General features: G+C 48.7%; 2 protein-coding genes and 2 long non-coding RNA genes across 7 annotated transcripts in view; 2 read left to right on the forward strand and 2 right to left on the reverse strand.

The window, feature by feature from the left end:
- Positions 1-10404: 10404 nt before the first annotated feature.
- Positions 10405-30718, forward strand: LOC309519228 (vomeronasal type-2 receptor 26-like; the record flags this gene model as incomplete). Its single annotated transcript, XM_082199998.1, has 4 exons — positions 10405-10566; positions 13031-13258; positions 13607-13733; positions 29820-30718. The coding sequence occupies 4 exons, from the start codon at positions 10405-10407 to the stop codon at positions 30716-30718; spliced, it is 1416 nt and encodes a 471-aa protein (XP_082056124.1).
- A 7807-nt stretch (positions 30719-38525) lies between these two features.
- LOC309518176 lies at positions 38526-42514 on the reverse strand. The gene is made up of 3 exons (XR_014213383.1): positions 42381-42514; positions 39169-39262; positions 38526-38760 (listed from the first exon to the last, which is right to left on the reverse strand). It is a non-coding gene; the product is annotated as an uncharacterized lncRNA (long non-coding RNA).
- A 9846-nt stretch (positions 42515-52360) lies between these two features.
- LOC309518174 (vomeronasal type-2 receptor 26-like) lies at positions 52361-108735 on the reverse strand. Its single transcript, XM_082197987.1, has 6 exons — positions 108665-108735; positions 72902-72965; positions 59433-59724; positions 56938-57165; positions 55220-55346; positions 52361-54020 (listed from the first exon to the last, which is right to left on the reverse strand). Exons 3-6 carry the CDS (start codon positions 59592-59594, stop codon positions 53119-53121), a joined length of 1419 nt encoding a protein of 472 aa, XP_082054113.1. The 5' UTR covers positions 59595-59724; positions 72902-72965; positions 108665-108735; the 3' UTR covers positions 52361-53118.
- Positions 108736-134398: 25663 nt separating this feature from the next.
- The window catches only part of LOC309518947, a 16901-nt gene continuing 7832 nt past the window's right edge, over positions 134399-143467 (forward strand). For 3 of the 4 annotated variants that reach the window (XR_014213655.1, XR_014213656.1, XR_014213657.1), the window contains exons 1-2: positions 134399-134476; positions 135537-135630. This is a non-coding gene — a long non-coding RNA (uncharacterized lncRNA). Of the gene's footprint in view, positions 134477-135536; positions 135631-139912; positions 140086-143467 lie in introns of those variants that run through there. The other variant, XR_014213658.1, reaches the window with a different exon arrangement.

Genomic DNA, 143467 nt, shown 5'->3' on the forward strand with positions numbered 1-143467 from the left:
AAAGGTTTTATGATGATGATATTGTAAAGGGGATGTGCCAAAGATCTGACCCATGAGAACCTGTGTATTCACAATTTCTCACTGGGGCTCTGAATATCACAGGGTTTATTTAATATACTCTTTTACACTCTGATACTGACTGTGTTCATGGTCTGACATGGGATTTGACAAGATGGATGATGAAACCCATCAGTTTGAGATAATTACTGGTTCCAAAGTTATCTCCCTAGAGCATTCTGCTCTGTGAGACAAAATAATAAGAGCAAAATAATCATACATATTTCTTGTTCAGCTATGCACTGGGAATGGCGAGTCACAGGAAAGCAAGCAGCCCACCTGCAAACCGGTAATCTGAAGGGAGCTCCCTAGTTTTTCCAAATCTCTTCCTCAATCACACATGCACCATTTTTCTCAAGTGTATGTATGTCACCAACAGAGACGTGATTTTTAGGATTTTGGACCTCAGATGTGTACCAACAAGAGCAGCAGCAGCAACAACAACAACAACAAGTGGTGTATCCTTGTACACCAGTTAAGGGGAGGGAGAAAAAGTTAAAATAATGCAGACTTCAGTTGCAGGTGCAATACAGGGTGTTACATTTCCTCACAAAATAGAGAAATGGTTAGTGTCTGCCAGATATTTCTGTTTCTAAACACTTCAGAAAACCCTTCTTGCATGAACCAACAGCTTAATCTGACTAGTTATATGTAAAGATGTAGAGAAATGCATATGGAGAAATGTCTTTTTTCAAGAATGCAGCAGCTAGACTGGTGACTGGGGGCAGCCGCCGAGACCGCAGAACACTGATCCTGAAAGACCTACATTGGCTCCCAGTACCTTTCCAAGGACAATTCAAAGTGTTGGTGCTGACCTTGAAAGCCCTAAATGGCCTTGGCCCAGTATATCTTAAGGAGCGTCTCCACCCCCAGCTCCAAGGGCCTTCTGGCGGTTCCCTCACTGTGAGATGTGAGGTTACTGGGAACCAGGCAGAGGGCCTTCTCAGTAGTGGCGCCCGCCCTGTGGAACGCCCTCCCATCAGATGTCAAAGAGAAAAACTACCAGACTTTTAGAAGACATCTGAAGGCAGACCTCTTTAGGGAAGTTTTAATGTCTGGTGTTTGTTGTTGTTGTTGTTGTTGTTGTAATTCTGTTGGGAGCTGCCTAGAGTTGCTGGGGATACCCAGCCAGATGGGTGGGGTATGTATGTATGTATGTATGTATGTATGTATAAATAAATAAATAAATAAATAAATACTACTATTGCTACTACTAATTTTTACCATTTCCGAAAACAAGATTCTAACCATCCAGTTAGAGATGTGTCTCTTCCTGAATTTTCTTCTAATTCCACTGCTAAAATAGTAAGGCCCGGTAAGGCTTTCATGATGGTTCCATTGTGTGCTGTGTTGTTAGGAATAAAGGTACAACATCTTTCACCTAACATTACACATACCCCTCCTTTTTCTGCCAATACCATATCTAAGGCCACCCTATTTTCCCAGGCCATCCTCCTTGTAGCATCCAATCGGGTTTTGTCAGTCCTTTCTATCCCATCCATCTAGTCCATCAACCTGGTGACCTTCTATCCGAGGCTCTTAAGTCTTTTCCATGTCCCTTCTGCAGGTCTTCTTCATGTTTATACCTGCACTTTGCTTTATTTTCTGCTAATCTTATTCTTAATTTCCTTCCTTTCTCTCGGGGAGACTCCGACTTGACAATATCTTTATCCCTTCTCAACAAGTCAGCCCATTCTCCATAGTCGACACTGAAATCCAAAAGATATTTGAAGACATGCTTCAAAGTCCCTCCAAGGTTAAGGGCCCCCACAACTCCAAACTCCCCCTGGCCCAAAGCCAAATCCGAGAAGTCAAGACATCCCTGCATAGGGGGATCTATCCAACTTCCCATCTCCAGACCAAACAGTACTCCATCTCTCCAAATCTGACTTTCTCCAGGTTCTGTGGTCAGAGACAACAACTTATGTTCCTTCAGGGCCGCAGCTCTCTCCATTTCTACTACTTGAGGTTCAGCAACAACCTCCTCCTTTATCTTCTTTGCCACTTGCTCTGTCAGAGCACATTCCTGGGTTACCGTATTTTTCGCTCTATTGGACGCACCGGACCACAGGACGCACCTAGTTTTTAGAGGGGGAAATCAAGGGAAAAAATATTATCCCTCCCCCCAGCCCCAAAGAGCAACGGACAGGCTGCGTGCAGCCTGTCTGCTTCTCCCAGAGCTTCTCGGGGCTGCGAGGGAAGCCCGGGTCCCCCCCCAGCCCCAAAGAGCAAAGAAGCCAAGACAGCGCACGGGATCCATAGCCGCGCAACCTCTCCAGCCAGGAGCTAAACCTCTCCAGCGCGGCTAAAGAAGAAGACAAGGCAGTCCAGGGCAGGCACTCACTGCCCTGGCTTCCTCTTTAGCCTTGCACGGCATCTTTAGTCTTGCGCAACGGGATGGATTGCGCCCGCTGTCCACCGGGGCTGGACTAGATGACTCCTGGGGTTCCCTTCCAACCCTGCAATTCTATGACCTCGGAAGGTGTTTGGGGTCTCCACCACTGGAGGCTTTTAAGCAGCGGTTGGGGGACCATCTGTCTGGCGTTCTTTAGCTGTGATTCCTACATTGTGAGGGGGCTGGGCTAGATGACCCTCGGGTGGCCCTCCCAACTCTATACAGTCCTACAGTTCTGCAGCAGGAGATCCACAGCCACTTAGAATCATAGAATCATAGAGTTGGAATAGACCACAAGGGCCATCGAGTCCAACCCCCTGCCAAGTAGGAAACACCATCAGACCACTTCACACAATGCCCACACCATCAGAGCACTTCACACAATGCCCACTCCCAATTTTCATCTGAGAGACATGTGGCTTCAGTGTCTAGGTAGGTACCCCCCTACCTGCCACACTTCCCCCACCCCACTTAAGCTGAGGGAATTCCTGCCCAGAGAAGCTCCCAGGTGAGGCAAGGGTTAAGATCTACCTCTGGTAGATCTCTTGCGGCTGGAGAGCCACGCAAGGCTAAAGAGGAAGCCAGGGCAGCAAACGGGATGGATCGCGCTCGCTGCCCTGGCTTCCTCTTTAGCCTTGCGAAGCCTCCCCCCGGCTGGAGAGGTTGTGCAAGGCTTTTCTAGAGGAGGGAGAAGGGACTGACTGGCGGAGTCAGTCCCTTCTCCCTCTTGGGGAAAAGCCCGCAAGAGCCGCGCGAAGCTTGTGTGGGGCTCTTGAGGGCTTTTCCTGCCTGCCTCCTCCCTGCATTCGCTCCATAGGACGCACAGACTTTTCCCCTTAGTTTTTAAGACGGGAAAAGTGCGTCCTATGGTGCGAAAAGTACGGTAACTCCTGAGTGGTTTCTATATAGGTATTCACTGTTTGTCCAAAATTGCCAACTGCAACAGTCATCAAATCCATCTTCTCATGTAGCTGTTCCAATAAAGCACTTGTTTTGCAAAAAGCAAGAACTAAAGCTTCTTCTGGGCACATTCTTGTTCAAGGTCAAAGTCTAGTCTCACAATCTTTAATCTTTGCAGCTGCAGAATTCCCCAGATCAACTCTAACAACAGTTTCACAAGCTCCCTCTAGAGGAAGCAATTTCTAATTGTGTCCGTCTTTTTCAAAGCAGATCTAGCAATAAAGTTCCTTTCGTTTTTCAGATATTTTGTTCCTTTTGAGTGCAAAAGGGAACATTGGAATCAATATGTTTCTCTTTTTTAACTATCTGTCAAAAACGTTTTGTCCACATTCGATGAACTACCCCAAAGCGTCTGTCTCTGACACCCCGCTCCCAGGTTCAAGATGGTGGAAATTTATCTTTCTTTACTCTATCTTCTGCAGGTCTAAACAGTCTAAAGAGATCCCCCCTCTTCTCCTGCTTCCAAGGGGGGTTTAGTAATTTTAAACTGATGGAAATTTGGTCTTTTACAAACGACTTTCCAGACTCTAGCTTGCAATGTCTTTGCTTCAATCTATTTACAAAAGCGGAAGGCGGACTTCCTGTTTAGACCTTCCCGCTTCGGTGCCAAATTAAGAAGTTTCATAATCCAATTTTCCGTTCTACTCACGGGCAGTTGTTTAAAATCCAATTGTCCACAGGAAAAAGTCAGCGCTCTCCGGCAACAGCAATGCAGCTTCACTCCGTGAAAAGAGCAGTCGATTCGAAGCACCGCGCCATTCACCCCACGTTGCTCCGGATCCCCGAAACCGGGTTTCCCCGTGAGTAGGGGAGGCGCAAAAGGTGCCAGCCGAATCCCACATCCATAGGCTTCTCCCGCCTGTGGTTTTTAATGGGTCTCTGCCTCGCCACGGCGGTCCAGACCCTAGTTCTCACGAAGCGGATTCCTCCCAATCAGAGGAAATCCGCCATTGCCGGAGGCGCTAACCTGGAAGTCTCTCAGGGCTAATTTCCTTAAGAATGGATAGGTTTGTTCTTCTGGCAGTCCATGGGACTCTCAAGAGTCTCCTCCAGCACCAGAATTCAAAAGCATCCATTCTTCGGCGATCAGCCTTGTTTATGGTCCAGCTCTCACTTCCATACATCACTACTGGGAAAACCATGGCTTTAACTATACAGACCTTTGTTGGCAAGCGTGTTTTTACATGAGTAGAATGTGTGCTTTTATTTAAAATACATCTCTGGGTTATTTGTGGGCCCTAGGAATTCATTCATTCCCCCCCAAAAAAACATAGTCCAGCCCCCCACAAGGTCTGAGGGGTAGTGAACTGGCCCCCTGCTGAAAAAGTTTGCTGATCCCTGGTCTACACACTGACTCGATTCTCCCAGATCTCTGATATATTTCTCCCCCTGCCCTGAGAGGCAAGCAGTGTGATTACCATTCACTGTGGAGAAGGCAGGTGCAATCCTTGATAGCGCTAAAGGCAAACATCTAATCCAGGGCATTTTAGTTTCCAACACTAATTTAGATAACTGTTTTTTTAAAGGTTTGATTCATACCTTCTATTTTACCTGATGATGGCAGATGCCAAAGGGGTGTGCCATTTAGGGGTCATTTTTATTATAATTTGGAAGAACAAATTTCATGGCAATAGTCAGCTGTGCACATTGTTTTTTCTAAGAAATATGCAAATAATTTATTTACAACCAACATAGCACCCAAGCCTCCCAAATGCCTTGTCCTGGCGCCGGTGCTGTATGTGGAATATAGCACAGATGGCGGCTGTTGGTAACAGGGCCTTGAAAAAATATTGTGACACAGCTTACAGGAGCACTTCACTACTGCAAAACAACCGTTGCATACCATTATATGAACTCATATTGTTTTTTCTCCCAACTAATTGTTCCCTGTTATTCATTTTGGGCTTAAATAAGGTAGTGTTGGGGGGAAAGATGTAACCCATTAAACCTGCACTGAAGGATACAATGGAAAATATCTCCACAGCAACTATGTATTTTCCTTGGGTGTTCAGGTGCTCAGAAACAAAGGACACTCAAACAGATAGTTTTCTGCTTCAACCCTTTCTCTCTCAAACTCTGGCCATGTTCCAGTCAGCTTGGATTCATTTCTTGATGAGGGAGATGGAGTGGTCATGCATATTTGGAGAGGCAAGGCCAGGGATGGATTCATAGGATCGGCCAGTTCATGGACTGCTTTCTTGAGACCCATTGTTAATAGCAAGACTCAACTCAGATATCTGAATTATACCCAATATACCTCATAATCCGGGGAACACAACTGATGTACAACTCTAGTGAAGTTCTGTAAGACAGCTTTCAGGAGCCAGTGTGGTGTAGTGGTTAAGAGCGGTGGACTCGTAATATGGTGAACCGGGTTCGCTTCCCTGCTCCTCCACATGCAGCTGCTGGGTGACCTTGGGCCAGACACACTTCTCTGAAGTCTCTCAGCCTCACTCGCCTCACAGAATGTTTGTTGTGGGGGAGGAAGGGAAAGGAGAATGTTAGCCGCTTTGAGACTCCTTCGGGTAGTGATAAAGCGGGATATCAAATCCAAACTCCTCCTCCTCCTCCTCCTCTTCTTCTTCCAATAACCCCTGCACTAGGTGGGACATAATCAGTTCTAAAATGTGGCTTAGTTGGCCCCAACATAGATAAAAAAGCAAGAGGGCACCAAAATGTTTAAATTCTCCCAAAGACAAGAGCTCTTCCAAAAGGGTTGGTTGGGAATACAACCAGGTCTCCTGCCAGTCAGCTAGCTGTAAATTCTTGCATGTGTGTGATGGATGCCTTGAGTTGCACCCCTGCACCACTTGGAACGGGTGCCATGCCTGCCCCTCTTAAGGACAGGGTATCCAGTTAAAGGGATCCAGGAGGAGTTGCTACTGTCCAGACCCCCAGGCGGGATCCAGATGAGGATCCCATGGGGGTGTTCCTATTTGATGTATGCCCTAGGATTCCCTCACTGACAGCTTGAACCTAAAGGAATGCCTCCAGCAGGCAGGCTGGAAGCCAACCATTATATCCAATGCCTATACCAAACTTCTTACATCTGTAATCAATAAAAGTTGTTGCCCTGTCTGGTTATTTCATTTAAGACAAAGGTGATGAGTAGCACGGAGTCTGGGCACACAAAGGAAGGAAGGAAGGAAGGAAGGAAGGAAGGAAGGAAGGAAGGAAGGAAGGAATTATTACTGCTTTTCTCAAAAAGTCGAAGCTCGGAAAACGTATGTTATAAAAAAGGGTGGGATGGAGACTCTTTTTTTCATATAATTTTTATTAACAAACCAATCAAATCACATTAATTCCAAATTACAAAGCCAGATTTTTAATTTTTTGTTGGGGGTACCCATACTTCGAGCTCAGAAAGGGATCCAAACATCTCTCTTGCTGCTGCTTTAATATTCCAGTTCTGTCCAAATATTATTCACAGTTCTGTCCAATCTTCTCTCTATTATTTTCTTCATCTTCTTGTTATCGTATATTCCTTTCTTTGTGACCTCTGATAATCTCCACAAGCGGGTTAAAAACAAACGTTGTTATATCCTGCGTGGATTTTCCGTTCCTCCAAGAGCCATATTCAAACAGACAGACGCCATTTCAACACTTCCATACAAAGCATTCTTAAAGTCTGCCCATTAATCCTTGCAGGCCTGTCACACTCTCCTCAAAACTTCTTAGGTCAAACTCACATTCTGATATAATAACAATTCTGTGGTCTCCTCCCCCTCGATCATAAATCCACCAGGCCTGCTTTCTAAAAAGTCTCTTTTTATAACTGCGTCATTCCAAAGGCTCTTTTCATTCCTTTCCAAATATTTCCCAAGCCATGTCTTTGATTAGTAATTCATTTCCACACAGTTCTTAATCATTCCACTTATATTCAGTAATTGCAACGATTCTTCCGGGGGGGGGGGAGGATTGTTAGGTAATCACATAAGGTAAAAAAAGAAAAGTCCCTCCCCATTCCGCCCGTTCCGACATACCGACTCTTTGATGTTTCTTCTTGATATCTTTTCCTGTTAAATCCATCCGTCGCTCCACTTCACTGAGGTCACTTCAATTAGCAGTCTTAACTCCTGTTCTTCACTCGAAATATGTGCATTTGCTTCTCTCTCCAATTGTTTATTTTGAGCTGCTGCAACCAGGCCGCGCGATCAGAGACAGTGTCCGGGAGAGCCGTCCCACACGAGTGCTGTGTGCCTTGTGCCCTCACCCCCTTCTTTCGAACTTGGGGGTGATTTATGGCAACCGCAGGCGAGGCAGTGTTCCCCATTCCCTTGGGGTAACAAGGGAGGCTGCATACTCCCATATCAGCCTCTTAATTACCTTGTGTGGGTCGGAGAGATGGTATTGTCGGCCATCTTCCAATGCGCACCTAGCGCCCCCCGGGTGGGATGGAGGCTCTTGTTATGACTTTATCGTTTTCTTATCTGATCATTATCTATGTAACTAAAGTTGATAGCACTGTATGTAGTACCTGTCTTGAGCTGGGTACTGGCAGTCCCTGGCAGGTTATGTGCCACTTAAAAACAACAACAACACCGACCTGTTTTTATTTATTTTCATGGTATGTCTAGGTCCATTTCCATAGCATTTTTGTGTACAATAGATTGCCACATTCTAGTGTTCCTAGAGCTTTATAAACTGAGGAAGCTATGCCCTTGGAGAGTGGAGAGAAGTTAACAAAGATGTGCTCTATTGCAGTTAGTTTCCTGTTTGCTTGAGTAGAAATGTCTGGGTTTAACAGGAATCTTAACAGCTGGTTGAAATGGTACCATGACCATTTTAGGTTTTGTATGGCAGCTATGAATTCTTTTTGTAGGGGGATATTGTTTGCATGAAGACAGGAGTGCCTGGCGTGCTCTGGTCCATGGGGTCAAGAAGAGTCGGACACGACTAAACGACTAAACAACAACACTGTTTGCATAGAAATCTTTTAATCTATAAAGACACACTTGTTCCCAACCATTCCAATCTAAGTATTACCCTGCTTCTTTACTAGATGGGTGAAAGCGAAGAGGGATAAGGGGAGATATTGGGGAAACTAGTTTTTTAAACTTTGATTTCCACACATTTAGAGTGGTGTGGAAAAATTGCTCACCTTTTTGTATGGGTTTTAGTGAGTGAGGAGGGTAGAAAGGGATATGCTCTATGTACATGATCTGAAAAACTTGTTTTATGCATTTCTTTTTTTTTAATTTCTGCTCCTTTTATCTCCAAATTGTTTCCAATGATGGCTAGTGGTTCAACTGAGAGGGCTAACAAGAGGGGTGACAGAGGGCATCTCTTTCACACCCCTCTTGCAACAGAGAAAGCTTTAGAATCTATACCATTTACCCTAACCTGAGCATATGAGTTTTTGTATAGTCTCACAATAGAATTCATAAAATGTTGTCCCATATTCATTTTTGACAAGAACCCTTCTAGGAACTGCCAGTTGAGTCTATCAAAGGCTTTACACACATCTTGTGATATGACTGCTAGTGGTAAATTTTGGCTTTTCCTATGATGGATAGCATTACTTTCATCCTGATCCCCTTCAAAAGAGAGGATTATAATTAATAAACATTTGATAAAAGAAAACAATTCCACTCATCATATTCTCATGTGTGACGCCATCTCACAGGCCAAGACACCAGGGAGGTGATTATCTTCCCAACCATTTTTAAATAATATCTTCTTGTCCTTCAATGGATAGCCTTGCAAGATCAACCATAAGAAAAAAACAGATGTTTAAAAACACAAACATGTAGGTCATTGCTGGGGATCTCAGGACAGGCAGGGCATATTTCAGGTTACCTTCAAAGAACACCTATGATAATATAGTCCTCCACTTCCATATTTCAAAGTGTGAAAAACTGGATTCCATAACATGGGCAGAAGGAAATAAATCTGCTTCACTGCAATATCTGTTTGTGAGCTTTCAGGGTAAAGATTTTACAGCGCATGTCCTGTTGTCAATGATTCTGTCTGATTTAGTACCATAGGATCCCCCCACCATATGTGAAATTGTCTATTTACAAACTTTAAGTTTCCATTTATTTTCACCCTCAAGCTGTACAGCTGCCTCTGAGTCTTTTAAAAAGAAAACCACCTTGAGTTCAACTTCTTCCCTTTCTCAGCGAGAGGAGAAAGTGAGGATTCAGACAGAAGATGCTGTGGAAAGAACAGACTGAGGCCCACAGGATCATGCTGCCAATCCTCCTCTCCCTTCTGCTGCTGCCTTACTCTGTATGCCAAACCCATTCCATTAATTGCAGTATATCTGACGATCTTCTTCCTATACCTCATCAATTTTATCAGCCAGGAGACTTTGTAATCGGAGAGATTGCTTCCCAGGTCTTTGTCTTTCACCGCAGTCCCTCTTTCATGGAACGGCCCACCCAGACACTGATTGGCAAACCAGTGTAAGGAAGACTCTTTCCCTTTCAGTATTATGACAAGTTCAGATCATTCAGCAGAGCAACAGCAGAGGAAGGTGGAATTCCAGCAGTCATGGGAGCTTGCTCATAGCTCTGCTCAGGAAAAGCAGGGTTCTCCAGTGAAGGGGGTTGCTAACAGGGAAAGCATTCATGAATACAGATGGTTCTAACTCAAGGTGCAGTTGAGGGCATGGAGGGAAGTGGAGCCAACACATTTGCTCCTGCTAGTGCCCTCGTAAGCTCCAAAAGGAGCACATGCACCCATTTCTTATTCTGTTTCTGTTTTAAGTTCTGCCATAATCATCCATGTAGGCCATGAAAGGAGAAATCCTTTTTGCTTGTTTGATTAAATAAATAGCCAGTAACTCTCTTTACAATTACCTGAGAAATAAATGCCGGTACTATTTTCTTTGGTTAATAGTCAACCATTCCCATTGCAGTTCCGTGCCAAAGAACTACCAGCATATTCTGGCCTTGGTTTTTGCCATCAAAGAGATTAATGAGAACCCCCAAATCCTTCCAAATATATCCTTGGGATTCCACATTCTCAACAGCTACTATGTAGCAAGAATGACTTATAAGGCCACCTTGAACCTGCTTACCAGACAGTATAGGCTTGTTCCCAACTTCCAGTGTGATGCCCGGAGCAACCTCATTGCTCTCATTGGGGCGCTGGCTTCTGAAACTTCTGCCAATGTGGCCACCATTTCTGCCATCTACAAGATGCCACAGGTGAGACCCAAGCATGGAGATATGTACATTTTAGAAGGATGGCTGATATTGTAATGCTCTATAGTCCATGTGATGAATTGTTATATATTTCTTTTCAGCTTACCTATGGGTCAATTTCCCCAGTGCAGGATGACAAAGTCCTGTTCTCTTCCTTGTACAAGATGGTTCCACATGAAGCCCATCAGTACAAGGGGGTTGTCCGATTACTTCACCATTTCAGATGGACATGGATTGGGCTTGTTGCTGTGGATGATGACAATGGGGATCAGTTTTTGCAAACAATGGAGTCAATGTTATCCCAAAACGGCATCTGTTGTGCCTTCATATTTAGAACAGCAAAGAGGACTTATATGGAAGAGTTGATAGACATGGTTTTAAAACAGCTGGACAAATATCAAGTTTTAATGGATGGAAAAACCAATGCATGTGTTGTATATGGAGAAAATCCCTCCCTCCAGGTTTTAAGAATGTTACTGTTTTTTGCAACAATGCATGGATTGCCACCTGTGGGTAAAGTCTGGATTGTTACATCCCAATGGGATTTCCCTTCAATATCAATTCAAAGACTTTGGGATATAGAAAGCTTTCATGGTGCCCTATCCTTCACAGTTCATTCAAAGGAGCCCCCTGGATTCCAAACATTTGTTGGGAGCATAAAACCCTTTTGGGCAAAAGGAGATGGTTTCGTTCAGAATTTCTGGGAGCAGGCATTCAGCTGCTCATTAAGAGATTCCACCGGGAATGTGGAAAGCATGGAGACCTGCACAGGCCAAGAGAAGTTGGAGAGCCTTCTTCATACTTTCTTTGAAATGCGTATGACCGGCCACAGCTACAATATCTACAATGCTGCTTATGCTGTGGCGCATGCTCTGCATGCCACGTATATGTTCACATCCAAATATGATATATTAGTAAAAGGAGAGAGGGCGGCATTTCACAATATACAGCCATGGCAGGTAATTCCACCTCTTTGCTGAGATCTAGCAACTGTGTCATAAAACAAAACATATTTCACTCAGGCTGTACTAAACTGATGAACACAATTTCTCATGTGTTTCACCCAAATGGAATCTGGATGTTTCCTTTTGGTGGTTGGAGTGTGGGTGGAGAAATGACTATATTTGTAGAAGATAATTGGAATGAACAACAACCGATTTCCCCCCGTTCCCAGGTACCTGGGGTTTTCTGAATCTATGTGCCCATTAAAAAGATGGATTCCTCCTTAGGCCCTGACTGGGCGCCACCATTATATTAGGCAGCAGTTGAGAAAATATTCCACATGTACAGAGTCAGCAGATCGTTCCTTCAGCAGGTTAGGAAGGATGCAATACAGTCAAATAATCCTCCTATAAGGGAACAGTGAGCTAAACATCTAAGGTAAAAATAATAATACCTTATCAAACAACAACAACAACAACCCAAAGCCAAATGTGCTTAATTTTAAAGTAGATGCAAAGATTTAAGGGCACCCATTCCAATGTTTTATTTTGCTTTTTGAGGGGAGTCCTATGTGCGTCTCATCAGAAATTCATGGAAGGAGACTTACTGCCATATAAACTTGACCAGGAGCTTGTAAAGAGGAGGGTGAGACTCTTTCTTTAGGATTCAAGCTGGTTTCTTGCCTGAGCTGTTTGGAGGCTCTATTGTGAACTGGTTTGTGGCTCTTGGTGTGCTTGGCTTCATGCTCTCCTAAAGCACATGATCTGAGAGGAAGCCGGGCTGCATGAAGAAGTGGGCTGGGCAAGGAGTTCTCTGCCGGCAGCAGTTCTCCTTAGCTGCTTGCAGACTCTGGGAGTTCGTGAATTTGTAACCAGGGGTAGGTAAGCCCAGCCCCACATAACTGATCCCAAGATGTGGCACATGCACACCATTTGACTAGCAATGCCCATCAACTTTGAGAGGTCTGACCCCCTCAAATATTTTATTGCGGGGACTGAAGGGACCTCGGCCCCTAGGAGTTGGCCCCTATGGTACAAGCAGTACTGCCAGAGACAGCCTTCAATATATAGCAAGGAACTAGGAGACTCAGGGTAAGAAGTTGAAGGGCTTAGAGGCACAGGAGGTTTTTTCGTCATTCCTTCCTGTTGAAGGTTGTGGCCCAGGAAAAGAGGGGGGAATACTGGAAATAAGCCACTGGCTGGAGAGGTGGTGTTATCAGGAAAGATTTGGCTTCTTGGGCCTGACCTCCACTTCCTTGAGGAAGGACATCTGGCAAGAGATTGATTGCACCTCACAGCAGTTGGCCAGAATGTGTTTGCTAAGAGTCTCATGAACTTGATGAGGAGAGCTTTAAATTAAATATTGAGGGGGAAAGAGACAATATTACAGACTGCGGGGGAATACCTAGTACTGGGGAGAATAGCTTCATCTGATACCATCTGACACAAGTCCGCTCCATCTTTAGAGAAGCATAGAACTCAGTAACTCACATTCTCACCGTGTTTCATTGTCTCTTTCACCAAAGCTCCATGGCTTTCTAAAGAACACCATGTTCAACAACAGTGTTGGAGAGAGTGTATATTTTGATACAAATCAAGAACTATTTGTAGATTTTGATGTTACCAATTGGGTTACTCTCCCTAATGGATCATTTGACAGAGTCAAAGTTGGAAGACTGGATCCTCAGGCTCTGGCAGGCAAAGAGTTAATTATTAATGATGACCAACTTGTGTGGCATAGAAGCTTCAACCAGGTGAGACAAAACTTCAACTGCAGGAATGAATAAAATGAATGGAAATAGTTCCTATTTTGCCAGTGCAGAGTTCTGCCTGTTCAATTCTCCTGGGTAGCATTACGTTTGCAGACATTTGATTTCATATATTCATTCTTGAAAAATGCCATCCTTTTTAACTCTTAAGAGATCACTTCTGAAATAAGGTGGATTAAATGCCACAATGTGCCAATTATTCCATGAACTGATTTGGGAAACCAAGTCAGGGACTCCTTCCTGAACCCACTTTGTCCCCTAAGAAAATGTTTCCAAGCTCAGGGCATGAGTGAGGGAAATTATGCTTATCTTACTGGTCACATTTCTGGACAGGTTGTGCCTCTTTCTGTGTGCAATGACAACTGCTATCCTGGTTACAGCAGGAAAAAGAAGGAGGGAGAGAAATTCTGCTGCTATAATTGTGCTCCATGTCCAGAAGGGATGATCTCTAACCAGAAAGGTAGGAGCCACAGTCAGTCAACAACTAGCTCTGGTCTAAGCACCTGTCTCTGGGAGTTTTCTGACTGGGAGAATGAGCAGGTGAGAGCTTTTGCACCATCTGGAGGCTGACATCATTGTGTAGACATTTTCTGAAGATTAAGTAGTTGCTAAAGGGTTTAAAGAGAGAGAGACTGCAAAACTGGGCAAAAAGTAACAAAATGAATTTCAGTAGGAACAAATGTAATCTTCTACTTTAGATACAGTAAGCAATGCTAAGGATCTGACACGGTATAGCACAGGTTCCTATGTTCCTAGTCCCCATCTAGTATTTTCATAACATACAAAATAAAAATGTTGTTGTTGTTGTTTAGTCATTTAGTTGTGTCCAACTCTTTGTGACCCCCTGGACCAGAGCACGCCAGGCACTCCTGTCTTCCACCGCCTCCCGCAGTTTGGTCAGACTCATGCTGGTAGCTTCGAGAACACTGTCCAACCATCTCGTCCTCTGTCATCCCCTTCTCCTTGTGCCCTACATCTTTCCCAACATCAGAGGCTTTTCCAGGGAGTCCTCTCTTCTCATGAGGTGGCCAAAGTATTGGAGCCTCAGCTTCAGGATCTGTCCTTCCAGTGAGCACTCAGGGCTGATTTCCTTCAGAATGGAGAGGTTTGATCTTCTTGCAGTCCATGGGACTCTCAAGAGTCTCCTCCAGCACCAGAATTCAAAAGCATCAACTCTTCGGCGATCAGCCTTCTTGATGGTCCAGCTCTCACTTCCATACATCATAACTGGAAAAACCATAGCTTTTACTATATGGACCTTTGTTGGCAAGGTGATGTCTTTACTTTTTAAGATGTGAAAATAATAAAACAAAATAATAATAAAACAAAATAATAATACCTATCATTTATAGAAAAGCTTTTGGTTTTTCATTGCAGCACACACATTATTCTAGACCTTTAATACAAGTGGCCAGTAGCCTAAGTTCAGGCGGGTGGGTGGAGTCTGAAAGGAGAGAATACAGGTGTCAGAGCTGCCACCCAGTCCCAGCTCACATAGGACCAAGTCCGCCAGCGTTCACTTTATAAGAGTCTTTATTAAGTTACAGGTTTCATTTCCGAACTGCAGCGTGCAGCTCTACACCTTCTGCCCTAGGTCGGCGAAGACCCGTCTGAGTCCCCGCCTCTTGCACACCAGCTTAATACCCTAGCCTTGCTCCACCTCCTTCGCCTCTCCCTACGTCTCTGGGTCCTTCTGCCCCCCTGGGCCTCCTCCCTTCTACTCTCCTCTGACGCTGACCCCCCTGATCCTTCTGCCTCCTTGCGGCGGGCTTTGGGACCTGGCTCACTCTCCGGGCTGCTTACTGCTCCGGCTTCCGCTGCATTTGAACTTGGCGCGCGCGCCCAACTCTCTACTTTCCTCTTAACCGTTGCCTCGCTCTCTGAGGAGGGCGTGACCACCCCTGACTCGTGCCCTCCCTCCTGCTGACAGCCTCCGGAACCCGATGCCTGGCTACCTTCCTCCCTGCTGCTCTCAGTCTTGAGCGTGGGTCCCGACTTCCAGCTGCTGCCGCCCTCAGTTATGAGCGTGGGTCCCGACTTCCAGCTGCTACTCTCTGAATCTCCTCTGTTCCCTTCCTCCTGGGGTGTCCCCCCGGATCCCCCCCTTGCTCTGCTCACTGGGGCTCCCTTTTGGGAGTCCTCTGACTCACTGCTTAGGCTTGGAGATCTCGGGTCGTCATCATCACTCATTTTCCCTTCGGATTCCTCCCCCTCGCTCTCTGCTTCCTCCCTTCTCTGCGTCTCTGCTCCTGAACCCCTGACATCCATCCCCCCCTCGAAGCCCCCCCTTCCCCCCTCCCCGCTTTCAGGTGTGGGTGCTGGGTGCTCCATCATCACGGGAGGGAATGCCGGATACAGTTCGCTCCCCGTGGTTGGCCGCCAACTGAAGACCTCCGAGTCTTCCTCCTCGCGGTCGCCGACGTTGACCTGTTCCGCTTCCATCTCTGTACCGCCGTGCTCGAACCCAAGGTCCTCCCCGAACACGTCCATGTCAGTCTCTGCGTCGGTCGCTCGACCTGGCATCTCCAGCCACTTCCTGCGCCATTGCTCCTCCAGTCGATCGTCCCACCAATACGAGGTGTCTGACGCCGCACCCGCCGGCGATCCTTCTGGGGAACGGGTGCTCAGTGCGGGTTCCCCGTCCGAGTCGAATCCATGGAACGTGCTGGAAGAAAGTGTGGGCGTGAACAGCCAGTCGTCGAAGAAGCTCGCTGGCATGGGTCTGTGTGGGAAAAGGGCATGAAACTCGTCCTTGAGCAGGGGTTCCTCCAAAGCGTAGTCTGGCACCCAGCTATTGGCGCTGGCCCGGGTGCCCTCTCTGGCTAGGAGGTATTCGACTCCCTCTTCCCCCCATCTGGAGTCCAAAATCTCCGTGACCTCGTTGATGGGGTCTTGCTGCGTCACCCCTCGCGTCTCCGTCCGCTCCCGGAACGGACTCGGTGCCGTCCCTGGCTCCTGGAATCTGTGAGGTGCCTTGTAGGGAGTGAGCACCGACCTGTGGAACACCGGATGCATTCTGGAACCCTCCGGCAGCACCAGTCGGAAGGCTACCGGGTTGATCTGTGCTTCGACTTGGTACGGACCAATTTGCTTGTGCCCCAACTTCTTCTTGGCTAGTGACCTGGTCGGCACTGCGTGGGCTGCCAACCAGACCCAGTCTCCCACTTGGATCTCTTCGCCAACCCGCCTGTGCTTGTCAGCTTGCACCTTGTAGGCGTGCTTAGCTAGCTCCAGCTGCCGTCTGAGTTGATCGTGTACCGCCTGCAACTCTGACGCGAACGCGTCCGCCGTCTGTGGTTCTCCGTCCCCCACTCTCTCCCGTCCCGGGAAGGTTCTGGGATTCCTCCCATTGTTGGCGAAGAACGGCGTCACCCCTGTGGACACGTGCTTCGTGTTGTTGTAAGCGAACTCGGCGAGCGGCAGGTAATCCACCCAGGTCGCAGGTTGTTGATTGGCATAGCATCTCAGGTACTGCTGCATGATGGCATTGACCCTCTCTGCTTGCCCGTTGGTCTGCGGGTGTCTTGCTGATGCCAGATCGACCTTGACATTTAGAAAACTCATCAGCTTCTGCCAGAAATTCGAGACGAACTGGCGCCCGCGGTCGGACAGGATAGACCGCGGCAGACCATGCACTTTGAACACGTGATCTATGAACAGTTTGGCGGTTTGTTCCGCCGTGGCCACCTTCGCACACGGAATGAAATGTGCCATCTTGGTGAACAAGTCCACCACCACTAGTACAGCTGTCTTGCCTCTCGAGCTGGGTAGATCCGTAACAAAGTCCAGGGCCACTCTCTCCCACGGTTCAAACGGCGTTTGCAGCGGTTCCAGCAGTCCCGCCGGTGGTTTGTGCACCGGTTTGGCCCTCTGGCAGGTGTCGCACCTCGCAACGTAGTCCGCGACTTCCCCTCTCAGTCTGGGCCACCAAAAGTCCCTTGCGACTAATTCCACCGTTTTTTCCGTGCCAAAGTGCCCGGCCGTGGGTGCGTCGTGCAGCTGCTGCAGTACCCTGGCGCGAAGTTCGTCTCCCGGCACGTAGATGGCCCCTTTACGTAAGAGCAAGCCGTCTCGTATCTGGAACTCGTCGCCCTTCGCCGTGCCCTTGTGCACCTCTGCCATCTTCGCCCGCGCGAAGGAGTCGTCCTGCAACGCCCGCCGCACCGCATCCAGGTCTACTGTGGCTGAAGCGCACGCCCACGCTGTTGGCGCGAAGATGTGCATGGCTGCCGCTGGCGTCGCCTCTTCGAGGTATTGCGGTTTGCGGGACAGTGCATCCGCCATGACGTTGGTGTCGCCTGGGACGTACTCTATTCGGAAATTGAAGTCAGCAAAGAACTCCGCCCAACGTATCTGCCTCTGGTTCAGGAACTGAGCCGTGCGCCAGTGCTCCAGATTCTTGTGATCCGTGCAGACCTGCACCGTGTGCTTGGCGCCGATCAGGAAGTGCCTCCACGCCTTGAAAGCTGCATGAATGGCCAGCAACTCCCTGTCCCAGATGGTGTAGTTCTGCTCCGACTTGCTGAGCTTTCTGGAGTAGAACGCTCCCGGCCTCCAGACCCCCTGTGGGTCCCTTTGCAGCAGGACAGCTCCCACTGCTCTATCGGACGCGTCTGTCTCTACCCGCATCGGTTTGCTGGGGTCGATATGCAGCAGTTGCTCTTCCGACGCGAAGAGACGCTTGAGTGCCTGAAAGGACTGCTCCGCCTGCTCCGTCCAGATGAATTTCTTTTTCTTGGAGCTTAGCGTGTCCGTAATGGCCGCCGTCTGCATCGCGAACCCCTTGATAAACTTGCGATAGAAGTTGGCGAAGCCGACAAACCGCTGGACCTCCTTCCGATTGCGCGGGCTCTTCCAATCCAACACCGCACGAACCTTGGCGCTGTCCATGGCTAGCCCCTTGTCCGACAACTTGTAACCCAAGAAATCCACCTCCGTCGTGTCGAACTGGCACTTCTCCAGTTTGGCGTACAGTCTATGCTGCTGCAGCCTCTTCAGCACCTCCCGAACATCTTGGTCATGGGCTTGCTGCGAGTCGGAGAATATCAGGATGTCATCCAGAAAGCAGACGCACTTCTTGTAAAGGAGTCCCGCCAACACATGATGCATGAAAGCTTGGAAACAGTGAGAACCGTTTTGCAATCCAAACGGCATCACTCTGTATTCGTAGGTGCCCAGAGGCGTGAACATGGCTGTCTTCCACTCATCGCCCTCCCTCATGCGGATGAGATTGTACGCACCTCGCAGGTCCAACTTGGTGAACACGCGTCCCTTGCGCACCGTCGCTAGCAGGTCGTCAATCCTGGGCATGGGGAAATCAGAAGGCTTGGTCATCTTGTTTAAGAGGCGAAAATCCACCACCAGTCTTTTCTGGGGCGTGTCCTTCTTCTTCACGAAGAAAACAGGACTGCCCCCTACTGCCCTGGACTCCCGGATGAAACCGCGCTGCAAATTGTGATCTATGAACTGTTTGAGTTCCTGTAATTCGTCCTCAGACATGGAATACAGCTTCCCTTTTGGCAGCGTCGCCCCTGGTAGGAGGTCAATCTTGCAGTCATATTGCCTGTGCGGTGGTAGCTTGTCAGCCTCTTTCTCGCAGAAGACCTCCAGAAAGTCTGCGTATTTGTGGGGGACTGCTTGCAACGTTCCCAACTGCAGTTGTGATTCCTCCTCCTCTCCTTGGATGCCAGTACCTCCGCGTTCAATTGGGTAACTGCCTGTTGCAGCGCTGCAACTTTCTCTGCTTCCGTCATCTCTGCTAACCGTCGTGAGCTTGCTCCCAAACACCGATCCCCTCCTCCAGCTGCCTCTCTCTCCGCTGCGAGATATCAGGTGTCCGAAGCTTTTAAGAGACGGGTCTTACTGTCAGAGCTGCCACCCAGTCCCAGCTCACATAGGACCAAGTCCGCCAGCGTTCACTTTATAAGAGTCTTTATTAAGTTACAGGTTTCATTTCCGAACTGCAGCGTGCAGCTCTACACCTTCTGCCCTAGGTCGGCGAAGACCCGTCTGAGTCCCCGCCTCTTGCACACCAGCTTAATACCCTAGCCTTGCTCCACCTCCTTCGCCTCTCCCTACGTCTCTGGGTCCTTCTGCCCCCCTGGGCCTCCTCCCTTCTACTCTCCTCTGACGCTGACCCCCCTGATCCTTCTGCCTCCTTGCGGCGGGCTTTGGGACCTGGCTCACTCTCCGGGCTGCTTACTGCTCCGGCTTCCGCTGCATTTGAACTTGGCGCGCGCGCCCAACTCTCTACTTTCCTCTTAACCGTTGCCTCGCTCTCTGAGGAGGGCGTGACCACCCCTGACTCGTGCCCTCCCTCCTGCTGACAGCCTCCGGAACCCGATGCCTGGCTACCTTCCTCCCTGCTGCTCTCAGTCTTGAGCGTGGGTCCCGACTTCCAGCTGCTGCCGCCCTCAGTTATGAGCGTGGGTCCCGACTTCCAGCTGCTACTCTCTGAATCTCCTCTGTTCCCTTCCTCCTGGGGTGTCCCCCCGGATCCCCCCCTTGCTCTGCTCACTGGGGCTCCCTTTTGGGAGTCCTCTGACTCACTGCTTAGGCTTGGAGATCTCGGGTCGTCATCATCACTCATTTTCCCTTCGGATTCCTCCCCCTCGCTCTCTGCTTCCTCCCTTCTCTGCGTCTCTGCTCCTGAACCCCTGACAACAGGAATAAGTGGAGAGGAGGAAAAGTCAAAGCTGCTGGAGGGGCAGAAATAGGGGGCTGATGGACAAAAACTTTCCACTGAAGAGACTGGTTAGTATGAATATAAAACTCTAAAGGCTGAATTTTCAAATTTTGCATACCAGGCAATTGTAATGGACAAACACATGGTGCTCTTTCTCCTTTTAATATTATTACTGTATTTCACCACATAATGGTCGCCACTGCATAATAGTCGCACCCCCTTTCTTTGCTCCCTAAAATCAGTTCCAGAGCATTAACTGCATAATAGTGGCAGGACATCCTCAGCGCGCTTTCTCTGTGCCAGCCAAAGGCACAAGGGGGGTGGGCAGGGGGGGTGAAGCTGCCATAAGCAACATAAACAGAAGTCTGTTCATGAATAAAAAATGTTTCCTCGCATAATGGTCGTGCCTCAGGTTCTTCCTCACGCAATTGTCGCACCCCCTTTTTTGCAAAGAAAAATCAGCATGAAAAATGTGACCATTATGTGGTGAAATACTGTCTTCCCACAGCACTCTTTTGGGAGGGAGGGAGAATCCTAAAGCGGAGACTTCCGGGTTAGCGCCATCGGCAATGGCGGAGTTCCTCTGACCGAGAGGAACCCGCTCTGTGAAAATCGGGTCTTGCCGCCGTGGCGAAGGCAGAGACCCCTCAAAAATCCCAGGCGGAGGAAGCCTGGGAACGTGGGATTCGGCTGACACCAAGAGCGCCTCCCCTACTCGCAGGGAAACCCCTTTTCGGGGATCCGAAGCGATGTGGGGTGAGCGGCGCGGTGTTTTGAATCGACCGCTACTTTTACGGAGTGAAGCGGCACAGCCATTGCCGGAGAGTGCTGACTTTTTTCCTGTGGACAATTGGACTCTAAACAAGTACCCGTGAGTAGAACGGAAAATTGGACTACGAAACATTTTAATTTGGCACCGAAGCGGGAAGGTTCTAAACAGGAAGTCTGCCTTCCGCTTTTGTAAATAGACTGAAGCAAAACTTTGCAAGCTAAAGTCAGGAAAGTCGTATATAAAGGACTAAGTTTCCTTCAGTTATAACCATTTAAAACCCTCTTGGAAGCAGGAGAAGAGGGGGGAAATCTTAGATTGTTCAAGCCTGCAGGAAAGAGAGTAAAGAAAGATAAATTTCCACTGTCTCAAACCTGGGAACGGGGTGTCAGAGACAGAAATTTCTGGGGAAGTTCATTGACTGTGAATGGAACGTCTTTTGACAGATAGTTAAAAAAGAGAAACATATTGATTCCAATGTTGCCTTTTGCATTCAAAAGAAACAAAATATTTGAAAAATGAAAGTAACTTTCTTTTGTTGGACCTGCTTTCAAAAGATGGATACAAATGGAAATTGTCTCCTCTAGAGGGAGCTTGTTAAACTGTTGCTGGAGTCGATCTGGGGATTTCACAGCTGTGGAGATTAAGGATCGTGAGACCAGACTCTGACCTTGGATAAAAATGTGTTTAGAAGAAGTTTGGTGCTTGCTTTTTGCAAGAAAAGCGCTTTGTTGGAGCAGCTGCATGAGAAGATGGATTTGATGACTGTTGCAGTCAAAAACTTTGGACAAACAGTGAATACTCATATAGAAACCATTCAGGAACCAACCCAGGAATCTGTTTTGACAGGGCAAGTGCATAGAATCATAGAATCATAGAGTTGGAAGAGACTACAAGGGCCATCGAGTCCAGCCCCCTGCCAAGCAGGAAACACCATCAGAGCACTCCTGACATATGGTTGTCAAGCCTCTGCTTAAAGACCTCCAAAGGAGGAGACTCCACCACACTCCTTGGCAGCAAATTCCACTGTCGAACAGCTCTTACTGTCAGGAAGTTCTTCCTAAGGTTTAGGTGGAACCTTCTTTCTTGTAGTTTGGATCCATTGCTCCGTGTCCGCTTCTCTGGAGCAAGGGCAGAAGATAATGGAGGAGGTTGCTGTTGAACCTCAAGTAACACAAATGGAGAGACCTGAGGCCCTGCAGGAGCATAAGCTGCTGTTTTTGAAGACTGAACCTGGAGAAAGTCAGATATGGAGAGAGGGAGTATCGTTTGGTTGGGAGACGGGAAGTTGGATGGATCCTCCTGGGCAGGGACGTTTTGGTTTTGGGGATTTGGTTTTGGGCCAGGGGGGGTCTGGAGTTGTGGGGGCTCTTAACTTTGGAGGGACTTTGAAACATGTTTTTAAATACTTTCTGGACTACAGTGCTGACTGTGGGGAATGGGCTGATCTGTTGAGGGGAGACGGAGATATTGATGGGTTGGAGTCTCCCCGAGACCTACTCCTCAATGAGAAAGGAAAGAAATTAAGAAAAAGATCAACAAAAGACAAGGTAAAGTGCAGGTATAAACAAGAAGAAGATCTGCAGAAGGGACATGGAAAAGACTTAAGAGCCTCGGACACAAGATCACCAGGTTGATGGACTAGATGGAATGGCCAGTAAGGAATGACTTAACCCGAGACCAGGAAGAAGAGACGTTGGATGAAGATTGAAAGAAAGTTTTTTAAAAAATTATTTTGAGAATTAGTGTAAAATTAATGAGTATTAGGAAAAATGTTGGAATGAAACTATTTGGCTTTAGTAGAAATGATATAAGGAGTTATGTATAAATAGGTATTAAGTTTTAAGTTTTAAGGTATTTTATGGTATGTGTCAGAGCTGCTACCAGGTCCCAGCTCACATAGGACCACGCCACACAGCGTCCACTTTAAAAGAGTCTTTATTGAGTTACAGGTTTCATTTCCGAACTGCAGCGTGCAGCTCTACACCTTCTGCTCTAGGTCGGCGAAGACCCGTCTGAGTCCCCGCCTCTTGCACACCAGCTTAATACCCTAGCCTTGCTCCACCTCCTTCGCCTCTCCCTACGTCTCTGGGTCCTTCTGCCCCCCTGGGCCTCCTCCCTTCTACTCTCCTCTGACGCTGACCCCCCTGATCCTTCTGCCTCCTTGCGGCGGGCTTTAGGACCTGGCTCACTCTCCGGGCTGCTTACTGCTCCAGCTTCCGCTGCATTTGAACTTGGCGCGCGCGCCCAACTCTCTACTTTCCTCTTAACCGTTGCCTCGCTCTCTGAGGAGGGCGTGACCACCCCTGACTCGTGCCCTCCCTCCTGCTGACAGCCTCCGGAACCCGATGCCTGGCTACCTTCCTCCCTGCTGCTCTCAGTCTTGAGCGTGGGTCCCGACTTCCAGCTGCTGCCGCCCTCAGTTATGAGCGTGGGTCCCGACTTCCAGCTGCTGCTCTCTGAATCTCCTCTGTTCCCTTCCTCCTGGGGTGTCCCCCCGGATCCCCCCCTTGCTCTGCTCACTGGGGCTCCCTTTTGGGAGTCCTCTGACTCACTGCTTAGGCTTGGAGATCTCGGGTCGTCATCATCACTCATTCTCCCTTCGGCTTCCTCCCCCTCGCTCTCTGTTTCCACCCTTCTCTGCGTCTCTGCTTCTGAACCCCTGACATCCATCCCCCCCTCGAAGCCCCCCCTTCCCCCCTCCCCGCTGTCAGGTGTGGGTGCTGGGCGCTCCATCATCATGGGAGGGAATGCTGGATACAGGTCGCTCCCCGTGGGTGGCCGCCAACTGAAGACCTCCGAGTCTTCCCCCTCGCGGTCGTCGACGTTGACTTGTTGCTCTTCCATCTCTGTACCGCCGTGCTCGAACCCGAGGTCCTCCCCGAACACGTCCATGTCAGTCTCTGCGTCGGTCGCTCGACCTGGCATCTCCAGCCACTTCCTGCGCCATCGCTCCTCTGGTCGATCGTCCCACCAATACGAGTTGCCTGATGCCGAACCTGCCGGTGAACCTTCTGGGGAACGGGTGCTCCGTGCGGGTTCCCCTTCTGAGTCGAATCCATGGAACGTGCTGGAAGAAAGTGTGGGTGTGAACAACCAGTCGTCGAAGAAGCTCGCTGGCATGGGTTTGTGTGGGAAGAGGGCATGAAACTCGTCCTTGAGCAGGGGTTCCTCCAAAGCGTAGTCTGGTACCCAGCTATTGGCGCTGGCCCGGGTGCCCTCTCTGGCTAAGAGGTATTCGACTCCCTCTTCCCCCCATCTGGAGTCCAAAATCTCCGTGACCTCGTTGATGTGGTCCTGGTGCTTCACCTCCCGCGTCTCCGTCCGTTCCCGGAGCGGACTTGGCGCTGTCCCTGGCTCCTGGAACCTGTGAGGTGCCTTGTAGGGAGTGAGCACCGACCTGTGGAACACCGGATGCATTCTGGAACCCTCCGGCAGCGCCAGTCGGAAGGCTACCGGGTTGATCTGCGCTTCGACTTGGTACGGACCGATCTGCTTGTGCCCCAACTTCTTCTTGGCAAGCGACCTGGTCGGCACTGCGTGGGCTGCCAACCAGACCCAGTCTCCCACTTGGATCACTTCGCCAACCCGCCTGTGCTTGTCAGCTTGCACCTTGTAGGCGTGCTTAGCTAGCTCCAGCTGCCGTCTGAGTTGATCGTGGACCGCCTGCAGCTCTGACGCGAACGCGTCCGCCGTCTGTGGTTCTCCTTCCCCCACTCTCTCCAGTCCCGGGAAGGTTCTGGGATTCCTCCCATTGTTGGCAAAGAACGGCGTCACTCCTGTGGACACGTGCTTCGTGTTGTTGTAAGCGAACTCGGCTAGCGGCAGGTAATCCACCCACGTCGCAGGCTGTTGATTGGCATAGCATCTCAGGTACTGCTGCATGATGGCATTGACCCTCTCTGCTTGCCCGTTGGTCTGCGGGTGTCTTGCTGATGCCAGATTGACCTTGACATTTAGAAAACCCATCAGCTTCTGCCAGAAAGACGAGATGAACTGGCGTCCGCGGTCGGACAGGATAGACCGTGGCAGGCCATGCACTTTGAACACGTGATCTATGAACAGTTTGGCGGTTTGTTCCGCCGTGGCCACCTTCGCACACGGAATGAAATGTGCCATCTTGGTGAACAAGTCCACCACCACTAGCACAGCTGTCTTGCCTCTCGAGCTGGGTAAATCCGTCACAAAGTCCAGGGCCACCCTCTCCCACGGTTCAAACGGTGTTTGCAGCGGTTCTAACAGTCCCGCCGGTGGTCTGTGTACCGGCTTGGCCCTCTGGCAGGTGTCGCACCTCGCGACGTAGTCCGCGACCTCTCCTCTCAGCCTGGGCCACCAGAAGTCTCTCGCGACTAATTCCATCGTTTTCTCTGTGCCAAAGTGACCGGCCGTGGGTGCGTCGTGCAACTGTTGCAGTACCTTGGCGCGAAGGTCGTCTCCTGGTACATAGACAGCCCCTTTGCGTAGGAGCAAGCCGTCCCGCACCTGGAACTCGTCCGTGGTAGCCGTGCCTCTGAGCAGTTCCGCCATCTTGTCTTGCGCGAATGAGTCGTCCCGCAATGCACGTCGCACCGCATCCAGGTCTACTGTAGCTGAGGCACACGCCCACGCCGTCGGTGCGAAGATGTGCATGGCCGCCGCTGGCGTCACCTCTTCTAGGTATTGCGGTTTTCGGGACAGTGCATCCGCCATGATGTTGGTGTCGCCTGGGACGTACTCTATTCGGAAATTGAAGTCAGCAAAGAACTCCGCCCAACGTATCTGCCTCTGGTTCAGGAACTGAGCCGTGCGCCAGTGCTCCAGATTCTTGTGGTCCGTGCAGACCTGCACCGTGTGCTTGGCGCCGATTAGGAAGTGCCTCCACGCCTTGAAAGCTGCATGAATGGCCAGCAACTCCCTGTCCCAGATGGTGTAGTTCTGCTCCGACTTGCTGAGCTTTCTGGAGTAGAACGCTCCCGGCCGCCACACCCCCTGCGGGTCTCGCTGCAGCAGGACAGCTCCCACGGCTCTGTCTGACGCGTCTGTCTCTACCCTCAACGGTTTACTGGGGTCGATATGCAGCAGTTGCTTCTCCGATGCGAAGAGATGCTTGAGCGCTTGAAAGGACTGTTCCGCCTGCTCCGTCCAGATGAATTTCTTTTTTTTGGAGCTGAGCGTGTCCGTAATTGCTGCCGTCTGCATCGCGAACCCCTTGATAAACTTGCGATAGAAGTTGGCGAAGCCGACAAACCGCTGGACCTCCTTCCGGTTGCGCGGGCTTTTCCAATCCAATACCGCACGAACCTTGGTGCTGTCCATGGCTATCCCCTTGTCCGACAACTTGTATCCCAGGAAATCCACCTCCGTCGTGTCGAACTGGCACTTCTCCAGCTTGGCGTACAGTCTATGTTGTTGCAACCTGCTGAGCACCTCCCTCACGTCTCGGTCGTGAGCTTGCTGCGAGTCAGAGAAAATCAGGATGTCATCCAGGAAGCAGACGCATGTCTTGTAGAGGAGTCCCTCCAACACGTGATGCATAAAAGCTTGAAAACAGTGAGAGCCATTTTGTAATCCAAAGGGCATAACTCTGTATTCGTAGGTGCCCAGCGGTGTGAACATGGCCGTCTTCCACTCATCGCCCTCCCGCATGCGGATGAGATTTTACGCCCCTCGCAGGTCCAACTTGGTGAACACGCGTCCCTTGCGCACCGTCGCGAGGAGGTCGTCAATCCTGGGCATGGGGTAATCAGACGGTTTGGTCATCTGGTTCAAAAGGCGGTAGTCCACAACTAGTCTTTTTTGGGGCGTGTCTTTCTTTTTCACGAAGAAAACGGGACTGCCCCCCACTGCCTTGGACTCTCTGATGAAGCCACGCTCCAGATTATGCTCGATGAACTGTTTGAGTTCCTGCATTTCATCTTCAGACATGGAGTATAGCCGCCCCTTCGGCAGCGTCGCCCCCGGTAGGAGGTCAATCTTGCAGTCATATGGCCGGTGAGGGGGTAGCTTGTCCGCCTCCTTCTCGCAGAAGACCTCCAAAAAGCTCGCGTATTTGTGGGGGACCGCTTGCAACGTTCCCAACTGCAGTTGTGATTCCTCCTCCTCTCCCTCCCGTCGGGGCAGGATGCAGTGTTCTGCGCAATAAGAGGAGCCGAAGATCAGTTGTCTCTGGTACCAAGCCAGTGTCGGACTGTGCCTGTCCAGCCAACTCATGCCCAACACAATGGGCGTGTCCGACAGTTGGGTGACATTAAAACTGATGACTTCCCTGTGGTTGCCAAGGCGCATCACCATCGGTGGCGTCTGCTTCACCACCTGCCCCCCTAGCAACTCTCTGCCATCCACTGTGACGACTTGCAGGGGCAGAGTGGCAGGCAATAGCTGTATAGCGTGCTGCTCCACAAAGCTCTGCGCTATAAAGTCTGCGTTGCTTCCAGAATCCACAGAAAGCGGCACTTCGATAGTGACGCCGTCGGGTAGCTGGAGAGATGCTGTGAGCTGCACTACTGGTTTGGGTGGGAGGGGATCCGTGGGTTGCAAGATTGCTGGGGACTGCTTCACAGATGCGTCTGGCTGGGCCCCAGTGCCTCCGTCTCCAGCCAGACATCGTCGTTTCCCTGCTGTGGTTCTCCTTGCTGCGTTGCTGCAGTCACCATTGCTGAGGCTGCAGTGTGCTTGTGGAGCCTCCGGGGACACTCCTTCGCCAAATGGCCTGGATCCTCGCAGATGTAACACTTCCTGTTCCCTCTAGGAGGCTTCGCTTTCACTGCTGCCGGTGCTAGGGCTCTGGCTGCTGACTGAGCCCTTGCACCTCCAACCTCCATCGGTTCCCCTCCCCCTCCTGGCGGAGGTGTGGATTGCGCACGCGCTGCTTCCCTCGGAACGAAAGAGAAACTTCTCGCTGCTTCGCGCCCTCCACGTCCTTCATCTCTGCACCATGGACGTTCTTCCAGCCTCACCCCCACAGTCAGCGCCCTTTGGACCACCTCCTGCGTGCTTCGGGGCCTCTCCCCCCTTGCAATTTCATCCTTAACCGCTGAACTTAGACCCTCCCAGAAGAGGTCTCTGACAGGGGGCGAATCCCTATCCCATTCTAAAGCACTGACCAGCGCAAAAAATCGGGCGTGATACTGCCGGACGCTCGCCCTCCCTTGTTTTAGTCCATGAATCTCCCGTCTGGCAAGATCCACATCAATAGTAGACAAAAAACACGCATCCATCGCTTTGATAAAGGCATCTGCATTCTGAAGCGCCGGATCTTTATCCCTCCACAAATTGCGCAGCCAGGCTTTGGCATCCCCATGCAAATGGGACAATATGAACCCCACCTTCTCTTCCTCATCTCTAAAGTCTTTTGCCAGCAGTTGCAGTGCGCACATTACGTCTGCTCTAAAATTAGGGTACTGTTGCAAAGTCCCATCGAAGTGAGCCACAAGCCCTCCTGCTCTCCGTGCCAATCCCACGCCCTCCGGTCTGGGTCCCGGTTGCCCTTGCTTAACAAGCATTTCAAACCTGGCGTGTAGGTCTCTGTAGGCGGCTGTAGTCTCCTCCTCCCGTTTCTTGGAAGCCAATACCTCTGAGGACAACTGGGTCACTGCCTCTTGCAGCGCGGAGATCCTCTGTTCTTCCGTCATCTTGCTAACCTTTGTGAGCTCGCTTACCGACACCCCTCTTCCTCCCCTAGCGGCTTCTGCTCCCGCTGCGAGGTTTCAGGTTTCTGAAGCTTTGAGGAGACGGGTCTTACTGTCAGAGCTGCTACCAGGTCCCAGCTCACATAGGACCACGCCACACAGCGTCCACTTTAAAAGAGTCTTTATTGAGTTACAGGTTTCATTTCCGAACTGCAGCGTGCAGCTCTACACCTTCTGCTCTAGGTCGGCGAAGACCCGTCTGAGTCCCCGCCTCTTGCACACCAGCTTAATACCCTAGCCTTGCTCCACCTCCTTCGCCTCTCCCTACGTCTCTGGGTCCTTCTGCCCCCCTGGGCCTCCTCCCTTCTACTCTCCTCTGACGCTGACCCCCCTGATCCTTCTGCCTCCTTGCGGCGGGCTTTAGGACCTGGCTCACTCTCCGGGCTGCTTACTGCTCCAGCTTCCGCTGCATTTGAACTTGGCGCGCGCGCCCAACTCTCTACTTTCCTCTTAACCGTTGCCTCGCTCTCTGAGGAGGGCGTGACCACCCCTGACTCGTGCCCTCCCTCCTGCTGACAGCCTCCGGAACCCGATGCCTGGCTACCTTCCTCCCTGCTGCTCTCAGTCTTGAGCGTGGGTCCCGACTTCCAGCTGCTGCCGCCCTCAGTTATGAGCGTGGGTCCCGACTTCCAGCTGCTGCTCTCTGAATCTCCTCTGTTCCCTTCCTCCTGGGGTGTCCCCCCGGATCCCCCCCTTGCTCTGCTCACTGGGGCTCCCTTTTGGGAGTCCTCTGACTCACTGCTTAGGCTTGGAGATCTCGGGTCGTCATCATCACTCATTCTCCCTTCGGCTTCCTCCCCCTCGCTCTCTGTTTCCACCCTTCTCTGCGTCTCTGCTTCTGAACCCCTGACAGTATGGTTAAAATAAACTAAGGTAAATTGAATGACAGGATATAGTGAAAGATGGAAAGGATTTGCTGAGTTAATTAATAGGTTAGACCGTTAAGATAAATTATTTAACAAAAATTGAGAAAGATGGAAAGATTTTGCTGAAATAATTAATTAAACTAGAATACAAAAAGGGAGGTGTGAGGAGGTCGATGAAACAAGTAAATGAAAGATAAAGATATGGAATATTGGATGTGTGTTTTAATGTTATTGTTCTTTTTTGCTGTATTGTTGTATTGGTTTTTATGTTTTTTTCTTCTTTTTTATGTATTGTAATGTATGTCTTGTTAATTTTTGTTGTTGTTTTCTTTTCTTCTTTTTTCTGTAATTTTTAAACTTCTAATAAATATCTTTTTTTTAAAAAAAAAGAGAGAATCCTAAAGCTGGGTGAAATTTTTGCCAAAACACACATAGAAAATAAATGAGAGTTGTCAGTTCTGAATCAAATATTTCCTGGCTTATAGGTCCTTCTAATCTGCTCAAATTCAGTTACTCCCTGAATCAGCTGAAACATTTCTATGTGCCATCCTTTTTTCAGACATGGATGTTTGTTTCATATGTCCAGAAGACCAATATCCCAACCAGGATAAAAACCAATGCATTCCCCGGATTCTAAGCTACCTCTCTTACAAAGAACCTTTAGGAATCTTCCTCACCGTGTCGGCAGTTTCGTTCTCTGTGATCACAGTTTTAATACTTGCAGTCTTTAGGAAGCACCAAGACACTCCCATGGTCAAAGCCAACAATCGGACCCTCACCTATGTTCTCCTCATCTCCCTCCTTCTTTGCTTCCTCTGCTCTTTGCTCTTTATTGGGCAACCTGGAAAGGCAACCTGTCTTCTCCGACAAATGGCATTTGGCATTGTTTTCTCCTTGTCCGTTTCCACTGTTTTGGCAAAAACCATCACTGTAGTTCTAGCATTCATAGCAACCAAACCAGGATCCAGGATGAGAAAATGGGTGGGGAAAAGACTGGCGTATGGTATTGTTCTTTCTGGCTCATTGATTGAAGTGGCCATTTGCATGGTTTGGCTGGCTCATTTCCCTCCATTCCCTGATGCAGACATGCACTCTGTGAATGGGGAGATCATCATGGAATGCAATGAGGGCTCCACTTCCATGTTCTACTCTGTCCTGGGATACATGGGCTTCCTGGGCATTGCCAGTTTCACCGTGGCTTTCTTTGCCAGGAAGTTACCTGACAGTTTCAATGAAGCCAAATTCATCACCTTCAGCATGTTGGTGTTTTGCAGTGTGTGGCTGTCCTTTGTTCCAGCATACCTGAGCTCGAAAGGAAAATACATGGTAGCTGTGGAGATCTTCTCCATCTTGTCCTCCGGTGCTGGGTTACTGGGTTCTATTTTCTTCCCCAAATGCTATATCATTATTCTGAGGCCTGAGCTGAACAGCAAAGAACATTTAATAAGGAGATCATAGTTGTTGTTGTTTAAGTGGCATGTCTCTGTACATAGGTACCTTGGGTTAAGAACTTAATTCATTCCGGAAGTCCGTTCTTAACCTGAAACTGTTCTTAACCTGAGGTACCATTTTAGCTAATGGGGCCTCCCGCTGCCGTCGTGCTGCCAGAACACAATTTCTGTTCTCATCCTGAAGCAAAGTTCTTAACCCGAGGTACTATTTCTGGGTTAGCGGAGTCTGTAACCCGAAGCATCTGTAACCTGAAGCGTCTGTAACCCGAGGTACCACTGTATTCTTCATTAATACATAGTTCACCAGACATGGCAAATTGGCCATGGAGATCATTACATCTTTGATTGACACAGTTCTTCAAGCACTTAAAAAATAATAATATTGTTATTATATTAATGTAGAAAAGATTCAAATTTGTATGAGAGTTTCTTTCATCTGTAAAATAAAGCTTTAACACATTAACCTTTGCAAAATAATATTTCTCAAAAGCACATTCTAGAGTTAAGACATTTGCTCACAGAATCTAAGACAGATTCTGAGCCAATTGCAGACATGGGCAAAATTTGGGCCCATGAGGGACAGGCATCCATATCAGATGAGGGCAAGGCTGATATCTCAGACTTAAGAGCTTAACTTGAGTTTCATTTGAACCAGCAATGAGGACTAAATTGTGCATATCGATGCCTATCTGAATGTGCCATTGTATCCCATGAAATTCACAAGAAGAAGGCTGCTTCTCCTTTACTGGATTGGGAGAGAAATAGCCTTTGCTGGTTACATACTTCATACTGTGCTGAAACCTGTTCCCAAATTTCCTGGTTTTATGAGTCATCTGTGAAAAAGACTCCTGTCTTCTTCTCATTACTGTTTATAGTTTTCTCCTTGTAATTTGCCTTTTTAATTCAGAGCATTTCCACATACTTCATGTGAACAAACTTGGGTTTGGTTCTGAAAGTATGCCAAAGAGGGGATCACAAGGATCTTGGCTCATCAGGACCCTTTGCAAATTCTGGTTTGTAGTCCCTTACCGATAATGATAACAGTAATTTCTTACTTGTACCCAAGCCACTCTGGGAGGCTTCCAACAGAATATAAGAGAATACACAATACATCAAACATGAAAAGCTTCCTGATCCAGGGTTGCCTTCAGATGTTTATGGGAGGTCATATAAATGCTTATCTCTTTGACTTCTGATGGGAGGGCACCACTACGCATAAGGCCCCATGCCAGGTTCCCTATTGTCATTTCTTGCAGTGAGGGAACCGCCAGAAGGCTCACAGAGCTGGACCTCAGTGTCCAGGCTGAATGAAGGAGACACTCCTTCAGGTATCCAGGGCTGAGGCCATTTATGACTTTAAAGGTCAGCACCAACCCTTTGAATTGTGCTTGATCTTTCAGGACCAATGTTACATGGTCCCAGTCACCAGTCTGGCTACCACATTCTGGATTAGTTGCAGTTTCAAAGGTAGTGTAGTGGTGTTAGGAAATCTGAGCCAGGGAAACTTTGGTTGAAGTTAAAGGGCATTGTGGGGGAACCAAACACTAGAGAATTCTGGGGAATGTGTATCTGTTTCTTTAAATGCAGACTTCTTGTCATTGGAAGTGTGAATAAGTTATCTTCTCCATCTGCCGGAAGGAGGCTCATAGTTGATTTGTAGTCTTGACACCTGGCTATCTAAGATACCGTTTCTGTGTGAACAAGCCTTATTACCACAAGAAGGGGGATGTGGTGTGTGTCTGAGAATAAGGGAGGATGCCCTTTCATCTTCAAGCTCTTGGGATAAACAGGATTCAGCTGCCAATGTCTCTAACAAGCTGAGTTATCGCCTTTCTGTGTAACCATTGGAGATTTCTTAATTAAACTAAAGAATTGATTGGTCTTTGAGCTGGGATACACGTGGGTTCCCAGGGGATAAAACCTTAGGGAACTGATTTGCACTTCGCAGCAGCCCGCCTCACCTATTCTACGTTACTATGCGAGACCTTTGTTATGTAGAGAGGGCCTGTCCTGATGCCCAGGGATGCGGAATCAGTCGAGAGCCTTGCGAACTGCTCTAAGTCTTCTTTTGTTCTCGTTGTGAGTATGTTTTGTAGCAAGTGATATTATACAATGTTTTTATTTTCTGTTTGAAACTTGTAAGAGATGTGCCAACTTTTATGTTTAAATAATCTTGTTTTTTAATAAATTCTGGAAAAAGGACTTTTCCCTGCTTCTGTCTTTTGTGCCTTCTGCTAGGGAAGCTAAACCAGCACCTGACCACTTAGTCACCTACCAGACTTGTTGGAATTCTGTCTGTGTCATGGTAAAGTGACACAGGGTGAGGCAGCCTGGTAGCGCTGAAGAGTAATCTCCTTCCTTAGGTTACTTTTCTGGGCTGTTCTAAGAGAAGGAAGTGGTGACAGCAACTACTGTTTTGTTTCCTGTTCTGAAAAAGAGCTTCTGCGTACCCCTCTCTCTTAGCTGGGTCTTGCCGGACTTGGGCAGGGGGAAGTGGGGGAGTGCGCACAAATGCTACAGGTAGCCATGGGTAGAGAGCATTGCATTAGTCCAAGAGGCAGATAAACAAAGCATGTACCACTCTGGTGAGACAGTGCACAGATGATAGGGTCTCAGCTGGTGTACCAGATGGAGTTAGGTAGACAGCCACCCTGGGCAGAGAATCCACCTGTGTCTCCATGACACTTGTTTTGTTCTACTAGAACTTAGTATCAGATCACCCATGTCCACAAAGGCAAACGCCAGATCAGTGGCGTAGCGTGGGGGGTGCCAGGGGTGCCAGCCGCACCGGGCGCAACTTCTGGGGGGGGCGCGCTCGCTGCCTCCGGAGTCGCCGAAGAGCCTCGGGCGCAGGCTGTAGCTGGCAGCGGCTCTCAGCGCTCGCCGCGGTCCCCGCGCGTCAGGGCCACGGAGGGCGCGCCAGGCAGCCCCTCCTTACCGACGGGCAGTTCGCCTGCGGGGCTCGGCCAGCGCGCTGGGCTGGCCACGTGGAGTCGCCGAGGAGCCGCCGCCGCCTGCCATGCCGCCCTGGCTGCTTCAACCGCGTCCGACAGCCGGCTCGAGGCTCCTTCCGGCCGGGTCTCCCGACGGGGCGCTGCGGGCGGAGGCTCCGGCACCAAGCGCCACACCGCCCAGGCTCGGGTCGCTGTCTGGACGCGTGCAGCCCGCCAAACGCGCCATCGGCGGCGCTCTTGTGCCTGCGCGCCAAGACCGCCCACCCGCCCCGACAGGGCCCCCCCACCCGCGCCGGAGGCCGGCCGACGCACTGGCCCCAGAGCCGCCCCCTCCCCGCGCCAGAAAGAAGCCCCCTCCCCGCGCCAGAAAGAAGCCGCGTCGGGACTAGCCGGGCCGGGGAGGGAGACCGAGAAGGCTGCGCCGCGACGCCCAAAGACGCGCGTCTTGGCATATTAATGACCATGGTTAGGTGTTAGGGGGCGCAAATTACTTGCCTTGCCCCGGGTTAGGGGGCGCAAATTACTTGCCTTGCACCGGGTGCTGATAACCCACGCTACGCCGCTGCGCCAGATCTAAGGCATGTCCATGGCCATGAGCAGGGCCAGGTGTGTCCAGGGACAGACCCATGGAGGCCATGCTTTCAATGAAGACCTGAGTTGCTCCTTGTAAGGTTGTGTCAAAATGGACATTAAAATCCCCTAGGACCACCAGGGTAGGTGTCTCTGGGAGAACATCTGACACAACCTGAAGCACTTGCACAGTGTAACCCTGGTGCAGTGGTGAGGGTGGTACACAAGCAGCAATCCAGTACTGCCCCTATTATCCAGCTTCCATAACATGCACTAAGAAAACTGGGTCTCCCTAATAGGATGCCTGGTGAAAACTAAAGACGTATTAAATGTAACTACAACCCCTGCTTTCCATCTACATGACCTAGGTTGCTGTGCATAGGCAGGGTTATCCAACTTCCAAGTAAAAACCAGAACACCCCAAAATTGTTGAGCTTTTTTCTATGAAAACGGCAAAAAAGATCCCCCTGGACGTCACTTCTGCCTTTGAAATCCCGGTAATATCCAGGAAAATCTGGACCTATGGTAAAAAAGTAGTGGACCCCTGACAGTTAAATCCAGTCGCAGATGACTCTGGGGTTGCAGCATTCATCTTGCTTTACAGGCCGAGGGAGCTGGCGTTTGTCCGGAGAGTTTTTCTGTGTCATGTGGCCAGCATGACTAAGCCGCTTCTGGCGCAACGGAAAATGAAACCAGAGCAGCGCACGGAAATGTTGTTTACCTTCCTGCCTATTTATCTACTTGCATTTTTTTTTGGCATGCTTTTGAACTGCTAGGTTGGCAGGAGCTGGGACCGAGCAACGGGAGCTCACCCCGTCACGGGGATTCGAACCACCAAGAGGCTCAGTGGTTTAGAACACAGCACCACCCAGCCTTATGCATAGGAGAAACCTCTTGGAGAAGCAGTAGCATTGACAGGCCCAGCTGCCATGTCCAACCACATTCATGTTACAGATGAAAGGTCAATTTCCTCATCTATGATCAAGTCATGGGTGACACTTTAAGGAACACCCTTGTAGAGATGTGCATCCTTCTCACCAGGATCAGACTCAGAGGCAGGAGTAGTCTTCAGACATCAGCTGAGCCTCCCTCCTCAGAAATGACATAGTCTGGTCCTCAAGCAGGTCCTCTTCCTGCCCATGATCACTGACATCAGGTGTCCCAATGCATCCCCCATAGTGGAACCTGATCATATTGATAAGTTCAAGTGGTTACTTAGAAACCCTTAATTGTACACCTGATTATGTAATGTGGATATCAAGTTCAGCACAAGGACACAGTCTGTATTGAGCTAACAAAGGACAATAAAGACATTTCTCATTGGTGTTCCATTTCAAAGACGCACCAGCACATTCTGGCCTTGGCAATTGCTGTAAAGGAGATCGAGAAGAATCCCAAACATCACTATAGGATTCCACATTATCAATGGCTGTTACATTGCAAAGATAAAGCCATCCTGACCCGGCTTTGTAGATTGCAAAGGGTTGTCACCAATTTCATCTGTGTTTCTCAGAAACAATTGCTGTTTTGGGAGGATATGTGACTGAAGCCTGTGCTTTTATGGCCAATATTATTGCCATCTCCAAGATTCCACAGGTCGGTCATTATCAAGAGTATACAAAAACTTCATGACACATAATTTGAAATGTTTTTTTTAAATGTTTTGATTAATTTTCATTTTTCACATCACACATAAAACAGCATAACTCACAACACATCAACCACATTGCTTACATAATTTTAAATGTTGTCTATTTCTAATCCACTGGAATTGTTATGTTCCATTTCATTCCATTATAAATATACCCCCCTTCCTCCCAAGGGAGCCCAAGATGGCAAAGAACCAGTGATAAAATAATAAAACCTCATATGGGCATCAAACCTACAACCTTTCCTTTATCAGAACCATGCTCTAATCATCTAATTGATATTTAATTGAAATGTTTTATTTTATAAAGGAATAAAATGATAAAAGAAAAGAAATGTGGAGAGACAAAAGAGGGACCAAGAGACTGAGAGACACATTTAATACATGCAATGTAATACATTAAGTAAAGTCAATTTCACTGCTATAGGTTTTAGATGGTAGCAGTGTATTACCATTGCCCCACGTTTTCTGCTTGACCCACACTTTCTAGGCACACGTCCAAGTGTCTTTCCACTTTCCCGAATCCTTCCTCAGAGAAAACCCACTCTTTAGTGCTAAATCAGAGCAAATGTCAATCCAGAAAAAAACCCAAATTGCTGTTTGCTCTGATTGACTGCTAAAGCACATTTATATCCATCTGATAAATATTGTGTGGCAAATATCTAAATTTGTGTTAAGAAATATATTATATATGAACAAAACACTCGTTATGAACAAAATATCAGAATTAATTCTGGATCGCTTAAACCAAAATGCCTTCAAAGAAGAAATTTAGAAATTTGACTTGTCTAAGGATGTACTTGTGTTCCTGATAAATTGAATTTTATTACAGCAGAATACAGGGACCAGCTTATATTGTTTACTTTTCTTTCTTTATTAAATATTCCTTATTGTTCAGCTCAGGCCTCAGGATAATGATGTAGCAAATAGGGAAAAAAATGCAACCCAGCAATCCAGCACTGGAGCATAAGATGGAGAAGATCTCCACAGCCACCATGTATTTCCCTTTGGTGCTCAGGTAGGATGGAATAAAGGACAGCCAAACGCTGCAGAACACCAACATGCTGAAAGTGATGAACTTGGCTTCATTGAAAGTGCCAGGCAACTTCCTGGCAAAGTAAGCTACAGTTAAGCTGGCAATAGCCAGGAAGCCCATGTATCCCAAGACACAGTAAAACATGGAAGCTGATCCCTCATTACATTGCACGATGATTTCCTCTTTCAGGGAGTTCATGTCCTCATCTGGGAACGGAGGAGAAGTAATCAGCCAAACCACGCAAATGACTGCTTGAATAAATGAGCCAGAAAGGACAATGGAATTGGCCAGTCCTTTCCCCACCCATTGTCTCATTCTGGATCCTGGTTTTGTGGCCATGAATGCCAGAACCACTGTGATGGTTTTTGCCAAAACAGAGGAAAGGGACAGAGAGAAGATGATGCCAAAAGCCATTTGTCGGAGAAGGCAGGTTGCCTTTCCAGGCTGTCCAATGAAGAGGAAGGAGCAGAGGAAGCAAAGCAGGAGGGAAATGAGGAGAACGTAGGTGAGGGTCCGGTTGTTGGCTTTGACTATCGGCGTGTCCTTGTACTTCATGAAAGTTCCAAGTACTAAAGTTGTGATTGAAGAGAAAGAAAAAGCCAGCAGAGTCAAGGTGATTCCTAAAGGTTCTTTGTAGGAGAGGAATGTGTAAAACTTGGGAATGCAATTATTTTGGTTGTAGTTTGGATACTGATCTTCTTTACATTTGATACAGGCATCCATGTCTGAAAAATAAAGGAAAGGTGCTTACATATTTCAAGACTTTGATTCATGTACAGTCGTATCTCTGGTTGCGGATGGGATCCATTCCGGAGGTCCGGTCAGATCTAGAGGTTTCTGCAACCTGAGGACCGCTTCTGTGCATGCGCTTGTGGCGAAACCCGGTCGAATACCTCTGGGTTTGCCGCTTTCACATCCAGAAGGTTATGTAACCAGAGGGTTACATAACCGGAGGTACTACTGTATTCTATAGTGATCAACCCAACCCCTCATGGACAGGATTTGACCACTGGGTGGGAGGACACAAGAAAGCACAGGAAACTTTTCCAACAAGAAGACATAGGTACTTCATCTGCCATTTATTTTCCTTCCAGGAAAGCTCCATTCACCAAATACAAAGCAATTGTAACAGAACTAAATAAAACTGACTAGCACTTTCTTTGTCAGCCAATCCAGTGCATCCTTGCTCCAAAGATCCCTCACTGGTCAAATGAGTAACAACAAGGGGGGCAGTTAAAAAGGAAGCTAGCTGGCAAACCCCCTGTCTAGCTCTCAGCAGAATGTGGCCTTCTTGGCAGCTGAGTAGGTGGCTTTCCAAAGAAACATATCTGGGCATTCTCAGAACTGAAGAATGAGTCTGATTTGTCTTACTAGGACTTCAGATTCAATGCCCATTCTCCTTGGGTAATGTTATTTTGTGTTGGATGCCAATTCTGAACTGCAGGACCTGGTCTATTGAAGTAAGTGGCAGAACTGAGAATTCCCTCAAACCAGTGTAGAAAAGGAAGGTATCACGGCATGTCCAGTGCTCTGTCTAGCTGTGGTACTAACTACTTTTTTTTTTTTTGCGGAAATGGGTAGGTAATGACTTCTTTTCCCCATTCTGTAAAAAGCTTCAGCTGTTCATTCTGCATCTCACGCAACCTCATAAGACAGAGACTCAACAAGGCCTGATCTCCACCCCCAACAAGTTGGCATCTATTGCATTTCCTACCCATCTGCATGGAGACCATCCCTTCTGGACATGGAGCACAATCATAGCAGCAGAATTTCTCTCCCTCCTTCTTTTTCCTGCTGTAACCAGGATAGCAGTTGTCATTGCACACAGAAAGAGGCACAACCTGTCCAGAAATGCAACAAACGAGATTAGCATCAAGAAGCTTACATTTATCCTCCTGCCCTAAACGTGGGAATATTTTTCTTAGGTGAAAATTTGCTTCAGAGAGGAAACCCTGACTTAATTGTTTCCAGAAATTAATTCATGAAGAAGACACTGAATTGTTGGCAAGGTCAGGACTTTTTAAATGTGTTGTGGAGGTTGTTTACTCAGATCTACCCAGGAAATGTGGTGTACTTCAAGTGAAAATGCAGAGCAACATTTTCCCCAGTTTGTTTTGCCAAGAATGGGGGGAAATGTAGCTTGAAAACACAATCCTTCTCAGGAGAATTAACCACTTGAGGGCAGGTAGAAAACTGAACTCACAAATATGCAACTGTTTTCCATTCTCGCACATGTTCTAGCATCTCACCTGGTTAAAGCTTCTATGCCACACTATTTGGTCCTCATTAATGGTTAACTCTTTCCCCTGTGGAGCCAGCGGGTCCAGTCTTCCAACTTTGAGCCTAACAAAAGAACCGTTGGAGAAGGTGACCCAGTTTGTGACATCAAAATCTGCAAGTAGTTCTCTATGCTTATCAAAATGTACGCTCTCTCCAACACTGTTGTTGAACACAATCTTCCTTATAAAACGATGGAGCTTAAGTGAAAGAGAAAATGAAGCCTAGTAAGGATAAAATGGTGTTATAGATCAGGGGAGGGGGTTCCCCCTAAACCCTAGGATTTTGATTACCGTATTTTTCGCTCTATAACACGCACCCGACCATAACACGCACATAGTTTTTAGAGGAGGAAAATCCGTAGGCATGCCACCTGTAGGCATTCCCTCCATAACACGCACAGACATTTCCCCTTACTTTCTAGGAGGAAAAAAGTGAGTGTTATGGTGCAAAAAATACTTTAATTGGGATATGGATTAAGACACCAACTGCAGAGCTGCTGTGCTAGACAGGGAATTCCTGGGCTGCCTGGCCAAGGGAACAATAGAGAGCCATTGAGGGCCCATTGAGGGTCATTGCCAGTGCAAGAGGACTTCTCCCCTGCCCTGGGGCGTGAAGAGAGACAGGGGTTTCTGGGAGGAAGAAGGAGGGAGAAAAAGGGCTGAGATCCATCTTTGGAGGGTCTGACTGCAGGCAGGTTTGCTGCTCCCTCTTGGAATGACTAGGCCTTAAGATCTGGACTCCCTCCAGGCAGACTTAAGGTGTAAAGAGGTGAATAAAGCATATTTCTCAAAGCATGACAGTCTCTTCTGTGTCTTCTGTTCTCCAAAGGGACACAGACCCCATGGCTCTTGCCACTGTTTGGCAGAGAGAGGGGCAGGCACCCAGCTTTTGTAGCCCTATGGAAACCTCTACAGTCATCCTTTTAAAAGGTCTTTGTTTCCAGGACTGGATTGTTCTTGCTCAAGAATGTATTTGAATCCATGACTAATTTCACTGATTCGGCATATTTGCTTGGAATTAAATCTGATTGAACTCCATGGGGTTGACTTCTGATCAGATATGCAGAGGATTGTACTTTTAATATCTGATATACACCAACACCAAATGGCATGCAACACTATGTAAAGTTTTGCTCCACTTTTCAGTAAAGCATCTTTGAGGCTTTGGAAGGCATTACTGTATATAAAAGTTAATGAAATCCAGACATAAAATTCATTATTTTGTAGTGGTTCGGGTTTAGTAATAGAGTTGCATAGATCAGCACATTGTGGCATCATAGTAATAATGAAGGAGTTTGAATTCACCTCGGGAGACACACTTCATTCTCTCTCAAGACACACGGATGCCAGCAGCAAAAGGAATGTGGATATCCCCCTGTATTATAGCTAAAGCTAAACAGTTTATCTCAGTGGTTTTCAACCCGTGTGCCGTGGCACCCTGGGGTGCGTTGAATGATGGTCGGGGTGCCATGGGCAACACTGGACTTCCTTCCTCCCTTCCTCCCTTCCTCCCTTCCTCCCTTCCTCCCTTCCTCCCTTCCTCCCTTCCTCCCTTCCTCCCTTCCCTTCCTCCCCTCTCTTTGGGGTGGGGGGCAGCTCAGAGACCAGGGATGGCAGCACCAGCTGCCCAGAGGACTCCCACGGAGAGGGGAGAGGTGGCTGAGGAACACTGCACAAGGGAGGGTGTTGGAAAAAGGGTGAGAGGCTGCCAGCTCTGCAGGCAAGGGGTGAGCCAAGTGGGCTTCAGAGCCCCACAGGGGAGCCACAGAAAGAAGGCAGTTGGTTAAGGGAGCCATGGATTTGATACAGCTGTTGATGAGTTTGTTATATTATTTATCTGTTATTTTTTAAATGTGATACTCGGCCAAAACAAATTGGACCCAGAGGAGAAAATCATGGCCTTCAGACTTCCAATTAAAAAAGACATGGAACATCATAAAAGTGGATAGGAAAGGAGCAGGGAATAAGCAAAGTTAGTTTCAGGTTACAAGTCACAAGTTGTTCTAAAGAGGAACTGTGGGGGAAAAGACATACTTAAGCATCTTTTAGGGCATACCTTCCTGCTTTGAATATATTTCTCTCTGTGTGTGTTGTATCAAAGGTGTAACTACCTGCCAAGACTGCACATTACAGTCTGTTGGTCTCACTCCCTCTAGCAGTCTGCTATGTTTCCATCTGGATTCACGTAGGACATGCAAAGCATGTGCCACAGCATAAGCAGCATTGTAGACATTGTAGCTGTGGCCAGTCATGCCCATTTCAAAAAGAGTACTAGGAAGACTCTCCAACTTCTCCCGGCCAGTGCAGGCTTGCTTTCCCTCCACATTCCCACCAGATTTTTTTAATGAGCAGCTGAATGACTGCTCCCAGAAATTCTGAATGAAGCCATCTTCTTTTGCCCAAGAAGGTTCAATGATCTCAAGAAGACCTTTGAATCCAAGTGGCTCCCTTGAGCGAACCGTGATGGATAGGGCACCGTGGAAGCTTTCTATATCCCAAAGCTTTTGAATGGAGAAGGCACAGAAATCCCATTGGGATGTAACAATCCAGACTTTTCCCACAGGTGGCAATTCATAAAATGTTGCGAAAAACAACAACATTCTCAAAACTGGCATGGCTGGATCTTCTCCATATACAAAACATGCACTGACTTTTCTATCTTGAAGAAGTGGGTATTTTCCCAGTTGTGCTAATACCATGTTTATCAGCTCTTCCATAAATGTCCTCTTTGCTGTTCTTAGTATGAAGGCATAGCAGATGCCATTCTGATCAAGCAATGGAAGCACTGTGTGCAAAAACCTGTCCCCATTGTCATCTTCCACAGCAAAGAGCCCAATCCATGTCCATCTGAAATGGTGAAGGAGCCTGACTACCCCAATGTACTGGTGGGCTTCCTTTGGGACCATCTGATATAAGGAAGAAAACAATGTTTTGTCATCCTGCACTGGGGTAAATGAGCCATATGTGAGCTGAAAGGAAGGAGGGTTTTGTTGTATGGATTAAAAAAGCATAAAAATATGAGCCATTGTTGTAAAATGCCCATGCATCAATGAATATGTCTCACCTGTGGGATCTTGTAGGTGACAAAAATGCTAGCCATGTTGGCAGAGGTTTCAGTAGCAAGTCCGCCAATGACAGCTATCAGTTTACTCTGTGTATCACACTTGTAGTTGGGAACAAACCTGTGTTGTGTGGAAAGGAGGCTCAGGCTGGCTTTGTATGTCATTCTCGCCACATAGTAGCCATTGAGGATGTGGAAGCCCAAAGAGATGTTGGGTAGGATTTGGGGGTTCTCATTGATCTCTTTGACAGCAAGCAGCAACGCCAGGATGTGCTGGTAGTTCTTAGGAACGGACCTGGAATGAGATTTACAGTCTGTTTCATGAGGCAAAGGAAAGGGCATTTCTTGCTTTCATCGTTACACCTCTGACTACTCTCGTGGTTGAGCTGGAACTTTAAAAAGTCTGAAAATGCTGGGATATACAGTTATTGGAAGATATAATCCATTAGCAGGTCCTTTTAGATGAAATATTTAGCATAGATTTCTTAAAACATTTATTCCGCTGTATGAAAAGACTCTGAGTAAAGAACCTAATAGATCTAGATCAGGGGTGGCTAGCCTGTATCATGGTGCCAGGATCTAGCCCAGCATACTATGGGATGTTGTCTGATTGGCCCCACAGATTAATCTTCCTTGCAAAGTGTGCTGTCCACATCAGATCAGTGTCTCCACCTGTGTTTTGTGTGAAGAGACATGCACTCAATCAGGAAATTTTACTGGGATGAAAACAGTAAGAATAAAGCACAATTATAAAACCTTTCATATCATACAATATAATAATATGAAGTGAAACAATACTTTTAAAATATGCAAACAAATGTGAACAGAAGAGAGAGAATAAGCAGAAGGCGAGAGACAATGAAGTACTGAATGCCTGGGAATGACATGTCCAAGACTCACTGAGGGAGCAAACCCTGTGACATTGTTCTGTAAAAGCCCCACAAAGTCCGAGTTTTGTGCCCAACAGCCACCAACATAAAGAACACAAAATAGCTGGCAACTTCCAGTGACTGCTGGAATAATATTTTCATCATACTAAAACGCAAATCTTATTACTGAAGTATCCTGTCACATAATGATAGGATATCCTTATAATCTGAAGGAACAGCAGAAAGGGGGGGGAATGAAGTGTCCCTTACGCAGGTTCGCCAATGGACATCTGTGTGGGCACGTCTGTGAATGAGGGACTGTCATGAAAGAGGAAGACCTGAGAAACCATCTCTCCAATGACAAAGTCACCTGGCTGATGAAATTTGTGAGGTATAGGCAGAGGATCATCATCTAGGATGCAACCGATGGGCTGATTCTTGCAGACAGTGTAGGGAAACATTACAAACAGCAGCACTATTGCGACTAGGATCCTGATGACCAAGCAGCCCCTCAAGTTGGATCTTGCCATGTTTCCATTGGATACAGTCTCAGTTTTGTTTCAGTCTTTTGTGAATGGCAGATGAACCTGATGGTACATCATTTCGAAGCTTGGCCTGTGAGATTCCCAAATGTGTGTGTCCATTTCAAACTGGCAGAAATGTTTCCTCCTCACACACACACACACCCATATGGAAGCGGCAGGATGATGGAAATAATTGGAAAAGAGCACAGGATAAGGATGCATTTATAGGGTCAGGCAAGTATCAGTCAATACCTCCTTTTTATACCCAGAAACAAGGAACTGGAGATGGAAGAAATGAGGAAATAACTGAGTTTCTCACTATATAATTCTTTTGTTTTAAATCATGGAAGAATGAAATGGTGAAACACCGCAAAATATTAAAAGGCTAACAGAAAATAAAATACAATACAAAGTTGAAATGATCAAAGCTGAAATGGTTTTCTAACCTGGTTTTGAACAACATGTGTGGTTTTATAACACCTTTTAGAAGCTGTTATTCCAGCAATGTTTACAGTTGTTGGAGAGATAATCATCTCCCCAATGCATTGTTGGTCTATCTGGCTTTGCCACAACATGATGAAGCAGCCAGGATATTTCCCCAACGCCTGCTCCTCCTCTAGGCTACTTCTGGCCACCGGCCAGGTCTGACAAAATAATTCTTGTTTCACATAACAAATATGGCAAGATCTGCATTAGTTGCATGAAGAATGGGCCACTGCAGCACACTCCATGTGGGGCTGCCACTGAAGAGTATTTGGAAGAAAATGCAACTGCTAGAATATTGTGGGGCCAGATAGTAGATTCTGTGGCCTGATTTTTGCTTCGGTTTCACTGGCTTCTAACCGCCTTCAAAGCCGCAAATTGCTGGGGTTCAGATTAGATTAACATTCTTACTATTTTGGGAAACATTATGTCCCCTATGAAAATATATTCAGCAATTTTAGGTGTTGTGTTGGAAAAACATGTTAACAGTAGTTTGAGGAATACTTTTAAAGAGAGATGGCAGATGGTTTTCATCACTGCAAAAACTTTGCTGCGGCTTCAAGCAATGGCAGAATTGCAGAGAGGAACTCACTCCTGTTCCTCATTTGCCATGCAATAGTCCAGAGGAAATGATGTTACAATAGGACTGTCATGTCCCTGGACATTACTGGGATTTCAAAAGTGGAATTGATGTCTGGGGGGAATTTCCAAAAAACAGTGCTTTGTCCTGGATCCTAGAGAAGTCAATTGAAAAGCTCAACAATTTTGGGGGTTTCCTAAAAAAAAGCTCAATTTTTTTTGGTGTCCTGGTTTTTACTTTTTGAAATATGGCAATAATAATAATAATAATAATAATAATAATAATAATAATTTATTTATACTCCGCCCATCTGGCTGAGTTTCCCCAGCCACTCTGGGCAGCTCCCAATCAAGTGTTAAAAACAATACAGCATTAAATATTAAAAACTTCCCTGAACAGGGCTGCCTTCAGATATCTTTTGAAGATAAGATAGCTGCTTATTTCCTTCACATCTGAAGAGAGGGTGTTCCACAGGGCGGGCGCCACCACTGAGAAGGCCCTCTGCCTGGTTCCCTGTAACTTCACTTCTTGCAATGAGGGAACCGCCAGAAGGCCCTCGGCGCTGGATCTCAGTGTCCGGGCTGAATGATGGGGGTGGAGATGCTCCTTCAGGTATACAGGACCAAGGCTGGTTGGGGCTTTAAAGGTCAGCACCAACACTTTGAATTGTGCTCGGAAACGTACTGGGAGCCAATGCAGATCTCTCAGGACTGGTGTTATGCGGTCCCGGCAGCCGCTCCCAGTCACCAGTCTAGCTGCCGCATTCTGGATTAATTGCAGTTTCCGGGTCACCTTCAAAGGTAGCCCCACGTAGAGCGCATTGTAGTAGTCCAAGCGGGAGATAACTAGAGCATGCACCACTCTGGCGAGACAGTCCATGGGCAGGTAGGGTCTTAGCCTGCGTACCAGGTTGAGCTGGTAGACAGCTGCCCTGGACACAGAATTGAGCTGCGTTTCGATGGACAGCTGTGAGTCCAAAATGACTCCCAGGCTGCACACTAGTCCTTTAGGGGCACAGTTACCCCATTCAGGACCAGGGAATCCCCCACACCCACCCGCCCCCTGTCCTCCCAAAACAGTACTTCTGTATTGTCAGGATTCAACCTCAATGCCTCCAGGCACTCACACAGGACCTTCACTGGTTCTGATGGGGGTGGAGATGCTGTGAGTCCAAAATGACTCCCAGGCTACGCACCTGGTCCTTCAGGGGCACAGTTACCCTATTCAGGACCAGGGAGTCCTCCACACCAGCCCACCCCCTGTCCCCCAAAAACAGTACTTCTGTCTTGTCAGGATTCAACCTCAATCTGTTAGCCGCCATCCATCCTCCAACCGCCTCCAGGCACTCACACAGGACCTTCACTGCCTTCACTGGTTCTGATTTAAAGGAGAGGTAGAGCTGGGTGTCATCTGCATACTGATGAACACCCAACCCAAACCCCCTGATGATCTCTCCCAGCGGCTTCATCTAGATATTAAAAAGCATGGGGGAGAGGACAGAACCCCGAGGCACCCCACAAGTGAGAGGCCAGGGGTCTGAACACTTTCTGGACACGGCCCAGGAGAAAGGAGCAGAACCACCGTATAACAGTGCCCCCCACTCCCAGCCCATCTAGACGGTCCAGAAGGATGTTATGCTATACTATGGATGCTGGGAATTGGAGTTTCCCATGTTCTCAAGGTCTCCACAAAGTGATGATTTGTGCCCATGGATACTTTTAAGCCCGAGGACCAGGTGGTCAGTGGTAGATCGAACAATAGGCAAATCCAACTGGTTTTGGTTTTGATTACATAGAATCAAAGAATTTTAGATTTGGAAACAAGACTGAGGACCATTGAGCCCAAATCCCAGCAATGCAGGAATATCAACTAAAGCATCCATGACAGATGGCCATCCAACCTCTGCTTTAAAAGCTCCAAAGAAGGAGAGGAAGTCTGTTCCACTGTCAAACAGAGCTTACTGTCAAAATTTCTTCCTGGTATTTGGTCAGAATCTCCTTTCTTGCAGCTTGAGTCCGTTGGTTTGGGTTCTAGCCCCCGGAGAAAACAAGGTTCCTTCATCTTCCATGTGAGAGCCCTGTAGATAGTTGAAGTTGGCTATCCTGTCTTCTCTCAGTCTCCTCTCTTCTAAGCTAAACTTCCATTCCTCGCCAGGCTTGGGTTCCAGGCCCTTGCTCATCTTGGTTGCCCTCCTGTGCACACCTTCCAGCTTGTCAACATCCTTCTTCAACTGTGGTGCCCAGAACTGGACACAGTATTCCAGGTGTGGTCTGACCAAGGCAGAAGAGAGTGGGACTATGACTTCCCTTGGTCAGGATGGTGTGCTTCTGTTGATGCAACCTAGAAAAGCATTATCTCTTTTTTTGCTGCCACCTCACACTGTGGACTCATGTTAAGTTTTTCAGACCAAGACTCCTGGATCATTTTTCACATGTACTAGTGAGCACTCTTTGGGTTTGGTCAGTCATCATCTAGTCCACATTTTACTAGCTTATCTGAAAGAATATTATGGGGGACTTTGTCAAGATACATTACGTCCACAGCATTCCCCGATCCACCAAGCTTGTAACTCTATTTTAAAAAAGAAATTAGATTCATCTGGCATGACTAGTTTTTGAGAAAGCCCTGCTGGGTCTTAGTAATCACAGCATCCTTTTCTAAGTGCTCTCAGATCAGCTGACCACCTCTTTTCCTGTCTTGGCCTACAGCACCCTCCTTACATCATTAATAATAACAGCAATAATAATAATAGCAATAATAATAATAATAATAATAATAATAATAATAATAATAATAATAATAATAATATCTTTATTGTCATTGCCCCCTCTCGGGGACAACGAAATTACTTGGCTGCTCCATCCACCCAGGTAGGGCACTCCACACAAAATCAAAACAACTATAAAAACACTAATTAAAACAATACAGTATACCGTATTTTTTGCACCATAACACTCACTTTTTTCCTCCTAGAAAGTAAGGGGAAATGTCTGTGCGTGTTATGGAGGAAATGCCTACGGGTGGCATGCCTACGGATTTTCCTCCTCTAAAAACTACGTGCGTGTTATGGTCGGGTGCGTGTTATAGAGCGAAAAATACGGTAATACAGCAAGGAAGGTTAGATGACTTTCAAAGTCCAGGCTTCCCATTCAGGGCCGAGATCGCTCTGGAGAAGAAGCTGTTCTTAAGACGGCTCGTTCTTGTCTTCATTGTCCTGTATCTCCGTCCCGACGGCAGGAGCTCGAAGAGACAGTGACCAGGATGCGATGGATCTTTTACTATGTCCAGTGCCTTCCTATGGCACCTTGTGGCATAAATCTGCTCTAAGGTGGAGAGTGGGCAGCCAACAATGCTCTCTGCTGCCTTAACAACCCTGCACAACCCCATCCTGTCCTGGGTAGTACAGCTTCCGTACCACACACATAAGCCATAAGTGAGCACGCTCTCAATGTCACAGTGATAGAAGGCAAGCAGCAGTTTCTGCGGAAGATGGTTTTTCCTTAGAATTCTCAAGAAGTACAGTCTCTGCTGCGCCTTCTTCACAAGCCCCCTTGTGTTGACACTCCAGGACAGATCCTCTTGTAATTCAATGCCCAAAAATCTGAACGTTGTTACCCTCTCCACACAGACCCCATCAATCAAAAGTGGCTGGACATTGCTCTTCTGTCTCCTGAAGTCCACCACAAGCTCCTTTGTCTTCCTTGTATTTATGAGCAAGTTGTTAGCTCTGCACCACTCTGTCAGCCGCTCCACCTCATCTCTATAATCTGTTTCACCCTCCCTTTCAGAGATGAGCCCAATCACGGTTGTGTCATCTGCAAATTTGACAACCCTATTACTAGGGTGAGCAGCGACACAATCGTACGTGTAGAGAATATAAAGGAGCGGACTGAGTACGCATCCCTGTGGTGTTCCTGTGTTAGTCTTAAGCATACTAGAGGTATAAGGGCCCAACCGAACCCTCTGGGGGCGGTCTGACAAAAAGTCCAATATCCACCCACAAAGTGATAACGGAAGCCCCAGATCTTCCAGTTTAGACATCAGACGTTGTGGTAGAATGGTATTAAATGCCGAGCTGAAATCTAAAAAAAGGAGTCTGGCATAACCCCCCCCCCCCGCTGCTCCGAATGTGCAAGAATAGCATGGAGGGCAATCGCCACAGCGTCCTCTGTCGATCTTTTCGTTTTATAAGCAAATTGGAATGTGTCCAGTCCCTCTGGTAGGCAGGCAATGACATAATTTCGTACCAGCTTTTCAAAGCACTTCATGATTATAGGTGTGAGTGCTACTGGACGAAAGTCATTCAGATCTTCCGGGTTAGATTTTTTTGCTATTGGAACGATAGTAGAGGACTTTAGGCAGGATGGAACAATAGCCTGGGCTAGGGATCGATTTAAGATCCCAGTGAAAACTCCTGCTAGTTGATCTGCACAGTCTCTCAATACCCTTCCAGCTACCCCATCTGGCCCTGTGGCCTTCCTTGGGTTGATTCCCTTCAACACCTTCCTCATCTCTTCTTTTTCCACAGAGACTACTACATTCCTTTGTACTGATGATGGTGATGGTGGTGATGGTGGCAAGGCCTTCACAGGGAGTGGTGGTGGTGGTGGTAAAGCCTCAGCAGGTGTTGCTGCAGATGTTACTTCAAAACGGGCAAAAAAGGCATTCAAATCATCTGCGAGGGATGCCCCTGCCTCTTCTGCCAGGGAATCCTTGGATTTATACCCTGTTAATTCTTGTACACCTTGCCACACCTGCCTGGCGTTGTTACTTTGTAGATGATTCTCCAGCCGCTGTCTATACGCCTCCTTTGCTACACCGATACCTCTCTATAAATCCACTCTAGCTAAGCTAATGGCAATAATAATAATGGAAACAACAACAACACCAACAATTTATTTGCACCCTGCCCATCTGGCTGGGTTTCCCCAGCCACTCTGGGCGACTTCCAACAAAGATTAAAAATACATTAAATGGTGTCATCATGAGGTTGGGCACTGCTTTCCTTTTGGGTGAAGAGAGAGACAAAGTACATAAATGTCAAGCACTTCTGCCTTCTCTCTGTCACCCAATAGCATTTATTCATCTTCCCCACCCAGAGACCTCCCACTTGCTTGTTCTTCCTCTTGTTTCAGACATAACCGAAGACACATTTATTATTATTTCATTTATTAGCATTTTTAACTTCTCTTCATCTAGTTATGAGAGTTTGTTGTTTTCTATGGCAGCCTAATTGGCATTTTATGGAGCCTTTCACTCCAGTGAATTGATGCCAAACAGCAAGAGGTCTCTGGCAGAGCTTTTTGGAGATGAGGTGATCACTCCACAGGGGTGCAATTGCATTAGAGGCAGACTAAGGCCGACCAAAGGGGCTTGGGAGCTACTGTTGAGTTGGCCAGTTGCCTACACCCCTGTATTTGTAGTGACCATTAAGGGATATGTTGACTCAGCCCGCGGGCAATGGCCCCTTCTTAGTTCACGTGGATTGGTCCCCACTTGCACAGCACTGTCTTGTCTGTACTTAGGAGGGCCTGGCTGGCCGTGGACAGCAACCCGAGATCTTACAGCAGGCACTCATTCTGAACAGTTGCGGCTCAGGCCAGGTTTTCTGGCCAAGATATTCAAGCCATTGCCTTTGGCAGTCAGCAGCCTTCAAGAGTTATGCTTGCTTATATGATCTATGGCTCTTAACGGTTTTCTTCACTTCAGCTGATCTGCTGGGGCTGCTGCACCTTGCCATTATCCTATTCTTTGGCCATTCAGTTTTGTTTTGGGCCCACAAGCAAGCTTCCATGTCTGAGTTTGGGACGCAGTTGTAGTTCCCTGTCCCAGAAGTGGTAGTAGTGATTATTATTATCTGTATCTCACCCATCTGACTGGGTTTCTCCAGCCGCTCTCAGAGCTTTTGGAAAAGTGGGTCTGCCAGGGGCCCCATCGCCCTAATAAGGCTGAGGGAAGGCAGATCATACATAGGATTAAAACTTGTGTTCCAGGAGATGGGAGTGCATACATTCCCCAAAGCTGCATTAAGTTTGGGGTTATATTATGTTGTTCACCTGTCTGTAGAGGATAACATTATTTTTCTGGAGGCTCTGCAAAGAGCTCTTTTTGAGCTTTTGTACCTTTGTGGGTGGAGGAGAACAAGCAGAAGCTGATTGCCTCCTGTGGCGTTTGGTCCAGGTCGGCGAGTTTGGGATATTTTGGGAAATATCTAACATCAGGCTGCCCAGACTGGTGTTTGGGCCTGTCAGGGACATCGGGGTGAATGTTCCCCAATGGGGCCACGGTGCATGTGTCAGGCTCATCCACCCCAGGAGCACACAGTGGGGGGGGGAGGAGTTTCCTCAGGCCTTGCTGCAGGATCACAGCTGGCGCAGGAGATGGGAGAGTTGGGATCCTCTTCGGTTAATTTGGTTGAATGATTCTGATTGCACATTCTATAGTTGTTTTATTTTAATCAATGTAACCTGGAACCCATCCTTCTTGTCTCGAGTCTTCTTGGGTATGTTGGCAATTTTTATAAATATAGTTTATATTGGTGGCAGGGGGCGTGAGAGATGTACCACTCAAGCACACCACTTTGGTTTCTCTTAAGCTTGCTGTGATTTATTTATTTGGCCAAGCCTTTGGTATGTACTGTATTTTTCGTCCTATAGGGCGCACCGGCCCATAGGACACACCTTGTTTTTTGGGGGGGAAATGAATACAAAAAAATTATTCCCCCCCCCAGCCGTGGCTGCAGCCCCAAGCCTTGCGCACACCTGCCCGAAGCACGGGGCGCCCTCCGGAGGGTGCCCCCTGCTTCGGGCTGCAGGCTGCTGCCCGCAAGCCTTGTGAGCCCGCGGGAACTTCCGCCGGGCTCGCAAGGCTTGCGGATAGCTTCCTGAAGCCCGGAGAGCGAGAGGGGTTGGTGCGCACCGACCCCTCTCACTCTCCAGGCTTCAGCGAAAGCCTGCATTTGCCCCATAGGACGCACACACATTTCCCCTTCATTTTTGGAGGGGGAAAAGTGCATCCTATGGGGCGAAAAGTACGGTAAGTAATCATGATCACCATCATCATTAAAATTTGCATGCCACCCTTCATTCGTAGCTCTCAGGGCAGTTCACAACATAAAAATGCAATATAAAAAACACAGAATACACAATAAAACCAAGAACAAAAGCAAACCCATAAGGCCCTTCTCCTCACCCCCTCCCATGACACACTATTTTATTGTGTTGTATTTACATGTTACATGTTTCAGTGGTTAATGTTCAGACTGTTAACGTGAGCGAAGGCTGTGGGTGTGGTTGCATGTGTGGGCATAGGGGCATCCATTGAGAACCTTGTTGAGGAAACCCCAACTATTTTAATGTAGATTAAATGGAATGAAGAGAGGCAAGTGTCAGGGATGAGAGGCTCAGGCACAGAGAGCCAGTTTTTGATGGGAAGAGACTCTCCTTCTTCTTTTCACTTGAGCCAAACTAAATATGGAAATCAGCAAAGCCCATTGCTATCTCAGTTCAGCAAGGGAGCACCACAACTGGAAAGAGTTTTCACTTGCACAGTTAGTATCCCTTTGAGGAAGATTATACACTGTATGTTAAAGGGATAAAGCTTTATTTCATACATGAAAACATATGAAAAAGGGGGGGGGAGACCCAGGTAACTACTGACCAGTCAGCTTGACATCGATAACAGGGAAGGTCCTAGTACAAAGAATTCAACAGTCGGTCTGTGAGCATTTAGAAAAGGATGCTGTGATTACTAAGACCCAGCATGGATTTCTCAAAAATAAGTCATGCCAGACCAATCTCATTTCTTTATTTGAAGGAATTACAAACTTGGTGAACCAGGGAAATGCTGTGGACATAGCACATCTTGATTTCAGTAAGGCTCTTGACGAAGTCCCCCATGATATTCTCGTGAGGAAGCTAGTAAAATGTGGGTTGAATGAGGTAACTATTAGGTGGATTTGTAGCTGGTTGACTGACCGAACCCAAACCTAACTCATTAATGGTTCCTCATCATCCTAGAAAAAACGTGATAAGTGGGTTGCCACAGGTTTCTGTCCTGGGCCTGTTGTTGTTCAATGCCTTTATGAATGACTTGGATGAAGGAATTGAAGGGAGGCTCATCAAATTTGCAGATGACACCAAACTGGGAGGGGTAGCTAATGCCGCAGAGGACAGAATCAGAATTCAAAATAACCTGAACAGATTGGAGAACTCAGCACAAGCTAACAAGATGAATTTCAATATTGACAAATGCCACGTTCTGCACTTAGGCAGGAAGAATCAGATGCACCAATATAGGATGGGGAACACCTGGCTTACTAGCAGTACATGTGAAAAGGATCTGGGGGTCTTGGTGGACCACAAGCTTCACATGAAGCAGCAAAAATTTATAAGCTTAACTTCTTTACTTTTCTCTCCTTGTCAAATGTTCCTTGTTGTTCAGCTCAGGTCTTAAGATAATGATGTAGCATTTGGGGGAAAAAATGCAACCCAGCAATCCAGCACTGGAGCATAGGATGGAGAAGATCTCCACAGCCACCATGTATTTCCCTTTGGTGCTCAGGTACGTTGGAATAAAGGACAGCCACACACTGCAAAACACCAACATGCTGAAAGTGATGAACTTGGCTTCATTGAAACTGTCAGGCAACTTCCTGGCAAAGTAAGCCACTGTGAAACTGGCAATGCCCAGGAAGCCCATGTATGCCAAGACACAGTAAAACATGGAGGCTGATCCCTCATTACATTGCATGATGATTTCCTCTTTCAGGGAGTTCATGTCCTCATCTGGGAACGGAGGAGAAGTAATCAGCCAAATTATGCAAATGTTTGCTTGAATAAATAAACCAGAAAGGACAATGGAATTGGCCAGTCCTTTCCCCAGCCACTGTCTCATTCTGGATCCTGGTTTTGTGGCCATGAATGCCAGAACCACCGTGATGGTTTTTGCCAAAACAGAGGAAAGGGAAAGAGAGAAGATCATGCCAAAAGCCGTTTGTCGGAGAAGGCAGGTTGCCTTTCCAGGCTGTCCAATGAAGAGGAAGGAGCAGAGGAAGCAAAGCAGGAGGGAAATGAGGAGAACGTAGGTGAGGGTCCGGTTGTTGGCTTTGACTATGGGAGTGTCCCTGTGCTTCATGAAAATCCCAAGTACTGAGGTTGTAATCAAAGAGAAAGAAACAACCAAGATGGCCAGAGTGATTCCTAGAGGTTCTTTATAGGAGAGGTAGCTGGACACCTTGGGAATGCACTGATTTTGGTCTTTATTTGGGTACTCCTCTTCCGGACATTTGACACAGGCAGCCATGTCTGAAAAGAAGAAAGCGCTATTAAAACATTTCAAGACTTAACTGAATTTGAACACCGTAAAATGGTCACATGTTGGACTGAGACTAATGTATTCAGATCTGAATACATCCATGAATGTTCCAGACCAGATTTGACAAGACATTGCCTAAGATTCTCCCCATCTGATGTGGGAAGAATAAAATTCCCATAAGCAGAAATAGAACCAGTAACACAATCACAAAAAAGAGAGGAAGTTTTCTTGTTGTTTCTATTCAAAAGCTACTTCTTCCCCAGCAGGGGATGGTCCTGCAAAATTTATATTAATAGTTGCTCCCAGACTTTGAAGGTTCCTTCCTAGAGAAGTTAGAATGGCTCTCTCCTAGACCCTCTGCCGTGTGTGTGTGTGAGAAAACTTTTCTATTCTTACAAGCCTTTGGGAAATGACAGGTTTTTTTTTAAAACAAATTGCTTTTAATAGTGCTGTGCTGTTTTTATTATCTGTATTTTAATAGAATTACAGTTCAATTATTTGCAATGATTTTTTAAATTATGTTTTTAGCTCTTTGCATTTTATCTGTCTTATTTTCATTTGTGTAAAATGCCTTGAGTACTGATCTGGGAAAGAGGCGGGATATAAATAATAAATAATTAAAATAATAATAAATCAAAGGAAAACAGCAAAGAGCCTGTTTGCTCCTCCAAATGGCTAAAATTTAAATATATAAATAGAATTACCTCATCTATGAAGAATTTGAAGGGTTCCCTTCTGTATTTCATAATAGCTGCCATGGTTCCTAATGTTCTGATTCCAAAGGTTGTGGATGAAACTAAAATATGCATTTGTCTCATACGACTTTGGCCTGATCCATGAAGAGCGCATGGTCACTCCTCCTGCTCAGTCCATTGCTCTAAGGAATTTTTTTAATGCTTACCCATACAGATTAGCAGTTACAATTCTGATTACATAGCCCCATCCATTGAAGTGCTTGGGAGAATCAAGAATTCCCCATTGTAGAAAAGGAACATCTCAGAGGCAGTTTAGCTGTGTCACCAACAACAGTTTGCAGAAACTGGCAGCTAAAGACATCTAACTCCCCATGCTGCATAAAAAGCTTTGTTTTCTCATTCTGCACACCAAAGTATTTTAAAAGCAGATGCCCAACAAGGCTAGATTATTTTTTAATGCCCATTTCCCCAGTTACTTTACATTATTCTCTTACCCATCTGGTGAGAGATCATCCCTTCAGGACAAGGAGCACAATCATAGCAACAAAATTTCTCCCCTTCCTTCTTTTTCCTGCTGTAGCCAGGATAGCAGTAGTCATTGCACACAGAAAGGGGCACCACCTGTCCAAAAACATAAAACTGAGATCAACATCATTTGCCAACACACCTGGAAGAAGATTCAAGAGACTCCATCATGGTGGAAATGTCTATATTAGATATAAGGGCTGGCAATCCGATAAGCTAGTTATTTAAGTATAGACAGGCGTTTTGAAGTACCATCTAGGAGCGAAGCACTTTCCAGCCCTAGGCATGTAACAGACACATTCTGCCACACAAGAATTATCTCCCTTCTTGCTAAGTGAGTCTTACATCTGTGAACCCAACATACACACACAGCCCCCACTATTCAGCATTCACAATCCAGGACTTGGGAGTAGCCCCAAGGGACCCCCAAACGCTGCAAAAGGTGACTCTAGAGTAGCCCTAGACAAATATTGCCTCAGGGTGCCTATCGATTAAGCACTTAAATTCCCTACCTGAATGACAAAACAAAAAAGTAAATACAGTGGTACCTTGGGTTACATACGCTTCAGGTTACATATACGGTACTTCAGGTTACAGACTCCGCTAACCCAGAAATAGTACCTCGGGTTAAGAACTTTGCTTCAGGATGAGAACAGAAATCGCGCAGCATTGGGAGGCCCCATTAGTTAAAGTGGTACCTCAGGTTAAGAACAGTTTCAGGTTAAGAACAGACCTCCGGAACGAATTAGGTACTTAACCCATGGTACTACTGTACAACCAAAGAAACTTACAGTGTATAGCAGGCAAAAGGGAGGGATCCCAATGGCCAATGGCAGCATCTCTTGACAATTCCCACTCTGCCCCCATAAAGGGAGACCAGTAAGAAACCCCCCCCTGGAGAGAGAGGTAGGATGGGCACTGGAAATGCTCAGGAGAAGATTGAGAGGACAGAGCTGACCACCAAGATCCCCAGACACACACACAACACACACACAGACCCGCTGGTGTCTTCTCACAAGAATGGGGTGTGTTTGTGGGTGGGGGGCAAATTTGCCCCCACTAGGAGCAGAGGAGCATTTTTAATTTTTATCTTCATGACCAAAATTTCTAACTTTTTTATTAAAGTTTACTCAGAAAGAAAGCAGAATTTGTTTTTGCTTTTTGCTTTGTTTTCAATAATCAGTTCATGAAATAGCAGGTATTTTGAGCAGCCTCAGTTCAGGAGTGGTCTCCTAAGCATTGCTATTGGTCACAAAAGAAAATATTCAATTTTTGGAGAAAAATTGACCAGGACTGCTCAGATGAATTTGTTGCATTGTTTACAGAGACTTATTCTGGGAATGTAGTATATGTTGCATGAGGCTGGGTTATAGTCCGGGCTTTTTATCAGCCAGAACTCACCAGAACTCGGTTCTGGCACTGCCCAGGTGGGCCCCATTGCCCTTCAAAGAGAACAGGGAGGGTGTTCAGGGTGAATTCCAGCGCCACTTTTTCTAGAAAAACAGCACTGGTTGTAGTACCTACTCACTGCCCACAGCTGGTTTACCAAGAAGGAAAGAAACTGTCGTTTAAAAACACAATGCTACTCAGAACACTTCAGCACCTGAAGGCAATAAGAAACCTAGATGCTAAAAATGGAACGATTACTGGTTATTTCCTACATTCCAGCATCTGCACTTCATCTCACCTGGTTAAAACTTCTATGCCACTCGATTTGCTCATCATTAATTGTTAACTCTTTGCCTGAAGGATCCCGAGGAGCCAATCTTCCAACTTTTACTCTAACGAAAGAGCCGTTGGGGAACGTGACCCAGTTTGTAACATCAAAATCTGCAATCAGTTCTCCATTTTCATCAAAAGCTACACTCTCGCCGACGCTGTTGTTGAACAAGATGCTCCCTATATAGTTATGCAGCTTGAGTGAATGAGAAAAGGAAACACAATGGGAATAAAAGGTTAAAAGCTCTGCCATGAAATGGGCAAATGTCTAGCTCCCCTAACTCTGGATTGTTCCTGATCAAGGTTGCATCTGGAGCCGTCTTCTGAGGCTTCTCCTCCCACCCTGACCCCCTCCACACCCACTGGAACAGTAAGGAACGGAGTATGAAAACCCCCTCCCCTTGTTCCATGGCTGATCATGAGTTTGTACCATATTACCAAAGTCATAGTGAGTAACCACAATGTAGGGCTAAGAAGAAGCAGTGATTCAACCAAAGAACTGTGAAACTGACGCAGTAATTTGAGGAGAAATGGCCCTGTGAAGTTGTCTTAAAAATAAATGAAATAAAGCATCATTGAGGTGTTGTTGTTTTTGCAAGACATTATCTGAAGAAAGTTAAGAGATGAAATCCCAGCATAAAACAATGCTTTCATATTACGTCAGATTTAGCAACAGAGTTACATTTGATGGCACCCTGTGACTTGATATTAACAGGTATGTTGGTTCTTAGTACTGCCATTCTAAGGAGACATATTTTAACTGTCCTGTCCATTTAGTCCCGTGTCCTGCTTCCCACAATGGCATCTGGGTGCATCACAGCATGTTTTGAGGTCAATAAACTTTTTCTGATTTTTGTCTCTGCACCTTCAGGAGATCCAGAAATCCCAAAATGTTTGGTGCCACTCTGTGATGGACCCAGAAGACCATGCTTTGCTCACAGATAGGTATTCCCCATCCATCTCCACTGCCTTTATCTACTCCTCTTGGATTTTCAGAGGAGAAGATATAGAAGCTGCCAGGCTCTGGAATGAAGACATGCCAAGCTGCCCAGAGTCAAGCCGCAAAGAACTTTGCTACAACAGTCCAGGATTTATATTTTGCCATCCTGATGGCAGAATACAGGGTGTTTCTAAAGTCCTTGTGCAACCTTAAATGTTAACAGAGTGGCAAGGTATGCCACCTTGCTGAAAGAAGGTGCTACTATGATGCTGGTTGCTTAGTTTCAACAATTATTTCTTTAGAAATATAATATCCCAATGTTCTTCCAAAAATGGCGTTTTCAGCAGCTTACCAAAAGACAGCTGTGGTCTTTAGGCTTACAGTGTAAAAGAGATATGATGGGAAAGGAAAGTAGATTTGGAAGAAGGAGGAAATAAGAAAACTCAGATTCAAGTTAAAGGTTTCCTATGATTAGGCAAGATCAGGAAAGTTTAAGGATATACTCAAATATATTTTATGGCATGCTTGAAAGTTTTGCAAAATAGACTTTTGCTTTCAATGTGCAATTACCTGCCATGGCTGCAGACTTTGATATGTCAGCCTCCCTCCTTCCACTGAACGACTAGGCTTGGGACTGGATTCACGTAGGACATGCAAAGCATGTGCCACAGCATAAGCAGCATTGTAGACATTGTAGCTGTGGCCAGTCATGCCCATTTCAAAAAGAGTACTAGGAAGACTCTCCAACTTCTCCCGGCCAGTGCAGGCTTGCTTTCCCTCTACATTCCCACCAGATTTTTTTAATGAGCAGCTGAATGACTGCTCCCAGAAATTCTGAATGAAACCATCTCCTTTTGCCCAAGAAGGTTCAATGATTTCAAGAAGAGTTTGCAATCCAAGTGGCTCCCTTGAGCGAACCGTGATGGATAGGGCACCATGGAAGGTTTCCATTTCCCAAAGCTTTTGAAGGGAGAAGGCACAGAAATCCCATTGGGATGTAACAATCCAGACTTTACCCGCTGGTGGCAATGATTTTATTACTGCAAAAAAGAAAAACATTCTCAAAACACCCATGGATGGAGGTTCTCCATATACAAAACATGCACTGACTTTTCTATCTTGAAGAATTGAGTATTTTTCCAGTTGTGCAAATATAATGTTCATCAACTCTTCCATAAATGTCCTCTTTGCTGTTCTTAGTATGAAGGCATAGCAGATGCCATTCTGATCAAGCAATGGAAGCACTGTGTGCAAAAACCTGTCCCCATTGTCATCATCCACAGCAAAGAGCCCAATCCATGTCCATCTGAAATGGTGAAGGAGCCTGACTACCCCAATGTACTGGTGGGCTTCCTTTGGGACCATCTGATATAAGGAAGAAAACAATGTTTTGTCATCCTGCACTGGGGTAAATGATCCATATGTGAGCTGAAAGGAAGGAGGATTTTGTTGTATGGATTTAAAAAGCATAAAAATATGAGCCATTGTTGTAAAATGCCCATGCATCAATGAATATGTCTCACCTGTGGGATCTTGTAGGTGGCAAAAATGCTAGCCATGTTGGCAGAGGTTTCAGTAGCAAGTCCACCAATGACAGCTATCAGTTTACTCTGAGTATCACACTTGTAGTTGGGAACAAACCTGTGTTGTGTGGAAAGGAGGCTCAGGCTGGCTTTGTATGTCATCCTTGCCACATAGTAGCCATTGAGGATGTGGAAGCCCAAAGAGATGTTGGGTAGGATTTGGGGGTTCTCATTGATCTCTTTGACAGCAAGCAGCAAAGCCAGGATGTGCTGGTAGTTCTTAGGAACGGACCTGGAATGAGATTTACAGTCTGTTTCATGAGGCAAAGGAAAGGGCATTTCTTGCTTTCATTGTTACACCTCTGGCTACTCTCGTGGTTGAGCTGGAACTTTAAAAAGTCTGAAAATGCTGGGATAAAAAATACAGTTATTGGAAGATATAGTCCATTAGCAGGTCCTTTTAGATGAAATATTTAGAATAGATTTCTTAAAACATTTATTCCGCTGTATGAAAAGACTGAGTAAAGAACCTAATAGATCTAGATCAGGGGTGGCTAGCCTGTATCATGGTGCCAGGATCTAGCCCAGCATACTATGGGATGTTGTCTGAAAGACAAAGGCATATCTTGATTTCAGCCTCCCACCACCCACTGCTTTCATGATTGAGCTGAAGTTTAAAACATTATGAAGACATGAAGATAAGGGTTAAATAGGGGAAGGGTTAACAAAATATGGAAATAAGTGTCTGAAAATGGTTGTAGCTCCATGGTAGAGAATATGCTCTGCAACGTAGAATTTGCTTTCCATATCAGGCCAGTGTTTCTGCCTCCATTCTGTGTGACTGGACCTGCACTCAGTCAGGGAACATTGCTGGGGTGAAAACTATAAAATAATACCTGAGAGTAGCTGAGATTCCTGCCTTGCAGGGAGGTTGGACTAGATGACCATTGGGTCCCTTCCAGCTGTAAGATTCTATGATTCTCATACATTACAGAATTGTACAATATAATCTTATGAAATGAATCATTTCTTTTTTAAAAACACCCATTTGGACGGATGTGAATGGAAGAGATAGCTGAAGCTAAAGGCAAGAGTCAACTAAGGGTTGGCTGGTGCCTCAAAGACTCACTAAGGTCACGATTCACTGTTGTCTTGTTCTAGAGACGTCCCATAAGTTCCATTCATGTCCATCAGCCTTGGGTACGAAATATTCTCATAATGTAAATAAGAGGCAGGCAGAATTGTTTGGCTCCAGTTATTGCTGGAATAGAGCTTTCCTCACACTGCAAAGTGAATCTTACTAATGAAGCATCAAACCACATTATAATCTAAGGTAATAGAAGACATGGGAGAAATAAAGGGTTCCTTACACAGGTTCACCAATGGACATCTGCGTGGGCACTTCTGTGAACGAGGGACTGTCTTGAAAGAGGAAGACCTGAGAAACAATCTCTCCAATGACAAAATCACCCGGCTGATAATATTTGTGAGGTATAGGCAGAGGATCGTCATATATGCTGCAATTAATAGAATGCACCTTGCCCACACTATAAGGGAGCATTACAAGAAGCAGCACTATTGCGGCTGTGATCCTGGAGAGCAAATGTGTCCTCAGGACGGAGACGACCACAGTTTGCATTCTCCCCTTGATGCATTCTCTGGAAGCATGAGTTTCATTGCAGGCTTTCATGAATGGCGGAGGACTCAGCATGTACAGATTGAAAGCCTGGTCTCCACACTTAGGCCCCTTTCAAATGGGCAAAAATGTTCCAATCCCCGCCTTGCAAAATATGGAAGTAGCAGAAGAATGACCAGTATGAAAAGTATTACAAAACACTAGTCCAAAATAACATGGGGGGCACTAAGGTGTACGTGGCTGGATTTGAGATGTGTTATCTCCAAACTGGATGGTTAGCTGCAAAAAAAGAAGGAATGGGGCACATAATTACTCACTGTGCAGTCTTTTTGTTTTAGATCATAGCAGAATCAACTGGCCAAAGCACACCCTAACATATAAGGGAGAAATGATCGGGCAAAAGACTGAGCACTTTGTAACCCCAGCCTCATTTATGAACAACATGCAGAGTTTATAATATTTCCACATGCTGTTGTTGTTGATCTTGTTAGTGGACTCTGGAAATCTATTGAGATTCAGGAAGGAAAGCAGTAATTTTGTCAGTGATTTGTGAGATAATCGCATCCCCAGGGGATTGGTAACTTTTGAGGTGTCACAATAACACGACAAAACAGTTTACATGCCCATTAACACCCTACAAGTGTTGTTTTCTCCTTTGAAGAGGACGGTGGCCTGGCCTGGTAGATGCAGCCCACCTCTGGCCAAGGAGAGAGCGGAATCAGCCACAGGCAAAATCATGTATATTTTATATACAAATATGGTCCTGGTGAAACATGACTTGGTTACATCAGGACTGATCTGTTGCAATACAGGCTGTGTGGGCTGCCAGTTAATTATGTTTGGGAAGTCAACTGGTATAATAATATTACAGAGGCTATAATTTTGAATAAAACCAGAAATTGAGGTTGGGTGACTCAGTCTTTGCAACAGTTCCCATAACTTCTGATCTTAAGTGGTTTAGAATCACTTAAATTGTGGCCAGTCTTCAAGCAGACTGATACATCAATGTGAGCTTCTTCCATCTAGTATGGTGAAACCAGCATTAAAACAGATAATCTCCTTGTACTCTACATTCACTACTATCCCTAGGGAGGTTAGATTGCAATACATAGAGCATGCCCCAATTTCCAGGTGGCCATACAAAATAAAATCCAGCATTTATAAAATAATATGCCAGTGAAAAGTTAGTCTATAATTGTGCCCTTGTTATGTGAATTTATCTGTGGATTATCCCCCATCCAGTGGGCGATGAGCATAAAACAGCCTCTATGGAGTTTGAAATGTTATAAACCAAAACTCTGGCCTGCTAATCCTGTCATGGTCTGTTATAATTTATTTCCCTCCGAATTATTTTTATTAATTATTACAAATCAAACCAATTTAATTTAATTTAATACAATTTCTTAAGATCAGGTTTCCCACTCCTGTTCCAAACATATGATCATCATTTCCTCACATTGCCGCATCATTTCTTACTTAGGTCCAGTTGACACCCTTATTTGCTGTTAAACCATTCTTCCAGCTGGCCGCTTTTTTCACCTTGCAAACAGCACCTCCATTACATCTTATAAAAAAGCAATCCCTTTGACGTATGTGTAGTCTTTCATATACATTGTGGTTCCAGGCCAGAGTTAATGACTATCTTCCACTATTCAATTATTTGCAGTGTTTATATGGATATGTTCACCGATCAGAGTGCAAGCTGCAGCCATAAATAACTCACAGAATGCATATGCAAATGTCATTAAAATTCTGCTCTGGAGTTCTTCCTCAGCACACAGTTAAAAACAGACTCCTCAAATTCAGCCTCTTTGCCACATCTGGTTGGCAGCTGTTCATTCCCCCCCTCCCCCCGCATTCAACAGCAGTCCAGGAATAATTTTAAATAAAGTCCCTTCAGCTTTGGTCAAGGGGGCGGGGCATAGCAAAACCTTGTTAAATTCCTTGCTGAGCATAAATCAAAGGCCTCCCTCCTCTTTTCTGAAGTAACCAACAGAATAACATAGCAGCGGCTACAAACGTCCTTTTCCTTATACAGGGGAAGACAGGAAAAAAGGAGACCGTTTGAAAAGCATAAGAAAGCAGCAAGCGCCTTGTTCTCCCCTTCCTTTCCTGGCTGTTGTGAGGATTCTCAGGCTTCAAAGAAAACATTCAGATACCTTCAAAGAGCCAAGCCCAGTCCTTTCGGCAGCTGACTGATTGCAGTCCATTAGAATATGTAGGTCTAGGAGCGCCTCTTGCTTAATGCCAATTGTCCAAATTATGCAGGAACCAATCACAAATCATGTCGGAGATGGAGGGACACATTCCCAGGCTGCACCCGCTCTGCCTTTTAGGTTGGAAGACATGGGCTTGAGCGGCGCAGCGGGATGCAGTGAGTTCCCCAGGCCCCAATGGGGAACATTGCCAGGATTTTTGCCTCATAAATCCTGGCTTTCCCCTGCCTGAACCTCCTCGCTGCCCACCATGGAGTTTGTGACATGGCCGGAAACCCATGGTCTGTTTCCCCACACCACTCCTTCTTCTAGGAAGATGAACAGGGCAGCGCATGTGAACCTCACTTCTCTACCTTCACATTATTTAATGCTCCTTAAATTAGGGCTGCCATGTGTCTGGAATTGATGTCCGGGGGAATAAAAAATGACCTTTTTTGTGTAGCTTTCAGGTTTGTCTCAAAAAAGCTCAACAAGACGGTAGTGGAGACAGAGTGTCAGGTGGTGCATCCACAGCAGTGACCAGAGAAGGAACAGCTGCTGGGAGGAGCGCAGAGAGAAGAACGCTGTGGTTTTTACTTTTTGAAATTCATCCTCACAGTGGCCACACACTATTTCCCCCCCTATTTTTTTAATTAGTTTTCCAAAATTATAACACATAAATCCACAAACATGAAAAGAAAACATTAAACAAACAAACAAACAAACAAACAAACATTCATCTTAACTGTAATAATTCCACTTTTGTTAACATTGTTGGGTGACTTCCTTGAATCCCCCTGGCTAAGTTTCCATATAAATCATTGTAGTAGTTTTCCAAAACTATTTTCACATAAAATTTACTTGGTTGATTAACATCGTTCTTTCTTTTCATTTTAACAACATAGTATTCTACAACATCACATGTTTAAATCCTAGGCCTATCTGATACTCGCAAGTAATTCTATTTAAGTTATCTTAACATATTTGGCTAAATATTCTTTGAATTTCTTCCATTCCTCTTGGTACTCCTTCTCCTTCTGGTCGCGGACTCTTCCGGTCAGGTTGGCTAGCTCCCAAAAGTCCATCATCTTCATCTGCCATTCCTCCACTCTTGGTACTTCTTGTAATTTCCAATTTTTGGCCAACAAAATTCTAGCTGTAGTTGTGGCATACAAAAACAACTTGACATCTTTCTTGGGCAGTTCTAAATCTGTTATTCCAAGTAGAAAGTCTTCTGGTTTCTTAATAAATGTGTATTTCAACATTTTTTTCCAATTCATTATAAATCTTTTCCCAGAAGTCTTTCACCTTGGGACAGGTCCACCACATATGGTAAAAGCTTCTTTCTTTTTCTTTACATTTCCAACATAGGTTTTCACTCTTGTGGTAGATCTTTGCTAACTTTACAGGATTTAAGTACCATCTATACATCATTTTCATAACATTTTCCTTTAACATCGTACATGCAATGAACCTGACCCCTTTCCTCCACAGCCTTTCCCAGTCTTCAAACATTATGTTATGCCCCACATCTCTTGCCCAATCTATCATCACAGATTTAACTTGTTCATCCTTTGTATGCCACTCCAACAATAAATTATACATTTTAGATAAATTGTTAACATTGGTATCTAACAACTCCGTTTCCAGTTTGGTTTTTTCCAGTGCAAACCTGTTTTTCCTATCTAACTTATACAGTTCATAGATCTGGTGATAATGTAACCAATTTATTTTATCTTTGATTTGATCAAATGGTCTTATTTTAAATCCTTCTTTATCTTCCTTATCTTTATCAACAATAAGTCTGAATATCTCAACCATTTAATCACCATATTTAACTTTTTCTGAGCCTTTGCCTCCATTGGTGAAAGCCACTTGGAAAGTCTTCCTTTCTAAGAGATCTTTATATTTTATCCAAACATTATATACAAATTTTCTAATTACATGATTTTTGAAACCATTATGGGCCTTTATCTTGTCATACCATAGATAAGCATGCCAGCCAAATACACTGCCAAATCCCTTCAAGAACACCAGCCTTATCTATTTGTATCCATTCCTTAACCCAACCAAGGGCTGCGGCTTTAAAATATATCTTCAAATCTGGCAGGGAAAATCCCCCTCTTTCTTTTGAATCTGTTAATAATTTATATTTAATTCTGGGTTTCCCCCCCCTGCCAAATAAATCTAGATAAGGCTTTCTGCCATTCTTTAAAACATTTCACAATGATAGGGAGGGCTTGAAACAAAAACAGCATCTTTGGCAACACATTCATCTTAACCACTGATATCCGGCCCATTAATGACAATTTTAGGTTTGACCAGCTCTCAAGATCTCTCTTAATTTCATTCCATAATTTCTCATAATTAGCTTTATATAAATTCAAGTTTTTCACCGACAAATTAACACCCAGATATTTAACTTTTTTCACTAAAACTAGGCCACAATGGCCACACACTATGGCTCATAGCATGGATCAGATATTTCCCCCCTAGAACTCCTGAACATGTTTGTGCTGATATGCTTGGAGACAGCTGGTATGCAGGATACGTTGAAACGGGTCAGAGAACCTTTTCATCCTGGGGGGGGGGGGCAGATCTTTATCTCTTCTGCATTTGCAAGCCAGCTTTGGCAGAGGGAGGTGCCACCCACCTGCCAATCATCTGACATCATAAAGATGCCACATGATTGCCAAATGGACTCTCTAGGCCACCAATTAATGCTGGCCCAGGATGGTGGGGGAACATATTGCCAAAGCAGGATTAAACTCCCCCCCCCCAACACATCAGCTGATGTGCACTTCCATCCTCCATTCTGTAGGTTTAGGGTAAAAGGTAAAGGAAAAGGGACCCCATACTCTGAACTTAGGGCACATGAGCTACTTGGCTGTCACTGCACCACCCAAATGAGAAGCACCATCAACTTCATCATTATTTGGGGCAGGGATAAAAGGGCGACAGGGTGTATTCTGCATCCTCACTGCAGCTTTTCAACCCCCCCTTTCCATTCCCAGCCACTCTATCCAATGCAAGAGTCTGCAATCCAAAGGGAAAACTCAGCCCTCCATGTACTCAGCCAATAAATCTAGGTGGCTTGCAAGAAGCCAGGGTAGAATAAGGAGGGATTGAACTCCTTCACATCAGCTTGTGCAGGGTGTGTGTGTGTGTGTGTGTGTGTGTGTGTGTGTGTGTGTGTCCCACTTTCTGCAGGATTTGGAAGAGCCAGCCAGTTCCCAGGTGGGACTCGCTGGCACACCCAAACCAAGCAGGATTGAAAGTTTCATCTTGCTTTCTGGAGGGTTTGGCCATGCCAGCCAGTTCCCAGCAGGAATAGCGGGCATGACATAACCAATTGAGCTCCCTGCAAGTCAGTCAATGTTGGGGTGTTAAGGAGAGGTCCCCCCGCCACCTCTAATCCAGTTTATGGCAATTCACCCCCTGTCTGCTCCAACTGAGCCTGCCAGTCCAAGAGGAGCCCTGACAGCTCTGAAACTGTCCAGCCAGAAACACTCAGGGTTGTATCTAATGCTAGTAGGTCTGCTCAGACTCACTGAAAATAATGCTCATTTTTGGGACTGGGTCTACTCTGAGTGTAACTAGCATGGAATATAGCCTGTGAATCAGGGCCCATGAGGGTTGTGGCCTGGGGAGAGTTTCAAGGACCAGGCAGAGTCCAGTTCAGTCCCTGGGGCTACTTCCCCAGCCTTGGCCTAATGCATTAAAGCAACAGAATCCAACATTTTATGGAAGGTGATTTTGGTCTTTTGAACATACATAAAGCACTTTTGTCATTGTAGGAATGGCCTAGCTGGATTAGAAGAGACCATGATCTAGGTTGGCAATCCTTCATAAAAGGATTTTCTGATCTACATGAAATCAAAGTTCCTTTCTGCCTTGGTAAGTGCCCTAGTGTCAAACTGTCTAACTGAATCCTGCTCTTGCCACCTGGAGCACTCTCTCCTAGGGGCATCTCCCCAGAGCAAAAGCCACGTCAAGACCCTGTAATTAGACATAATTGATGGAGAGCCCTCATTGTCATCACATATGCCGTGTGCAGTTGCAATTAGGAGCAATTGTCACAGATCCAGCGATCATAATTGTACTTGACATTCAGTATTGCAACTAGTTAGTTTATTTTAAACTTTGCTGTGCAATTTTCTGTCCGGCGTTGTAAACAGCGTTTCGATTTTACATGGTATTAACGGCAACCTGTGTTTATCTGGACGCGGTACTTTCCACCTTGTGCCAAATCCCAAAGGGGCAACTCCCCAAAGCGCAAGGCAAGGCAAAGCTGTGATTGTCAGGGAGCCAGCAGAAAGCGCAATTCAAGCCGGCAGCCAGCTTTCTAATTATGAAATAAACTTTGGCAAGCAGCTAATAATCAAGTTCCTGCAGAGAAAGAAACCTGCTCTTCTTTCTCTGGGACACATCTGCTGTCTCTGACATGTCCTATCAACATCTCACTGGGGCCAGAAGCACCCTGGCAGAGCTGATCAACAACACAAAAAGTTTCTCACTCAGCCAGGCAAATATCCTATGTGTATCAAATCACACTGAAATGCTTAAAATTTGAACACTAAGTTTGGACTTGTCCATTAAAGTGGGGCTGTCTCTGAAAAGTATTTGGAAACTGCATCTAGCCTGGGATGCTGTGGTCGGGCTGTCGACCAGGACCAGCTTCCTGGAGAAGGGGACTCCACTGCTCAAACTGTCTCATTGGCTGCCAGGACATTTGCAGGCACAATTCAAAGTACCCATAATGATACTTAATGTTCTAAGCAGCATAGGACCAGGATTTTGGAAAGACCATCTCCTCCCAGATCAACCTAGTTGCACAATCACCCACCCCCCTTTTACTACCAGGATTACAAGGTGGTTTTAAAAGGTTAATATTCCATATTAGGTGATCCTGAGTACAGTGGTACCTCAGGTTACAGGCGCTTCAGGTTACAGACTCCGCTAACCCAGAAATAGCACCTCGGGTTAAGAACTTTGCTTCAGGATGAGAACAGAAATCGTGCAGTGGTGGTGTAGCGGCAGTGGGAGGCCCCATTAGCTAAAGTGGTACCTCAGGTTAAGAACAGTTTCAGGTTAAGAACGGACCTCCAGAACAAATGAAGCTCTTAACCTGGGGCATCACTGTACACATAAAATCTCACTCTTTTAGCTATGACACCATCACTGAACATCTGTGTTCTTTGCAAGACAGCTCTTCAGGATAACGTACAGATTTACACACCATCACCTAGTAGGATTGCCATCTTTTTACCTGTGTGCCATGTTCTCTGCTTTTCAAAAATCTTCAAATATTGCAGGTGAAAAACATCACCTGCTGATTTATACAGAGCAAATAATAATAATAATAATAATAATAATAATAATAATAATAATAATAATAATTGTCAGGGTTACTTCCAGATCCTAGCTCACAGAGGATCACGCTAGCCAGCGATCGTTAAATAAAAGTCTTTATTGAGTTACAGTCTCCATTCTCGAGCTGCTGCGTGCAACCCTACGTCTTATGCTTAGATCGGCGAAGCTCCGTCTGAGTCTCCGCCCCTTGCGCACCAACTTAATATCCTAGCCCTGCTCCACCTTTTCCGCCTGACAGTTCTCCTCTGGGTCCCTCTGCCCCCCTGGGTCTCTTCCTTCCGGGATTCTTCTGACGCTGACCCCCCTGACTCTCCTGTCTCCTTGCGCCGGGCTTTAGGACCTGGCTCCCTTTCCGGGCTGCCTACTGCGCCACCTTCCTGTGCATTTGAACTTGGCGCGCGCGCCCAACCTTCCACTTTCCGTCTAACCGTCTCTTCGCTCCCCGATGGAGGTGTGGCCACTCCTGACTCGTGCCCTCCCTCCTGTTGCGAGCTGCCAGCGCTTGCTCCCTGGCGCTCTTCCTCTTTCCTACTCTCTGGCGGTGACGTTGGTCCCGATCTCCAACTGCTCCCCTCTGAGTCCCCTCTGGCTCTTTCTTCCTGGGGTGTCCCCCTAGTCTCCCCCCTTGCCCTGGCCACTGGTGCTCCTTTTTGTGAATCTTCTGATTACTGGAAAGACTCGGAGATCTCGGGTCGTCGTCATCACTCATCCTTTCTTCTGCCTCCTCCCCCTCGCTCTCTGTTTCCTCCCTTGCCCTCGCCTCTGCTCCTGAACCCCTGACATCCATCCCCCCCTCGAAGCCCCCTCTTCCCCCCTCCCCTCCTTCCGGTGCGGGAACTGGGTGCTGCAGTGTCAAGGGGACGAATGTCGGGTACAGTTCGCTTCCCGTGGCGGGCCTCCATCCGAAGTCTTCCGGTTCTTCCTCCCTGCTCTCGTCGACGACGGTCACCTCTGCTTCCATCTCTGTGCCGCCGTGCTCGAGACCCTGGTCGTCCCCGAAAACGTCCATGTCCGTCTCTCCCTCGCTTCCTTCTGGAGGCGTTGCTCGTCCTGGACCCTCCAGCCACTTCCTGCGCCACTGCTCCTCTGGTCGATCATCCCACCAATACGAGGGTTCTGAAGCAGATCCCGAGGGCGACCCCTCCGGGGAACGGGCGTCTCGTGTCGGTTCCTCATCCGAGTCGAACCCCCGGAACGTGCTGGCTGAAAGCGTGGGCGTGAAAAGCCAGTCGTCGAAAAAGTCCGCTGGCATTGGCCTATGGGGGAAGAGGGCATGAAACTCTTCCTTGAGCAGAGGTTCATCTAAAGCGTAGCCCGGCACCCAGCTGTTGGCACTGGCCGGGGTGCCCTCCTTAGCGAGAAGGTATTCTACCCCCTCTTCCCCCCATCTGGAGTCCAAAATCTCCGTGACTTCGTTGAGGCGCACCTCCTGTGCCACTCCCCGTTGCTTGGTTCCCTCTCGGAGCGGACTCGGCGCCGTTCCGGGTTCCTGAAACCTGTGCGGTGCCTTGTAGGGAGTGAGCACCGATCTGTGGAACACCGGATGCATTCTGGAACCCTCCGGAAGTGCCAGCCTGAAGGCCACCGGGTTGACCTGCTCTTCGACTTGGTAGGGCCCCAGTTGTTTATGCCCTAATTTCTTCTTGGCCAACGACCTGGCCGGCACTGCGTGGGCTGCTAACCAGACCCAGTCTCCCACATGGATCTCTTCGCCAACCCTTCTGTGTTTGTCTGCCTGCACCTTGTATGCGTGTTTGGCCAGCTCCAGGTGCCGCCGCAGCTGATCGTGGACCTCCTGCAACTCCGACGCGAACGCATCTGCTGTCTGCGGCTCCCCCTCCACCAGTCTTTCCAGTCCCGGGAAGGTTCTGGGGTGCCTCCCGTTGTTGGCGAAGAACGGCGTGACCCCCGTGGACACGTGCTTCGTGTTGTTGTAGGCGAACTCGGCGAGCGGCAGGTAATCCACCCACGTCGCCGGCTGTTGATTCGCATAGCATCTCAGGTACTGCTGCATGATGGCATTGACCCGCTCCGCTTGCCCGTTGGTCTGCGGGTGCCTCGCCGACGCCAGGTTGATCTTGACGTTTAGGAAGCCCATCAGCTTCTGCCAGAAATTCGAGATGAACTGCCGCCCGCGGTCGGACAGAATAGACCGTGGCAGACCGTGAACCTTGAACACGTGGTCTATGAACAGTTCGGCGGTTTGTTCCGCCGTGGCCACCTTCGCACACGGGATGAAATGTGCCATCTTGGAGAACAAGTCCACCACCACCAGCACGGCCGTCTTGCCCCTCGAGCTGGGCAGATCCGTGACGAAGTCCAGGGCGACTCTCTCCCATGGCTTGACCGGAGTTTGCAGCGGTTCCAACAGTCCGGCCGGCGGTCTGTGCACTGGTTTGGCCCTCTGGCAGGTGTCGCACCTCGCCACGTAGTCCGCGACCTCCCCTCTCATTCCGGGCCACCAGAAATCCCTGGCGACTAATTCCACCGTCTTCTCCTTGCCAAAGTGCCCGGCAGTGGGCGCGTCGTGCAGCTGATGCAGTACCTTGGTGCGAAGTTCGTCTCCCGGCACGTAGATGGCCCCTTTGCGGATGAGCAATCCATCTCTCAGCTGGAACCCGTCGGTCGCTGCCGTGCCCCTTTGCATCTCTGCCATCTTTGCTTGCGCGAAGTTGAGTGACGTTGAAGCTGATGATTTCCCTGTGATTTCCAAGCCGCAGCACCATAGGTGGTGTCTGCTTCACCACTTGCCCCCCTAACAGCTCCCTGCCATCCACCGTGACAACCTGCAGGGGCAGCGTGGCAGGCAGCAACTGTATAGCGTGCCGGTCGACAAAGTCCTGCCCTATGAAGTCTGCATTGCTTCCAGAGTCAATGGTGATTGGCACGTCCATGGTGATTCCATTGGGCAGCTGGAGAGATGCGGTGAGCCTCACTACTGGCTTGGGCGGGAGGGGGTCCATGGGCGGTAAACTCTCTGGGGACTGCTTCACTGACACGTCTGGCTGGGCCCCAGTGCCTCTTCCTCCAGCCAGACATCGTCGTTTCCCTGCTGTGGTTCTCCGTGCTGCGTTGCTGCAGTCACCATTGCTGAGGCTGCAGTGTGCTTGTGGAGCCTTCGCCATATGCCCTGGATCCTCGCAGATATAACACTTCCTGTTCCCTCTAGGAGGCTTCGCTTTCACTGCTGCCGGTGCTAGGGCTCTGGCTGCTGACTGAGCCCTTGCACTCCCAACCTCCATCGGTTCCACCCCTCCCCCTGTTGGAGGCGTGGATTGCGCACGCGCTGCTTCTCTGGGAAGGAAGGAGGAGCCCCTGGCTGGTTCGCGCCCGCTGTGCCCTTCGTCCCTGCTCCACGGACGTTCTTCCAGCCGCACCCCCACCGCCAGCGCCCTCTGAACGATCTCCTGCGTGGTCCGGGGCCTCTCCCCCCTCGCAATCTCATCTTTAACCTCTTTAACCTTTAGCCGCCATCCATCCTCCAACCGCCTCCAGACACTCACACAGGACCTTCACCGCCTTCACTGGTTCTGATTTAAAGGAGAGGTAGAGCTGGGTGTCATCTGCATACTGATGAACACCCAGCCCAAACCCCCTGATGATCTCTCCCAGCGGCTGCATGTAGATGTTGAAAAGCACGGGGAAGAGGACAGAACCCTGAGGCACCCCACAAGTGAGAGCCCAGGGGTCTGAACACTCATCCCCCACCACCACTTGGTAGGCTCGACGTTGAGCTCTAGCCTGTGTCCAGTCTGATTCAGAATGAGTTTTCCGCCACCGGCGCTCCAGCCGTCTCAACGATTGTTTCATCGCCCTCAGCTCCGTGGAAAACCACGGGGCTGTCCGGGCTCCATGCAATTGGAGAGGGCGCTTCGGAGCCAGACAGTCAATAGCCCTGGTTAACTCCGCATTCCAGCGTGCCACCAGGGAATCAGCTGAAAGGCCATCAATGTGGGATAAAACATCCCCTACCACTCTCTTGGAGACAATTGGATCCATTAAGTGGCGGGGGACTCTGAATGTCGCAGGAGCATGTTCGTACTCTCCTGAGTTGTGAGTAATATAATCTAGGTCTGTGCATGGATTCCAGTCAAATCTCATATTCCAGACAAAAATGGGGCCAACTTGTGTTGAGCCAGGATTTGGCCTGAGTGTGTTGAGGCAGCCCTGTATTGTGCCCACCCAGAGAGATCGAGCGCTGCCCTGAGGTTGGCAGTTGAGTGACAAACTGGCCAACTGTATTCTTCTCGGCTGCTCCTTCATACCAGTCATTCTTTCTGCTATATGGCTCTTTATTGCTCCTCCACTTCCAAGCTTTGCCATGAGCAGCTGAGCAGAAGAAATAATAGTGGAATGCAATGAATGGTGTCTTATAATGATTTATTGGGTCTAGGGGGCTTGGGACTTCTGACCATTGCCAGATCTATTGAGGCTGTCCTTACCAGGAATATTTAGCCCCAACATATTATAAAACCACAGTAAAGCATTAAACATTAAAAACTAATGAAAATAATAAGGAGTTGTCAGGCAGTTTCAATGAAGCTCTGCTCTTCGCTCTGGTCACAGCCTTGGTCCTTGGCGTCTTCTCTAAGAACGGGGACACTCCCATTGTCTTTTTTTTTGGAAAATAATATTTATTACTTTTTCAACAATTTAAACACTACCAAAAAAAGATGAACAATACAATACAATACAATACAATACAATACAATACAATACAATACAATACTGTCAGGGGTTCAGGAGCAGAGGCAAGGGCAAGGGAGGAAACAGAGAGCGAGGGGGAGGAGGAAGAAGAAAGGATGAGTGATGACGACGACCCGAGATCTCCGAGTCTTTCCAGTGAATCAGAAGATTCACAGAAAGGAGCACCAGTGGCCAGGGCAAGGGGGGAGCCTAGGGGGACACCCCAGGAGGAAAGGGCCAGAGGGAGCTCAGAGGGGAGCAGTTGGAAATCGGGACCAGCGTCACCAACAGAGAGCAGGGGAGAGGAAGGGAGTCAGGTATCAAGCGCTGGCAGCTCACAACAGGAGGGAGGGCACGAGTCAGGAGTGGCCACACCTCCATCAGGGAGTGAAGAAACGGTCAGACGGAAAGTGGAAGGTTGGGCGCGCGCGCCAAGTTCAAATGCACAGGAAGGTGGCGCAGTAAGCAGCCCGGAAAGGGAGCCAGGTCCTAAAGCCCGCCGCAAGGAGACAGAAGGGTCCGGGGGGTCAGCGTCAGAAGAGTCCCGGAAGGAAGAGACACCGGGGGGCAGAGGGACCCAGAGAAGAACAGTCAGGCGGAAAAGGTGGAGTAAGGCTAGGATATTAAGTTGGTGTACAGGAGGCGGGGACCCAGACAGAGCTTCGCCGATCTAACCATAAGACGTAGAGTTGCACGCAGCAGCTTGAGAATGGGAACTGTAACTCAATAAAGACTTTTACTAAATGATCGCTGGCTAGCGTGATCCTCTGTGAGCTAGGATCGGGGAGCAACTCTGACAAATACAATACAATAAAAAAACACTACATGACACTAACACATTAAACTAACAAAACAAAACAAAAACAGTTTAAAACACATCAAACAATTTCAGTAACTTATCTTTCATTCACTTATTTCAACGACCTCCTCACACCTCCCTTTTTGTATTCCACTTCTATTAATTGTTTCAGCAATTCCTTTTTTTAAAAAAAAATGATATTTATTAAAGGTTTAACAAATTACAAAGAAAAAAGAAAAAAAAGAGAAAAAAAGAGAAGTGAAGACAATAAAAGGTTACAATACTTCAAAAACAGTAAAAAAGGAAAAAAAAACCACAATAATTTTTTTTATAACAAAACAATAAGAGGAACAAAAAGTAACATTTAAAAGCAAAAACATTTAAAAACACATCCAATTTCCATATCTTCGTTTTTCATTTAATTGTTTCATTGACCTCCTCACACCTCCCTTTTTTGTATCCTAATTCAATTAGCTATTTCAGCAAATCCTTTCCATCTTTCTCAATTTTTGTTCTATAATTTATCTTAACACAATTTGACTTTAAATTTACATTTTCTATCCTTTTGTCATCTTAATTTACTTTAACCTTATCTTACCATAAAACCCTAAAACTTAAAAAGCATATTTATACATAGCTCCTTATAGCATTTCTACTAAAGCCGAGTAGTTTCATTCCAAGATTTTTCTAATACTCATTAATTTTGCAATATTACTCTAAATAATTTTTTAGAATTCTTCCAATCTTCATCCACCGTCTCTTCTTCCTGGTCTCAGGTTCTGTCAGTCCTTTCTGCCTATTCCATCTAGTCCATCAACCTGGTAATCTTATGTCCGAGGCTCTTAACTCTTTTCCGTGTCCCTTCTGCAGATCTTCTTCATATTTGTACCTGGACTTTACTTTATCTTTAACTGGTCTTGTTCTTGGTTTCCTTCCTTTATCACTGAGGAGTGGCTCTCGGGGAAACAATCTAAAAATGTCTTTATCCCTTCTCGACAGGTCAGCCCATTCTCCATAATCAGCACCAAAATCCAAAAAATATTCCGAAGCATACTTCAATGTCCCTCCAAAGTCAAGGGCCTCAACCACTCCAGACTCCCCCTGGCCCAAAACCAGTTCCCAAAAGCCAGAACATCCCTGCATGGGGGGGGGGGTGTCTGACCAACTTGCCATCTCCAATCCCAAGAGGGCTCCATCTCTCCAAGTCTGGCCCACTCCAGATTCAGTCATCAGAGGCAATAACTTATGTTCCTGCAGGGCCACAGCTCTCTCAACTTGTATTACTTGAGGTTCATCAACAACCTCCTCCTTTGAATCATAGAATCATAGAATCATAGAGTTGGAAGAGACCACAAGGGCCATCGAGTCCAACCCCCTGCCAAGCAGGAAACACCATCAGAGCACTCCTGACATATGGTTGTCAAGCCTCTGCTTAAAGACCTCCAAAGAAGGAGACTCCACCACACTCCTTGGCAGCAAATTCCACTGTCAAACAGCTCTTACTGTCAGGAAGTTCTTCCTAATGTTTAGGTGGAATCTTCTTTCTTGTAGTTTGGATCCATTGCTCCGTGTCCACTTCTCTGGAGCAGCAGAAAACAACCTTTCTCCCTCCTCTATTTGACATCCTTTTATATATTTGAACATGGCTATCATATCACCCCTTAACCTCCTCTTCTCCAGGCTAAACATGCCCAGCTCCCTTAGCCGTTCCTCATAAGGCATCGTTTCCAGGCCTTTGACCATTTTGGTTGCCCTCCTCTGGACACGTTCCAGTTTGTCAGTGTCCTTCTTGAATTGTGGTGCCCAGAACTGGACACAGTACTCCAGGTGTGGTCTGACCAGAGCAGAATACAGTGGCACTATTACTTCCCTTGATCTAGATGCTATACTCCTATTGATGCAGCCCAGAATTGCATTGGCTTTTTTAGCTGCCGCGTCACACTGTTGGCTCATGTCAAGTTTGTGGTCAACCAAGACTCTGTTAGGATATTTCCGTTCCACCTTAAAAGGGAGCAGGCTTTGGGGAGTCACAGAGTCTGCGCATGTCCTATTCACAGGATGTTTATGTTCTGATATTCCTTTCGATTTCAGTCGGTCAGAGATGCTGACACAGAACGGTCACGTTTTCTTTTGTTCTGTTAAACGCTAATAAAGTCTGTAAATTATGCTCTTCTGCGGTGCAAGCTTTTGGCTGTGTTTCTGCTGATAAACATTGTGCACAAGCCTGGAATGTGGCTAGGAATTTCCAAAGGCTTCGTGCCGCTAACTGCTGGATCTGCGTGACTACGGGAGGCCGATGGACGTCCAGAACTCCGGCTTGGGGGCCACGATGGACGTTATCTCCCTGGCAGTTTCCCAACAACAAGGTTATGGGCCCAGATTCACAGCACCTACAGGAGAGTAAATGCTGCAACAGACTGCGTTTGAGGTACGTGGGAAAAGCGAAAGAAAAGAGGGACGCTTTTCTGTTTTACCTCGGCAAAGAGCCTTTGATCTCCGGCAAGGCTTAATTGGCCTGGGAGCTGAGCCAAAGAGTTCGTGATTAATAGCTGCCAAGATAAGGAGTCTTTGAAGGCATAGACTCACGGCTAAAGTAAAAGCTGGAATGGAGCTTTTCCAAGCTTATGGAAATGCTGAATGCCCTAAGTTGGATGGGCAGAATTATGAAACCTGGGCAAAATGGTGTGAGGGTTTGCTGCGTCAGTTTGGGGTATGGCATGTCGTTTCTGAAGCCCCCCCAGTTCCTTCAGACAGAGAAATGGAAGTCGCATGATTCGAAAGCGATAGACGTAATAGTCCTATCCGTATCTCTTGAGGAAATTAAGACGCTGGCTGGCAACACCACTGCACGTGGAATGTGGACTGCTTTGAAAAAAGCTCACAAGCCAATAATCCCAGCCCAGAGTTTGACTGCATCGGAGGTCCTAGCTGTTTCCCAGAATGCGAATGAATGCAGGGATGCTGAGGGCACCGGTTGCAAGCTGCAGGGGGAGCTGACCGTCACGTCATCCCAGGCAGCATTCCAGCCTCCAGGGGGAGCCAAGGAGTCGGCAGCTGAGAGCTCTGGTTCTCGTGAGAACCAAGGTCATCGCCTTTGCAGAGGCCGGAAAGGCAAAGGTAAACAGAGGCAGATGCAGACGCCTGCAGATGGCCCGAAGCAGAGGGAGGGTGAAGAGCTCGCGCAAGGGAAAAACAAAGCGATGCTTGCTGGCACTGCTTCACCAAAGGCTAAAGGCACGTCTGCTGACCAGAAGCAGGGGGGCAAGCTGCAAAAGCCCACGCCAGTGGAAAGCAAGGTTTTGCTTGCTGGCACAGCTTCACCAAAGGCTAAAGGCACGTCTGCTGGCCAGGAGCAGGGGGGCAAGCTGCAAAACAAGGGTTTGCTTGCTGTAAGGACTGCTCCAACAGCCAAAGGCAGCTTTGTTGTTGATTCAGGCTGTACGCGCCACATTTTGAAGGATCGCCATCTCTTTATCTCCTTCAAGCCTCAGGAAGGTGAGATCCACCTGGCTGATGGAAGGACGTTGCAGATTGCAGGAGAAGGGACTGTGAAACTTGCAAGTTTGCACACAACCATCAGCGGTGTACTTTTTGTTCCAGGAGCGGCGAGCAACTTGCTTAGCGTCCCACAGCTTACTGGGCGTGGTTTTCAGATTTCCTTCAAGAGGAGCGTCTGTGTCATCAGTAAAGGCAAAGAGGACTATTTGCATGCAAAGTTTATGGATGGTTTGTTCCATATAACTTATGATGACACTGCTGTTGAATCTAATGCTGATTCTTGTTGTGTTGCACAAACTAACGAGTTCTTCATGCAGGTTGCATTCACGATGCACATCGAAGGTTTTGTCACCTCTCTTGGAAGGCACTGGCCAAGATGCCAGAGGTGGTTGAGGGTTTGAACATCAAACCCTGTAAATTTCACATGAAATGTGTATCTTGTGCAGAGAACAAGGTGAAGGTTGCTCCAAAAGGCAAGGAGTCTAGCAGGCAGGCTTCCAAACCCTACCAGCTAGTGCATGCAGACCTGGTTGGGCCACTTGCGCCCTCTTTAGGAGGAGCAAGGTACTTCATGGTTCTGATTGATTCTTTTTCCAGGTTCATTCATGTGTTTTTGCTCGAACAGAAATCGCAAGCGTTTCCGAAGTTTAAGGCATTCTGTGCTTGGTTGGAGAATGTGCACGGTAAACGTATTTCTTGTTTGTTTACTGATCGGGGCGGGGAGTTCACTTCTCAGCAGTTTGAAGCTTTCCTGACTGAGAAGGGAATCCAGCATGACATGTCAACGCCCAGATCACCATGGATGAATGGGCTTGCGGAGAGAGCAAATCAGACATTGCTGCAAGGAATCAAAACCTTGTTGCATGATGCCAATCTCCCTGATAAGTTTTGGGGGGAGGCTCTGGGGAATTTGGTTTACTCCTATAATCGCAGATTGTCATCACCCATTGGTTGTACCCCCTATGAGAATATGTTTGGCAAGAAACCCAACACCAAACACATGAAAATATTTGGTTCTGACATGTGGGTACGCACACAACAAACCAGCAAGCTTGGGAAGCGTGGGGCACATGGTTTGTTCATGGGGTACGAAAAAGGTGCATACAGGGTATGGATGACTGACTCTAAGTCCATTAAGTTCACAAGGAGTGTTGAGTACAATCCTAAGTGGGGGGAAAATGTGGGAATTTTCCAGAGTTACCCAGAGGAGGATGAAGGTGATGTCAAGCAAGCAGCTAAAGATGAGAAAGCTGCTGCTGATGATGATGAGGATGAGGATGATGATGATGATGATCAGAGTTCGGATTCCAGTTCAGTGGGCGGTGCTGCTGCTGATGTCAGTGACAGTGATGACACAGCAGACTACCAGAGCGCAAAGGCCTCAGTCAGACCATCTGATGCGTCTGACAATGAACTGGAAGAACCACTGTTCACCATTGGTCACTTTTCTCCTAAGAAGGAGGAGATGAGTCCAGAAGACTTGCGTCTAGTACGCAGATCTGAAAGGGCGACCAAAGGCAGACCTCCAAAGAGGTATGCTGATGAGTTTGCTAAGACAGCAACTGCTGTTCTTAGTAGCTCAGAGAAGGTGTGGGAACCTTCAAGCTTCAAAGAGGTTCAGGAGTTAACCTCTAAAGATGCTGAGCCTTGGCTTAATGCCATGAAGGCTGAAGTTGATTCCTTGAACAGGAACCAAACTTGGGAACTGGTACCGGTAGTCCCAGGAATGAGACTGGTTGGCAGCAAATGGGTCTTCAAGGCCAAGACAGACCAGAATGGCAAGGTAGTCAGACACAAAGCCAGATTGGTTGCCAGAGGTTTTTCACAGGTACCAGGACAGGATTACCACGAGACCTACTCACCCACAGTCAAATATGAGAGCATTCGACTGATGCTCAAGGTCGCTGCGGAGGAGAAACTGCATGTTTCCCACCACGACATTAATACAGCTTTTTTGTACGGGATTTTGAGTGAAGAGCTGTTCATGCTTCCACCTGATGGGATGGAGATACAGAAGGGAATGGTCTGTAAACTGCGGAAATCCTTATATGGTCTCAAGCAGAGTGCCAGGTGTTGGAACACAAAACTCACTGAGACATTGCTTTCTCTAGGTTTCCACCAGGGCAAAGCTGATCCATGTGTGTTTGTCAAGGAGGAGGGGCAAAACAAACTGTATTGTTTATGTTTTGTTGATGATCTTCTGATGTTTTGGAAGAATCAGGCTTTTTATCAAAGCACCCTAGCTCAACTGAAGGAGCACTTTGACATGAAGGATCTTGGTGAGGTATCCAACTATCTTTCTCTTCAGGTGGAGAGGGACCAAGCAGGTAATTTTCTGGTACACCAAACACAGAAAATTGCTGGTGTATTAACCAGGTTGAATTTGGTTGATGCAAACCCAGTAGACACACCGATGGTGACAGGTTACCAGGTAGACAGTACTGCTGAAGCGTTTTCTGACACAACGCTGTACAGATGCATTCTAGGCAAACTGAATTTCATTGCCAGATGTTCAAGACCTGACATAGCTGTAAGCTGTAATCTGCTTAGCAGACATGCCAACAATCCTACGGTTCAGGATTGGAAAGCTCTGAAGCGCATAGCCCGCTATTTGAAAGGGACTATGCACTACAGACTGAGGTTCACCAGTCAGAAGACTGGAGGTCTTGAAATCTTCGCTGATGCAAGTTTTGGAAGTGACACCACGGATGGTACAAGCACTTCTGGAGTATGCTACATGTACAACCACTGCCTGTTTGACTGGTTGTGCAGGAAGCAGACAACAGTGAGCCTAAGTTCCTGTGAAGCAGAACTCAATGCTCTGTCATTTTCACTCATGGATTGTGAATGGTTGATGCAACTGTTTAAGGACATCAGGGTGTCTGTGAAATGTCCTATACAAGTGTATCAAGACAATAGATCGTGTTTGGCTTTGCTGAACTCCGAGAGTTGCAAGCAAAGAACCAAGTACTTGCAGATTAAGCTACATCGTGCAAGAGAGTGTATTCAGAAAGGACTGATTCAGGTGTCCTACATGCCAGGAAATGAAATTCCTGCTGATCTGTTGTCTAAGGTTGTTAACAGAGAACAACTTAAGGTTTACACACAAAGGTTGCAATTGGGTGAACCACAGGTACAACAGGTTACACGGAAAGGGGGAGGATGTTAGGATATTTCCGTTCCACCTTAAAAGGGAGCAGGCTTTGGGGAGTCACAGAGTCTGCGCATGTCCTATTCACAGGATGTTTATGTTCTGATATTCCTTTCGATTTCAGTCGGTCAGAGATGCTGACACAGAACGGTCACGTTTTCTTTTGTTCTGTTAAATGCTAATAAAGTCTGTAAATTATGCTCTTCTGCGGTGCAAGCTTTTGGCTGTGTTTCTGCTGATAAACATTGTGCACAAGCCTGGAATGTGGCTAGGAATTTCCAAAGGCTTCGTGCCGCTAACTGCTGGATCTGCGTGACTACGGGAGGCCGATGGACGTCCAGAACTCCGGCTTGGGGGCCACGATGGACGTTATCTCCCTGGCAGTTTCCCAACAGACTCCTAGATCCTTTTCACATGTACTGCTCTCAAGCCAGGTGTCCCCCATCTTGTATTTGTGCCTCTCATTTTTTTTGCCCAAGTGCAATACTTTACATTTCTCCCTGTTAAAATTCATCTTGTTTGTTTTTGCCCAGTTCTCTAATCTGTCAAGGTCGTTTTGAAGTGTGATCCTGTCCTCTGGGGTGTTAGCCACCCCTCCCAGTTTGGTGTCATCTGCAAATTTGATCAGGATGCGCTTGAGTCCATCATCCAAGTCGTTGATAAAGATGTTGAATAAGACCGGGCCCAAGACAGAACCCTGTGGCACCCCACTAGTCACTCTTCTCCAGGATGAAGAGGAACCATTGATGAGCACCCTTTGGGTTCGGTCAGTCAGCCAGTTACAAATCCACTGAGTGGTAGCATAGTCAAAACCGCATTTTACCAGCTTCTTTTCAAGAATATCATGGGGCACCTTGTCAAATGCCTTGCAGAAATCAAGGTAGGCTACATCCACTGCGTTCCCTTCATCTACCAGGCTTGTAACTCTGTCAAAAAACGAGATCAGGTTAGTCTGACATGACTTATTTTTCAGAAATCCATGCTGACTATTGGCGATCACAGCATTCCTTTCTAGGTGCTCACAGACTGTTTGCTTAATGATCTGCTCCAGAATCTTCCCTGGTATTGATGTCAGACTGACTGGGCGATAATTATTTGGGTCCTCTCTTTTCCCCTTTTTGAAAATAGGGACAAAATTTGCCCTCCTCCAGTCTGCCGGGACTTCGCCTGTTCTCCAGGAATTCTCAAAGATGACTGCCAGTGGTTCTGAGAGCACATCTGCCAGTTCTTTTAATACTCTTGGATGCAGTTCATCTGGCCCTGGAGACTTGAATACATCTAAACTAGCCAAGTATTCATGTACTATCTCCTTAGTTATTCTGGGCTGTGTTTCCTCTGCTGAATCATTTGCTCCAAATTCTTCAGGTCGGGCATTGTTTTCTTTATCGGAGAAGACTGAGGCAAAGAAGGCATTGAGGAGTTCAGCCCTTTCTGTGTCCCCTGTTTGCATTTCACCATCTTCTCCTCTGAGTGACCCCACTGTTTCTTTGTACTTCCTTTTGCTACGAACATACCCATAAAAGCCTTTTTTGTTGCTTTTAACCTCTCTAGCCAGCCTGAGTTCATTCTGTGCTTTAGCTTTTCTGACTTTGTGTCTACACGTGCTGGCTATTTGTTTGAATTCCTCTTTGGTGGTTTCCCCCCTTTTCCATTTTTTGTACACATCCTTTTTAAATCTTAACTCAGTTAAAAGTTCTTTAGATAGCCACCCTGGCTTCTTTAAGCACCTTCCATGTTTCCGTCTGATTGGTATTGCCTGACGTTGTGCTTTTACTATCTCCCTCTTAACAAACTCCCAGCCATCATGAACTCCCTTTCCTTTTAGTATTACTGTCCATGGGATCTCACCCAGCACTTCCCTAAGTTTTATGAAGTCGGCTTTCTTAAAGTCAAGAAATTGAGTCCTAGTATGCTTGGCTGCTCCTTTCCGCTTTGTCTTCTCTACAGCTTGCCCTGTCGGAGCATATTCTTGAGTCAGTCCCTGAACAGGTTCAGCATAAGTATTCACTGTTTGTCCAAAATTATCAATTGCTGTGGTCAATTGCAAAAGAAAATACAAGAAGTTCAGTTTGGATATTTTAGTACACGCAAATGTGATATGGTTATGTAATTGCAAAATTATCAATTGCTGTTGTCAGGGGTTCAGGAGCAGAGGCGAGGGCAAGGGAGGAAACAGAGAGCGAGGGGGAGGAGTCCGAAGGAAAGATGAGCGATGACGACGACCCGAGATCTCCGAGTCTTTCCAGTGAATCGGAAGATTCACAGAAAGGAGCGCCAGTGACCAGGGCAAGGGGGGAGCTTAGGGGGACACCCCAGGAAGAAGGGACAAAAGGGGGTTCAGAGAGCAGCAGTTGGAAATCGGGGCCAACGTCCCCAACAGAGCGCAGTGGGGAGGAAGGGCGCCAGGCATCGGGATCCGGTGGCTCGCCGCAGGGGGGAGGGCATGAGTCAGGAGTGGCCACACCTCCATCGGAGAGCGAAGAAACGGTCAAGCGGAAAGTGGAAGGTTGGGCAAGCGCGCCAAGTTCAAATGCACAGGAAGGCGGCACAGTAAGCAGCCCGGAAAGGGAGCCAGGTCCTAAAGCCCGCCGCAAGGAGACAGAAGGGTCCGGGGGGTCAGCGTCAGAAGAGTCCCGGAAGGAAGAGACCACGGGGGGCAGAGGGACCCAGAGAAGAACGGTCAGGAGGAAAAGGTGGAGTAAGGCTAGGGTATTAAGTTGGTGTACAGGAAGCGGGGACTCAGACGGAGCTTCGCCGGTCTAGCTCATAAGACGTAGGGCTGCACGCTGCAGCTTGGAATTGGAAATTGTAACTCAATAAAGACTTTTATAAAGTGAACGCTGGCTAGCGTGATCCTCTGTGAGCTAGGATCTGGAAGCAGCCCTGACAGTAAGCTCCGTCTGACTTTTGGCACCTAAAGCCTCGCCGAGAGGGGTGAAGACTGGTGCCTACTCGCGAGCTCACGAACGGCAGACAAGATGACTGCCGAACAGCAGATAGCAGATCTGCAAGAAGCAGTGAGACAACTGAATGCCGAGATACTCGCATCCAGGAAGAGAGAGAGGGAAGCAGCCGCCGCCTACCAGGATCTCCAGGTCAGGTTGGAAATGCTTACGAAGCAAGGGCAACTGACACCCAGACCGGAGGGAATTGGGTTGGGGAGAAGAGCAGGCGGTCTAGTATCTCACTTCGATGGGAATTTACAACAGTACCCCAATTTCCGAGCAGATGTAAAATGTGCGCTGCAACTGCTGGACAAGGACTTTAGAGATGAGCAAGAGAAGGTGGGGTTCATCATGTCCCATTTGCATGGAGATGCTAAAGCATGGCTGCGCAATTTGTGGAGAGATAAGGATCCGGCGCTCCGAAGTGCGGATGCCTTCATTAAAGCAATGGATGCGTGCTTTTTATCAAGCATAGACGTGGATCTTGCCCGGAAAGAGGTACACGGACTGAAGCAGGGGAGGGCCAGTGTAAGGCAGTATCATGCCCGCTTTTTTGCACTGGTCAGTGCCCTAGAATGGGACAGAGATTCAGCTCCAGTCAGAGACCTTTTTTGGGAAGGCTTGAGCGGCGCGGTTAAAGACGAAATTGCGAGGGGGGAGAGACCCCGGAGCACGCAGGAGGTCGTTCAGAGGGCGCTGACGGTTGGGGTGCGTCTGGAAGAACGTCCATGGAGCAGGGACGAAGGGCGCGGAGGGCGCGAACCAGCGAGAGGGTTTTCCTTCGTTCCCAGGGAAGCAGCGCGTGAGCAATCTACGCCTCCGCCAGGAGGGGGAGCAGAACCTATGGAGGTTGGAGGTGCCAGGGCTCAGTCAGCTACCAGAGCCCTAGCGCCGGGAGCAGTCAAGGCGAAGCCTCCTAGAGGGAACCGGAAGTGCTACATCTGCGACAGTCCTCAGCACATGGCGAAAGAGTGTCCCCAGAGGATCCACAAGCACACTGCAGCCTCTGCAACGGTAACTGCAGCTACTCAGCACAGAGAACCACAGCAGGGAAACGACGGAGTCTGGCTGGAGACAGAGGCACTGGGGCCCAGCCAGACGAGTCAATGGTGTCCAGAGAAGATCCCAAGACTTCTCTCCCAGCTGTGTCCATTGCTCAGCCATCTTCCTGCGCTGTGACATCACAGGGAAGTCACTCACACCAAAGGGAGTCTGTGACTTGGTGCTTCTCATGCGACAAGTTAACTGACCACACGAGAGCCACTAGAGAACCTACTAGAATTAGCTGTCTAACCAATCAAAAATCAAAGTGCTTTTGGTAACCAAACAGCAATATATATTTGAACATTCCTATTTTAGCCACTCAAATCCCCATACCGAACATTAATTCCCCCTCCTGACCAAGATGGCTGTTTTCTCTTTGCTTGTTTTTATCAGCCAGTAGGGGAAGGGACAAATACAAATGGAACACAAAACTCACTGTTATAGATAAATGTAACTGTTATTGGAAAACACAGCTGTGTACAGCAAAGTGTAACTCTATAAAGTATGAAACTACTGAAAGGGCAACTGTAATAACTAGACAGGTAAATGTAAAAGCAGTACAGTGCTACCTTGGTTCTCAAACTTAATCCATTCTGAAAGTCTGTTCCAAAACCAAACATTCAAAAACCAAGGCGCACTTTCCCATTGAAAGTAATGCAAAACAGATTAATCCATTCCAGACTTTTAAAACCACCTAAAACAGCAATTTAACATTGTCAGAGCTGCCACCCAGTCCCAGCTCACATAGGACCAAGTCCGCCAGCGTTCACTTTATAAGAGTCTTTATTAAGTTACAGGTTTCATTTCCGAACTGCAGCGTGCAGCTCTACACCTTCTGCCCTAGGTCGGCGAAGACCCGTCTGAGTCCCCGCCTCTTGCACACCAGCTTAATACCCTAGCCTTGCTCCACCTCCTTCGCCTCTCCCTACGTCTCTGGGTCCTTCTGCCCCCCTGGGCCTCCTCCCTTCTACTCTCCTCTGACGCTGACCCCCCTGATCCTTCTGCCTCCTTGCGGCGGGCTTTGGGACCTGGCTCACTCTCCGGGCTGCTTACTGCTCCAGCTTCCGCTGCATTTGAACTTGGCGCGCGCGCCCAACTCTCTACTTTCCTCTTAACCGTTGCCTCGCTCTCTGAGGAGGGCGTGACCACCCCTGACTCGTGCCCTCCCTCCTGCTGACAGCCTCCGGAACCCGATGCCTGGCTACCTTCCTCCCTGCTGCTCTCAGTCTTGAGCGTGGGTCCCGACTTCCAGCTGCTGCCGCCCTCAGTTATGAGCGTGGGTCCCGACTTCCAGCTGCTACTCTCTGAATCTCCTCTGTTCCCTTCCTCCTGGGGTGTCCCCCCGGATCCCCCCCTTGCTCTGCTCACTGGGGCTCCCTTTTGGGAGTCCTCTGACTCACTGCTTAGGCTTGGAGATCTCGGGTCGTCATCATCACTCATTTTCCCTTCGGATTCCTCCCCCTCGCTCTCTGCTTCCTCCCTTCTCTGCGTCTCTGCTCCTGAACCCCTGACATCCATCCCCCCCTCGAAGCCCCCCCTTCCCCCCTCCCCGCTTTCAGGTGTGGGTGCTGGGTGCTCCATCATCACGGGAGGGAATGCCGGATACAGTTCGCTCCCCGTGGTTGGCCGCCAACTGAAGACCTCCGAGTCTTCCTCCTCGCGGTCGCCGACGTTGACCTGTTCCGCTTCCATCTCTGTACCGCCGTGCTCGAACCCAAGGTCCTCCCCGAACACGTCCATGTCAGTCTCTGCGTCGGTCGCTCGACCTGGCATCTCCAGCCACTTCCGGCGCCATTGCTCCTCCGGTCGATCGTCCCACCAATACGAGGTGTCTGACGCCGAACCCGCCGGCGATCCTTCTGGGGAACGGGTGCTCAGCGCGGGTTCCCCGTCCGAGTCGAATCCATGGAACGTGCTGGAAGAAAGTGTGGGCGTGAACAGCCAGTCGTCGAAGAAGCTCGCTGGCATGGGTCTGTGTGGGAAAAGGGCATGAAACTCGTCCTTGAGCAGGGGTTCCTCCAAAGCGTAGTCTGGCACCCAGCTATTGGCGCTGGCCCGGGTGCCCTCTCTGGCTAGGAGGTATTCGACTCCCTCTTCTCCCCATCTGGAGTCCAAAATCTCCGTGACCTCGTTGATGGGGTCTTGCTGCGTCACCCCTCGCGTCTCCGTCCGCTCCCGGAACGGACTCGGTGCCGTCCCTGGCTCCTGGAATCTGTGAGGTGCCTTGTAGGGAGTGAGCACCGACCTGTGGAACACCGGATGCATTCTGGAACCCTCCGGCAGCACCAGTCGGAAGGCTACCGGGTTGATCTGTGCTTCGACTTGGTACGGACCAATTTGCTTGTGCCCCAACTTCTTCTTGGCTAGTGACCTGGTCGGCACTGCGTGGGCTGCCAACCAGACCCAGTCTCCCACTTGGATCTCTTCGCCAACCCGCCTGTGCTTGTCAGCTTGCACCTTGTAGGCGTGCTTAGCTAGCTCCAGCTGCCGTCTGAGTTGATCGTGTACCGCCTGCAACTCTGACGCGAACGCGTCCGCCGTCTGTGGTTCTCCGTCCCCCACTCTCTCCCGTCCCGGGAAGGTTCTGGGATTCCTCCCATTGTTGGCGAAGAACGGCGTCACCCCTGTGGACACGTGCTTCGTGTTGTTGTAAGCGAACTCGGCGAGCGGCAGGTAATCCACCCAGGTCGCAGGTTGTTGATTGGCATAGCATCTCAGGTACTGCTGCATGATGGCATTGACCCTCTCTGCTTGCCCGTTGGTCTGCGGGTGTCTTGCTGATGCCAGATCGACCTTGACATTTAGAAAACTCATCAGCTTCTGCCAGAAATTCGAGACGAACTGGCGCCCGCGGTCGGACAGGATAGACCGCGGCAGACCATGCACTTTGAACACGTGATCTATGAACAGTTTGGCGGTTTGTTCCGCCGTGGCCACCTTCGCACACGGAATGAAATGTGCCATCTTGGTGAACAAGTCCACCACCACTAGTACAGCTGTCTTGCCTCTCGAGCTGGGTAGATCCGTAACAAAGTCCAGGGCCACCCTCTCCCACGGTTCAAACGGCGTTTGCAGCGGTTCCAGCAGTCCCGCCGGTGGTTTGTGCACCGGTTTGGCCCTCTGGCAGGTGTCGCACCTCGCAACGTAGTCCGCGACTTCCCCTCTCAGCCTGGGCCACCAAAAGTCCCTTGCGACTAATTCCACCGTTTTTTCCGTGCCAAAGTGCCCGGCCGTGGGTGCGTCGTGCAGCTGCTGCAGTACCCTGGCGCGAAGTTCGTCTCCCGGCACGTAGATGGCCCCTTTACGTAAGAGCAAGCCGTCTCGTATCTGGAACTCGTCGCCCTTCGCCGTGCCCTTGTGCACCTCTGCCATCTTCGCCTGCGCGAAGGAGTCGTCCTGCAACGCCCGCCGCACCGCATCCAGGTCTACTGTGGCTGAAGCGCACGCCCACGCTGTTGGCGCGAAGATGTGCATGGCTGCCGCTGGCGTCGCCTCTTCGAGGTATTGCGGTTTGCGGGACAGTGCATCCGCCATGACGTTGGTGTCGCCTGGGACGTACTCTATTCGGAAATTGAAGTCAGCAAAGAACTCCGCCCAACGTATCTGCCTCTGGTTCAGGAACTGAGCCGTGCGCCAGTGCTCCAGATTCTTGTGATCCGTGCAGACCTGCACCGTGTGCTTGGCGCCGATCAGGAAGTGCCTCCACGCCTTGAAAGCTGCATGAATGGCCAGCAACTCCCTGTCCCAGATGGTGTAGTTCTGCTCCGACTTGCTGAGCTTTCTGGAGTAGAACGCTCCCGGCCTCCAGACCCCCTGTGGGTCCCTTTGCAGCAGGACAGCTCCCACTGCTCTATCGGACGCGTCTGTCTCTACCCGCATCGGTCTGCTGGGGTCGATATGCAGCAGTTGCTCTTCCGACGCGAAGAGACGCTTGAGTGCTTGAAAGGACTGCTCCGCCTGCTCCGTCCAGATGAATTTCTTTTTCTTGGAGCTTAGCGTGTCCGTAATGGCCGCCGTCTGCATCGCGAACCCCTTGATAAACTTGCGATAGAAGTTGGCGAAGCCGACAAACCGCTGGACCTCCTTCCGGTTGCGCGGGCTCTTCCAATCCAACACCGCACGAACCTTGGCGCTGTCCATGGCTAGCCCCTTGTCCGACAACTTGTAACCCAAGAAATCCACCTCCGTCGTGTCGAACTGGCACTTCTCCAGTTTGGCGTACAGTCTATGCTGCTGCAGCCTCTTCAGCACCTCCCGAACATCTTGGTCATGGGCTTGCTGCGATTCGGAGAATATCAGGATGTCATCCAGAAAGCAGACGCACTTCTTGTAAAGGAGTCCCGCCAACACATGATGCATGAAAGCTTGGAAACAGTGAGAACCGTTTTGCAATCCAAACGGCATCACTCTGTATTCGTAGGTGCCCAGAGGCGTGAACATGGCTGTCTTCCACTCATCGCCCTCCCTCATGCGGATGAGATTGTACGCACCTCGCAGGTCCAACTTGGTGAACACGCGTCCCTTGCGCACCGTCGCTAGTAGGTCGTCAATCCTGGGCATGGGGAAATCAGAAGGCTTGGTCATCTTGTTTAAGAGGCGAAAATCCACCACCAGTCTTTTTTGGGGCGTGTCTTTCTTCTTCACGAAGAAAACAGGACTGCCCCCTACTGCCCTGGACTCCCGGATGAAACCGCGCTGCAAATTGTGATCTATGAACTGTTTGAGTTCCTGTAATTCGTCCTCAGACATGGAATACAGCTTCCCTTTCGGCAGCGTCGCCCCTGGTAGGAGGTCAATCTTGCAGTCATATTGCCTGTGCGGTGGTAGCTTGTCAGCCTCTTTCTCGCAGAAGACCTCCAGAAAGTCTGCGTATTTGTGGGGGACTGCTTGCAACGTTCCCAACTGCAGTTGTGATTCCTCCTCCTCTCCCTCCTGTCTGGGTAGGATGCAGTGTTCTGCGCAATAAGAGGAGCCGAAGATCAGCTGTCTCTGGTACCAAGCCAGTGTCGGACTGTGCCTGTCCAGCCAACTCATGCCCAACACAATGGGCGTGTCCGACAGTTGGGTGACATTAAAACTGATGACTTCCCTGTGGTTGCCAAGGCGCATCACCATCGGTGGCGTTTGCTTCACCACCTGCCCCCCTAGCAACTCTCTGCCATCCACTGTGACGACTTGCAGGGGCAGAGTGGCAGGCAGTAGCTGTATAGCGTGCTGCTCCACAAAATCCTGCGCTATAAAGTCTGCGTTGCTTCCAGAATCCACAGAAAGCGGCACTTCGATAGTGACGCCATCGGGTAGCTGGAGAGATGCTGTGAGCTGCACTACTGGTTTGGGTGGGAGGGGGTCCGTGGGTTGCAAGATCGCTGGGGACTGCTTCACTGATGCGTCTGGCTGGGCCCCAGTGCCTCTGTCTCCAGCCAGACATCGTCGTTTCCCTGCTGTGGTTCTCCTTGCTGCGTTGCTGCAGTCACCATTGCTGAGGCTGCAGTGTGCTTGTGGAGCCTCCGGGGACACTCTTTCGCCAAATGGCCTGGATCCTCGCAGATGTAACACTTCCTGTTCCCTCTAGGAGGCTTCGCTTTCACTGCTGTCGGTGCTTGGGCTCTGGCTGCTGACTGAGCCCTTGCACCTCCAACCTCCATCGGTTCCCCTCCCCCTCCAGGCGGAGGTGTGGATTGCGCACGCGCTGCTTCTCTTGGAATGAAAGAGAAACTTCTCGCTGCTTCGCGCCCTCCACGTCCTTCATCTCTGCACCATGGACGTTCTTCCAGCCTCACCCCCACAGTCAGCGCCCTTTGGACCACCTCCTGCGTGCTTCGGGGCCTCTCCCCCCTTGCAATCTCATCCTTGACCGCAGAGCTTAGACCCTCCCAGAACAGGTCTCTGACAGGGGGCGAATCCCGGTCCCACTCTAAGGCACTGACCAGCGCAAAAAAGCGGGCGTGGTACTGCCGGACGCTTGCCCTCCTTTGTTTTAGTCCATGAATCTCCCGTCGGGCAAGATCCACATCAATAGTAGACAAAAAACACGCATCCATCGCTTTGATAAAGGCATCTGCATTCTGAAGCGCCGGATCTTTATCCCTCCACAAATTGCGTAGCCACGCTTTAGCATCCCCATGCAAATGGGATAGTATGAACCCCACTTTCTCTTCCTCATCTCTAAAGTCTTTTGCCAGCAGTTGCAGTGCGCACATTACGTCTGCTCGAAAATTGGGGTACTGTTGTAAATTCCCATCGAAGTGAGCCACAAGCCCTCCTGCTCTCCGTGCCAACCCAACCCCCTCCGGTCTGGGTCCTGGCTGCCCGTGTTTAACCCATGCTTCAAACCTGGCGTGGAGATCTCTGTAGGCGGCTGCCGCATCCTCCTCCCTCTTCTTGGATGCCAGTACCTCCGCGTTCAATTGGGTAACTGCCTGTTGCAGCGCTGCAACTGTCTCTGCTTCCGTCATCTCTGCTAACCGTCGTGAGCTTGCTCCCAAACACCGATCCCCTCCTCCAGCTGCCTCTCTTTCCGCTGCGAGATATCAGGTGTCCGAAGCTTTTGAGAGACGGGTCTTACTGTCAGAGCTGCCACCCAGTCCCAGCTCACATAGGACCAAGTCCGCCAGCGTTCACTTTATAAGAGTCTTTATTAAGTTACAGGTTTCATTTCCGAACTGCAGCGTGCAGCTCTACACCTTCTGCCCTAGGTCGGCGAAGACCCGTCTGAGTCCCCGCCTCTTGCACACCAGCTTAATACCCTAGCCTTGCTCCACCTCCTTCGCCTCTCCCTACGTCTCTGGGTCCTTCTGCCCCCCTGGGCCTCCTCCCTTCTACTCTCCTCTGACGCTGACCCCCCTGATCCTTCTGCCTCCTTGCGGCGGGCTTTGGGACCTGGCTCACTCTCCGGGCTGCTTACTGCTCCAGCTTCCGCTGCATTTGAACTTGGCGCGCGCGCCCAACTCTCTACTTTCCTCTTAACCGTTGCCTCGCTCTCTGAGGAGGGCGTGACCACCCCTGACTCGTGCCCTCCCTCCTGCTGACAGCCTCCGGAACCCGATGCCTGGCTACCTTCCTCCCTGCTGCTCTCAGTCTTGAGCGTGGGTCCCGACTTCCAGCTGCTGCCGCCCTCAGTTATGAGCGTGGGTCCCGACTTCCAGCTGCTACTCTCTGAATCTCCTCTGTTCCCTTCCTCCTGGGGTGTCCCCCCGGATCCCCCCCTTGCTCTGCTCACTGGGGCTCCCTTTTGGGAGTCCTCTGACTCACTGCTTAGGCTTGGAGATCTCGGGTCGTCATCATCACTCATTTTCCCTTCGGATTCCTCCCCCTCGCTCTCTGCTTCCTCCCTTCTCTGCGTCTCTGCTCCTGAACCCCTGACAAACATGAATGTTACTATCTAATGAGACCGTTGATCCATCAAACGAAAGCAACAATCAATGTACTGTACTTTAAATTAAATAAGACAGTATTGTAGATGATAAAAATGTAATTGTCAGGGGTTCAGGAGCAGAGGCGAGGGCAAGGGAGGAAACAGAGAGCGAGGGGGAGGAGGCAGAAGAAAGGATGAGTGATGACGACGACCCGAGATCTCCGAGTCTTTCCAGTGAATCAGAGGATTCACAAAAAGGAGCAGCAGTGGCCAGGGCAAGGGGGGAGACTAGGGGGACACCCCAGGAAGATAGAGCCAGAGGGGACTCAGAGGAGAGCAGTTGGAAATCAGGACCAGCGTCACCGCCAGAGAGTAGGAAAGAGGAAGAGCGCCAGGGATCAAGCGCTGGCAGCTCGCAACAGGAGGGAGGGCACGAGTCAGGAGTGGCCACACCTTCATCGGGGAGCAAAGTGACGGTTAGACGGAAAGTGGAAGGTTGGGCGCGCGCGCCAAGTTCAAATGCACAGGAAGGTGGCGCAGTAGGCAGCCCGGAAAGGGAGCCAGGTCCTAAAGCCCGGCGCAAGGAGACAGGAGAGTCAGGGGGGTCAGCGTCAGAAGAATCCCGGAAGGAAGAGACCCAGGGGGGCAGAGGGACCCAGAGGAGAACTGTCAGGCGGAAAAGGTGGAGCAGGGCTAGGATATTAAGTTGGTGCGCAAGGGGCGGAGACTCAGACGGAGCTTCGCCGATCTAAGCATAAGACGTAGGGTTGCACGCAGCAGTTCGAGAATGGAGACTGTAACTCAATAAAGACTTTTATTTAACGATCGCTGGCTAGCGTGATCCTCTGTGAGCTCGGATCTGGAAGTAACCCTGACAGTAAGCTCCGTCTCCACAAATTGTGGGCATCCACGGCCTCGCGGAGAGGAGAGAAAGCGGGTGCCTACAAGAGAGCTCACGAACGGCAGACAACATGACGGCCGAACAGCAAATAACGGAACTCAGAGAAGCAGTTTCACGACTGACTGCCGAGGCGCTGGCGTCCAGGAAGAGAGAGGAGGAAGCAGCTGCCGCCTACAGGGATCTCCAGGTCAGGTTGGACGTGCTTACGAAGCAAGGGCAACAGACACCCAAACCTGAGGGGATTGGGCTGGGGAGACGCACAGGCGGTCTGGTCTCTCACTTCGATGGGAATTTGCAACAGTACCCCAACTTTAGAGCAGACGTAATGTGTGCACTGCAACTGCTGCACAAAGACTTTAGAGATGAACAAGAGAAAGTGGGGTTCGTCATGTCCCATTTGCATGGAGACGCTAAAGCGTGGCTGCGCAATTTGTGGAGAGATAAGGATCCTGCGCTCCAAAATGCGGACGCCTTTATCAAAGCGATGGATGGCTGTTTTTTATCAAGCATTGACGTGGATCTTGCCCGAAAGGAGGTGCATGGACTAAGGCAAGGGAGGGCCAGCGTAAGGCAGTATCATGCCCGCTTTTTCGCTTTGGTCAGTGCCCTGGAATGGGACAGAGATTCGGCTCCTGTCAGAGACCTTTTTTGGGAGGGCTTGCACAACTCGGTTAAAGATGAGATTGCGAGGGGGGAGAGACCCCGGACCACGCAGGAGATCGTTCAGAGGGCGCTGGCGGTGGGAGTGCGGCTGGAAGAACGTCCGTGGAGCAGGGACGAAGGGCGCAGCGGGCGCGAACCAGCCAGAGGCTCCTCCTTCCTTCCCAGAGAAGCAGCGCGTGCGCAATCCACGCCTCCAACAGGAGGAGGGGTGGAACCGATGGAGGTCGGGAGTGCAAGGGCTCAGTCAGCAGCCAGAGCCCTAACACCGGCAGCAGTGAAAGCGAAGCCTCCTAGAGGGACCAGGAAGTGTTATATCTGCGAGGATCCAGGACATATGGCGAAGGCTCCACAAGCACACTGCAGCCTCAGCAATGGTGACTGCAGCAACGCAGCACGGAGAACCACAGCAGGGAAACGACGATGTCTGGCTGGAGGAAGAGGCACTGGGGCCCAGCCAGACGTGTCAGTGAAGCAGTCCCCAGAGGTTTTACCGCCCATGGACCCCCTCCCGCCCAAGCCAGTAGTGAGGCTCACCGCATCGCTCCAGCTACCCAATGGAATCACCATGGACGTGCCAATCACCGTCGACTCGGGAAGCAATGCAGACTTCATAGGGCAGGACTTTGTCGACCGGCACGCTATACAGTTGCTGCCTGCCACGCTGCCCCTGCAGGTTGTCACGGTGGATGGCAGGGAGCTGCTAGGGGGGCAAGTGGTGAAGCAGACGCCACCTATGGTGCTGCGGCTTGGAAATCACAGGGAAATCATCAGCTTCAACGTCACTCAACTGTCGGACACGCCTATTGTATTGGGCATGAGTTGGCTGGACAAGCACAGCCCGGCGCTGGCTTGGTACCAGAGGCAGCTGACCTTCGGCTCTTCCTTTTGTGCTGAACACTGCATCATGCCTCAGCAGGAAGGGGAGCAAGAGGAGTCACAGCTGCTGCTAGGCACGCTGCAAGCGATTCCCCACAAGTACGCAGAATTTTTGGAGGTTTTCTGCGAGAAGGAGGCAGACAGGCTACCCCCCCACAGACCATATGACTGCAAAATTGACCTGCTGCCGGGGGCGGCGCTGCCCAAAGGGAAGCTGTATTCCATGTCTGAAGACGAACTGCAGGAACTCAAAGAGTTCATAGATCATAATTTGGAGCGCGGTTTCATCCGAGAGTCCCAGGCAGCGGGGGGCAGTCCTGTATTCTTTGTGAAGAAGCGAGACACGCCTCAAAAAAGACTCGTAGTGGACTACCGCATGTTGAACAGTGTGACCAAGCCATCGGACTTCCCCATGCCCCGAATCGACGACCTCCTCGCAAAAGTACGCAAGGGCAGCGTGTTCACCAAGTTGGACCTGCGAGGGCGTACAACCTCATTCGCATGCGGGAAGGAGATGAGTGGAAGACAGCCATGTTCACGCCCCTGGGCACCTACGAATATAGGGTTATGCCTTTTGGATTGCAAAATGGCTCCCACGTTTTTCAAGCTTTCATGCATCACGTGTTGGCGGGGCTCCTCTACAAGACGTGCGTCTGCTTCTTGGATGACATCCTGATCTTTTCGGAATCGCAGCAGGAGCATGACAGACACGTCAGGGAAGTGCTGAGCAGGCTCCAGCAACATAGGCTTTACGCTAAGCTGGAGAAGTGCCAATTCGACGTGATGGAGGTGGATTTCCTGGGCTACAAGTTGTCTGACAAGGGGCTCGCCATGGACAGCGCCAAGGTTCGAGCGGTGTTGGATTGGAAAAGCCCACGCAACCGGAAGGAGGTCCAACGGTTTGTCGGCTTCGCGAACTTCTATCGCAAGTTCATCAAAGGCTTCGCTATGCAGACAGCGGCCATCACGGACACGCTCAGTTCCAAGAAAAAGAAGTTCATCTGGACAGCACAGGCGGAGCAGTCCTTTCAGGCACTCAAGCGTCTTTTCGCGTCGGAAGAACAGCTACTTCATGTCGACCCCAGCAGGCCGATGAGAGTTGAAACAGACGCCTCGGACAGGGCCGTCGGATTAGTCCTGCTGCAGAAGGACCCGCAGGGGGTTTGGAGGCCGGGAGCGTTTTACTCCAGGAAGCTCAGCAAGTCCGAACAGAACTACACCATCTGGGACAGGGAGTTGCTGGCTATTCATGCAGCGTTCAAAGCATGGAGGCACTTCCTGATTGGAGCCAAGCACACGGTGCAGGTCTGCACAGACCACAAGAATCTGGAGCACTGGCGCACGGCACAGTTCCTGAACCAGAGGCAGATACGTTGGGCTGAGTTCTTTGCGAACTTCGATTTCCGAATAGAGTATGTCCCGGGGGACACCAACATCATGGCGGACGCGCTCTCCCGTAAGCCACAGTATCTGGAGGACGCCACGCCAGCGGCCGCCATGCACATCTTCGCACCAACAGTGTGGGCGTGCGCTGCGGCGACAGTGGACCTGGAGGCGGTGCGACGAGCGTTGCAGAATGACTCCTTCGCGCAAGCAAAGATGGCAGAGATGCAAAGGGGCACGGCAGCGACCGACGGGTTCCAGCTGAGAGATGGATTGCTCATCCGCAAAGGGGCCATCTACGTGCCGAGAGACGAACTTCGCGCCAAGGTACTGCATCAGCTGCACGACGCGCCCACTGCCGGGCACTTTGGCAAGGAGAAGACGGTGGAATTAGTCGCCAGGGATTTCTGGTGGCCCGGAATGAGAGGGGAGGTCGCGGACTACGTGGCGAGGTGCGACACCTGCCAGAGGGCCAAACCAGTGCACAGACCGCCGGCCGGACTGTTGGAACCGCTGCAAACTCCGGTCGAGCCATGGGAGAGAGTCGCCTTGGACTTCGTCACGGATCTGCCCAGCTCGAGGGGCAAGACAGCCGTGCTGGTGGTGGTGGACTTGTTCTCCAAGATGGCACATTTCATCCCGTGTGCGAAGGTGGCCACGGCGGAACAAACCGCCAAACTGTTCATAGACCACGTGTTCAAGGTTCACGGGCTGCCACGGTCTATTCTGTCCGACCGCGGGCGGCAGTTCATCTCGAATTTCTGGCAGAAGCTGATGGGCTTCCTAAACGTCAAGATCAACCTGGCGTCGGCGAGACACCCGCAGACCAACGGGCAAGCGGAGCGGGTCAATGCCATCATGCAGCAGTACCTGAGATGCTATGCGAATCAACAGCCGGCGACGTGGGTGGATTACCTGCCGCTCGCCGAGTTCGCCTACAACAACACGAAGCACGTGTCCACGGGGGTCACGCCGTTCTTCGCCAACAACGGGAGGCACCCCAGAACCTTCCCGGGACTGGAAAGACTGGTGGAGGGGGAGCCGCAGACAGCAGATGCGTTCGCGTCGGAGTTGCAGGAGGTCCACGATCAGCTGCGGCGGCACCTGGAGCTGGCCAAACACGCATACAAGGTGCAGGCAGACAAACACAGAAGGGTTGGCGAAGAGATCCATGTGGGAGACTGGGTCTGGTTAGCAGCCCACGCAGTGCCGGCCAGGTCGTTGGCCAAGAAGAAATTAGGGCATAAACAACTGGGGCCCTACCAAGTCGAAGAGCAGGTCAACCCGGTGGCTTTCAGGCTGGCGCTTCCGGAGGGTTCCAGAATGCATCCGGTGTTCCACAGATCGGTGCTCACTCCCTACAAGGCACCGCACAGGTTTCAGGAACCCGGAACGGCGCCGAGTCCGCTCCGAGAGGGAACCAAGCAACGGGGAGTGGCACAGGAGGTGCGCCTCAACGAAGTCACGGAGATTTTGGACTCCAGATGGGGGGAAGAGGGGGTAGAATACCTTCTCGCTAAGGAGGGCACCCCGGCCAGTGCCAACAGCTGGGTGCCGGGCTACGCTTTAGATGAACCTCTGCTCAAGGAAGAGTTTCATGCCCTCTTCCCCCATAGGCCAATGCCAGCGGACTTTTTCGACGACTGGCTTTTCACGCCCACGCTTTCAGCCAGCACGTTCCGGGGGTTCGACTCGGATGAGGAACCGACACGAGACGCCCGTTCCCCGGAGGGGTCGCCCTCGGGATCTGCTTCAGAACCCTCGTATTGGTGGGATGATCGACCAGAGGAGCAGTGGCGCAGGAAGTGGCTGGAGGGTCCAGGACGAGCAACGCCTCCAGAAGGAAGCGAGGGAGAGACGGACATGGACGTTTTCGGGGACGACCAGGGTCTCGAGCACGGCGGCACAGAGATGGAAGCAGAGGTGACCGTCGTCGACGAGAGCAGGGAGGAAGAACCGGAAGACTTCGGATGGAGGCCCGCCACGGGAAGCGAACTGTACCCGACATTCGTCCCCTTGACACTGCAGCACCCAGTTCCCGCACCGGAAGGAGGGGAGGGGGGAAGAGGGGGCTTCGAGGGGGGGATGGATGTCAGGGGTTCAGGAGCAGAGGCGAGGGCAAGGGAGGAAACAGAGAGCGAGGGGGAGGAGGCAGAAGAAAGGATGAGTGATGACGACGACCCGAGATCTCCGAGTCTTTCCAGTGAATCAGAGTATTCACAAAAAGGAGCACCAGTGGCCAGGGGAAGGGGGGAGACTAGGGGGACACCCCAGGAAGATAGAGCCAGAGGGGACTCAGAGGAGAGCAGTTGGAAATCGGGACCAGCGTCACCGCCAGAGAGTAGGAAAGAGGAAGAGCACCAGGGATCAAGCGCTGGCAGCTCGCAACAGGAGGGAGGGCACGAGTCAGGAGTGGCCACACCTTCATCGGGGAGCGAAGTGACGGTTAGACGGAAAGTGGAAGGTTGGGCGCGCGCGCCAAGTTCAAATGCACAGGAAGGTGGCGCAGTAGGCAGCCCGGAAAGGGAGCCAGGTCCTAAAGCCCGGCGCAAGGAGACAGGAGAGTCAGGGGGGTCAGCGTCAGAAGAATCCCGGAAGGAAGAGACCCAGGGGGGCAGAGGGACCCAGAGGAGAACTGTCAGGCGGAAAAGGTGGAGCAGGGCTAGGATATTAAGTTGGTGCGCAAGGGGCGGAGACTCAGACGGAGCTTCGCCGATCTAAGCATAAGACGTAGGGTTGCACGCAGCAGTTCGAGAATGGAGACTGTAACTCAATAAAGACTTTTATTTAACGATCGCTGGCTAGCGTGATCCTCTGTGAGCTCGGATCTGGAAGTAACCCTGACAGTAATTTAATTATTTTTCTCATCATGCACTGATGATAGTCATTGTTTGGATGGGGGGGGGGGACTTTTATCCATTTCCGCAGTCACACAATCAATCAATTAGTAGCTGAAATGGGTTCCACACAGTCACAAAAACAAATTAACTGAAAAAGCCTCAAAACAAAAACGCAAAATAAATAGCAAAAACAAAAGCACCAGACTTAATCTATCCTGGAAGTCCATTTGACTTCTGAAATGTTTGAAAATCAAGGTACATCTTATGATTGGTGCAGGCGCCCTGGAAACAATAGCCGACAGCCGCATCGGACGTTTCGCTTCTGCAAAATTTTTGAAAACTGGAAAACTGACTTCTGGGTTTTCGGCATTTGGGAACCAAGGCTTTTGAGTACCAAGGTACCACTGTAATAACCAGAACGTATCCTTTCTGCAAAACAATTGCAATCTGTCAGCTTTGACAGATATGCAATGCCACTTACTGGGTCTACAGCTAAAGCCACCCATTCACAAGTTTCAACTGCTTTATTAAATGGTTCATTCAGAAAACAGTGCAAGTCATTCATAAAGAATCAGCAGTTCATTCATAAATATGTCTGCTGTATTTTTGCAGCTACAGGAACTAACAGGGAACGCCCGGCTCCTTGGATTTCCTTTCTTCTCTGAAGGAATCTCCACAGGCACGTCCATCAGGTCTGTCCCTGCAACCACAACATAATACAAAACCCACCATTCCTCTGGGAGCCAGCTTTCTGTTCTTCATGGAGTTGGGAAGGTTCATAAGAACCCAGGTTAGGAACCCTTGTTTAGGAGCCGCACTGAGAAGAGCTCAAGAGAACTTCTAACACCTTGCCAACCTTTCGTTCCTCAGTAGAGCCTTTCCCTTGGCTGCTTCCATCACCAGGGACATCTTACTGTCTTCAACCCCAATAATGTTTGACCACGCAAGAATGGAACTGCTCCAAGAATGCTCATATGGAACCTGAACCTCACATTGCTGGGTAACCATGAAAGCCCCCAAAATATCTTGTGTATTATTTCCCCTTGCCCCATAAACAAGTAATTATTAGAACTTAAACCTTCAGATAGTTTCTGTCGCTCACTTTCTAAATTGCAGGATCTCACTGGCTATTCTATTCTCATCTGCCACAACCACATGTCTCTTATGTTTCAAGTTGCACCACTGCATCTAGGCCGTCATTGTCACCTGCTGGGACCCTCACGTTGCTCTCCTACTTTAGATGACAAAATACATTTCTCCATATACATTTCTCTACAACCTTACATATAATTAGTAGATTAAGCTGTTGGTTCATGCAAGAAGGGTTTTCTGAAGTGTTTAGAAACAGAAATGTCTGGCAAACAATAATCATTTCTCTATTTTGGAAGGAAATGTAATACCCTGTATTGGACCTGCAACTGAACTTTGCATTATTCTAACTGTTTCCTCCCTCCCCTGAACTGGTGTACAAGGATACACCAGTTGCTGCTGTTGTTGCTGCTGCTCTTGTTGTTACACCCCTAAGGTCCAAAATCTTAAAAATCAGGTCTATGTTGGTGACACACGTATACTTGAGGAAAATGGGGCATGTGGGATAGAGGAAGAGATTTGGAAAAACTATTGAGCTCCCTTCAGATTACCAGTTTGCAGGTGGGCTGCTTGCTTTCTGTGACTCACCATTCCCAGTGCACCACTCAACAAGAAATAAGTATGATTATTTTGCTCTTATCATTTTGTCTCACAGAGCACAATGCTTCAGGGAGATAATGGTGTAACCAGCAATTATTTCAAACTGATGCATTACATCATCCATCTTGCCAATCTCATGTCAGACCATGAACACAGTCAGGGTGTAAAAGGTTATATTAAATAAACCCTGTGAAATTCAGAGCCCCAGTGAGAAATTCTGAACACACAGGATCTCATGGGTCAGATCTTCGGCACTTTCCCTTAATCAAAATTAATCCAGAGCCATTAAACCTAATTCAATTCATGGTGGATGAGAGAGAAATCTGTCTTTCTGCATAACTGTTGGTCAAGATGGCAGGAACATTTCTGCTGCTGATTCTTCTCTTCCTGTGGCTGCAGGTGCCTCCAACTGAGTGCAAGGAAGACTCTGGAAGATGCACCATGACGGATCCTTTCCAGTTTCCATACCAGTATTATCAGAGGGGGGATGTGATCATTGGAGGAATTGTTAATGCTTTTGGCTGTACATCTGAAGAAATAGATCTCCATGACCACCCAAACACAAAGTTTACAGATGAACTTTTGTAAGGAAATCACTGTCTCCTTCATAGTGTACACTTCTATATGTTTCTATAGACTATAACTACACCACACAAACCATGGCATGCTCATAACACATTTGACTTTTTCCATGTATGAAGGTTAAAATTACATTTTCGTCTCTTTATATTGTGATTTTGGCATCTTCTGTGTTGCTTTATTCCTTATCTTGAGTTTTCTGTCTTCTGCCTCTTCTGCTTTCTTCTCACCTGATCTCATGTTTCTCACCTGATCTCATGCTTGATCCTCATCCTCCCTCTGTGTTTCCTTTCACACCAAGGGTGGATGGTTTGACTTTGCAGCAAAGCCTGATCCCCACATTCACAATCACCACCATTTAGTCTCACAGTCACAGATGTTGTGAGAAAAGAATATAATAGATTCTGGATTACCGGTATATTCCCCCTGTACCATTTAAACAATATTGGGTAAAAATTACTGAAGTGTTGCAAAGAATAACTCAAGACAGAGCTGTTCTGCCTGACCTTTTGGTTTGGACTCAGTCTGACCCTTATGTTTCCCTCCCCTTATGGTTTTGATCTGTGGGCTACTTTTAAAATGAGGCTACATTTTAAATTGGTTTTTTAACCTGTATTTTAAATCGGTTTTTCCCCTGTTATGTTTTTACTGTAATTTTATTGGTGTTAGACGCCCTGAGCCCGGCTCTGGTCAGGGAGGGTGGGGTATAAATAAATTTTTATTTTTTTATTTTTTATTTTATTATTATTATTATTATTATTATTATTATTATTATTATGTGTGTTGCAGTATGTAAATGTTCTGCACAAATGCTTTTTAGATGCTATATTCCTAAAGCTGACTGAATACTGACCGTCAATTTCCATTATCAAATGTTAGGATGTACAATGCGTATGAGGTTTTTTTTTTTTTGCTTATTTGTGTTATTTAATCTTTCGTAATTTGCTGGAAAATGTCATAAAAAATGAATATCTCTGACACACTGTACAACACTTTTATTAGTTCAACACTGAAGTACTACCAGAATACCCTCTCCCTGGTGTTTGCTGTGAAAGAAATCAATGAGAATCCTAACATCGTACCAAATATGAGCTTTGGGTTCCACCTCCATGATAGCTTTGGAAATACAAGGATGACTTATCAGAACACCCTGAAACTTCTGTCAATCACAGAAAGGATTGTCCCCAACTTCAAATGTGACAAGAAAAGAAATATGATGGCTGTTATTGGAGCACTTGACTCTGACATCTCCCTTTACATGAAGACGATCTTAGGCATCTACAAGATTCCACAGGTATAATAATAATAATAATAATAATAATAATAATAATAATAATAATAATAATAATAATAATAATAATATCATCTATTTGCCATCCATCTCACTGGGTTGACCCAGCCAATCTGGGTAGCTTCAACCAGGTTATAAAACCACAGTAAAGCATCAAACATTAAAAACTCCCCAATACAGGGCTGCCTTCAAATTTCTTCTAAAAGTCAGATAGCTCCTTATTTACTTGACCTCTGAAAAGATGGCGTTTCACAGGGCAGATGCCACCACCAAGAAGGCCCTCTGCCTGGTTCCCTGTAACTTCACATCTCGCAGTGAGGGAACTGCCAGAAGGCCCTCAGAGCTGGATCTCAGTGTCTGGGCAGAATGTTGGGGTTGGAGACGCTCCTTCAAGTCTACTGGGCCTTTGAGGCCATTTAGGGCTTTCAAGGTCAGCACCAACACTTTGAATTGTGCTCAGAAACGTATTGAGAGCCAATGTAGGTCTTTCAGGACCAGTGTTATGTGGTCTCGGCGGCCACTCCCAGTCACCAGCCTAGCTGTTGCATTCAGGATTAGTTGCAGTTCCTGAGTCACCTTCCAAGGTAGCCCCACGTAGAGCGCATGGCAGTAGTGATATAATGAGTGTGTGAGCTGTGAAGCTTTTCTGCCTCTGGTAAAATAATTATCTTCTGGTTTTCCATAATTCCTTTTTACCTTTGTTCATATTTCGGAAAAAAGAAGTGAGAAAGAAAAATACAAAACTTACACAAAAGTGTCTGGCTTTTCTCATGTTTTTAGTAAAAAATCATACCTGGAAAAATAAATAGTTCACTCACTGATATTTAGGCAGCAATAGGAATCCTCCTCCCAGGAAGCTGCAGAACACCAGTTGTGAGAGGGCAGAGAAACAATACTACCCAACTACTGCTGGAGATACGTACTAGGGTATGGTGAGATCAACAAGCATCCATAAATGGAATATTTGCTCTTTCTACCTTTTTCTGTTTCACAGGGCTGTTGAAGGAATGACTGTGATGGCCCCTCCCAACCAGCTGGTTTGATCTATGCAGGCATTAATTTAGCTATGAATGTAGGTTTCTCTTAGGGCTGCCTTCAGATGTCTTCTAAAATTCAGATAGCTGTTTATTTCCTAGACAGCTGATGGGAGGGCGTTAAACAGGGCAGCCTCATAGACCTGATATCACTTAAGAAATATTTCATTTTCTACATACTTCATTGTGAATGATAAACCTGACCAAGATGCTGTCATTGGTGAAAAATGGATACAGTGGTTTTATGTTATAACTCTTCTAAAACAAGGAATTTGTACTTCCATTCATTCAAATTCCTGCATTATACAAAACTATAGAATAAATTCAATAAATTCCCATGGTATCTACTTCAGGCAGTTAAGTGGGATGAATCCTAACCCTTTGCTATAACTCTCCGATTATTGTGAGATTGATTTCTTCCTTAGATTGCTTATTGTGTATTAGCTCCAGTGAGGAGGACCGAGTTGCAGCTCCAAACCTTCTTCCGGACGGTGCCCAATGAGAAATATCAATATGCAGGGATTGTCAAGCTACTTCTTCATTTCCAATGGACGTGGGTTGGACTTCTTGCTTCAGATGATGAAAATGGAGAGAGGTTTGTGCAAAATTTGGTGCCAATGCTTTCCCAGCATGGAGTCTGCACAGCCTTCAGTGAAAAAATACCAGCCTTTTCTCAAGGGATAGATTATTTTAGTTCATTGGATCTCTTTAAGACTAAGTCCTCTTTCCTGATGAACTCAGAAGTCAATATATTAGTTCTATGTGCAGAACCTCCAACCATTACCAATGTGAAATGGATGATTTATTTTTCTTCATTAGCTGAAGATATTGCAGAGAATTCTGCAGGCAAAGTGTGGGTTTTGACAGCCCAATGGGCCTTCTCAGCAGATACAATGCAAAGGTATTACGATATTCAAGTCTTTGATGGTTCCCTGTCTTTTGCAATTCACACAGAAAAAGTCCAGAGATTTACAGAATTCCTTCAGACCTTAAACCCCAACTCTCCAAATGGAGATGGGTTCCTCCAGACTTTTTGGGAAAAGGCATTCAACTGCTTATTTTCTGTTTCCAATGACCCCAATGAAAGCAGAGACACATGCACTGGCAAAGAGAGTCTGGAGAGCCTTCCTGGGCACATTTTTGAAATGACCATGACTGGTCAAAGTTACAGTACCTATAATGCGGTTTATGCCATTTCATATACTTTGCATAAGATTCTCTCATCCAGACCAAAACACAGAAGGATGGCAGGCAGAGGTGGACTCGATCCTTCAAACCTGCAACCTTGGCAGGTAAGACTTCATATTTGGAATAAATCTTTGCTTGGGGCTAATCTAATGGGTGATGACACTGCACCTCTAACAGCATTTAACTCTCTCACCATAACAAATGTTCTTTTCGGTGCTTCCCTGTTTTCCCTTGCCTTCAAGTTGGAGCCAGAATCAATATATTTCCTGTTCTTCCCCTTCAAGTTGCAGAGGTGGAAGTATCTCCTCCTGCACTTCCTCACAAAGAAATGCCACCTCTTTGTGGAACTCAACAATGTTCTGCTGTCCTATGTGTTTGTGATGCTGATATGACAGGAGTGGTGAAGAAGGAGGCATGTTAAACTGGGCCTCATGATCTGTTAATATCAGAAAGATGGTATGTTTCTGTTCAGGAAGAACCTCTCCAGAACATCCCTTTGGCAACATCTCACCATTTGACATTGCACAAACCACTGGTGTTTGTTTCGCTGCACCCTATATTAATATTTTTCTATACAACCACTGAAGAACCTCCGACATAACAAACTTCCCTGCAATATGAGTACTTAAAAAAACTCCTGAATAGATGGCAAGCCTCATAATGCATTCCATATAAAAATGGTTCTGAAACTAGACTCGTTTCATTATCCATGTGATAATGCACAAAGTCAGGAAGAGAAAGGAGAAATATGAAGAATGAAGAATGCATGTGAAATTATATAGCTTTGTTTCTACCACTGTCTGCCAAAGCATTCTGTCCACCAATAACTATCTTTTGCAGCCTGCAGTTGTTTCTGGAACAAAAACGAACTTATATGGCTGTTATAATTGTAATTGCACTTCCCTCCCAAGGCCAGGTGAGCAAGGCAGTGCACTCCATGGCAGCCTCAGGGAAGGAGACACAAGGCCACTGGGTGCATCCCAGAGGCCAAGAAAGAAGGTGCCCCCTTGCTTCCCAGGCTGTGGGGAGGTCCTGACAGGGCTCTGGGAGCATCCCTGGGTCCTCCTGCAACCTTCCCAGAGCCTAGGATGCCCCTCCCCACCTTGTGGAGGGCAGTTGCAGGGGTTGCTGACTTTGCATGATTTTGCCTTTGCTCATGGACCCCCAGAGCGGAATCCTCAAATACTTAAGTGCCTGGCCAAGTGTACTTCTCAGAAATCCATATGTGCTCCAGTGTTGGACCACACCATTTTTTCAGACCTTTCCAATATGTGACATATATGGATTGATACTTTTTCCTTTCTAAAACCAATTAAGCTTCTCCCTTCTTTACTTTTTGATCTATGCCTTGTTTTATTCTGTCCAGCTTCCCTCTTTCCTGAGGAGCATCTCCTTCAACAACAGTGCTGGGGACTTTGTGTCTTTTGATGAGAATGGGGAATTGGCAGCTGGATTTGACGTTCTGAACTGGGTTACTTTCCCCAACCAAACCTTCTTGCGAGTGAAAGTAGGAAAGACAGAACCACAGGAATTGCATGATGTCGACTTCAGCATGCATGAAGAAGTCATCAAATGGCACAAAGCATTCAATCAGGTGGGAGTGGACTCTTGGTTTTTCATAAAGGGAACATTTTTATTGGTACCTTGGGGTAAGAACTTAATTCATTCTAGAGGTCCGTTCTTAACCTGAAAGTGTTCTTAACCTGAAGCACCACTTTCGCTAATGGGGCCTCCCGTTGCCACCACGCTGCCGGAGCACAATTTCTGTTCTCATCCTGAAGCAAAGTTCTTAACCCGAGGTACTATTTCTGGGTTAGTGGAGTCTGTAACCTGAAGTGCCTGTAACCTGAAGTGTCAGTAACCCAAGGTACCACTGTACAAATACAAGAATAAGGTCCGGTGTTAATAACATTCTTAAGTTCAGTTATTGCATGAAGGGAATACTACAAGAGAGCAAGCTCTCCTGCCGGTCTTAGCCAGGTCACATTAATGTAGGACTAAAGGTAAAAGGGAAGGCAATTGACCGCTTAATTGTTAAGTCCATTGTAGCGCTCATCTCGCTTTTCAGGCCATGTATGTAGGCGATGTCTGCAGTTTTTCTGCAGACACTTTTCCAGAACATGTGGCCATCATGACTAAACCGCTTCTGGCACAAGAGAACACCGTGATGAATGTCAGAGGGCACGAAAACTTTGTTTACCTTCCCACCACAGCGGTACCTATATATCAGCTTGAACTGCTAGGTTGGCAGGAGCTGGGACAGAGCACCGGGAGCTCACCCTGTTGTGTGGATTTGAATCGCTGACCATCTGATCAACAAGGGGCTCAGTGGTTTAGACCACAGCACCACCGGAGTCCCTAATGTAGGAGTAAATCCTATGCTACCAAACAACACATATTTTTCAGAAGACAAGGGGAGGATAAGTTATTAAATTGTGCTGAAGGAAGAGTACTTGCCTTGTAGTGTTTCTCTGAGCCTAATGTATATACTTCCCATTTTGCCTTCTCTGCCAACTCCCTGTATTTCAGAATCAGTTGTCTTTCCCTGTCCTCTTTCCATCCATCGTCTTATAAAGATGAAAAATTCAGTTTCCCTTCTGTTTCACTTCCAATATTTATATTACAATTTATTCATGCATACACACAACACTCTTCTAGAATAATGAATCAGCCAAGTTATCTTGTCTCAAACTGTGTTCTTTACCATGCAAAAGGGAGCTTCCTCTTCTCCTCTCTCTCTGGCTAGGTGCTGCCCCTTGGTTTGTGCAATGATCGGTGCCAGCCAGGCTACAGCCGGAAAAAGAAGGAGGGGCGGCCATTTTGTTGCTATGACTGTGCTTCATGTCCAGATGGGATGATTTCAAATCAAACGGGTAGGAGACATCGTCTGCTCTTTTATAAAATGCTTCCTAGTCTATTTCAACAGTTCCCCCTTATTAACAGTTCGGTACTCACTCCTAAACAGAACAGCAGTTGCACTCAAATCTGGAAGAAAGAAGACGGACACAGAGAGTGGGGAAACTAGAGCCACAACTTTAACATTGACAAAGTAGACCTGTGGAAATAGGTGTGGATCATGTCCAGTGTTCTCTGCCTGCTCCCCACCTGCCACAGCTTGCGGAGTCAGGGAGGACTTGCTTAACCCTCCATCCCCATAGTTTTAGGGCTGAGAGCCAGAAACACAAAATCAAATTCTGCTCCTCCAAATGGGCTTCTCACTTTTCAGTAGAGATGACCGTTTGCTCTTTCAATGGCACCATAGTAACAGTCGTCAATACTTTGCTTCCAAATACCTGGTTATGTGATTGATAGCACCTACAGTCATACCTCGGGTTAAAGCCGCTTCAGTTTGCGTTTTTTCGGGTTGTGGACTGCAAAAAACCCAGAAGTACCAGAATGGGTTACTTACGGGTTTTATCAGTCGCTCATACTCAGAAGCGCCGAATTGCAACCCTCGCGTGCATAGACTGGCAGACGCTCCGGGTTGCAAACATGCATCCCACAAGGATCATGTTCACAACCCGAGCACCCTCTGTATATGATTTATGAAGAAAAAGAAAAGCCAGAAACACAAAATCAAATTCTGCTGCTCCAAGGTATCAATACTTTGCATCCTAAACTCCTGGTGATTTGATTGATACCACCTATATGGTTTTTGAAGAAGAAAATACCCGCTGCTTTTTACTAGTTTCCACTTATCTCTGATACTTGTTTAGAACTAACTGATGGCTTAGAATTGTGTTTTGGGGGCAGAACAATATTTCTTTTAAAGGAAATTTGAGATACCATTGGGGATAGAGGAATACATTACAAAGAATGAAACATGCCTGAAGAATAGGGTTGTCTTATGTGTTGGAACTCATATATCATTCATTTGATTTGTTTAGACATGGATAATTGTTTCAAATGCCAAGAAGGACAATTTCCAAACAAGAAAAGAGATCAATGCATTCCCAAGAGCCAACATTTCCTTTCCTACGCAGAGCCTTTGGGATTGACATTAGCAGCCTTGGCTCTGCTCTTTGCTCTGGTCACAGCCTTGGTCCTTGGCGTCTTCTCTAAGAACGGGGACACTCCCATTGTCAAAGCCAACAACCGGGACCTCACCTACACTCTGCTCCTTGCCCTCTTGCTCTGCTTCCTCTGCTCCTTGCTCTTCATTGGCCAGCCTCACCCAGTGAGCTGCTCTTTACGACAAACGGCCTTTGGCATCATCTTCTCCATTGCGGTGTCTTGTGTCTTGGCCAAAACCATCACGGTGGTTCTGGCCTTCATGGCCACCAAACCAGGATCCAGGGTGAGGAAATGGGTGGGGAAATCTCTGGCCAACTCTGTTCTTCTGGGTTGCTGCTCACTTCAAGCCAGTATTTGTGCTCTTTGGCTCTGTACGGCTCCTCCCTTCCCAGATGTGGACATGAACTCTCTGGCGGAGGAAATCATCCTGGAATGCAACGAAGGCTCTGCCCCCATGTTTTATTGTGTCCTGGGCTACCTGGGATTCCTGGCCAGTGTCAGCTTCACGGTGGCTTTCCTGGCCAGGAAGTTGCCCGACAGTTTCAACGAAGCCAAGTTCATCACTTTCAGCATGTTGGTGTTCTGCAGTGTTTGGCTGTCCTTTGTTCCCTCTTATCTGAGCACCAAAGGAAAGCAGATGGTGGCTGTGGAGATCTTCTGCATCTTGGCCTCCAGTGCAGGCTTGCTTGCTTGCATCTTCTTCCCCAAATTGTACATAATCCTTCTGAGGCCCGACTTGAACAGCAAAGACCACTTGATTCTGAGGTGCAAATAGGAGTCAACTTGTGTTGATGTCTTTAATTGTTGCATTATTAGAAAATGTAGACATTTGTTGGAATAAAAGTGGCCAAGGAAACCCCTTGTGTGTCCCAATTCTTATCTTTTTCATAATCAGTTTTTTTCTTCCTCTCTTGTCACTGTCTATTTACATACAGCATTTTTCACAATCTGTGCTCAAAGTGGTTCACACAAAAATCAAAGTCTAATCACAGTGTGTGTGTGTGTGTGTGTGTGTGTGTGTGTGTGTATACACACACACACACAGTGGTGCCTTGCAAGTCGAAATTAATCCGTTCCGCGAGTCTCTTCATCTTGCGGTTTTTTTGTCTTGCGAAGCACAGCTATACAGCTATTAGCGGCTTAGCAGGTTAGCGGCTATTAACGGCTTAGCGGCTTTAAGAAAAAGGAAACAAACTCACAAGAACTCGCAAGACGTTTCGTCTTGCAAAGCAAGCTGTCAGGGGTTCAGGAGCAGAGGCAAGGGCAAGGGAGGAAACAGAGAGTGAAGGGGAGGAGTCCGAAGGAAAGATGAGCGATGACGACGACCCGAGATCTCCGAGTCTTTCCAGTGAATCGGAAGATTCACAGAAAGGAGCGCCAGTGACCAGAGCAAGGGGGGAGCTTAGGGGGACACCCCAGGGAGAAGGGACAAAAGGGGGTTCAGAGAGCAGCAGTTGGAAATTGGGGCCAACATCCCCAACAGAGCGCAGTGGGGGAGAAGGGCGCCAGGCATCGGGATCAGGCGGCTCGCCGCAGGGGGGAGGACATGAGTCAGGAGTGGCCACACCTCCATCGGAGAGAGAAGAAACGGTCAAACGGAAAGTGGGAGGTTGGGCGCGCGCGCCAAGTTCAAATGCACAGGAAGGCGGCACAGTAAGCAGCCCGGAAAGGGAGCCAGGTCCTAAAGCCCGCCGCAAGGAGACAGAAGGGTCCGGGGGGTCAGCGTCAGAAGAGTCCCGGAAGGAAGAGACCACGGGGGGCAGAGGGACCCAGAGAAGAACGGTCAGGAGGAAAAGGTGGAGTAAGGCTAGGGTATTAAGTTGGTGTACAGTAGAGTTGCGCGCTACAGCTTGAAAATGGAAACTGTAAATCAATAAAGACTTTTATACAGTGAATGCTGGCCAGCGTGATCCTCTGTGAGCTAGTATCTGGAAGCAGCTCTGACAGTAAGCTCTGTCTCAAAAAATCTTGGCACCTAAAACCTAGTAGAAAGGGGTGAAGACTGGTGCCTACTCACGAGCTCACGAACGGCAGACAAGATGACTGCCGAACAGCAGATAGCGGATCTGCAAGAAGCAGTGAGGCAACTGAATGCCGAGATACTCGCATCCAGGAAGAGAGAGGGGGAAGCAGCCGCCGCCTACAAGGATCTCCAGGTCAGGTTGGAAATGCTTACGAAGCAAGGGCAACTGACACCCAAACCGGAGGGAATTGGGTTGGGGAGAAGAGCAGACGGTCTAGTATCTCACTTTGATGGGAATTTACAACAGTACCCCAACTTCCGAGCAGATGTACAGTGTGTGCTGCAACTGCTGGACAAGGACTTTAGAGATGAGCAAGAGAAGGTGGGGTTTATCATGTCCCATTTGCATGGAGATGCTAAAGCATGGCTGCGCAATTTGTGGAGAGATAAGGATCCGGCGCTCCAAAGTGCGGATGCCTTCCTTAAAGCGATGGATGCGTGCTTTTTATCAAGCATAGACGTGGATCTTGCCCGGAAAGAGATACACGGACTGAAGCAGGGGAGGGCCAGTGTAAGGCAGTATCATGCCCGCTTTTTTGCACTGGTCAGTGCCCTGGAATGGGACAGAGATTCGGCTCCAGTCAGAGACCTGTTTTGGGAAGGCTTGAGCGGAGCGGTTAAAGACGAAATTGCGAGGGGGGAGAGACCCCGGACCACGCAGGAGGTCGTTCAGAGGGCGCTGATGGTTGGGGTGCGGCTGGAGGAATGTCCATGGAGCAGGGACGAAGGGCGTGGAGGGCGCGAACCAGCGAGAGGGTTCTCCTTCGTTCCCAGAGAAGCAGCGCGTGCGCAATCCACGCCTCCGCCAGGAGGGGGAGCGGAACCTATGGAGGTTGGTGGTGCTAGGGCTCAGTCAGCAACCAGAGCCCTAGCGCCGGGAGCAGTCAAAGCGAAGCCTCCTAGAGGGAACCGGAAATGTTACATCCGCGAAAGTCCTCAACACATGGCGAAAGAATGTCCCCAGAGGATCCACAAGCTCAATGCAGCCTCTGCAACGGTGACTGCAGCTACTCAGCACGGAGACTCACAGCAGGGAAACGACGGAGTCTGGCTGGAGACAGAGGCACTGGGGCCCAGCCAGACGAGTCAGTGAAGCAGTCCCCAGAGATTTTGCAGCCCACAGACCCCCTCCCGCCCAAACCTGCAGGGGCAGCGTGGCAGGCAGCAGCTGTATAGCGTGTTTATCGACAAAGTCCTGCCCTATAAAGTCCGCATTGCTTCCTGAGTCAACGGTGATTGGCACGTCCAGAGTGAGGCCATTGGGTAGCTGAAGCGATGCAGTGAGCTGCACTACTGGTTTGGGCGGGAGGGGGTCTGTGGACTTTATAGGGCAGGACTTTGTCGATAAACACGCTATACAGCTGCTGCCTGCCACGCTGCCCCTGCAGGTCGTTACAGTGGATGGCAGGGAGCTGCTAGGGGGGCAGGTGGTGAAGCAAACGCCACCAATGGTGATGCGGCTTGGAAATCACAGGGAAGTCATCAGTTTTAATGTCACCAGACTGTCGGACACGCCTATTGTCTTGGGCATGAGTTGGCTGGACAGGCACAGTCCGACGTTGGCTTGGTACCAGCGGCAGCTGGTCTTCGGCTCATCATATTGCGCTGAACACTGCATTCTGCCCCGGCAGGAGGGAGAGGAGGAGGAGGCACAGCTGCAGCTGGGGACGCTGCAAGCAATCCCCCACAAATACGCAGGATTTTTAGAGGTTTTCTGCGAGAAGGAGGCGGACAGGCTACCCCCCCCCCACAGACCATATGACTGCAAAATTGACCTACTGCCAGGGGCGGCGCTACCAAAAGGGAAGCTGTATTCCATGTCTGAGGACGAACTACAGGAACTCAAAGAGTTCATAGATCATAATTTGGAGCGCGGTTTCATCCGAGAGTCCAAGGCAGTGGGGGGCAGTCCTGTATTTTTTGTTAAGAAGAAGGACACGCCCCAAAAAAGGCTCGTAGTGGACTATCGGACCTTGAACAGCATGACCAAGCCATCGGACTTCCCCATGCCCAGGATCGGCGACCTCCTCGCGACGGTGCGCAAGGGCCGCGTGTTCACCAAGTTGGACCTGCGAGGGGCGTACAACCTCATTCGCATGCGGGAAGGAGGTGAGTGGAAGACAGCCATGTTCACGCCCCTAGGCACCTACGAATACAGAGTTATGCCTTTTGGACTACAAAATGGCTCCCACTGTTTTCAAGCTTTCATGCATCACGTGTTAGCGGGGCTCCTCTACAAGACGTGTGTCTGCTTCTTGGATGACATCCTGATATTTTCTGAATCACAACAGGATCACGACAGAGACGTCAAGGAAGTGCTGAGCAGGCTACAGCAGCATAGGCTGTACGCCAAGCTGGAAAAGTGCCAGTTCGACGTGACGGAGGTGGATTTCCTGGGCTACAAGTTGTCAGACAAGGGGCTCGCCATGGACAGCGCCAAGGTTCGCGCGGTGTTGGATTGGAAAAGCCCGCGCAACCGGAAGGAGGTCCAGCGGTTTGTCGGCTTTGCGAACTTCTATCGCAAGTTTATCAGGGGGTTTGCGATGCAAACGGCGGCCATCACAGACACGCTCAGCTCCAAGAAGAAGAAGTTCATCTGGATGGAACAGGCGGAGCAGTCCTTTCAGGCACTCAAGCGGCTCTTCGCGTCGGAAGAGCAGCTGCTGCATGTCAACCCCAGCAGGCCGATGAGGGTGGAGACGGACGCTTCAGACAGAGCCGTGGGAGCAGTCCTGTTGCAGCAAGACCCGCAGGGGGCTTGGAGGCCGGGAGCGTTTTACTCCAGGAAGCTCAGCAAATCTGAACAGAACTACACCATCTGGGACAGGGAGTTGCTTGCCATTCATGCAGCATTCAAGGCGTGGAGGCACTTCCTGATCGGCGCCAAGCACACGGTGCAGGTCTGCACGGACCACAAGAATCTGGAGCACTGGCGCACGGCGCAGTTCCTGAACCAGAGGCAGATACGTTGGGCTGAGTTCTTCGTGAACTTCGACTTCCGCATAGAGTATGTCCCGGGAGACACCAACGTCATGGCGGATGCCCTATCCCGTAAACCGCAGTATCTGGAGGAGGCGACGCCAGCGGCGGCCATGCACATCTTCGCACCGACAGTGTGGGCGTGCGCTTCGGCAACAGTTGACCTGGATGCGGTAAGGCGCGCGTTGCAGGATGACTCCTTTGCGCAAGCAAAGATGGCAGAGGTGCACAGGGGCACGGCGGCGACCGACGAGTTCCAGGTGCACGATGGATTGCTCATCCGTAAAGGGGCCATCTACGTACCGGGAGACGAACTTCGCGCCAAGGTGCTGCAGCAGCTGCACGACGCGCCCACTGCCGGGCACTTTGGCAAGGAGAAGACGATGGAATTAGTCGCTAGAGACTTCTGGTGGCCCAGAATGCGAGGGGAAGTCGCGGACTACGTGGCGAGGTGCGACACCTGCCAGAGGGCCAAACCAGTGCACAGACCGCCGGCCGGACTGCTGGAACCGCTGCAAACCCCGTTCGAACCGTGGGAGAGAGTTGCCCTGGACTTTGTCACGGATCTACCCAGCTCGAGGGGCAAGACAGCGGTGCTCATGGTGGTGGACTTGTTCACCAAGATGGCGCATTTCATTCCTTGTGCGAAGGTGGCCACGGCGGAACAAATCGCTAAACTATTCATAGATCACGTGTTCAAGGTTCACGGTCTGCCGCGGTCTATACTGTCCGACCGGGGGTGACAGTTCATCTCGAACTTCTGGCAGAAGCTGATGGGCTTCCTGAACGTCAAGATCAACCTGGCGTCGGCGAGACACCCGCAGAGCAACGGCCAAGCGGAGCGAGTCAATGCCATCATGCAGCAGTACCTGAGATGTTATGCAAACCAACAACCTGCAACGTGGGTGGATTACCTGCCACTTGCCGAGTTCGCCTACAACAACACGAAGCACGTGTCCACAGGGGTGACGCCGTTCTTCGCCAACAATGGAAGGCACCCCAGAACCTTCCCGGGACTGGAAAGAATGGGGGAGGGGGAGCCACAGGCAGCAGACGCGTTCGCGTCGGAGTTGCAGCAGGTCCACGATCAACTCAGGCGGCAGCTGGAGCTAGCTAAGCATGCATACAAGGTGCAAGCGGACAAACACAGGCGGGTCGGCAAAGAGATCCAAGTGGGAGACTGGGTCTGGTTGGCAGCCCACGCAGTGCCGGCCAGATCGTTGGCAAAGAAGAAGCTTGGGCATAAGCAACTGGGGCCCTACCAAGTTGAGGCACAGGTCAACCCGGTGGCCTTCCGGCTGACACTTCCGGAGGGATCCAGGATGCATCCGGTGTTTCACAGATCGGTGCTCACTCCCTACAAGGCTCCTCACAGATTTCAGGAACCGGGAACGGCACCGAGTCCGCTCCGGAGGGGGACCGAGCAGGGGGGAGTACCGCAGGAAGAGCCCCTCAACGAGGTCACAGAGATTTTGGACTCTAGATGGGGGGAAGAGGGGGTAGAATACCTTCTCGCCAGAGAGGGCACCCCAGCCAGTGCCAACAGCTGGGTGCCAGGCTACGCTTTGGAGGAACCTCTGCTCAAAGAAGAGTTTCATGCCCTCTTCCCGCACAGGCCCATGCCAGCCGAGTTTTTCGACGACTGGCTTTTCACACCCATGCTTTCCGCCAACACGTTCATGGGGTTCGACTCGGATGAGGAACCGACACTGGAAACGCGTTCCCCGGAGGGGTCACCCTCGGGATCTGCCTCAGAACCCTCGTATTGGTGGGATGATCGACCAGAGGAGCAGTGGCGCAGGAAGTGGCTGGAGGGTCCAGCTCGAGCGACGGACCCAGGAGCGACCGACGCAGAGACTGACGTGGACGTGTTCGGGGAGGATCTTGGGTTCGAGCACGGCGGCACAGAGATGGAAGAGGAGGTGACCGTCGTCGACGAACGCAAGGAGGAAGAACCGGAAGTCTTCAGCTGGATGCCCGCCACAGGAAGCGAACTGTATCCGGCATTCGTCCCCATGATGATGGAGCACCCAGCACCCACACCTGAAGGAGGGGAGGGGGAAAGGGGGGGCTTCGAGGGGGGGATGGATGTCAGGGGTTCAGGAGCAGAGGCGCGGGCAAGGGAGGAAACAGAGAGTGAAGGGAGAAGAGGAGGTTAAGGGGTGATATGATAGCCATGTTCAAATATATAAAAGGATGTCACATAGAGGAGGGAGAAAGGTTGTTTTCTGCTGCTCCGGAGAAGCGGACACGGAGCAATGGATCCAAACTACAAGAAAGAAGATTCCACCTAAACATTAGGAAGAACTTCCTGACAGTAAGAGCTGTTCGACAGTGGAATTTGCTGCCAAGGAGTGTGGTGGAGTCTCCTACTTTGGAGGTCTTTAAGCAGAGGCTTGACAACCATATGTCAGGAGTGCTCTGATGGTGTTTCCTGCTTGGCAGGGGGTTGGACTCGATGGCCCTTGTGGTCTCTTCCAACTCTATGATTCTATGATTCTATGATTCTAAGGGGAGGAGTCCGAAGGAAAGATGAGCGATGACGACGACCCAAGATCTCCGAGTCTTTCCAGTGAATCGGAAGATTCACAAAAAGGAGCAGCAGTGGCCAGGGCAAGGGGGGAGCTTAGGGGGACACCCCAGGAAGATAGAGCCAGAGGGGACTCAGAGGGGAGCAGTTGGAAATCGGGACCAGCGTCACCGCCAGAGAGCAGGGATGAGGAAGGGCGCCAGGGATCAAGCGCTGGCAGCTCACAACAGGAGGGAGGGCACGAGTCAGGAGTGGCCACACCTCCATCGGGGAGCGAAGAGACGGTTAGACGGAAAGTGGAAGGTTGGGCGCGCGCGCCAAGTTCAAATGCACAGGAAGGTGGCGCAGTAGGCAGCCCGGAAAGGGAGCCAGGTCCTAAAGCCCGGCGCAAGGAGACAGAAGGGTCTGGGGGGTCAACGTCAGAAGAATCCCGGAAGGAAGAGACCCCGGGGGGCAGAGGGACCCAGAGGAGAACTGTCAGGCGGAAAAGGTGGAGCAGGGCTAGGATATTAAGTTGGTGCACAAGGGGCGGAGACTCAGACGGAGCTTCGCCGATCTAAGCATAAGACGTAGAGTTGCGCGCAGCAGCTTGAGAATGGAGACTGTAACTCAATAAAGACTTTTATTTAATGATCGCTGGCTGGCGTGATCCTCTGTGAGCTAGGATCTGGAAGCAACCCTGACAGTAAGCTCCGTCTCATCAAATTGTGGGCATCCACGGCCTTGCGGAGAGGAGAGAAAGCGGGTGCCTACTAGAGAGCTCACGAACGGCAGACAATATGACGGCCGAACAGCAAATAGCGGAACTGAGAGAAGCAGTGTCACGACTGAATGCCGAGGCGCTGGCATCCAGGAAGAGAGAGGAGGACGCAGCTGCCGCCTACAGGGATCTCCAGGTCAGGTTGGACGTGCTTACGAAGCAAGGGCAACAGACACCCAAACCAGAGGGGATTGGGTTGGGGAGACGCACAGGCGGTCTGGTCTCTCACTTCGATGGGAATTTGCAACAGTACCCCAACTTTAGAGCAGACGTAATGTGTGCACTGCAACTACTGCACAAAGACTTTAGAGATGAACAAGAGAAAGTGGGGTTCATCATGTCCCATTTGCATGGAGACGCAAAAGCATGGCTGCGCAATTTGTGGAGAGATAAGGATCCTGCGCTCCAAAATGCAGACGCCTTTATTAAAGCGATGGATGGCTGTTTTTTATCAAGCATTGACGTGGATCTTGCCCGGAAGGAGGTGCATGGACTAAGGCAAGGGAGAGCCAGCGTAAGGCAGTACCATGCCCGCTTTTTCGCTTTGGTCAGTGCCCTGGAATGGGAAAGAGATTCGGCTCCTGTCAGAGACCTTTTTTGGGAGGGCTTGCACAGCTCGGTTAAAGATGAGATTGCGAGGGGGGAGAGACCCCGGACCACGCAGGAGATCGTTCAGAGGGCGCTGGCGGTGGGGGTGCGGCTGGAAGAACGTCCGTGGAGCAGGGAAGAAGGGCGCAGCGGGCGCGAACCAGCCAGGGGCTCCTCCTTCCTTCCCAGAGAAGCAGCGCGTGCGCAATCCACGCCTCCAACAGGGGGAGGGGTGGAACCGATGGAGGTTGGGAGTGCAAGGGCTCAGTCAGCAGCCAGAGCCCTAGCACCGGCAGCAGTGAAAGCGAAGCCTCCTAGAGGGAACAGGAAGTGTTATATCTGCGAGGATCCAGGGCATATGGCGAAAGAGTGTCCCCGGAGGCTCCACAAGCACACTGCAGCTTCGGCAATGGTGACTGCAGCAACGCAGCAAGGAGAACCGCAGCAGGGAAACGACGATGTCTGGCTGGAGGAAGAGGCACTGGGGCCCAGCCAGACGTGTCAGTGAAGCAGTCCCCAGGGAATTTACCGCCCATGGACCCCCTCCCGCCCAAGCCAGTAGTGAGGCTCACCGCATCGCTCCAGCTACCCAATGGAATCACCATGGACGTGCCAATCACCGTCGACTCGGGAAGCAATGCAGACTTCATAGGGCAGGACTTTGTCGACCGGCACGCTATACAGTTGCTGCCTGCCACGCTGCCCCTGCAGGTTGTCACGGTGGATGGCAGGGAGCTGCTAGGGGGGCAAGTGGTGAAGCAGACGCCACCTATGGTGCTGCGGCTTGGAAATCACAAGGAAATCATCAGCTTCAACGTCACTCAACTGTCGGACACGCCTATTGTATTGGGCATGAGTTGGCTGGACAAGCACAGCCCGACGCTGGCTTGGTACCAGAGGCAGCTGACCTTCGGCTCTTCCTTTTGTGCTGAACACTGCATCATGCCCCGGCAGGAAGGGGAGCAAGAGGAGTCACAGCTGCTGCTCGGCACGCTGCAAGCGATTCCCCACAAGTACGCAGAATTTTTGGAGGTTTTCTGCGAGAAGGAGGCAGACAGGCTACCCCCCCACAGACCATATGACTGCAAGATTGACCTGCTGCCGGGGGCGGCGCTGCCCAAAGGGAAGCTGTATTCCATGTCTGAGGACGAACTGCAGGAACTCAAAGAGTTCATAGATCATAATTTGGAGCGCGGTTTCATCCGAGAGTCCAGGGCAGCGGGGGGCAGTCCGGTATTCTTTGTTAAGAAGCGAGACACGCCCCAAAAAAGACTCGTGGTGGACTACCGCATTTTGAACAGTGTGACCAAGCCATCGGACTTCCCCATGCCCCGAATCGACGACCTCCTCGCAAAAGTACGCAAGGGCAGCGTGTTCACCAAGTTGGACCTGCGAGGGGCGTACAACCTCATTCGCATGCGGGAAGGAGGTGAGTGGAAGACAGCCATGTTCACGCCCCTGGGCACCTACGAATATAGAGTTATGCCTTTTGGATTGCAAAATGGCTCCCACGTTTTTCAAGCTTTCATGCATCACGTGTTGGCGGGGCTCCTCTACAAGACGTGCGTCTGTTTCTTGGATGACATCCTGATCTTTTCGGAATCGCAGCAGGAGCATGACAGACACGTCAGGGAAGTGCTGAGCAGGCTGCAGCAACATAGGCTGTACGCCAAGCTTGAGAAGTGCCAATTCGACGTAACGGAGGTGGATTTCCTGGGCTACAAGTTGTCTGACAAGGGGCTCGCCATGGACAGCACCAAGGTTCGAGCGGTGTTGGATTGGAAAAGCCCACGCAACCGGAAGGAGGTCCAACGATTTGTCGGCTTCGCGAACTTCTATCGCAAGTTCATCAAAGGCTTCGCTATGCAGACTGCAGCCATTACAGACACGCTCAGTTCCAAGAAAAAGAAGTTCATCTGGACAGCGCAGGCGGAGCAGTCCTTTCAGGCACTCAAGCGTCTTTTCGCCTCGGAGGAACAGCTGCTTCATGTCGATCCTAGCAGGCCGATGAGAGTTGAAACAGACGCCTCGGACAGGGCCGTCGGAGCAGTCCTGCTGCAGAAGGACCCGCAGGGGGTTTGGAGGCCGGGAGCGTTTTACTCCAGGAAGCTCAGCAAGTCCAAACAGAACTACACCATCTGGGACAGGGAGTTGCTGGCCATTCATGCAGCATTCAAAGCGTGGAGGCACTTCCTGATCGGCGCCAAGCACAGGGTGCAGGTCTGCACGGACCACAAGAATCTGGAGCACTGGCGCACGGCACAGTTCCTGAACCAGAGGCAGATACGTTGGGCTGAGTTCTTTGCGAACTTCGACTTCCGAATAGAGTATGTCCCGGGGGACACCAACATCATGGCGGACGCGCTCTCCCGTAAGCCACAGTATCTGGAGGACGCCACGCCAGCGGCCGCCATGCACATCTTCGCACCAACAGTGTGGGCGTGCGCTGCGGCGACAGTGGATCTGGAGGCGGTGCGACGAGCGTTGCAGAATGACTCCTTCGCGCAAGCTAAGATGGCAGAGATGCAAAGGGGCACGGCGGCGACCGATGGGTTCCAGCTGAGAGATGGATTGCTCATCTGTAAAGGGGCCATCTACGTGCCGGGAGACGAACTTCGCGCCAAGGTATTGCATCAGCTGCACGACGCGCCCACTGCCGGGCACTTTGGCAAGGAGAAGACGGTGGAATTAGTCGCCAGGGATTTCTGGTGGCCCGGAATGAGAGGGGAGGTCGCGGACTACGTGGCGAGGTGCGACACCTGCCAGAGGGCCAAACCAGTGCACAGACCGCCGGCCGGACTGTTGCAACCGCTGCAAACTCCGGTCGAACCATGGGAGAGAGTCGCCCTGGATTTCGTCACGGATCTGCCCAGCTCGAGGGGCAAGACGGCTGTGCTGGTGGTGGTGGACTTGTTCTCCAAGATGGCACATTTCATCCCGTGTGCAAAGGTGGCCACGGCGGAACAAACCGCCAAACTGTTCATAGACCACGTGTTCAAGGTTCACGGTCTGCCACGGTCTATTCTGTCCGACCGCGGGCGGCAGTTCATCTCGAATTTCTGGCAGAAGCTGATGGGCTTCCTAAACGTCAAGATCAACCTGGCGTCGGCGAGACACCCGCAGACCAACGGGCAAGCGGAGCGGGTCAATGCCATCATGCAGCAGTACCTGAGATGCTATGCGAATCAACAGCCGGCGACGTGGGTGGATTACCTGCCACTCGCCGAGTTCGCCTACAACAACACGAAGCACGTGTCCACGGGGGTCACGCCGTTCTTCGCCAACAACGGGAGGCACCCCAGAACCTTCCCGGGACTGGAAAGAATGGTGGAGGGGGAGCCGCAGACAGCAGATGCGTTCGCGTCGGAGTTGCAGGAGGTCCACGATCATCTGCGGCGGCACCTGGAGCTGGCCAAACACGCATACAAGGTGCAGGCAGACAAACACAGAAGGGTTGGCGAAGAGATCCATGTGGGAGACTGGGTCTGGTTAGCAGCCCACGCAGTGCCGGCCAGGTCGTTGGCCAAGAAGAAACTAGGGCATAAGCAACTGGGGCCCTACCAAGTCGAAGAGCAGGTCAACCCGGTGGCTTTCAGGCTGGCGCTTCCGGAGGGTTCCAGGATGCATCCGGTGTTCCACAGATCGGTGCTCGCTCCCTACAAGGCACCTCACAGATTTCAGGAACCAGGAACGGCGCCGAGTCCGCTCCGAGAGGGAACCGGGCAACGGGGAGTGGCACAGGAGGTGCGCATCAACAAAGTCACGGAGATTTTGGACTCCAGATGGGGGGAAGAGGGGGTAGAATACCTTCTCGCTAAGGAGGGCACCCCGGCCAGTGCCAACAGCTGGGTGCCGGGCTACGCTTTAGACAAACCTCTGCTCAAGGAAGAGTTTCATGCCCTCTTCCCCCATAGGCCAATGCCAGCGGACTTTTTCGACGACTGGCTTTTCACGCCCACGCTTTCAGCCAGCACGTTCCGGGGGTTCGACTCGGATGAGGAACCGACACGAGACGCCAGTTCCCCGGAGGGGTCGCCCTCGGGATCTGCTTCAGAACCCTCGTATTGGTGGGATGATCGACCAGAGGAGCAGTGGCGCAGGAAGTGGCTGGAGGGTCCAGGACGAGCAACGCCTCCAGAAGGAAGCGAGGGAGAGACGGACATGGACGTTTTCGGGGACGACCAGGGTTTCGAGCACGGCGGCACAGAGATGGAAGCAGAGGTGACCGTCGTCGACGAGAGCAGGGAGGAAGAACCGGAAGACTTCAGATGGAGGCCCGCCACGGGAAGCGAACTGTATCCGACATTCGTCCCCTTGACACGGCAGCACCCAGCTCCAGCACCGGAAGGCGGGGAGGGGGGAAGAGGGGGCTTCGAGGGGGGGATGGATGTCAGGGGTTCAGGAGCAGAGGCGAGGGAAAGGGAGGAAACAGAGAGCGAGGGGGAGGAGGCAGAAGAAAAGATGAGTGATGACGACGACCCGAGATCTCCGAGTCTTTCCAGTGAATCAGAAGATTCACAAAAAGGAGCACCAGTGGCCAGGGCAAGGGGGGAGACTAGGGGGACACCCCAGGAAGATAGAGCCAGAGGGGACTCAGAGGGGAGCAGTTGGAAATCGGGACCAGCGTCACCGCCAGAGAGCAGGGATGAGGAAGGGCGCCAGGGATCAAGCGCTGGCAGCTCACAACAGGAGGGAGGGCACGAGTCAGGAGTGGCCACACCTCCATCGGGGAGCGAAGAGACGGTTAGACGGAAAGTGGAAGGTTGGGCGCGCGCGCCAAGTTCAAATGCACAGGAAGGTGGCGCAGTAGGCAGCCCGGAAAGGGAGCCAGGTCCTAAAGCCCGGCGCAAGGAGACAGAAGGGTCCGGGGGGTCAGCGTCAGAAGAATCCCGGAAGGAAGAGACCCCGGGGGGCAGAGGGACCCAGAGGAGAACTGTCAGGCGGAAAAGGTGGAGCAGGGCTAGGATATTAAGTTGGTGCACAAGGGGCGGAGACTCAGACGGAGCTTCGCCGATCTAAGCATAAGACGTAGAGTTGCGCGCAGCAGCTTGAGAATGGAGACTGTAACTCAATAAAGACTTTTATTTAATGATCGCTGGCTGGCGTGATCCTCTGTGAGCTAGGATCTGGAAGCAACCCTGACAGCCATGTTCAAATATATAAAAGGATGTCACATAGAGGAGGGAGAAAGGTTGTTTTCTGCTGCTCCGGAGAAGCGGACACGGAGCAATGGATCCAAACTACAAGAAAGAAGATTCCACCTAAACATTCGGAAGAACTTCCTGACAGTAAGAGCTGTTCGACAGTGGAATTTGCTGCCAAGGAGTGTGGTGGAGTCTCCTACTTTGGAGGTCTTTAAGCAGAGGCTTGACAACCATATGTCAGGAGTGCTCTGATGGTGTTTCCTGCTTGGCAGGGGGTTGGACTCGATGGCCCTTGTGGTCTCTTCCAACTCTATGATTCTATGATTCTATGATTCTAAGGGGAGGAGTCCGAAGGAAAGATGAGCGATGACGACGACCCAAGATCTCCGAGTCTTTCCAGTGAATCGGAAGATTCACAGAAAGGAGCGCCAGTGACCAGAGCAAGGGGGGAGCTTAGGGGGACACCCCAGGAAGAAGGGACAAAAGGGGGTTCAGAGAGCAGCAGTTGGAAATCGGGGCCAACATCCCCAACAGAGCGCAGTGGGGGAGAAGGGCGCCAGGCATCAGGATCAGGCGGCTCGCCGCAGGGGGGAGGACATGAGTCAGGAGTGGCCACACCTCCATCGGAGAGAGAAGAAACGGTCAAGCGGAAAGTGGGAGGTTGGGCGCGCGCGCCAAGTTCAAATGCACAGAAAGGTGGCACAGTAAGCAGCCCGGAAAGGGAGCCAGGTCCTAAAGCCCGCCGCAAGGAGACAGAAGGGTCCGGGGGGGTCAGCGTCAGAAGAGTCCCGGAAGGAACAGCAAACTGAACTCTGTACTGCACCCCATTACTGAGTTAGACCCCTGCTTCAGTTTCAATAGCTCTTGTGTACCTGCAGATTTCTGCTGCGGGTCCTGGAACATGGACTTGAGGTAAGTCATAAAGCTGCCCAATCTCAACAAACAAGGATGCTGATTAATCAGTAAATCACCTGGCAACTCCTTCCATAAGATTAATCACACAAAAAAGCATTGCTGGTCTGTCTGAAAATCATCTTCCCTCACTTTGAAAAACATGTTCACATTCGCTTTAAACCCAAGGAACTCATAGGTCTCGCCATTGAACTTCGGGGGGGGTGTCATTGGGGTGTCTCACTGAACGCCTCTGCGATTTGGCCCCCAGTCTTCCAAGTTCCGTATTTTGATGATTTATTGCACTACTTAATTGTTCTACATGTCATCTTAACAATAAATTTTGTCCATCAACTGTCTCCCCCCACTGCTTCCTCCTCCTCTTCGTCTCCCATTATTTCCCAAATAATTATTTCCCAACTTTCCCCCTCATTTGCCTCTGAGCTGTGACCTCTCTCAAAGCCCTATTGTAAATCTAAACTGTCTTCTTCTTCCTCTTCCCTGGAAGGATTGGGCTGGAGAGGCAGTCTCCACCATTCCTCCTCTGCTCAGACCTTATGCCAGTCACTATCTTACCAAACAGGAGGGGCGGGAAATGTCCAGTAGCACCTTTGAGACCAACTAAGTTTGTTCTTGGTATGAGCTTTTGTGTGCATGCAAACTTCTTCAGATACACTGAAACAAGATACACTGAAACAGAAGTCACCACACCTTTATATTGTGAAGATCTAATGAGGGGAGTGATATATGCTGCATTGCAATAATTGGAAGAAAGATAGGATTAAATAACAATATATTTTCCATTAAAACACTGACTATTAAGGGGTCATTAAATCACACACATCAGCAATGTGATCAATGAGATGAATTTTTTAAAAATGTGAAAGCGGGATTCATTCTCAGGGAGTTCCATACCTAAAGAAAAGCTCTTTACTGAAACCTCAGGCCACAAATAGATTCAGGTGGCTAGGAGGCCCTTGAAGTGTAGCTGGGTTCCCACAAAGTAAGACGCAATGGTAACACCAAGAAACCTTATTGAACTAACAGAACTGGCCAACAGGGGCAAAGCAGCTGCTTTTATACATTTCTGAAGAGCTAGGCCACTCCCACTCTCAATGTGATTGACTGTCTAAACTCCCAAGCTATGCATCATAACTTAGAGTTTAAGGGCCAATGGCAGTAGCCCAAATCCTGAAATGTTCTGTGATTGGATATCATGTATTGAATCAGAACACAGGAGCTCAGAAGTCTTAGTCCAGACTTGGAGGAGGAGGTGAAATTGGTTATGGTATGGTGGGCCCAAGATATTGGACACAATATATATACAAACGAATGGGAAGGAGGACATCAGGTTCAATGCACATTACAATCTTAGAGAAAATGTGATGAAGATGTTATATAGATGGTGCCTAACCCCGGCCAAATTGGCCAAGATGTATAAGAATAGTTCAAATGCTTGTTGGAGGTGTAAAAATGGGGTAGGTACCTTTATGCACATGTGGTAGGAGTGTAATAGGATAAGAGAAATTTGGGGTGTTATATATAATGAACTCAAAAAGATTTTCAAATTCTCAATTTCAAAAAAACCTGAAGCCCTGCAGTTAGGTATCATGTCCATGGAGATTAAGAAAAATCCTATACCTCTTTTTATGTATGCAACCACAGTGGCTGAAAATTGGATAACAAGGAATTGGAAAGGTGATAACAGCCCCACAAAAACGGATTGGCAAGAGAAAATGATAGAATATTTACAACTTGCCCAAATGACAGGGAGAATAAGAGGAAACTCAATAGAGAGAGTTAATAAAGATTGGATAATATTTAAAGAATATCTTAAAAACTACTGTGACGATGTTAATCTCCTGACAGACTTAGAATGAATCTTGAATTATAGAGAAAGTACATAGTAAATTTTTCTTGATAATAAATGGGAAAGTAAAACAATAACAATGAAATGTGTATAGACCGGGGGTCGGCAACCTGCGGCTCCAGAGCCGCATGCGGCTCTTTAAAGCCTTTGCTGCGGCTCCGGGGCGGTGGCGAGGGGAGGAGGCGAGGGGCGGAGGTGAGGGGAGGAGGCGAGTGGCGGAGGCAAGGAGCGGAGGCATAGGCGCAGACTCCATGGGGCCTGAGGGGGCCCGAGCCCCCTCAAAAATTCGTTTGGGGGGGCTCTGCCCCCCCAATAATCTCGGGCGCCCCTCCAGCATCAATCCCCACGCCCGCGCCGCCAGCCCCCGACGGGCGCCCCCTCCCCGGCTTGCCAGCTCCGCGCGCGCTCCGCCTCGCCTGCCAGCTCGGCTCCCTCCTTCCCTCGTGCAGCTTGTTTTGAAATTCCCCTTCCAGCTCCGCCACGGCTCGCCCGCTCCCTCCGCCCTCGCCGCCGCCTCCTCCTCCTCCTCCCCCAGTCCCCTCCCCTCGGCTGTCCCCGGCACAGGCTGCCTCATGTACGCGGCTGCAGGCAGCCCCCGGAATGGAGTCCCCGCGCGCGGAAGGGAGTGGCGGGCGCGCAAAAGGAGAGAAAGCCGCTGGCGCGCGGAAGGGGCCGGTGGATGGATGGATGGACCGGCGGGCGGCGGAGTCACCTGGCTGGAGGGAGGTGGCGCGCAGCGGAGCTTCCAGGAGCGGCGGCAAGTTACCTGCGCGTCGCCAAGGGTGCACCTGCCTGGCAGCCAGCTGGAGGCTGAGGGCCGCGCTATCTAGACTTTTGGCTTTTGGTCTGCAGAAAATGCACCCACACCCAACAGGGGGTGAGAAAGGCCTAAATAGCTTTTTATTATCACTATATGTATGGTTCACTGGGGCCCTGGTTAATTTTCTTTGGCATTTTGTGGCATTGATTATGCAGTCGCGGTTGCGTGGAATTCCACGTGGAGTTAGTTGCCTGAAGCCCCCTTTTAAACTTAAGCAGAGGAAAGTTAGGTGAAAGTTTGGTGAATTGCTGCCAAGGAGTGTGGTGGAGTCTCCTCCTTTGGAGGTCTTTAAGCAGAGGCTTGACAACCATATGTCAGGAGTGCTCTGATGGTGTTTCCTGCTTGGCAGGGGGTTGGACTCGATGGCCCTTGTGGTCTCTTCCACATATGTATGTGAGCAGGTCTTCTCCAACATGAACTATATTAAAAACAAACACCGATCATGCCTCACAGATGACACCTTGCAAGCCTGTGTGAAAATGAAGGTGACGTCTTACAGCCCTGATGTGCAGACACTGAGCACTGAGGTTCAGGAGCAAAAGTCCCATTAACCTGGTTACCTGGTTGTAAATTAAATATTTTAATTAGCTATTAATTTGTCCTTTTTTCTTGAGATTGACAGCTGACTGCACGATCCTGTATATATAGCATTAAGGCAAGAAACAATATATGCAGTGTTATATTTGTTTTAAATGTTGCAATGTTTTTGCGGCTCCCAGTTGTTGTTGTTTTTTCGGAAACGGGTCCAAGTGGCTCTTTTTGTCTTAAAGGTTGCAGACCCCTGGTATAGACTAACAAAATGTAAAACAGCACAATGAGAGGAATCAGAAGTTAGTGTCTATGGTGTGTCTATGTTGTGGTGTGTATTGTATGTATTGTCTAAGTTATATGTAAATTTACATATAATAAAGGTTATTTAGAATCCAGATTCAAGCTCTGGCAAACCAGACCACTTTCATTGCCTGCCATAACCGATTCTTTCAGGTAGATGTAGGTCATCATCTTGACATTTTTAATTGTTCTTCCACCCTCCAGATATGGATGCCTGTGTCAAGTGCGCAGAAGAAAACTACCCAAACCAGGACCAAACAGGGTGTGTTCCAAGGGGGCTGAGCTACCTCTCCTACCAAGAAAAGTTAGGGCTCAGCTTAGCTGTCTCCGCTCTGGCTTTCTCCCTGATCACCACCTTCGTGCTGGCGACTTTTGTGAAGCACAAGGGCACGCCCATCGTCAAAGCCAACAACCGCAGCCTCACCTACCTCCTCCTCCTCTCCCTCCTCCTCTGCTTCCTCTGCTCCTTGCTCTTCATTGGTCAGCCTGGAAAAGGGACCTGCCTCTTCCGACAAATGACTTTCAGCATCGTCTTCTCGGTGGCCCTTTCCAGTATTCTGGCTAAAACCATCACTGTGGTTCTAGCATTCATGGCAACCAAGCCCGGATCCAGAATGAGGAAATGGGTGGGCAAGGGGCTGGCCAATTGCGTGGTCCTTTCCTGCTCTTTCCTTCAAGCTGGCATTTGCACCCTTTGGCTAAGTGCTTCCCCTCCATTCCCAGATACAGACATGCAGTCACTGAAGAGTGAGATCATGCTGGAGTGCAATGAGGGTTCAGCTGCCATGTTCTATTGTGCTTTGGGCTATATGGGTTTTCTGGCCGTTGTGAGTTTCCTTGTGGCTTTCCTGGCCAGAAAGTTACCTGACAGTTTTAACGAGGTCAAATTCATCACGTTAAGCATGTTGGTTTTCTGCAGTGTTTGGCTGACCTTTGTTCCAACCTACCTGAGTACCAAAGGGAAATACATGGTAGCCGTGGAGGTCTTCTCCATCTTGTCCTCCACTGCTGGGTTACTGGGTTGCATCTTTTTCCCTAAATGCTACATCATTGTGCTGAGGTCTGACCTGAACAAGGAAAGCCTAATAAGGGGAAGAAAATAGTGTGTGTGTGTGTGTGTGTGTGTGTCCATATCTTAGAGCTTGAGTAGTCCCGGAATATCATTCACTCTGACCTCTGATCTTGATCTTTGAATAAATTTGTGTCTCATCAGTTTCCTCTGTGTTGTTTTCTTATTCTTGACCACCTCCAGACTGGGGAACTATATTTTCTGGATCATTATCATGATCTGGATGTGGATGCAGGGGAGGGTAAATCAGGTTTGGGTTAGTTTGGACCCAAGTCCAAACTAGAGTCTGATTTATAAATCCAGATTTATAAATCTGGGCCAGAAACTGTGCATAACTGCTCAAAACATAGATTGATCAAAAAATATCTGAGGGGTCCAGGCCCCCTCAGGACAATGTGCACTGCCATTCAAATGTGGTGAGTGCACCACATCTTGTGATCAATTATGTGGGGTGGGGCTTACCTGCCCCCCTATTTTATTCAAGTTGGCACCCCTGGAATTTAGGGTGTGATGCAGGCAACAAATTTAGTAATAACAACAAACTCTCTCTAGGACAAAAGCGGCCTTCAACTTCCTCATCAAGTGCCACTGACTACATATATCTCAAAGAAGAAAATAATTGTTGTAGAGTTCAAAACAGAAAAGAAAGGAAAACTTTTGCCATTCATTATGCAACTTCAAATGTCATCAGTACTCAAGGGAAATTATAATAACACCTATCCATGCCAAAATTACTAGTTTAGATATTCTTGCGCATTATGCAAACAAATGTCATAAACCATCAGAACTGGAAAAACAATATCCCTTATGGTCTCCATAGGAGGCACTGATGACACCCTGGGTGTCTGCAGCCACCACTTGGGTGCCCATAGCTTTAAGCTCAGACTTTTGACAGTGTGTGTGTACAACTCACCTGGGAACTTTATGGAGAAGGCTGGGTAAAGATGACGATGATGTTGGTGTATGTCAAGTGTGTGTGAGCCATGTGTGATAATTTATCTCTAGTCAGGGACAAAGCAGCCTTCCTAGCTAATTGCAACCAACTGCATTTCATTCAAGGAAGAAAAAATAGTTGTAGAGTTCAGGTAGAAAAAACCCCTACTACTTCAATTGCTCATGATGCAATTTCAAGGAACATCAACACTCAGGGGAAATTACCATTACACCTCTCATTGTCAAAATTACTGGTTTCCATCCTCGTACACAATGTATGTCATTGGCAAGACCATCAGTCAGAATCTGAACAAGAAAGAAAGATATAAAACCCTCGTGTTGTTGACCAGTGGATCTGGACACAGGTTAGGGTCTGCTTCCCACCAGATGATTCTGCCGTGATTTTAACCCCCAAAGTATACGCTGTTCTTCATCATTTTTTACATACCTGGCACTCAGCAGGGGTTTTTTTGGGGGGGAGGGGGAGTGAAGGGAGAAATAGAACACCCTCTTCAGGAACATTGATGATCACAGAGCCATGACTAAATACAAAGACCAGGCTATAGTTCATGCAGTCCCTAAAATGCCAGGCTCTGGTGTAAATCAGTGTAGCACCACCATTTGGCACCATTCAAGGGAGTTTGTAGCAAAACAGATAAGAAGGTTGAGGCGAAACATGGCAGTCTATGTCGGGAGGGAAAGTGTTTTCCACAGGATTGTGTTGGTTATGGTGTTTCTGCTGTTACTGCTTTGTCATACGGTGTGCAAGACACATTCTATTAACTGCAGCATCTTTGATGATCCTCTTCCTATCCCTCATAATTTTTACCAGCCGGGCGACCTGGTCATTGGGGGAATTGTTTCTCAGGTCTTTTTCCTCTACAATAATCTCTCTTTCACAGAACAGCCTACACAGATAATGATTGATGAACCCATGTAAGGCATTATTTTATTCTTTATTTATTTTATTCTTCTCCTATAAAATGTTCAGGCCATAGTAATGGAGCACACATTATAAAGCAACACTGTGCTTCAGTAAGAATTTATTTATTTTCTGTTCTGAGCACTTTGAAAAGGATGCTGTGATTATTAACAGCCAGCATGGGTTTCTCAAAACTAAGACCTTCCAGGCAAATCTTATTTACCTTTTTTATTAACATTACAAGCTTGGTGGATCAGCAGGAATGCTGTGGATGTAGCATATCTTGATTTCAATAAGGCTTTTGACAATGTCTTCCGTGACATTCTTGTGGAGAAGCTGGTGAAAGTGGGCTAGACAATGTTAGGTAGATTCCTAGCTGGTTGCTTACCATTCCTGAAGAATGCTCACTGATGGTTCCTCATCCTTCTGGAAAAAGGTGACAAGTGTGATGTTGCAGGGTGGTGTCCTGGGCCCAGTGTTGCTTAACATCTTTATGAATGACTTGGATGAAGGAATAGAGGGGATGCTAATCAAATTTGCAGATGACAACAAACTAGGGGGGTAGCTAGTATGTCAGCAGAAAGAATTGCTACTCAAGGTTACATTAACAGATTGCAGAAATGTACCAAGACTAACAAAATGAATTTCAGTAAGGACAAATGTAAAGTTCTACACTTAGGCAGGAATAAACAGCAACACAAATATAGGATGGGGGACACCTGGTTTGACTAAAGGGGTCTGCTCTGTCCCGCAGGTCCAAATACAGACCAGGGAGAGATATTGGCTGATGCTCTGAAGGAGCCACTTGCAGGGATTGCAAAGAAAAATGCACAAAATTCCAGAGCGATCGGTTCTAGTGCTTTATTACAGAGATATATCAGGAAACTTATATACAGCAATACACTGCGGGATTCCATGCTGCTACACCTCAGGATGGACACGGAAGTGGCAAGCAGCCTGGCTTTGTCCATCAGCACGATATGGCCTGGGATACAGGAGTCATCCTAATCCAAAGCACACCCACCCACCCCAAGCTGTATCCATTGTTAGACTTGTTGAAATTAATAAACCTAATTAATCATGGCTGTTGTTCTGAAAGCATTTAATCTGAGTATGTTAATGTTTGATATAACCCTCTTTTAACCTTCTTGCCAGATACTGCCCTTTCGTTGCTTTCGAGGGTGATGGGAACTGATGTGCTAATGGAGCTTGGATTCACATCATGTGAACCCCAGAAACAATTCAGTGCTCAGGAGAAACGAGACTGTTTGAATATATAATAAAAATCCAAGAAGCAGGAAATAGGTGGGGAAAAGTTTGGGTGTGCAGTCACTAAACAGTAAAATTATTATGAAGTATACTGCAGGTTCAACTGCTTAATTTAGTGCATATTGGGCAACAAGGCCTTTCTCTTCTTCTTCATCTTCATAATCATCTTTCCTAGCCAGGAAGTTATCCTGCTGTTTCAATGAAATCAAATTTATTACAATAGCAGCACAGGGTTTTGATTTTGTTTCCTTTTTGGAAACAGTTGTTCTTTGCTCCAACCTACTTGAGGACCATTGGATAAAGTTGCTAATTATAAAATGTATAGGATAAATCAAGTGTTAACTGGCCCTTCATTTGAAACCTACAATCCCCGGAGTTACTCATAAAGAGAGACTGATTGCTAAACCATCCTGGGAACTGAAGCTCAGACAGAGGAATAGGGATCTCCTAACAATTCTGTTATGATTTGTGGGTGCCCTCTGGAGGCTTTACGGGGGCAAGATTCCTGGATAAACCCTCTTAGTTTCCGCGCTAATGGCTCCTCGTGGCCCTTGTGAGAAGCGGAGCGCCCCCGGGTTCTGTCCTGGGCCAACTGTTGTTCAATGTTTGCATAAACCCCCTGTGTTATGTACTGAGTTGAATAGGATCCAAACTGCAGCAGTCTGATTGGTCCTAGAACAATGCAGCAGTATGACAGGTTGGCAGGAACCACCCAATCATGCTCCAGATAGAAGTGAATCCACAACCTGATTGGCTTACAGTAGAATTCTGGAATTAGCCAATCATGTGCAGCCCATTGTGTAAATAATGTATATAAAGTAGATACTTTGAGGGGACTTTCATTCATTCCTCCTCACCACTATGAGCTGAATAAAGAGCATGAAATCACGTTGCGACTCTGAGTATATTTCACCCTGGATGAAGGAATGGAGGGCATGCTCGTTCAATTTGCAGCTGTAGTTTGGTTAAACATGCTGTAACAATCAATCAATTAATCAATCAACCAATCAATCTAATAAAAGTTTTCAAAAAAATTATTTGTTTCCCGCCCTCCCTGGCCGAGGCCAGACTTAGAGCGGCTAACATCATAAAAACATCACCATATGCATAAAAACAGACATTAATTAATTATAATGCATCTTAAAATTAGTTCAGACAAGTTAAAATCTGAGCAGGTAGCAATTATCGGGTTGGAATTGAGAGAGGTTGATACTTGCCAGGGCCAACTGTTTCCACTGATCATACAAGGACCTGTGAGCAGGTTGGGGGCCTCCTTCAGGTTTGTTTTATACAAAGGAAAGTAAGTCAAACTGCATTCTGCCCAAAGGCCTGGCGGAACAGCTCTGTCTTGCAGGCCCTGTGGAAAGATGTCAAATCCCGCAGTGCCCTGGTCTCTTGTGGGAGTGTGTTCCACCAGGTTGGGGCCACGGCCGAAAAGGCCCTGGCTCTAGTCGAGGCCAGTCTAATTTCCCTGTGGCCCAGGATCTTCAAGGCGTTGTTAGCAGACCATAAGGTCCTCCGTGGGGCATGCCAGAAGAGGCAGTTTTGTAGGTACGACGGTCCTAGGCCGTATAGGGCTTGAAAGGTTAAAACCAGCACCTTAAACCTGATCCTGTACTAGCTGCAGATATTCTCCCATTAGGATTTGCCAATCTTCCGTGTTGTGTATTATTGTGTTTTTCCAATTTCTTGCTACTAAAATTTTGGCCGCCGTTATTCCATACATGACCAATGTTCTTTTCAATTTCCCTATTTCTTTTGGCAAAATGCTTAATAAAAATATTTCTGGCCTCTTTTTGGAATGTTAATTTAAATATTTTTTTAAGTTCTTCATATATATTAGTCCTAGGCTGTATAGGGCTTTAAAGATTAAAGTTATTGGGCAGAAGTCTCCCGGATCTTGGGCATGTTCTTTCTTGGGAATCAAAGTTGTTCGAGCCCCCAGCAACAACTAGGGGCATTTCCCGCATCCCATTGATGGTTCCCGTCAAAGCAGACCTAGAATATCTCCAGCCCAGATTGCAGTGGGAGGAAAAATCATGTGGGAAAGGAGCCAGCAGGCGACAAACTGGAAGAAATGTGTTTCTTCTTTCTGAAGCCCTTTCCCAAGACTCATATAATTTATTATTATTATTATTATTATTATTATTATGCATTTAGCTGGAAGGGACCCCAAGGGTCATCCAGTCCAACTCGCTGCAAGGCAGGAATCTGCAAAGGAACCACAAGGGTTCATTTTGTAATAATAATAATAATAATAATAATAAGTGGAGGAATTGGGATCTGGAGGAATTAGCTGGTTACAAAATCAAGCAGTGCTTCATCTGAACAATACACTGTTCAGGTACAGTTTCCAATACAGTTTTAAAGGCAGCCTGACAGGGAAAGCAATGGAGATGTGAAGTTTTATTTTATATAAATAATAAATAATAATTAGAATTATTATTATCACAGCTAGTTCCTCTGGAGCTGCTTCTCCCCCCAATTCGAATAAATAAAAATACTATACTGTTAAGGCTTAGGGTGTCCCACATGGGTGGGTGTGATTAATAATAATAATAATTTAACATTTAATAATAATAATTTCTTACTATTTTCCAGCCACCAACAGAGTATTATTTTTAAAAAACGAGAAAACATAATACACTACAAACTTCCCTCACCCCTTTAGCAGAATAACCATTATAATTATAATGATAACAATTTAAAAATGAAGGATAATCCTCATTTATTCCCCTTCCCCAGCTGCTGCTCCCCACATAATATTAAAAACGGGACAAAACATACTGTATTGCAAACTTCACCACGCCTTTCCTAATAATAAAAATAAAAATAATTTAAAAAGTACTGCTAATAATCCTTTATTGTAATAAAAACGCGCCAAACTTCCTCGGCGTCCAGGGCGTGGGAAACCGCTGAGGAGAATCGGCTGAGAAACAGCTGGGAGGAGAAAAAGGGGGAAACCCGCCCACAGCCCGAACTGGGATTGGCCCAAGGGCCTACGTATCGCCGCCGAGTTTACTGCTGGAGCGAATGCTGGGCGCGTGCGCTGAGCGAGGGGCTTCCTAGGGCGGCCATTTTGGACCAGGGCAACGGGACGGGGAAGGAGGGGGGAAGAAAGGGCAGAAGAGGCGCCACCGCCGCCATGTTGGTTGAGAGCCTTCGACGGCGATAGGTCGGCCTTTGGGCCAATCCCAGGTCGGGCGGTGGGCGGGGCCAGGCCTTGGGCGCGTGTTCTCCTCAGCGTCTCCTTCGCCATTTTCTCGAGGGAAGCGCGTGAGTTTGGTCGAGTCTGGAAGACTCTCTCTCTCTTGTGGGGAGCGGGCGGGAAATAATAATAATAAAGGATTACCATCATTGCTTTTTAAATTATTATTATTATTATTATTATTAGAAAAGGCTTAGGAAAGTTTATAATATATTAAGTTTTGTCGAATTATTTAATATTCTGTTGGGGAAGGGGAAGAAATGAGGATTATCCTTCATTTTTAAATTGTTATTATTGTAATGCGTATTCTTATAAAAGGGTGAGGGAAATTTGTCGTTTTATCGTTTTTTAAAATACTCTTGGTGACTGGGAAAGAGTAATACATTATTATTATCATTAATTTTATTATTGTTATTATAAAAGGGTGAGGGAAGTTTGTAGTGTGTGATGTTTTGTCGGTTTTTAAAAAATATTCTGTTGGTGGCTGGGAAATAGTAATACATTATTAATATCATTAAATGTTAAATTATTATTATAAATCACAGCCACCCAAGTGGGACATGGCCTCTTCCCCCCTAACCCTTAGCAGTATATTATTTTTATATATTGGAATTGGGGAGAGAAGCAACTCCAGAGTAACTGGCTGTGATCATGATAATAAATTATTCTTTATATAAAATAAAGTGCAGATCTCCATTGCTTTCCCCCTCAGGCCGCCCTTAATGTATTGGAAACTGCTTGAAGCAGTGCTTTTGTAACCAGCTAATTCCTCCAGATCCCAATTCCTCCACTTATTATTAATATTATTATTATTAAATGAACCCCTGTGGTTCCTTCGCAGATTCCTGCCTTGCGGCGGGTGGGACTGGATGACCCTTGGGGTCCCTTCCAGCTAGATGCACCATTATGTGATTCTTGGGGAAGTGATTCAGAAAGAAGAAACAAGAATAAACAAGAAAAAATAAAGAATAGAAACACATTTCCAGTTAGTCCGTATAGGGAAGGGAGGCTCCTTCCCCACTTAATTCTTTCTTCCATTGGAATCTGGGCTAGACATATATGTTTGCTTTGACGTGGACCCCTCTTTCCCTTCTTGTGAAAATAATTGACATTATTGATATTCCTTAGGTCTGCTCTGCTGAATTCCTGTTCTGAAAAGGAGGAGGAGGAGGAAACTTCGCGTGATGAAGGGAGAAGAGGAGATGGAGGAAAAGTCATGAAGGTAAAAGGGAAACAAATAGAAAGACATATTAACATATAACGTATAAGAACATTTTAAAACAACCCCACTCCTGATATATTACCCCCACCCAAGTGGGGCTTGGCCTCATCCCCCGTAACCACCACAGTACAGTAAAAATATAGTAAAATAATTTTATTTATTTGATTGGGGTAGGCTAGAGCCTCCTGGCTTTTCCTATGCTGGTGAGATATCTCTCCTTTTTCCTGTTCTTGTTAGGCTATCAAAGCAATGGGTGGGAAACTTAATTTATTCAGATGAACCATTGCTTTAACCAGGTAATTACTCAAGGCACCAATTTTTGATCTATCGGTTTATCCACAAAATCCAACCAGAGATCCAAAAGTGGTACACTTGCATGTTAAATCTTAAGATAAATGTTTTGGAAGAGGCATAAATTTAAAAAGATAATTAATTTGCAAGGAAGCCCAGATAATTAGAGAGGCAGAGCTGGCTGGTTTGTCTAAAGGAGCATCCAAAACCCAGTTTGGGTCTAGAAGACCCAGTTTGCCCTCTCGCACCAGCCTTAATGGCAACCCTCCATTGCTTTATGTTTGATTTTTTGAGCAGATACTCGCAATTGAACTGCAGAAGAAGAAATGGGGATCAACTCCTGCTGTAGTGGGCAGCACTAAAAGCCGTTTGAGTAATTCAGATCAATAAAGTAGGAATATTTAATATTTACAAACCAGCAACTTGACACCAGTTTTGGACACTTGCATCAGCTTGCAATGTTAAGAGAGGTGCTCTAAAGAAAAGCACTTTCTACATTTATGAGTCTTCAGAGTGGGCTCATGGTTTTTCCTTTGCCTGGAGGTTAGTATATCTGCAATCAGCCCGAGAACCTCAGGCAGGACAAAAGGGGATGGCAAGGGGGGCTTCCTGGCGGAACTGAACTTGCAGCTGCAGAAGGGTGGATTCCTGCCTTGTAGCAGGTTGGACTGGATGACCCTTGGGGTCCCTTCCCGATATATACTCACCCACTCACCCACCATCATATGATTCTTTGGAAACTGTTTCAGAATACAGTTTGGGGGTGGTTGTGTGTGTCAGCCCTTAAAAATCAACTGTGCAATGTGCTCCACAGCAGGGGCGAAGCAAAGATTTAAGACTGTCTCCCGCTATGCACCCAGGCTGGGAGACCCAATGGCAGGAGACTAAGTGGGCTGAGCCCCTGCAAGAGGGGCCAAAACCAAAAGCCAGTTGAATCATTTACATTGACAAACACTGGCACGGATGTATGCGTTGTGGACATTTGCAGCAGTTTGTAATGTTAAGAGAGGTGTTTAAAACAAAAAACACTTTATACACTCCTGAGCATTCTCTTAGAGCAGGCTCATGGTTGTTTCCTTTTCTGGAGGCATAAATGTTCTTAGCAGATGTACAATCCCCCCGAAGGCTTCTGGCCTCCTCCTGACTGTTGAAAAGCTCCTGGGGAGACTGTAAGCAGCACCTCCTCCGCTCCCAGTCAGCAAAAGGGGGTGGCAAGGTGTGTTTCATGGCACAACTTGCAGCTGCGGTTTAAAGTCCCTGAAAAGTGCCCTTTCATAGGGGAGCACTGACAGCACAACCAATGTTGGTTGTTTTTATCCTGCATATTCCTGCCTTGCCGTGGGCTGGGCTGGATGACCTTTGGGGTCCCTTCCAGATATAGATATAAATGTAGTATCATTTGATTCTTTGGAATGTTCAGAAGGAACAAACAGAAATAGCATTTCTTTAAGTTACGGGAGGCGGGTGGCGCTGTGGGTTAAACCACAGAGCCTAGCACTTGGCGATCAGAAAGTCGGCAGTTCGAATCTGTGCAATGGGGTGAGCTCCCGTTGCTTGTTCCCTGCTCCTGCCAACCTGGCAGCTTGAACGCACGCCAAAGTGGAAGTAGATAAATGGGTACCGCTTCGGCGGGATGGTAAACGGCATTTCCGTGCGCTGATCTGGTTCGCCAGAAGCGGCTTAGTCATGCTGGCCACATGACCCGGAAGCTGTATGCCGGCCAGTAAAGCGAGATGAGGGCTACAACCCCAGAGTGGTCCGTGACTGGACCTAATGGTTTTTCTCCTGCATATTCCTGCCTTGCCGTGGGCTGGGCTGGATGACCTTTGGGGTCCCTTCCAGATATAGATATATATGCAGCATCATAGGATGTGAGCGCTTAGTATGAGCACCAAGGTTGCAGGGGGATCTCCATAAGAGGCGCCTGCATATTCCTAAGAGCTGCAAAGTGCCACAGAAAGCAGAACCAGAAAAACATACCTCCCGGTTAGTTGTATGATGGCCCACAACTTCCCCTTCCCAGCCTGCTACTTTATTCTGTTTTGCATAGCAATACAAACGATAGGTGCCTGTTATATACTCCTCAGTTCATCTGAAAGAAATCAGGCCCGCAGGTTTGCTGTCTTACTTAATGTCAGATTTTGTGGATCTATTATCACCCATATTTTTCTTGCATAAGCCTACCTAGGCATGGAAAACAAAAGGTGGGGGAAAACGAGGGTTTCTGAAATGAGTGGGTTTCCCTGCACACACTTCAGGGCAGAAGGGGGAGATGGAGAGAATGCTGTGCCTTCTCCCCCCCCTAATCTGTCTTCCCTACCTAATCATGGCGGACAAAGTCCCACCTTCAGTGCCTGCCCGGAAGAGGAGCAGCACCCATACAGAGAATGTTAGGAGCCGAATTCTCCAGGGATCTTCTGGGTATGGAGGGGTGAGGGTTTTCTTCACCAACACCCGTGTGCAGTGCATACACAATTGTAGAAACGAGTCAGAATAAACAGGCTTCCAAAAAAGTATAGTCTTTATACCCCAAATTCCCGTAACCCTTGGGTCAGGAAGTCAGTTTTGTTTTGGGACTGCCATGCAGTGCACACCTGCCTATGCTCTGAGGCTGCAGGTGCAGAAAAATCTCTTTATGAGATGTTTTCCCTAATGAAAATGGTATCTCTAGACAGGTGCACAACAACCTGGACAATTTGGGGTTGGAGTAAAGAAGGCCACGGAAAGTAGTTTTTAACTAGAGGTCAAAGGTCAGAAAGAAGGGACGCGGGTGGCGCTGTGGGTTAAACCACAGAGCCTAGGACTTGCCAATCAGAAGGTTGGCAGTTCAAATCCGCGCAATGGGGTGAGCTCCCGTTGCTCGGTCCCTGCTCCTGCCAACCTAGAAGTACTATAGCACGTTAAAGTGCAAGGAGAAAAATAGGTACTTGTCAGGGGTTCAGGAGCAGAGGCGAGGGCAAGGGAGGAAACAGAGAGCGAGGGGGAGGAGGCAGACGAAAGGATGAGTGATGACGACGACCCGAGATCTCCGAGCCTTTCCAGTGAATCAGAAGATTCACAAAAAGGAGCACCAGTGGCCAGGGCAAGGGGGGAGACTAGGGGGACACCCCAGGAAGAAAGAGCCAGAGGGGACTCAGAGGGGAGCAGTTGGAGATCGGGACCAACGTCACCGCCAGAGAGTAGGAAAGAGGAAGAGCGCCAGGGAGCAAGCGCTGGCAGCTCGCAACAGGAGGGAGGGCACGAGTCAGGAGTGGCCACACCTTCATCGGGGAGCGAAGTGACGGTTAGACGGAAAGTGGAAGGTTGGGCGCGCGCGCCAAGTTCAAATGCACAGGAAGGTGGCGCAGTAGGCAGCCCGGAAAGGGAGCCAGGTCCTAAAGCCCGGCGCAAGGAGACAGAAGGGTCCGGGGGGTCAGCGTCAGAAGAATCCCGGAAGGAAGAGACCCGGGGGGCAGAGGGACCCAGAGGAGAACTGTCAGGCGGAAAAGGTGGAGCAGGGCTAGGATATTAAGTTGGTGCGCAAGGGGCGGAGACTCAGACGGAGCTTCGCCGATCTAAGCATAAGACGTAGGGTTGCACGCAGCAGCTCGAGAATGGAGACTGTAACTCAATAAAGACTTTTATTTAACGACCGCTGGCTAGCGTGATCCTCTGTGAGCTCGGATCTGGAAGTAACCCTGACAGTACTGCTCAGGCAGGAAGGTAAATGGCGTTTCCGTGCTCTGCTCTGGTTTGCCAGAAGTGGTTTAGTCATGCTGGCCCCATGACCCGGAAGATGTGTGCCGGCCAATAAAGTGAGATGTGCACTGCAACCCCAGAGTCGGCCACGACTGGACCTAATGGCCAGGGGTCCCTTTACCTTTGACAAAAGTCAGAAGTTGTAAGTCTGCTGTTGTAAGCCTAGCGGTTGGGTTTGGGTCATTGTTAGGGTTGGGGTTAGGCGTCAGGGTCAGGGTAAGCAGCAGTTCCTCCGTTTCCAGTCAAGAATAGTGATGGCCATGTTGGCTTCATCGCTGAACTTGCAGTTGCAGGAGAGGTGTGCCATTTAAGAGGGCAACATTTGCTGCACAACCAAGGTTGCGGGATTGTTCCCCATAAGGGACTCCTGCATGTTCCTGCGATGCAGCAAGTTGGACTGGATGACCCTTGGGGTCCCTTCCAGAGGTTTATATTCCATCATTATTTTTAGAAAGGTCTTCATAAAGAAGAAAGAGAAATAGTGTTCCTTAAAGTTATTTGTATGATGGGAAAGAAGCCTTGCGTCCTGTGAGCTCCTTTATTATTCCTTGTACGTTAATTGGGGCTTGGCAGATCTTGTGCCTATTTTTACACGGACCCCTCTTTCAGTTCTTCTGGAAAAAACCTGCCCCCCTTTTTATTTTATTTCTTGGGTCTCTATGGTGCGTGATGAATTCCTGATTCCCAAAAAGGGAAGGAGAAGGGGAAGCTTCGCCTGATGGACGGAGGGAGAAGAGGGGATCTTTTGAGACAAGGTGCCAGTGCCCCAAAGGTGCCAGTGCCACGGCCCTCCTGCTGCCGTCTTCTGGGGCGAGAGGGGGAAAGGGGATCTGGGGGCACAAGATCCAGACAGCTCCTTTAACCAAACACCTGATTTGCCCTGCAGCGTGGCAGCGAAAGGAAAGAGAAGAAAAAGAGGCAAGGCAGCTGCCAGACATCTCTGGAGTTGCAAAAGGCAGGTACATCTTCCTAAGTCCACTTCCATCCACTGGAAAAGCTTATTAGCAAGGAACAAAGGGAACAGTGGGAAATACCTAGCTATCTCTCCAAATTGGTAAGACCACACAGTCCCTACACCTCCACAAGGCCTGGTCCTTTCCACAGGCGCAGCCTGCCTTCTCCAAAGGTGGATTTCAGCTCAAACAGCTGGTTGAAAAGTCTCTTTTCCTCTCCTCACACCCGTAACCCTGGCAACCTCCCAGAGAACAGTCTATTCCTCGATGGTCAGGGAGATTGCACTTTCCCACGGTCTCTCCAAAAATAGAAACCCTAGCATTTAGTAATGTCTTAATGCAGTTTTGGGGTGTGTGTTTGTGTGTGTCAGTCCTTAAAATTCAACTGCAAAGATTTAAGCCTGTCCCCCGCCATGCACCTAGGCTGGGAGCCCCAATGGCGGGAGACTAAGTGGGCTGAGCCCCTGCAAGGGGGGCCAAAACCCAAAGCCAATTGAATCATTTACATTGACAAACACTGGCATGTATTTGTATGCATTTTGGAAATTTGCAGCAGTTTGTAACGTTAAGAGAGGTGTTTTAAAGAAAAACACTTTATACACTCATGAGCATTCCCTTAGAGCAGGCTCATGGTTTTTTTCCTTTTCTGGAGGTATAAATGTTCTTAGCAGATATACAATCCCCCTGACATCCATCCCCCCCTCGAAGCCCCCTCTTCCCCCCTCCCCTCCTTCCGGTGCGGGAACTGGGTGCTGCAGTGTCAAGGGGACGAATGTCGGGTACAGTTCGCTTCCCGTGGCGGGCCTCCATCCGAAGTCTTCCGGTTCTTCCTCCCTGCTCTCGTCGACGACGGTCACCTCTGCTTCCATCTCTGTGCCGCCGTGCTCGAGACCCTGGTCGTCCCCGAAAACGTCCATGTCCGTCTCTCCCTCGCTTCCTTCTGGAGGCGTTGCTCGTCCTGGACCCTCCAGCCACTGTCTGCGCCACTGCTCCTCTGGTCGATCATCCCACCAATACGAGGGTTCTGAAGCAGATCCCGAGGGCGACCCCTCCGGGGAACGGGCGTCTCGTGTCGGTTCCTCATCCGAGTCGAACCCCCGGAACGTGCTGGCTGAAAGCGTGGGCGTGAAAAGCCAGTCGTCGAAAAAGTCCGCTGGCATTGGCCTATGGGGGAAAAGGGCATGAAACTCTTCCTTGAGCAGAGGTTCATCTAAAGCGTAGCCCGGCACCCAGCTGTTGGCACTGGCCGGGGTGCCCTCCTTAGCGAGAAGGTATTCTACCCCCTCTTCCCCCCATCTGGAGTCCAAAATCTCTGTGACTTCGTTGAGGCGCACCTCCTGTGCCACTCCCCGTTGCCTGGTTCCCTCTCGGAGCGGACTCGGTGCCGTTCCGGGTTCCTGAAACCTGTGCGGTGCCTTGTAGGGAGTGAGCACCGATCTGTGGAACACCGGATGCATTCTGGAACCCTCCGGAAGTGCCAGCCTGAAGGCCACCGGGTTGACCTGCTCTTCGACTTGGTAGGGCCCCAGTTGCTTATGCCCTAGTTTCTTCTTGGCCAACGACCTGGCCGGCACTGCGTGGGCTGCTAACCAGACCCAGTCTCCCACATGGATCTCGCCGCCAACCCTTCTGTGTTTGTCTGCCTGCACCTTGTATGCGTGTTTGGCCAGCTCCAGGTGCCGCCGCAGATGATCGTGGACCTCCTGCAACTCCGACGCGAACGCATCTGCTGTCTGCGGCTCCCCCTCCACCATTCTTTCCAGTCCCGGGAAGGTTCTGGGGTGCCTCCCGTTGTTGGCGAAGAACGGCGTGACCCCCGTGGACACGTGCTTCGTGTTGTTGTAGGCGAACTCGGCGAGCGGCAGGTAATCCACCCACGTCGCCGGCTGTTGATTCGCATAGCATCTCAGGTACTGCTGCATGATGGCATTGACCCGCTCCGCTTGCCCGTTGGTCTGCGGGTGTCTCGCCGACGCCAGGTTGATCTTGACGTTTAGGAAGCCCATCAGCTTCTGCCAGAAATTTGAGATGAACTGCCGCCCGCGGTCGGACAGAATAGACCGTGGCAGACCGTGAACCTTGAACACGTGGTCTATGAACAGTTTGGCGGTTTGTTCCGCCGTGGCCACCTTCGCACACGGGATGAAATGTGCCATCTTGGAGAACAAGTCCACCACCACCAGCACTGCCGTCTTGCCCCTCGAGCTGGGCAGATCCGTGACGAAGTCCAGGGCGACTCTCTCCCATGGCTCGACCGGAGTTTGCAGCGGTTCCAACAGTCCGGCCGGCGGTCTGTGCACTGGTTTGGCCCTCTGGCAGGTGTCGCACCTCGCCACATAGTCCGCGACCTCCCCTCTCATTCCGGGCCACCAGAAATCCCTGGCGACTAATTCCACCGTCTTCTCCTTGCCAAAGTGCCCGGCAGTGGGCGCGTCGTGCAGCTGATGCAGTACCTTGGCGCGAAGTTCGTCTCCCGGCACGTAGATGGCCCCTTTGCGGATGAGCAATCCATCTCTCAGCTGGAACCCGTCGGTCGCTGCCGTGCCCCTTTGCATCTCTGCCATCTTTGCTTGCGCGAAGGAGTCATTCTGCAACGCTCGTCGCACCGCCTCCAGGTCCACTGTCGCCGCAGCGCACGCCCACACTGTTGGTGCGAAGATGTGCATGGCGGCCGCTGGCGTGGCGTCCTCCAGATACTGTGGCTTACGGGAGAGCGCGTCCGCCATGATGTTGGTGTCCCCCGGGACATACTCTATCCGGAAGTCGAAGTTCGCAAAGAACTCAGCCCAACGTATCTGCCTCTGGTTCAGGAACTGTGCCGTGCGCCAGTGCTCCAGATTCTTGTGGTCCGTGCA

The sequence above is a fragment of the Podarcis vaucheri genome, assembly GCF_965113315.1.
Source record: "Podarcis vaucheri genome assembly, chromosome: 14".
Classification (NCBI taxonomy): domain Eukaryota; kingdom Metazoa; phylum Chordata; class Lepidosauria; order Squamata; family Lacertidae; genus Podarcis; species Podarcis vaucheri.

Coding starts and splice junctions, on each gene's coding strand:
- LOC309518174 (XM_082197987.1), bottom strand. CDS start 59,594: ATGACATACAAAGCCAGCCTGAGCCTCCTTTCCACACAACACAGGTTT. Junction 57,166..59,432: donor CCACCTACAAGATCCCACAG/GTGAGACATATT, acceptor CATTCACTCAAG/CTGCATAACTATATAGGGAG. Junction 54,021..55,219: donor GATGATCTCTCACCAGATGG/GTAAGAGAATAA, acceptor TCTTCTTTTCAG/ACATGGCTGCCTGTGTCAAA.